At 43.5% G+C, this 123,834-nt stretch overlaps 2 protein-coding genes across 2 annotated transcripts; both read right to left on the bottom strand.

The window, feature by feature from the left end:
• Positions 1 to 662: 662 nt before the first annotated feature.
• On the bottom strand, positions 663 to 23,706 carry LOC129341903 (uncharacterized). Its single transcript, XM_054997261.1, has 10 exons — positions 23,700 to 23,706; positions 22,244 to 22,339; positions 20,376 to 20,900; positions 18,211 to 18,390; positions 15,507 to 16,889; positions 9,662 to 9,748; positions 7,768 to 8,610; positions 5,558 to 6,115; positions 3,159 to 4,016; positions 663 to 1,425 (listed from the first exon to the last, which is right to left on the bottom strand). Exons 1-10 carry the CDS (start codon positions 23,704 to 23,706, stop codon positions 800 to 802), a joined length of 5,163 nt encoding a protein of 1,720 aa, XP_054853236.1. The 3' UTR covers positions 663 to 799.
• A 5,185-nt stretch (positions 23,707 to 28,891) lies between these two features.
• On the bottom strand, positions 28,892 to 74,542 carry CAMSAP1 (calmodulin regulated spectrin associated protein 1). Its single transcript, XM_054998147.1, has 18 exons — positions 74,270 to 74,542; positions 72,372 to 72,534; positions 56,888 to 57,150; positions 54,926 to 55,087; positions 52,753 to 52,833; positions 48,842 to 48,983; positions 44,917 to 45,056; positions 44,742 to 44,838; positions 43,777 to 43,921; positions 42,129 to 42,220; positions 40,681 to 40,765; positions 37,410 to 39,834; positions 35,165 to 35,301; positions 34,857 to 35,065; positions 34,667 to 34,769; positions 33,375 to 33,490; positions 31,643 to 31,761; positions 28,892 to 31,129 (listed from the first exon to the last, which is right to left on the bottom strand). The coding sequence occupies exons 2-18, from the start codon at positions 72,532 to 72,534 to the stop codon at positions 30,827 to 30,829; spliced, it is 4,782 nt and encodes a 1,593-aa protein (XP_054854122.1). The 5' UTR covers positions 74,270 to 74,542; the 3' UTR covers positions 28,892 to 30,826.
• Between the last annotated feature and the right edge of the window lie 49,292 nt (positions 74,543 to 123,834).

Genomic DNA, 123,834 nt, shown 5'->3' on the forward strand with positions numbered 1-123,834 from the left:
GAGATCTCCAGCTACCACCTGGAGGCTGGCAACCCAGCAGGCTTGGAGGCACAGAGACCTTGATTCAAATGTATCAGACCTGAGCTTAGTCTGGTCTGTAGTGGTGCTTAGGTGGAGGTGCTTTATATAAAAGTTACTTTCCTTTCTCCTTAGGTGACCCTTAGGCCTAGAACTGCCTCCCATGACACTTGCGTGACACCATGCCTCGCAATTCCTTCAAATCCCACCACCTTTTCCATGAACCATACCGTAAACGTAAGCAGATATAATTGTACCCTGTTAATACTTGAATTTGTTAGGGTAAATTTTAGATTGCAAGTGCCTTGGGGCAGGGACCTGTCATCCTTTACTCTATAAAGCATCATGCCCCTGGGTGGCATTGCAGAAGTTAGCACTGGCCACTTAACACATCAAAATCACCCGCAAACCACTAAGATGCCTTGAGAAAGCCCAGATAATGCTGATGAGTTCAGAAGTGTCACAGCCTCCTACAAGCATGGGAATTATGGCTGTGTTATTTTGAGTCCCAGGAAATGCAGTGCCCAAAGAGGGCAATATAACATAACTGACTGGCTTTGAAAGGAGAGCATAAATTTTTTTCATCTCTGACAACGCTTTTAATTAGGAAAAAGCAAGCAGTGGAATGATCTGCCCAAGTTTGTTTGTCGTTCTGCAATTTCAGCCAGAAGTCACCCGGGAGTCGTTGCATCTTCACGCCTGGCTTCTGGGCGTCCACCCTCCACTCCTCTCTTGGACAACCCGTGACAGCTGCATGAGACTCCCTGTCACTCACAGCTTTTTACTCTTCATCTGGAAGAGGGAAGTCAATCTGGAACATTCTCTGAACCAAAAGGCCGCTCGAAGTGATGTTCTTGGCCTCCTGCAGTTGAGAGTCCCCAGCCTCTGAATCATTTGTTTCACTACTGCTGCTGTCGGCCTGGCAAGAACTCAGCTCCATCATATCAGAGGATGTGTCAACCCAAGCCTTTTCTTTGTCCACTGAAGACTCTTCAAAAGTGCGGACAAGAGCCTCCATCTGTGCCTGTGCATTGTACATTTCTTCCCCCAAAGATCTGACTTTTGCATTCTTTATGGAATGCACTTTCAATGAGCCCATCTCAGTCAGGGTGTGTACCATCCCCGTGCCGCCTTCATCCTTTAGAATCAATTGTGTTACTGTCTTCTCTGCCGCTGGGATGTCCCTGTCAGGTGCTTGATGGGACAGCACTGTTCCGGGAGCAGAATTTGCACACAGCAGTGGAGGATAGTCATAAATGGATTCCTCTTCGCCTTCATTTGGTCCACCCTGAGAGATCCCAAAGGGAAGTTGAGGTTCTGGCAAGGGGCTAGACCCCAACAGGTCTTCAACTAGCAAAGTCTCTGCAGTTTGATGCGAGATGAGCAAAGTCTGGTCTGTGTCATGATCTGCAAGGAATCGACATAAAACCAGAAAGATACGGTTGCAATCCTGCACACAGTTTGGTTTAAATTTATTTATATGATTCATTCTGAACAAAGATGGTTACCGAGGCAACTTCTTGAGACAGTGTCCATCAGGGCATTAAAACCCAGGTCAGGAGAAGCAATAAGGAAGAGGGGAACAAAAAGTGACATTATCTGTAACTGTCAGTGCCAAGTGATTGGCTGTGGAGAGTTACTTCCAAAGGTGCTACAACTGAAAAGGCCCTGTTTCAGGCCTAAGATGGCTTGCCCTTCACAGAGCATGGTCTGTGTGGATTCTCTTAACTACTGGGAAGGCATTCACCCTACCAAGTTATTTCCTATGCAATCAGTGGATTGGGTCCCACAAATCTATTTGGCTACTGGAAGTGTTTTCCTCCATTGCAAAGTCATCTGTTTCAGGGAAGGCTGCTTGCACTGGGTGAAAGCATTGCCATTTGCAAAATCGATCTCCAAGAGCCAACTCAGTTTTAAGACATAGCCCAACTCTAAGGGTGAAACACACGGAGAAGACATGGCTTCCGCTGAAAACAGAGGCCTTGCATCTTTTTCTCCTCTAGCAAGCAAACTGCAAGATGTCATTGCATTACGTTTTGTTTTACCAGGGAATCGTGGAAGGGAAGAAGAGGTAAGGGGATGCTGTTTTTCTGCAGTGGCCACTTGTTCTCCATATTAGGTGGGCCCTAATCCTCTATACTACACCAATTTTAACATGTTAAATGGATGAACCATTATGGTTAACAAGGAAGCTTTGTTGTAGAGCATCCATTTGCATGCAGAAGGTTCCAGGAGCTTGGAAAGACCTCTGTTGTAGATATGCTACATGTCAGAATAGGCAATTTTACAAAATTTATACCCTGCCATTAAGTAATAAGCAGTGTTAGTGTTAACAATTGTTTTTTCTCTCTCATTATTATTATTAGAATAACAAGTAGAAATAGGTTTGAACTTTGCATGTGTTGCTTATTTTGGAAAAATGTTCAATAGTTATTTTAATATCCATAAAGGTCATAACGCTGGTATTTTGCATTTAATAATCTTTCTAGCACACAGTTTCACATCTGCTTGTCCCCCTTTTCTCCCTTTTCTGTACCCCTTTTTTTTGCTTAAATAATAAAAAAAATTATACCCTGCCTTTCTGACCTGATAAAGGCCACCAAGGTGGCTAACAAATTAAAGCATACGTAACAAAGGCACATCTGAAAACTATTAATATCAATAATAAATGCACCATTAAAGTCAAAGCTAAACTACACTGTAAAACATAAAAACAATTAAAGTAATGAACAGGAATGATGGATCACTGAAGGCACCCCAGACTGGTCTACTAGGACAACTGTGGCTCATTGGTAGACTACCTGCTTTCCATGCAGAAAGCCCCAGGTTTAAGTCCCATTTTGTTTCAGTTTCAAGAATCTCAGGCACAAGGTGTTGAGAAAAGCATTTTTTTCATCTAAGACTCTGGACAACCAGTGCCAGACATCATAGATAGTACTGAGTTGTGTGTGCGTGTTTGTGTGTGTGGTGCCCTCAAGTCATAGCTGACTCATGGCGACCCCGGAGGGGTTTTCAGGGTAAGAGAACAAGATCAGGCTCACCTGGGCTACCCAGTTCAGGGCAGCACTGAGTTAGAAGGGCCAAAGATTCAAAGGGTCATCATTATTATACCATAACCAATTTTGTAAATAAAATAGTACCTTTAAGTGGAGCTGTACTGGAGAAGAGTGCTTGGCTGGCTACATCTAACAGTCCTTTTGAAGGCACAGGGGCATCTGCCAGTTGAAGAAGCCCTCTCTGAGTAACTGAAGATGGGTAGGACTCTTTGCAGTGACATATTTGACATTCCCAGAGTTTCTCTAGGGTGGATGCATCCCTCACCATAGCATCGTTGGGACCTGCTTGTTGCCTGCCAGGTTTCTTATATACAAGACTCCTTTTTCTGGTTTGAGAGGTAGCACTTAAGCGTGGGGGGAAACTTATGTGTTTCCTAGGCTGTGAGCCAACAGAACAGGAGCTTGAGCTGCTGGAAAGGGAAGAGGCTGGGGATATTTCATAGCTCGGAACGCGGCTGAGGTTACGGAGTCGTTTTCTGTTACTTTTGCTCAACCGCCAGTGATAGTCTTTAGGATCCTCATCCGCTTTCTGAGATGATGCTTTACTTCTGGCTCTGCCTTTAAGAGGTCTCCTCTCCACGAAACCGTCTTTCCGCCTCCTCTCCATAAAACCATCTTGCCCTCTCCTTTCCACGAAACCGTCTTGCCATCCTCTCATTTCAGAGGCTTCAGCCCGACTAGGAGATACAAAGCTGGGTGGATAGCGATGAGTAGGAGTGGGTGTCTCTCCCGCCATCTCTGACTGGCCCTGGGAAGCATTGAAGCCTGTCCCCAAAGACTCATTTCTCTGGGATGCGGTTGCACAGCCCACATCGCCATCCCTCTGTATCTTCATGGCACTTCCAGCGGGAAAGTCTATGTGGATTGAAGCTTGGGGTGGCTGAGCAGCATCAGATCTGGAAGTCCGTCCATCCAACTGCGTGTCAGCACGCCATCCCACATCTGGAAAAACGGGAAACATACACTTCATCTATTTCAGACAGACATTCTAAACCACGGGTTGTTTATTTATTTACTAAAATACTAATCAACTGCCTGTCCCTTGTGGCTCAATTCCAAAATTAAACATGGTAAAACCCTCATTTACCCTCTTCCCCAAGAAAATGCAGCTCAAACCCCATTTAAAGCCCTCACAAATAAAACAGCCTTACAGCACCTCCAAAAGAGCTTCCACACATATACCCCTTGCCTGCTCATGGAACCTGTTGCACAAAGCGAGAGCCACTACAGAAAAAGAACAGGCTGAAGTAGATGTCACTTGAAGAGGGGCAACAACTAGATGGTGGCAGTCAGAAGACTGTAGTTGACTCTCCTTCTTTGGAGGCTTTTAAGCAGAGGCTAGATGGCCATCTGACAGCAATGCTCATTCTATGACTCAGAATGAATTTAGGCAGATAGTGAGAGGGAGGACAGAAAGGGATGAGTCAATGCTAGGCACCCATGGCCCTTTCTTATATGCCCAGGGTAATGTCTGTTGCCCCTTTGGGATCAGGAAGGAATTTTCCTCCAGGCTAGATTGGCCAGGGATTCCAAGTTTTTTTCCTTCCTCTTGGCATAGGGCAGGAGAGGTGGGGGAGGGAAGAGGTAGCTGTGAACTTTCTACATTGTGCAGCGGGGTTGACTAGATGACCTCTGAGGATACTTCCAGCTCTATTTTCTTGTGCTTTCCCATCAGGATGGAGAGAGTGAGCATTAGGCAGCTAGCTTTCTTTACTTGATAGGGTTATTATAACTACTCCCGTATTGCAGTCACTCCACGGGCTACCCATTAGTTACTAGGTTCAATTCAAGGTTTTGGCTATCACATACCAAGTCCATCATCTACAAGACTGCCTCTCTCTCCATATTCTGCCACAGCAGCTTCGCTCAATTGAGCAGGGCCTTCTGCAGGTGTCACTCTGCAAATGGGCAAAATCAATAACTGTGCATTTTGTTTGTGGTGGCCTCCTCTTTAGAGAATGGCCTACCTGAAGAGGTCAGGAAAGTCCCTCTCTCCTGGCTTTCTGCAAACTGTGCAAAACTGAATTATTCAAGAGGGTTTTATTAAACCGGTAGGAGGGCTGCACTGTAAGAAAATGGTTGGGAAAATTGCTTTGGTAAAGGGATAGGGACTGTAGTCTATACTATTGTGTACTGTCTGTTGCTTTAAGTATGCTCCTACTGGGTAGTTTCCACATCATTTAATATGTTGTTAAATTGATTATTTTGCTTCAACATTGTTTCAGCTTCGTATTGGATTTCTGCTTCTTTTTTCAAACGTCTGCAATCCATACCCTATTATATTGTTTATTGAATATTCCAGCAGTTTATCATATTGACTTATACTGTGCAATCTGCCTCACCTCATTCTCTAAGTTACCACTTTAAGCTCTAAAACAACAGATCATGCATCCTGCTCGCAATCTGAAATGGGACCATCCGCTACCAAATATTTCAGCTGATAGCCCGTATTGTTTCGGTTATTTGTTCTGTTCTGCACTCACCATATTCTGTCCTTTCCATCTGATCTGGAGTTCTATGTTGAAAAGGTGAGCCAGAAAATTTGTGTTTGCCATGTGCAAAACACTGCTGTCCAGGGTCATCAGGAAACCTGGGTGCCTGGTTTGTGCTGTGGATTTGTTCCTCCCTCGTCTGCCACAGGGACTGATTAAGGTTTGCAACTCCGGTTTCGCTTCCTTTCTCACGGAGAGTCACAACTGCTTTATTCGTTACCTTGTCCACCAATAACAGCGCTACCAATGGTCTCTCCACTGTGGATCTTGTTTGTTCCATGTTGTAAGTTCTGCAGGTGTCATACAACTGATCGCATGACCCTTTTGCCAAGTTGTTCACTTCAAAACCGATCACTGTATTCGAGATTACTGGAAAGCTGCCCAGGATTTGTAGATCTGCTTGTGTGGCCGTTGCTTTCTCCAAGGAGACACTGGTGAACTTGTTCAGAAAACTTCTCTTGTTTTCTGCCTTGTTCGTTAATGGGCATTTGCAGTGTTTTAAAAAGCAGCAGAGGGCCGTGCACACCATTGTACCTATGAAGATTCCTCCTGCACACATGGACAAAAATAGAGGACAGAAGAATTATTCTTTGCCTTTACAGTTTTAAAAACCTAGTAACGGTATTGGGAAAGACCAGGGCTCATTTCGAGGGGGAACACGTAGGAACGCAGTTCCGGCAGTTCTCCAAAGAGGTCACAGGACAGGTGGCCCCGCCCACCTGACTCTCAGCCATTTGGGGCCCATTTCGGCCTGGATTGGGGCCAAAACGTCCCAGATTGGGCCTCTGACGGGTGGTGGATCACTCTCCTGCTCAGCAGCACCCCGATCCTGACCATTTTGGGCCCCTTTTCAGCCATTTTCAGCCCCTTTTTGTCATTTTGGGCCCAATTTCGGTCCTGAATGGCCAGGACTGGGTCCAAAACAGCCAGGATGGGTGATGCCAGGGGGTGTGGCATATGCAAATCAGTTATGCTAATGACACACTTCTGGCGATGGCAAGGGGCGTCGCATATGCTAATGAGTTGTGCTAATGAGTTCCTCCTGCTCTTTTTCTATGTAAGGACCCCTGGGAAAGACTTTTCTCTGCCTGAGACTCTGGAGAACTGCTGGCAGTCAGACAAAACAATACAAACCTAGGGAGAACAATGACTCAATGGAAGACAGCTTCATGTGCTGCTTGGCAGCCCTAGATCCATCTCTAGATGCTGGGATGTTTCTACTCCATAGAAATCCTTCCCAAAAGTTGGGAAGTGCAAATAAAGTTACTTAAGTAGGAACTGCAAGGAATTGGAGTGGGGCAGAAGGGAAGAGAAAGGACATTTTTTTGTTCCTTTACATGTATACAACCCTACCTTTTATTCTGCAACACATCAATATCTGCCAAAGGCTCAGCCAACACTGGCCCTAGCTTTCCATGGGACTTGTGCATTGCCAGTTGCCAGCAATATTCCCTAGTGACATGAGGCAAGAGTGCATGATCAGCCTTCACATGGGGCTGTGGGAAGGGAAGTAGTAGAGGGGAACCTAGCATTTTTGTAAAATAGTAAAAAGTCCAGTAGCACCTTTAAGACTAACCAACTTTATTGACGCATAAGCTTTTGAGAACCACAGCTCTCTTTGTCAGATGCATGCTGATGGAGAGCTGTGGTTCTTAAAAGCTTATGCCTCAATAAAGTTGGTTAGTCTTAAAGGTGCTACTGGACTCTTTACTGTTTTGCAACTACAGACTAACACAGCTAACTCCTCTGGATCTAATATTTTTACGTAAGAGTTGAGGCTTGCTTTTACCCTCCCATGTAACTAGATAGGAAACACCCCAATTTGCAAACATGGGAAGTGATTCTAACCCTGCCAAATTTTGGATTATTGGGGGTGGGGGTATGTGGACTACGGGTGTCTAGGGTTGCCAATTCCAGTTCGGGAAATTCCTGGAGATTTGGGGGCAGTGCCTGGGAAGGGTAGAGTTTGGGAAGTGGTGAGAGCTTAGTGGGCATGTGATGCCGTAGAGTCTGCTCTCAGAAGGTGCCATTTCTCCCCTCGGTGAACTGATCTCTGTGGCCTGGAGAGCAGTCGTAATCCAGGGAGAACTGAATTACGACTTCAGCAGCAAGCCTCTACTTTAAAAAAAAAAATACAATCCAAATCTAAGAAAATGGGGCAGGCTGCCTCACGGGCTAGACCTGTGCATTTTAATATTTACCCAGGAAGACACAAAGGAAGATGAGATTGAAAACTGTTTGTGGTAAAAAGTTTGACTCTGAAGCTGAGGATGGAGAGGAGCAACCTTCCAGCTTGGCACTCGTCACTTGGAATCCTGAGAGGCTGGCTGGTGTGCTGCAGAGCACCAGAGCAGATTCCTGAATTCGATCCGCCCATGGCACCACAGAGTTCACCAGCTGGCAACTGCAATCCCATGGGTTTGCATGAAGAAACAAGGTGGCGATTGAATTCGGAAGGACGGGCAGTGCTGTCAGCTTGTTATCAGACAACAGGAGGTGCCTGAGTGCTTGCAAAGGCTGGAAGACCTCGTTGTTGATAAACAAGATCTTGTTGTTCGATAAGTCCAGTCGAGCCAGCGAGGCCAACCCATAAAAAGTATCCATGGAGAGATACTGGATCTGATTAGAAGAAATCACCAGTTCTTCCAGTCTTGCTAAGTTTTCAAACATCCTTGGAGGAAGGTATGAGATTCTGTTAAGGGCGAGAGAGAGTTTACTGAGTGCAGACAGCCCCAAGAACCAAGGGCTTTGCAAGATATCCAAAGAATTGTTGTTTAGCGTCAGCTCTTCTAGGGCCCCAAGGCTGGAGAAAGTTGTTGGCTCAATGTGGCAACTGAGAAGTTGGTTATTGCTGAGATCCAGACTCCTCAGGCTGTTGACAGGTATTGTGGAAAAGGTGAGGTCAGTCAGGGAAGAGACCGGGAACCCAGTGATCGTCAAGAAATGAAGGTTGGGAAAGTTTTGGAAGGACTGCGGGGGGATCTCACTGAGGTTCCCATGCCGTAGAACGATGTTCTCTGTGAAGTTTGGCAGACCTATTAAAACTAATGCCAGAGAAGAGGGGTAGAGATTTGGAAATTAATGTACTAAAAACTGCAGTATTTAGAATCTGAACAATTACTATTCACTAAAAGGAAAAGAATTACAATGCAGCACTGAGGAAAGCCAAACTGTGAAAGAAGGAAGGCTAACTTCTGCAACCTCCCTGTGGCTCAACATATTTCAAATTCTTTACTTTGCATAAATTATTTTGCATTTCCCGTATGTTATTTTGCTTTCATCCATTGAGGTGAGGTGCAAAAAGCTACGCGGGGCACTGAAGTTCCATCCTGTGACTCCATGATACCTTCTCTGTGATACTGTTATTCCACCCTTCCTTCAAGGAACTCAGGGTGGCAATACCAGGCTCCCCCCTGCCCATTTTACCCTTGCAACAGCCCCATAAGATAGGTTAGGCTGAGAGCAAGTGATAGGCCCAGAGTCACCTGATGACCTTCATGACAGAGGGAGTATTTGAACCCAGGCCTCCCCAGTTAGAAGCTTCTCTGATTCCTGAGATTTTACCAGGAATTGCTACCAATTTTTCCAGTAGAACAGTAGGATTTGAGTCCAGTGGCACCTTAGAGATCAACAAGATTTTCAGAGTGTAAACTTTTGAGAGTCAGAGCTCCCTTCTTCAGACAAGACCAACTTCTGTAGGGTGTTTCTAAGAGCTAGAAACTTGCTCTCTTGACTAAAAGGAAGAGTTTTTCTGCAACCATCCTACATTTAACAACACCACACTCATTTTAATGCAGTCATTTACATTTCTACATTTATCTTTACTTTTCTGTATAATTCTGTGTTCAAACCCTCACGTTTTTGACAGATCACCCTTGTCCCCCACCAACCTGTGTGGGTTAAAACCTCTAGATTTTAGTGTAAGTCTTGATCAAAGACCTGCACGTCTATTCATTTTCATAAAATGTTTCTTTAAATAAGCCAAGGAGACTTTCAGAAGCCTAGGTGTACATCTGCAGAAAGCTGATCGACCAAGAAAAGACTGCAGGAAGTGAAAGAAGGAGAAGGGGAATGAAAGGACAAAGATAAGCTCACCTGCTTGGAGTGATGAAACTTGCTCACATTCAGTTCTGTCGGCAGAACAGAACTGACACATCGGGGGACAAGGCTGGGCTGCACCCCCTAAAAGCAGAAACAAGCAAGCAAAGGCGGATATCCCTGTTGAATGCAAAAACAGAGATGAGAACACACACCCCTCTGGACTCTTTCTGAGTGTTGTTCCAGCTCCTTACTCCTCTAAGTGACTACAGTCTAGAACATGCAAAGCTGCCTTAGACCAAGTCAGACTGTTGGTACGTCTAGCTCACTCTGTGGTTGCCTTTACCACCAAAGCAGCTTATATTGTGCTCTTCTCCATTTTGCTCCCAGAATAACCCTGTGAGATTGATTAGGCTGCTCCAAGGTCACCTAGCAAGCTTCCATGGTAGAGTGGAATTTTGAATCTGGGTCTTCCAGATCCTAGTCCACCACACTAGCGAGACCCGGTATGTCCACTATGACGGGCAGAGAGAGATCTTTCACCTGCTACACAAAATCTGCCAATTCAAAATGCCCAGGAGTGAGCCTAGCGCCTTCTGCAGGCAAAGTGTATAATCTGCCATTGAATCAGAGCCACAAATGACTAATGTTACTAACTCCAAGCTCTACAGACAGGAGCATTGTGTATTTGGTTGTGTGCCACTGTCGTATTTTATTGGTGGATTTTGTAAGATGAATGATTAAGTATGATGAAAAGGTGGGGAGAAAATCTGTTAAATGAATATTTTATTTTCTTTCATAATATGTAAATTTTCCACGTATCAGGAATGTATTCTGTACAATCAAATTTGAAGTCATGTTACAATTACCATTCATTGGCCTGCAATCTATTTAGGTCACAAATCCTCCCCACCTCGGCCTTTCCCCTACATCTATCTTAGGGTTGCTTCCAGGTGGTAGCTGGAGATCTCCTGGAATTACAACTGATCTCCAGGCAACAGATACAAGTACCCCTGGAGAAAATGGCTGCTCTGAAGGGTGAACTCTATGGCATTATACCCCCACAGAGGCCCCTCCTTTCCCCAAACTCCGCCTTTTCCAGGCTCCACCCACAAAATCTCCAGGAATGTTCCAACATGGACGCAGCAATCCTAGTCTATCTACCATTAAGGACAACATCTGTTTCAATAAAAACAATGTTTCCAAAAAAGGAGAGAAAGATGATAATCCTGAAAGACCTTACAATTGTGTCTCCAAAGCATCCTGGGCTTGGCCATGAGGAATTCTAGCTGTCCACGACGGAAGACGCCTGTCGATTCCCCGAATATTCGTGCCTCACTGAGGACATAGGGCAGCAAACAAACTGCTGATCCACTCTCCAGATTCATGAACAATGAAAGGGGCCACACCCTGAATAAACCAGAGAGCTAAAACACTAACATTAGATACAGGAGAAATGATACATTATTAAAGAACATTAAAAAATACCCCCAAACCAACAATACATGGTAAGCCCAGGGGGGCTTTTAATGAAAAAGGGGACATCAGTACAAAGAGAGAATAATTATATTTCTGAATAGGTCCTTAGAAGGGGCCTGGTCTAAGAATAAGGGCATAGAAAGGACTGTCCCACTTCAGATAGCTTATGGTAGATCCCTTTGTGGAATAAACACACTGCATGGCTTTAAAATAATAACTGCCTAGAGTTTACTATGAATCAGGAAGTCTTTCATTCGGTCTCAGTGGACAAGAGGAGGACACAGGGTCATCCGCGCTCAGTCATTGCTATTACATCTGAATTGTGTCACACTTTAATGTTGATTCCTTTAAAGCAGTGATGCACAGTCAGTGGCTCGGAGCTACCTGTGGCTTTTCTGAGCACTGTCCTCCGATGCGGCGCCTGCCATATGTTCCAGGAAAGTGGGCCAAAACCATTGCCTAGAGGGGCTTGTGGTTGGCAAGTGATTCCCACACTGAAAGCGCCACCGTTGGAAGAATGGGTATGCTGCAATCCTCCTTGAGGTGCAGGCCTCATGCCAGGGAATGAACTAAATGCGGCTCTTCGGGTTGATGGTAACAGTGAACGCAGCTCTTCATGAGCCAAAGAGTGAGCGCCACAACTTTAAACACTGTTAAGGACAAATAAGATGCCAGGAAGCAGATCTGCAATCCAATCTTTAAAATCGTCGAAGGCTTTCACGGCCAGAGAACGATGGTTGTTGTGGATTTTCTGGGCTGTATCGCCGTGGTCTTGGCATTGTAGTTCCTGACGTTTCACCAGGTTTGACACTGAGAGATCTCTGTCTTTCGGTGCTACACCTCTGAAGATGCCAGTCACAGTTGCTGGTGAAACATCAGGAACTACAATGCCAAGACCACGGCCATACAGCCTGGAAAATCCACAACAACCATCAATCTTTAAAAGTTTGAAACTATTCACTGGAAAGCAGGTGGGTACTATAGATTTCTGCCTTTTTATTAAATGCAAGAATTGTATTTTCTAAGAGATTATAAAAATACAAGAACACTTGAGCAGACATTTCTTTATTATGAATGCATAAGAAATCTAAAATATAGTTGGAATCAAAGTTATGCTGTTTCAATTCTTTTTAAATAAGAGACATTAGAAAATGTCTATCTGATAAACTGAACCACTTTCAGAGGGCATGAAAACATAAAATGGATCAGCTGTCCAGTGGGACTGCACATTGAATGGGGAACAACAGCCACTGTTTCGAAACAGTTTTTACAAAGAGACTCGCTGTGAGCCCAAGATTTCTAGTTAGATGGTTAATCAACCATACAACATGTCAATAATTCAGTGACTGCCAATAATAAAGCATGCAAAAATTATCACGTGGAGTCAACATACAAACAATTGCATTGTGCAAGCAAAACGCATAGTACTATATGTGTTGCGGATGGTATTTTTACTCTGTCTTGTTTATAATCCACCTTTGTTTTAAAAGCAAAGCAATACAGCACCGCCCCTTAGAGTTAAACCACATGCGATGCTCAAGATGGGTAGCCATGTTAGTCTGTCTGTAGCAGTAGGAAAGAGCAAGAAGAGTCCAGTAACACCTATAAGACTAACAAAATTTGCAGTAAGGTATGTGCTTTCATGAGTCACAGCTCACAAAAGCTCACATATCTGACGAAGTGAGCTGTGACTCATGAACGCTTATATCCTACTCACAAATGTTATTAATCTTATAGGTGCTACTGAACTCTTGCTGTTTTCCGCATGTGATGGTGTCATCCCATAACTAGAACTCCTGATTTTTTTTTACCCTAAAAAGCAGCAGTGTGTGTGTTTGGGTGTGTGTGTGTGGATCGGGATCATGGAGCTGGGTAAGAGGGTCATTTCCAATTGGGGAGACAACCCAGGGGTAACAAGTTACTTCCTCTTCCTAGCGCCACTGCTCTGATCCATATTGCCCCTCCCCGTTTTTTTCTTGAGCGCCAAAAATGTTGGGTGCTCCAGTCATAGAACTCCAACATAATTTCCTTCACAACGTATCTGTGTACACATATACAACATATATGTGTATTTTAAATGTTAGGATGTTTATATATTTATAATTTTAAACTGTAAATTGTTAGATTTTAAATGTATGTGAATTGTAATCCACCCTGAGCCTGCTGGTGTGGGGAGGGTGGAATATAAATCTAATAAATTAAATTAAGTTATCTTTGAGCAAAACTAGATTTTACAGGAGGCACAGAGCTGCCAGTGAGAACAGCATCCCCGTGCCAAGCTGCCCCCTTCTACAACGTGCAGTTCAGCGTTCCTTAAATCCTAAGCACTGTCTCACCCTGTCCTTCTACTAATAACCAGTTGATGTGAAGGAAGCAGGAAAATATGTATCAGAAGGTCTCAGCAGGGATAAGCTTCACTACATGATATCTCAACCGGAGTGCGTGTGCTGTATCTCCCCCACACCTAGTTCCAACTCTAAAAAACTGGTAAAGACACGGTCTACATAAGTAACAGCAACATTTATATGATGATTCAAAGCACTTGGTACTCTTCTGTGACAGTAAAATTAAGCTAAACTGAGACCTGCATACCATTTTGGAATACACAGGGGGTTCTGGATTTGTGTTTCTTGAATAGCAGCCGCTCAGTATAAAAACCAAACTGCTTTTGAAGGTCCAGAGGGAGGAAAGAAGGTTCTAAAGCACAGACTTTAATTTGCTGCTTTGCTGGTTCCATGCAATAAATTTGGACACACCTGTATCATCTTTCTGGACAGTAGCTGCTTTTGGAAGAGGGCTACAAATCAGGAACCCATGACAAAAAACTCCATAGCCCACGATTATGAATGGATATATCAAGAATTGTATTGGTATGTGTGGGGATTTCAGTGATTTACAGACAGAGGAATGGTGGGATTCAAATCCTTGCTTCTTGACAAGGCCTCTGTGAATAGCCTTTTAAGTGCCTGCCCTTTGTCCTAACGTTGTTCTTGCACCGTTCTCCGCTACCAGTAAGGATGCCCTCCCCCCAATTCTATAAAAAGTGTTATCAGAAAGCACGGATGGTACCAACCAGCACTGAACACAGGCCATAGCCAGCTCCAGAGGATGGTAGGAGGGAGGCAAGATATGAGGACACTGAGGTCAACAGGGGCCCAATGAGGATGTCTAGTGAAACTGGACTTCACATGGCCTTTGCTCTGGTTTGCTATAGCCCTTAGCTGAGATGCATCCAAGACCGTATTCCCTAGGCTCAGAATAGGAACCTGGGTGGCTTATAAATGCTTGCTCTCAAGACAAAAGGCAAGCATTACAGCCTTTTATTCTTCCTTTGCTCAGACTGCAAACTAAGCCAGAGAAGTCCTTCACCCTGCCCTTTCCTTATCTACCCATGGCATCAGGTGGGTTCTCTTAACCCCAGTCTCCTCCCTCTACTTTCTAATTAGGATATGAGATGTTTCCAGGTTTCCTAAGATCCTGAATGGTACCAAACCAGCCTTCAAAGCAGCAGGAAAGAGTCAAACGAGGGATAGAGAAGAGTCTTTACTTTCTTCCTGCCTGCAGCTGCAGCAGCCTCTACAGATACAGGGCTGGTTGGAGATGTGGTGGCAAAGACTAGCAAATCATAAGCAAGTTCAGAACTGCAGGGAAAAGCACTTCCGAAAGTCATCCAATGTCAAGCTCTAATTTGTGGTGGTTACTTTCTCTTTCAAGACTGGAGAAGTTTACATGTTACACTAAAGCAACAGATTATCCATGTCCGTACAGAGCTGCAGGACAGTATTTCATTTGGGATGTGACCTGGCTTGTTTTATGAGGTAACGGGAGTTGGGAATGTTCCCTTGGTTTGCACGACCCATGTGGGTAAGAAGTCTGGGGTTTCCCCATTCCCACCTCGCTCACCCAAATTATGGTGATGGCAAGCATTGCAAATCAACAAGAAGGTTGGACAGATGCCCTTCAAACACCCAATCAAGGGTCAGGCTGGAGTGATTCATGTCCATTGACCAACACTGCTCTAGATCTCAAGGCTGATCAACCCACAGTATCCATTCTGAAAGTAATTTGGATGAAATTTTGAGTCTTGCAGAAGACCACGTCACAAAAAAATCATGAATGCATCATTAGGGGCATTTGGCACAGGATTTCTCACCTTCAGAAGGCAGCTTCAGAATGTTAGAGATATTCTAGAACAGCATTGTGAGGATATATTGCTTCTGAAGAACCTTTCCTGTAAATACATAAGCCACCTTCCATTGGTGTTAATTCAGGATCTTTCATTGGTCCCACTTTTAACAAAGCACTAATGTATTCTGGGCTACAAAAATCATGAACAATATACAGAATCCTCAACTGGAGCCCAGTGTAATCTACTGGGATTTTGTTGGGTGAATGGCACGCATTTGGTGCGTTTGCTTCCAACGTTCTCTGGTCCACCTTCCACGATTCTCCACGACTTCATGAAGCAGATTAATGTAGTTATACTTGTTATTTTCAAGACAGACATCATCACATGGAGAACTTATTGGGCTGGTATCATCTAACAACTGTGGAGCTGGATAGATTTCATGACGGATCCTGGACTGAGAAGATTCTGGTTTGGACAACTGTATATTTTTCTCACTGGGAGGGCATTTGCTTACCTTCATGGCGGGCTGCAAGTCACTGATATCTCTCGCAGCCACTGTGACTTTGGATTGTTTCTGATGTTCTGCTTGGTTTGTTGGTTTTGCCTGTGTGTTTAATTCATTTTTGCCTTCATGTACCTGATAATCATTTCTGGCACATACACACAGATCACATCGCCTTTGCAGTTCTTCATCCAGTTCTGATTTCCCAGTGTCTACTGGTTCGACAGCAGCCACTACCATCACTTCTCTCATGTTTGGAGGCTCCATCTCTTTGGCCAACTTTTCTTCTTTGTTTAACTCAGAACTTCCATAATGCCTCTGATACTCCTTTCTGATACGCTGCAGGTCTTCACCCAGTTCCCATTTACCAACATCCAGGGGCTCACCAAAGTTAATAACAGGCAGGAAGAACTGTGCAATGAAAGAGTCCCTAATACTTAATGGATTTGACCCCTGTCCAATGGCATTCCTTTCATGTGGCCATGTCAAAGCTCTCCTTAAAGAGTCCAAGTGGCTTCCTTTTGCATTGGTAATTGCCTCCTTTTTGCATTGAGCAACAGTTGGCTCTTCAGTTGATGTAGAGACACTTAAATACAAGAACGGTTCCGAATTCTCAACACTACCATGGCCTTTGTCATCATCAGGTACTTCTGAAGTCCGATCATCCTGCAGTATTGGATTTGCTGCTGAAGAAGAAACTTTCAGTGCTGGTGTTTCGATATGTACTTCAGCCAAAAAAGAGTTCGCATTGTGGTTTTGTGAGTCCTTCTTGCTGCATCCTTGCAATTTATAATACAATGATTCCATAAAGTTAGGCAAGCCTTCACTTCCTACACAAAGTTGATTCACCAGCACCGTGTGGGGGGCTTTGGGATGCTCTTGGCTTGTACCAACTGAACTGGTGACCTGTCTTTCTCCCTGGCGGAACTCCCCTTGCAACAAAATAGCCGAGGCAGATTTGGCACGAACTCTCAGCAATCTGGTTTGCGAATCTTTGCCCAAATTTGCTGATCTGCCCTTTTCGTCAGACAGCCTGCACTCTGTTATGGAGGAATCAATTTGGCTGCTTGGTTTCATGCTGGCAGATGGATCAGCAGCTTCTTTTCTTGGCTGAACTTGCTTATCTTGTTTCACCATCCAGATCAAAATCAGCAACAAAATGAAGGAAATTAACACTGCCAAAAAAAAAAAGCCAAGGAAGTTAGTTTAAAAACCCTGTTCATCCTTAAGAAACTGGTGGATAATAGAAATGTTCAAATGGGAGGTGGGGTCATGGAATAATGTAGTTAATTTTTTAGTTTTGAAATGAATATATAATAATAATAACATGCGATTTATATACCGCCCTTCAGGACAACTTAATGCCCACTCAGAGCGGTTTACAAAGTGTTATTATTACCCCACAACAATCACCCTGTGAGGTGGGTGGGGCTGAGAGAGCTCCAGAGAACTGTGACTCGCCCAAGGTCACCCAGCTGGCTTCGTGGAGGAGTTGGGAATCAAACCCGGCTCTCCAGATTAGAGTCCCGTGCTCTTAACCACTACACCAAACTGGCTCTCAATATCCTTTTTAAATGTCAGAAACTGGATTGAGAATAAGATATAAGATGGGATATAAATTAACTAATAGTGTGATCCTAAACAGAGTTACCCCCATCTTAGTCCACTGAAATTAATGGGCTTAGAAAGGTGTAACTGATTAGAAATGCAGTGTAACAGCAGAATTACTTCACTGGACATGATGAAATCTCTGGTGACATCTTTCAAAGCTCAAAAGAGATAAAAGCACAATTTTAAAAGACCGAATGACTATTATAAAAAGTTAAATACCATACATTCAATTTTTTTGCCCCAGTAACTACTAGTTAAAGGAAACTTTAATATCCAAGGCAGGAAACCTCTGGATACTAGTGCTAGGAGGTAAATTTGGGGAAGGTCTTGGTTGCTATGCCTGCAGGGCAAGTGGTTGGGCACTGAGTGAAACAGGAAGGCGAACTAGATAGATCCAGCAGGACAAATTTCACATTCAAATTGTCTTTGCTTATTCAGCAATGTATACGGTCCATCTAACTGGCAATGTGTTCAGGGTAGAGGCATTAAGAACATAAGAACATAAGAGAAGCCATGTTGGATCAGGCCAATGGCCCATCCAGTCCAACACTGTGTGTGTGTCGCTCTGTGTCCTCTGGATCTGTGCCACACAGTGGCCAAAAACCAGGTGTCCTCAGGAGGTCTGCCAGTGGGGAAGGGACACTAGAAGCCCTCCCACTGAACTAGAAGCCCTCCCACTGATTCTGCTTAATCCTATCCCATACATAAAAAGAAAAATAGACAACAGAAAATGTCTTGTCAAACCAGATATCATATAAACAACTGAATCACAATACAGCCAGAGACTATTTTAAAAAGAGGATAATGGAGAGATTTAAGATAAGTCCACCTGAGCATTAAAGAAGAAACATATACGAAGAACGAACGTGATGTCTTGATACATACCTAAGCATGTCAGCAAAGCTGGCAATCCAACTTTATGGAAGCCAGTCTCAAAAAGTGAGGACTCAATGTCTGCAGAGCAGTTCAAGCCAGAGATGTTCCAAACTTGAATTCCTTGAAGGCTCCGTGGGCTTCGACACACAACAGAAGCAGCATCTTCCAGCAGAGATGCATTTACCAGCTCTGTAAGTGCATGCAGCATAAAGGAAACAAGAAACAGAAAGGTTAGACGGGCGCATTATTCATTCAAAAGTTGATGGGTTCAACGTGTATATTCTGCATGTAGTATCTTTTTTTATTGGAAAGTTACTTTTTATAACAATTTTTTTAAAAAAAAATTAAATCCAAATTTAATACAAGAAATGATAAAACCGAGTTTAATATTCCAACAACTAGATTTGTTGGAAGGGGAATTCCATATACGTATCCAATCAGATTCCAAGATAACCCGTTTTAAAGAATCAGACCATTTTTTTTGGCATGGCAGAGGGTCTTTATGTATCACCCTTAACAATAATTTGTAAAGGGTTGAAATCCTACCCTGTTTACCATCTTTCCCACTCCAAATCATTTCCTCAAAAGGAGTTAGGGGCCGAAGCAAATCCTTGGACCTGATCAGCTTGGTGAACAGATGTTTCAGCTGAAGATATTATAAGAATGATTATGTCATTAAAGGTCCAGATAGATAAATAGAAGATATATGGAAGGAAGATAGAAGATGGGTAGAAAGAAGAAGGAAGAAGAGAGAAGATCAATCAATTGATCGATCTACAAATGAGACCACTGGTGCTCCCCACATTTGTGATAGGTGATTTCCACTTTATTTTCTGAGTTGTTAGAAGCACACTTCATTCTAAGGGTCTTTAAAAGTATACTATGAATATATGTAACAGTGGCATGGTTCAGATATAATGGCAAATAGTGGCCTGCTACTGACCCCTGAAAGAGCTTCACTGTTGCTCCCACAACCCCAGATCCTCCTTCCTCCCTTTCCTCTTTGTGCACATGCTAATTACTTACTTTCACAGATCAGTTCCTTGGACAGCAGCCCTTTCTCCTAGCTCAAGAAGCAAACAGCCTTTTACATCCGACAGAGGATCCTTGCACCAGAAGAAAGTGCAGCTGCTACTGAAACAGAGCTGTGGGATCCAGCCCGTAGTTTACCATTATGTCCAAGCCTACACAAACTACAGCATGTGCTTTCCTTGCACTTCAGGATCAAACTGCTGTTTGTACTCCTGATTTAAAAGAAAAGTGCAAACAATAATTTGTTCAGGGAGAAAAAAATGGAAGTCACTAATTTGCTCACCAAGCTGGGGAATGAAACAAGTGAGCCTGAAGCTCTTTTACAGTTCATTCATGTAGTAGCAAGCCCTGGTTTGCTGTTATGCCTCACCTCAGAGAGTATACATTCAGGAGATCTTCAAGAGAAAACTATGGCTAGGAGGCGCCATATTCAAAACAGTGTCTCAGAGAGAGGCTACAAGAATTTCCACAGGCAGGGTGGAATTCTGTTGCATCAGGATTCATTCTGCAATCCCAACATAACCCCCATAGGGCAGAAGCATCCACATCAAGTAAAAGCTGGTTGGAAGGAGACAAGGCCAGAGCAGTAAATCATGGAGAGATGCACTGGGCAGCCTCCTCAGTGGAGAAGTACTTTGAGTCCATGGGAAAATCTAATCCATGTATTAATCAATTGTGACATACTTCTAGTTCTCTCGCACTGCTGTAGCACGGTGGTTAAATGGTTCGGCTGCCATGAGCTCAGTAGGTGGTCTTGGGTAAGCCACTCCTCTCTCCAGCTATATTGTGGGGATAATAATAATACTTTGTTCACTGCTCTGGGTGGGGCACTAATCTGTCTAGAAGAGCAGTATATAAGTGCTATTGTTGTCGTTGTTGTAGCAAACTAGAATGCCCTGCCACATTATTGGATGAGACTGCAAACTGATAGTCAAGCTCAAAAATTCAGCCTTTTACATCTCAACTAGATCAGTCAGTAGCAATGGCCTCCAACAATAAGCCATGAATGCTATTTTGGAAGACAGAATGTAATTAATCAGTTGTAAAACGTGAACTGCCACCAACACCACAAAAGAAAAACAGGCTGTCTCTTAACCCTTTTAAACCTGGGAATTAAAACTAAATTTAACTGGTGTAGGTACCTTGAAGAAATAATCCAAAATCCTGAAGTTCACAGGAACAGTTCCATGGGTTGGAACCAAGTTTCATCACTGGGCTCATCAGTCCATGGAATACACTTCTTGTTAAAGATGTCAAATTATTGCCCGATAGGTCAATTGATGTTAGTTTGGACAACCCCCTAAAACTCCCACTGGCAATCCCACGGATTTGATTGTTTGCTAAATTAAGCGTTGTCAGATTGGTGAAGCTGGAAAGCGTGTTTGGTCCTATTTCAGAGATGAGGTTGTGAGCGACTGTAAGGTTTTCTAAATGCCCTGGATCGAAAAGCCAAGAGGCCATCACATTAGTCAAGCTGTTCTGATATAAACCGAGTTTGATGAGACGTCGAAAAGCATGAAAAGCACCGGCTTCAATTTTTGTGATGCCGCTGTTGGCTAGTGCAAGACTGGTGACCGATTCCAAGTTGGGGCTGTTGAAGACCGTTGAGTTGATAACCCCAAGCTGGGTTACGACAAAGAGTATGGAACTCAGCCCTTCCGGAAAACCTAACAAAGGCAAAATTATCACAAGGCTGTTAGTGTTCGAATTTTAGCTTGGGTTCATATTTATATGTATATTTAGTGATTTTTTTTTTTAAAAAAGAGGTGCCAGTACTCATCATGTTTATCTACTTGGGGGCTCAAGCCTGACAGCCAAAAGAAATACCAGTACTGAAAGAGGTCCTGCTAGATCTGTTAATACTGTACTGTACTTCCAAGGTCAAGTTTCACATTCAAGGTCAAGTTACTTCTTAAGCCAAAGGCCTGCCCCTATATTTATTCTTAGATCCACAAAAAACACACTGCATTGCATCACGTTAAAGCCAAGTAAAGATATTCCCTGCACAGAGTTTTAGATACTCACTGGCTTTCCCAAAGCAGCCAACAAAGGGTAAAAACAATCCCATAACCTCACTGTTCTCTGTGTATGAATTATACTTGTACTAGTGATTGGTGGTAAAAAGGAGGAGAGCCCCACCCCATAAACAAGGAAAGTATGCTGAGAATCGCAGGACCCAAGCTATGCACTAATGAGGCTGAAGAAAGAAGGAGAATTAGGTGAGACTGAGAGTGGGACCACAAGTGACGCCTGACACAGGTTGGACACTTGCCAGCTTCCCTCAAGTTTTGATGGGAAATGTAGGCAGCTTGGCGGAATGTTGGACAAGTGACAGTTGAAAAGTCCGTTGGACAGCAGTCGGAGAGCCAAGCTGCAAGACCAGGATGCCTACATTTCCCATCAAAACTTGAGGGAAGCTGACTAGTGTCCAACCTGTGTCAGGCGTCACTTGTGGTCCTGCTCTGAGGGGAAAAAGTTGGCGGGATCTACCCATTAAGTGGAGAAACAAGGGCCAAAGAGATGTAGAAAGGACACAAAGATATGAAGGCAATTGCCTTCCTTTGCTGTTGCCTCCACCTCCACACGTACCAAGTTGTATTCAGAAGTACCTTGCCTCCAGCAAATAAACATTAAAATAAACACTTAATAAATATGAAAACCACAAACATCATAGACACATTGATGAGTGTCAGCATGGGAACTTTTGAAACCAGAGCATAAGCTGTGGCAAGGGCAAGCTTTTCCTCCAGAAAACAAAAAACTGTCTTATATTGAGTGAGAATATTGGTCTATCAAGGTCAATATTGCCCACCTTGATTAGCAGTGACTCTCCAGGGTCTCAGGCAGAGGTCTTTCGTGTCACCTACTACTTGATCGCTTCAACTTCAAATGTCAGAGACTGAACCTGGGACCTTTGGCATGGCAAGTTGATTCTCTACCCCTGAGCCACGACCTCCTCAGTACTCCCAACACAAATAAGCCAGGGATAGGGGGAGAAAACCATCCTCACCGTTTGGAATGGAAGAGCAGAAGTACTCCTTTTCAAGGACACACTGGCCTCTGGAAAGCCTCACTGCAGTCCAAACCAGGGTGAGTCCAACGATCACTACAACATTAAGGAAAGACTGTTACTTCAGTTAGCAGACACAGCAAATAATGAATCATACACCCATGCCAAGTCGTTTCTATTTCTGTACTTACTATTGGCCACTCTCCCATACCTTATAAAATTAGAGTGTTGGAGCCTACAATTCCTTTTGGCTAGGAGAGGAGTTTTCCACCTGAAGATAAGACTCATCCCAGAGGAAGGGAACTGTAGGGTCCAACCCAAAGTTGTAGGGAGTTGTAGGATCCAAGCCAAAGATGCAACCCAAACCTTACTATTTACAATGCACAGAGTAAACTACCCTTAATTAAAGTTAAGGCTCACAACATAAGACTGGGCAAAGGAAGCATGGGATTTTGTTAAGACCCAAGCGGAGGTTAACATGAGCAACGCTCTCTGGCATCTATTCACTAGTGATTCACTATTATTCACTAGTGATTCACTAGTGATTCACTATTATTTATTCAATAAATAAACCAATTTTTTGAAACTTGTTTTCTTTACCAATGACCAACTGGGGAAGAAAGGTGTAAATTTGTGACATTTTCAGAATGTTTGGAATCAAATGTAGATATGAAAATGGTTTGAGCCCAGGGTTTATGTTACAATCTTATTGCTTTGTTTAGTATCAGCATCCCTAGAGTGAATGATACAGTTACAGTCTTACTCATTTCTTTGGAAAGTGTTCAGACCAAATAGATACATTTCTTATTAACCAAATTGATTTCTGGCCATTCTAAAAGAACAGCAACACTTATTCATGGTGGATGTAACTGTCTTAAATGTATGTGTACCACTGATTTCAAACCAGCCAAGATACTGGGTGATCCAGGATCAATTCTTCAATGTGTCTTTTTGTGGGAAACAGCTTCTGCTGGGAGCACAGCACTTGCTTGCATGATGTGGGCAGAGCACCCCGCACTCCAGTTGTAACCTCCTTGCAATTCCCAGGAATTCCTCTGGCCCTGAAATTTCTTTGCAGCAATAGCCAGTGGTCCACTCTAGTAGACACCATCCACCACTGGACAGTATAGTGATAGCATTCCAGGCAGATTTCCTCTCCAGCTCTCCCTGCCCCCAATCTGTTTCATTGCTGGGCTAGCCTTACTAGACTAGAAATGCTGTTGAAATTTCACCTACTTCATAGAAATATTGGATGCTCCTTCTAGAAGAAACATCTGAAGAACTTCAAGCCCCTAAAAGATTATCAAAATGTCTCAAGTTTCACACATCCTTAATCTAAACTTAACACTTTGGAGTTAAACATCTCCACATACTTTATGCCTTGTTTGACTTCAGTAGATTATCTGAACGAAGGCTCTCATTCTTCCTTAAACATGCGTAAGATCAAACCACTTACATTTCATGCTCGCCAAGTTCTTCTTTTTCATCAACAGAAAAAGGAGGCGACAGCTGCTTCTTTCAGACCCACTGCTTCACCAGCGAGACAACGTGTGTTAAAGCAAGCAGGGGTTACTCCAAGAGACAGACAAGTTGAAACCTGTTATATGTAGGTTTCCCTGAGGAGGGTTTTCATCGAGGTGGGCTTCCAAAGCAGTCACGTGTGTGGTTGGTAGCATCATCTCCATAGTATCACCGTGGAATGATCCCATTAGCAATAAATACGTTACCCATTTCACAGTATAAACAAAGAACTTTGTTTCCTGACCATCTCGCCCACCCCATCCTGCTATTCTCTGTGGACTGACTGTGTCAGTTATATTGTGTTTAGCTGTCATGACTGTAAATCACCCCAGGAGATATTTTAAATCAACAAAACTAGCATTAAAGAGGAGTGGAAATTCATGTAAATCTAAACACCACTCTACCACCAAAGCTTGCTAAGTGACCTTAGGCCAATCACCCACATACAGTCTAACCTAACTCGCAGGATGCTATTGGGAGGATAAACGGAGGAGAGAATGTCATTACAAACTGTACCGGGTCCTCACTGCAGAGAAAAATAGGGTATAAATACCTAAAACTAAATGGAACAGGAACCAGCAATTGGGAAGAAGAGGGACACTGCCAGCTCTCTTCCCTTGACCCAATCCCCAATCCAGAAAAGGGAGGGGGGCACAGAAAACAAGATTTGCATTCTCACTTGGAGAGGGGAAAATTAACCCATACCATCACTCAAACTCCCTCTCAAAGTACTCTTCAGGAAAATTAGTTCCTGACCACACCCTAAGGACAGTGTGGCCAAGTGGTCTCTGGCAACCGCAGAAATCTAACCCCTGCATGAAAAACTGCTGATCCTAATAGATCCTCATACTTAGCTGCCATTTTCCCTTTAGATTTTTATAAAGCAAATAGACACTGCACGCAAACAAAAGCCACCCTATGTTGTTACACTTTAAAAAGAAAATAGAAATAGTTCACGTTACTGAATCTCTTCTAGTGGTACAGTGGGCTGGCATTTCTCCTCTCTGCCACACACCTCCTGTAACATGGGGTAGGACACAAAGACTGTTTGAATGCTTCTCCCATTCAACTGAGAAAGTCATGTGAATACACATGGTCCCAGTGGGTATGTGGTGGAGGGCACAGGTATGCGCCTGCTTCTCTGTCATTGGAAGGGACTCGAGTTGGCCGAATTAGATCACCAAAAGAAAAAGCAGCCAAAGATTGGACAAGTGCCTTCTACTGGGAAAGGAGAGAAAGCAAAGGTAGTAGGAAGGCAGGCTAGATCTGGATGCAGTGCACACAAGCCCAAGCTACTGTAGCGTAGTGATTAAGTGGTTGGGCCCCAAATCAGCACTCCGCTGGTTTGAATCCCACCACTGCCATGAGCTCAGCAAGTGGTCTTGGGTAAGCCAGCTGTAATGTGGGGATAATAATAGCACTGACTTTGTTTACTGCTGAGTGAGGCACTAATCGGTCTAGAAGAGTGGCTTATAAGCACAGTTATTATAGGATTAGAGGACATGATACAGTATCTTTGCTGAAGCTAAGCAGGGATGAGTGTGGTCTAAGATGGGAAAGTACCTGTATATACACCACCTTAAGTAACACGATAGGAGGTGGAACATAAATGCAACCAACAAGTGGAGGCAGTTGTGGTCAGTTTTGTAACACCATGAACAAGCAGGTCTCATGAAGTAGTGGCGGTCTTCTCCCACTCCCAGGAGCATCAGCATCCTGATAAACCTCTTGGTTAAATTAAGCAGTGTGCGATCCCAGTGTGTAGCACTTGAAAAGAAGAATGATGAAGCGTCTGGGTAAGTTTACACATGAAGAAAACAAAGAAGCGAGTCCTGTCTATTCCCACACACATCACTTAACTCGCGCAGCATTTATAAATGAACAAAGTAATCCAATGTAGATGCATACAGGAAAGAAAAATAAGATCCTGGCAAGAACGTAACACAGAGCTTTAAAGATGCGCACCCTGTTGTCGTCAGATTAGAAATCAGGACTATTTACCAGAAGCCGTGCACCAAAGTGCTTCTGCAGTTCTTTACAACAAATGGTTTTGATCCAAAGGCACAGGAGTGGCCACTTCCACCATCTGAAAGCTATTGTGGTGGAAAAATTCTTTGGGTACAAGAGAGCCAGATACTTGGATTAGCCATGAAACATAGGCTTGGCCAATCAGCCAGCAGGGTGTAGTGTCTGATAAGGATCTGAGAAATCCTGGTTCAAATCCCCCCTCTACCCATAGCAGCTTGCTGAGTGACCTGGGGCCAGTTATTCTCAACATAACCTACATAACAATGGAAGAGGCAAAAATGAATTATGCCACTTGGGTCTCCATTGGGGAGGAAATCAGAGTATGAATTTAAGCAGTAGATTAGGGGGCAAAACTGTTCCTGGACTATACTGCTTCAGACAGCAGGGGGAAGAATGATTGAATGTTACTCTGCATTACAATCCCTCAAACACACTCTCTCTCTCTCTTGCTCATCGCCTAGATCTGCATCCCTGCATGCGCAGAAAAAACACACCTGCCCACAAAAGTGCTGGCAATATACTGAAAAACAAAAGGCTGCAGCAGACAGACACCAATATTACAACCTAGCCACACACATTCGAATCAAACCAAGCCCGAGCAGGATCTGGCTGGCAATTGCAGAGATTCGGGAGGCAGTGACAGATATAAGACGTGCCCGTCACCTTCTCCCACTCTGCCTGGGCCTCAGGGACTTGCCTTGATTACTTGAGCAGAGAACCAGCTGTGTGTGTTGAAGAAAGAGGTCCAGGGTGCCAAGGATTGCTTACTCTGACCTAGGTGTCAAAGAATGCACACACACACACGATAGGTTCTGATCAGATGGCTAGGCTGTACGTTCACATTTCCAAATATGAAGTATTCATTCATGTAATCTATCTGTGGTTATATGGGAGACCTTTTTGGTTTTGGACTGGTTCAGGCCAGGAAGAGCTTTGCAACATGATCTGTTGTTGGCATAGACCCTCCCGTAAGCAAGTCACTATTAGCCCAATCTTTCTCCAAAGCCTATTGTGAGGCTCGACTAGAAGACTTGTTTGAAAAACACTTGCAAGTGCACTAGGTGATTGATTGATTGCAGTTGCAAGGTTTTATAATGTTGTGAGTTCATCTGAACACTTACACCGACATCCTGTTACAAATATTTGTCTGTATGAAAGCAAAGCCAGGCCCTGCCATACCTTATGCTATAGCAGTAAAGTCCTCTCTTTGCATTCCGCAGCATCCACTTCCTGCTAATTCTAAATGGGATATTCATATTAACCCATGAGTCATCTCTATCCAAGCGTACGTCTTCCCTGCACACCCTTCCAATAATCCTTAGAGCTACCAATCAGCAACAGATGCTGGAGGTCTGTATCCTTTGTAATGAATATCTTTATAAACCTTCTGCAACTTGTTTTGCTGGGTTTTAAGACTGGGTAAATTGGAGAGCATCTGTGAGTCTTATAGTGCAATTCTATGCAGTTACACCAGTCTAAGTCAATGGAAATCAATGGATTTCTACTGGAGTAAAACTGCCATAGGGAAAAAAAATGTCACAATGGTCTCCACTCCTATTGATAGCAGCAGTAAGTCTGAGGTGAAGAGCCACAAAGGAAGTAAAGTCCTTTGTTGCCAGCCTATGAAGACTGAACAGGTGAACTGCAAAAGCTGCTATTTTAGGATTTTTTTTGTAGCCTCCATAAATTTTCAGAAAAGCTAGCTGGTTTGAGATGTTTTGCTGAGGGTTTCATCACATCGCTAAAATTAAACAAAAAGTTGCTTATCGCACTACAATCACCATTATTTAAAAGCTTCGCTTCTGCACACATAATTCTGCATATTCTCTATGATCAGGTCCATCTCTCAGCATGCCTCATCTGAAGTGACACTATTAAGGATCCAGATTGAAAATTGACTGTAATGTAAAAATAAAAATGTTCTAACCCAATAAAAATTTTTTCTAAAAATGAAGGATCCAGATTGTCACAAGTTTCATTTGTTTTAATCGGTTGTATGTCCCTAGCCTTCTCCATGGCAGACTGGGGGGAAAGCGCCGAAGTGCCCAAAGCGTTTCGTAGGTGGATTGTCTCAGAAACAACTACCTTACAAGTTAAGCCAGTATCTACCTATGTTACAGATTGGCAGACTGATGTTAAGAAATAGCAACTTGCTTAAGGCCCCCCAGTGAGCTTAGGGCAAGCTATGAAAAGTGAATTAGGGACTCTCCTAGGCTGTAAACTCATGCTCCAAACCACTACACAAACAGCTTCCATCTCCACTTCCACCTCAACTATGAAAAATCTACTCACAAAATATACAGAAGTTGATTCTTGACTATAAACTTTCCAACTAGATGAGAATGCAACCTGAAAAGTACCTAATGAGCATAAAACACACTGGAGGTCAAACCAAAATTCTCTTGTCTCCACCATCACCATCCAGCCTCAATGCTACTCAGACTGGTAGACATTTCAAAACATCGTAAGAAATAGACTAAGAAACTGAGGCTGCGCTGAGCCTTCATGAGAGAACCCCTATTTGTTCATGTCAAGAAAGAACCCGGTCTATTGTTAGGCTTGCATGCTCCCTTCCTTCTCTCTTTTTGTGCGGAAACCGTGATTGAATACATCCTAGTTTGGGAGATTGTTGGCAATTTATTATAGTACCCAAATCTGGAGGTCACAATTTCTTTCTTGCCCACTAACTGGAGCATCTGAAAACAGTTCATAACATTGTCTCAGGTATGCTCTTGGAAGGTACACCCATTTTGGAATGTCGAAAGATGTAGTGTCAGAATACATACATTGGATCTTGGAAAAAAGAGATGCATGGACCCTAGATTCTCTAGATTCTTTACTTAAACCTCCTGACCCCCTCATCCCTTCTTGAGTGCCTTTCAGGTAAACAAGCAAAGGGACTGATCTCTTGGACTCCATTCCTAATTAATTAGAAGTGCTGTATCCATTGACATTACTTGTTCCTTTGCTTTAACAGTCTTCATCATACAAGATCACAAAACATACAAGATCACAAAAAAAGCACATCTTTAAGGTCTGACACCTGTATCTTATTGCAATGGATGAGTAACAACAAAAAGATGCATGGAGTAACAAAAATTAGCTGATGATCTTTTATTCATTTTTCAGTGCTTCCGTAAAATAAATATGTTGCATAATATCAAACAGTGAGAAATAAAGCATGAAAAGCATGTAACAAAAAAAATGACACTCATGACAGTGTTTAATACTTAGCAGTTTTAGAAATAATAAAGCCTTTCATTATTTACAGGGTAGCCGACTATGGAACAAAATTTACAGCCGCCTATTTAAAAAGTACTCTGAGAGGAAGGAATTGCGAAGACTGTATTGGAAGACGTTGATTTCCATTTCTCTACTTCGCATTAAGTACCCTATTTCTGCCTCCCTCTATACAAAATTCATTCTAATTCCAATTATTATTATTTTTAAAAGTTCCTTAAATAATTATACTGGATTATGTTTGTGGATTTTGCTCCTTTTCTAATGTTGGAATAGTATCCTTTGCACTACAAGAAACATATTCAAGTAACACTTCAAATTGAAGTAGCATGTGCAAACCAAAGCTATACCCCTATAAAGAAATTCCCAGGCAGTAAAGTAAAATGTGCTAACGACCTGACAAAGGTAGGCTGGAAAGCCTGGAGCTTCTTTGAAGGGGGTGGGGTTAACATGTTTTTAGAGCCAAGGACACAGGATTATAAACCATTTTGAGCTGCACAGCCTCCCCCTTCACTGGCCCACCAGATATAAACAGGGTCCTTGAAGGGGAAAAAAATACACAGGTTTAAGGACATAACTCAATTTAATAATTCAAGATGAAAAAGAAAAAAAAATAAGCCAGACTTATTTCAGCCTTTGAAACAAATGCAGGTTTGTTTTAAAATTATTATATGAAAACTGGTTTGTTTTCTCATATATTAGCATATATCCCTACCCCAACCCCCTCCCCAAAATAATGAACAAAAACTAAAAAACAAAACCCACACTCCATTTTAGAGCATGCTGCTCATTCAGCAAAAAAAGGGAGAAAAAACCCAGACAGGACAAGTAGAAGAATTACATTTCAGGACATGATTTTTTAAAAAAATTAGAATTTGTGATCATTAAGTGCACCAGTATACAGGAGTTACGTGCTCTGAGTGAAAACGTTCCACTATTACTTGAATGTGTCTTTATTAAAAAGACCGAGTTGTTTGGATACTACTTGGAACAGAAGACCCATGTCGACAGCATTCCATTCAGCTTGCCTCAAGTTTCAAATGGGGGGAATATTCTAGCTGGCGGCCACTGTTAGCCTCTTCATGATTGTGTTGCAGAAATGTTCAGCCATAATAATTTGCATAAGACCTCCTTTTTCAAAAACAGACAAGATTTTTTCTTCCATCTTTCAGTGCTTATAAAGAACAGATACTGTTAAGTAAACTTTGTTCTGAGCAGCAAGGGACTGGGTTGAACTGGTCTGGTGCTTCTCCTCCCAGACATCAAAGCCGAGCTTAGTGTTGGCAGTTGGTACAGTACAATAGTTTGCATTATCAAATGCAGCCCCCCACCCGAGTCTAAAGGAAAAGTTAATTTTTCTTCAAGCCTGCCAAATAGCCTGATTCCCTCTCTTTCTATTGAAGTGCAGCATGTGCTAACTTTCAAAGTGATTGTTTGGGAGGGGCTAGAGAGGGGAGAAGACCTGAAGGAAAGAATGTCCCAACGTGTACCAATGAAGAACTTCAAGTAAGAGGAAATCCACTGCCTGCGATCTTGCTACATGCACCTTCCCTTGTGAAAAGCCTCTGTAGTTCGTAATGGATGTAACAGCCACTTCATCATTCATACAAAACAAAAACAAAAAAACAGAACACTGGATTTGTTCCTTCATTCTTTCCTTGCATCCAGGTTTAGAAGCCTCTTCCTTTTAAAAAAAGTGTTTATGATTCTTCACGTCTTATACCCAAATTCAAGGGGGAAAGTCATTTCTCCCCAGCAACGCAATCAACAATTGTCTCCCACAGAAACTTAGTGTCATTTGCGAGTCTGAGTCTTCTTTGGCACTGTGGGTCGCTTGGGTTGCCACAAATGGTTGTGAATCGTCAGAGCATCTACACTAACAGACATGGTTTTGGCTGGAATCAGGTTAAACTGCTTTCTGTCCGAACTGTATTTATAAAGCTTGTCGATCATTTTCTTAGTGATGCTCTTTGGCCCCGTTCCTGTCAACTTGTAGATTTCTTCCGTGTCAGGAGAGTAGCAATAAAGTGCCCTGAACTGGCAGCCAGCATCACGGAACAAAATGATGTAATGGTTGGCATCGCACTTCTCAAGCTCCTAGAGATGAAAGAGAAACATTCTCAGGCAGATTATAAACTAGACCACTGTGCTGCTGGCAACATGCCCAGTGGCTGGCCAGAAAATACTCTGCTTCTACACAGCAGCAGTGCCGCAACATGTTTTCAGTTTGCCCCAGACTACAATCCAACAGTCTGGCCACTCGAGTTTTTCAAATAAATGCCACTCTCAGTTCACCAAATGTATTGTTTTCCAATGGCTGTGGTGGACTGGGGGCTCATCTGCTGCTGTGAGAAGGCAACGGAAAGAGTGGCACTCTTTAACAGGCCCCCCCCTTGGGTCAGCTGCAGACAATACAAGCAGCTGTGTTCACAGCTTGGATTGCACTGTACCACAGATGTGCAACTGGCACTGTATTCTTGGCACTTACATTCTTTTTGGCCTCAGACATCGGATGAGGCAGAGAGCAATTAGGGAAACAAAAGGAGTGTTGAACGAAACACAGTGTGTAATGTTGACTGACGGGGCATAGCTGGCCGTTCCAATACTTGCCTCCAATATGGAGTTCTTGTGAGGTTCATTCACTTTTCCAGCAAGACAGCAGTGGGATATAGCGTTGTGGATAATCGGTTTGTTTGACTTGCTGCTGGGTTCTTTAAACAGTTTTGGACCTATTAAAAGAGAATTTCGAAACTGGCAGGTTGCTACTTGATTTAAAGGCCATTCAGGAAAAAAAGAGAATGATTATAAACCTAAGAATTTTTCAGTTTTCAAAATTTTAAATTGACAAGGCAGGAAGTAATGTTTTGTAAGGGAGACCTGGGAGTTTTAAGGGCAAGAATAACTATTACCTCTATGAAACACATACAGAATCTGTTTGACACGCTGAAACAGAAAACCAAGCCGTACATGCAGAAGCCTTCAGTTTCAGTCCTACAATCTATTTATGAAAGTAGAAGGCACTTCTGTCAGTCTGGAGGACAGCGTTTCTACTGACTCCCCTCTTTCACTGCAAACTCCTACTGTATCCCACTCTGTTTATGAGGGTCCTGAATAGACATGGGAACGATCTGAATTACAATTTCAAAAAAACCCCGATTTTGGCGTTTGCACCATCGTGACTCAGCTAATCGGTTCCGTCCACAGCAACCGATCCAGCAGTCGGGGGTTTGCTTGTTCGGGACTTGATCGGATATATCGGTTTCTGTTCAGAATTGCAGATGCTCTTGCGCCAGTAATTTATTCCAGGGGCAATGGAGCCAGGGGAATGAGCTGTGTTTGCCCACCTTCTGTCACCCTCGAAACACGAATGGAAGCCCAGCTTTCCTTGATTAGCAGGCTTCCTTCCAACCATGGAGCAGCAACCCAGGGGAGGGAGGGGGAAGGGGGTGTTCTGAAGCCATGGGCACAAAGGAAAGGCAAAAGGCAGCCCCGGAGGCTGGGAGGCCGCCCGCGCCATTCGTCTTTCCCCAGGACAAGGGGCGTGTGGGCAAGCTGGCCGCCCCTTGTCCTGGGGAAAGGCAAAAGGCAGCACGGGAGGCTGGGAGGCCGCCTGCGCCGTTCGTCTTTCCCCAGGACAAGGGGCACGCAGGCAAGCCAGCCGCCCCTTGTCCTGGGGAAAGGCAAAAGGCAGCGAGGGAGGCTGGGAGGCTGCCTGCGCCGTTCGCCTTTCCCCAGGACAAGGGGCACGCGGGCAAGCCGGCCGCCCCTTGTCTTGCGGGGCAGGTGAACAGTGTGGGCAGCCGTCGAGCCACTTGCGCTGCCGCCAGCTCCGCAGCGCACCGGGACAGCCAGCTTGCTGCATGGGCTGGGGGGGGGCGACCCAGGAGTACGCGCACGCATGTGCGTGCACGCTCAAGAGCCTGACTATGGTTGCCCTAGGTGCTTGAAACCGTAGATCCGGCCCTGGGAATGTCCCCTCCCTGAGGGGAGGTGGCTCGTTGCCGGGTTAAAAACTCCCCCCCTACTCTAAGTGTGTGTGTGTGGGGGGGGAAATGGGACTTGATCGGTTAGAATCGGTGGCCTGGGTTCGGCAGCGGCCCAGATCCACGAACGGCTTAATCGGTATTTTGGGGGGGATCGTGCCCATCTCTTGTCCTGAACACTACCACAGCCACCACCACCACGCTACCTGGAACAGGATGCAGTGGGAAGGAGAGGCAGGTAAGTCCCACTCTGCAAACTCTGCTCCATTTATGGATTTCACACATCTAAGCTCCGGAGGCTACGTTTCAGAGACCCCTTGCTTTAACGACAAAGACAGCTAAAATGTAGGAAAGTTTACCAGTATATTCAGCCACAGAAGCAATCGAAGAGGCTGTTGAGGTGTTTTCCCAATCTCTCTCCATGTTTCGACTGGCATTCCGACTCAATATGGGCAAAGATTCCATTGATTCCACTCTGTCAGAAGAACCAAAGATTACAATTCATAAGTAGCATGTCTGTATCTACCATATATTTGGCAAAAAGGCAACAGTCTGTTTTACTTTCCACTCATTCTCCCCATGCACCCTCACCAACCACCTGCATTTAGTTCTCCTTCTGAAGAGAAGCACATTCCAGAAAGGTAGCCATGTTGGTCTGTTGGAACACAACACCAGAAATTCTTAGGGTCCTTTCAAAAAACTAACAAATGTATTGTGGTGCAAGTTCTGGTGCCCCATAGCCCCCGTATTCAGAAGCACAGGGCAGTTGTCTAAATTTAGTTGTCTAAATTCACAACATGGATGTCGAAGGGGAATTTTAACATAATGGGGTCAAAAACCGAGAAGGGGAAAAATGCAAGGAAACAAGAGGCATGTCTCAATTTTGGGTACAGTAAAAAGCAAGACTTAAGGAGGAGAACAGTGACCCACTACCAAATAGCAACTTTTAACATTATTATTTTTAACATTATTTATTTATATCATCCAAGTGAGACAATTGTTCACTCCTAACACTTAGACCTTAATTACAGGGTAGCCATGACTCTCCCTCAACTATTACCTCAACTCCCTCAGCTTTCTCAAACCTATAGGCTACTTCCCAGTAAGTGCTTTCAAAACAGTTCACATTAAATATAACAGAAAAATGTAAACTGAAAACTGAAATTCTCTGTATCTTTCTAATGTGCTATTTTAACCAAGAATACATCAACTGTTAAAGACTGTCCACTCCCTCAGTCTGCCGAGCAAGGATTCTTTTCTCTCTAACGGAAAAGCTAAAAAGAAGACCCCCATGGATCCCTTCTGCTAAGGGCAGGTCTTTCCTTCAGCATGAGGAGCCTTCCACGGATGCGAGAAGAAGGCATTTCCATTAGCAGAACAGCTCTAACTTGGGCTACCCTGCCAGTCAGACGGAGTTCTGCAAGTTGCCTTAACCGCAACCATTGTTTGAAGAATTGTTTATTGGTACAGATTTTATTTATAAACCCCTTGGGAGCCAATCTGGCAAAAATATAAACACACAAATGATTTTGTGCAGAACTCACACACATAAAAATTGCTTTTCAGGGGGGCAGATGTGCAAACAGTATTTTGATTCTGGCCTAAGCTGCACCATAAAAATTCTCAACTCCTTCTTATCAACTGTTCTTACCGCTGGGAAGGTGTGCCGCCAGAATGGACACTTTCTGGCTCAGTTGTTGCTGCTGATGCTAAGGACAGGCTGGAACCAGACTGAGCACTGCTTAGATTATCAGCTGGTAAAAAAAAAGCAATATTAGGGAGAAGAAATCAGAATGCTTTGTTAAGCCAATGTGGGAAAGAAAATAGGTGCCACTGCTTACGAGTAGAAGAGCACTTAGTCCCTGAGTCACTGTAGGACTCTTCCCGATGGACAGATTTTGGCCTGGGCTTCTTGGGTTTGGATTTGGGCTTCCCAAGGCCCTGCTCTTCCAAGATCTGCTGCTGTTTCCTTCTCAGATACTCCTGTTTGATGAGCTCTCTTCGGGCTTTCTCTTCTTCCTTCCGTATTCTATCTTCTTCAGCCTTGCGACTAAAAAACCAATACTACTTTCAGTTTCTGTTGCTCTCCATTCTTCAAACAAGAGAAAAGCCATGAACTACACACACTGCTACAGGATACTATATTTACCGGGTTTCATCCCGTTTCTGTTCAACCTCTGCCTCCAGCTGTAGTTTTCGAAGTCGTGCTTCTTCGGCTTTGCGCTGCTGCTTTAAGAGGAAGGCTGCACGCTTTTTTGCCAGTTCATCTTCTGCTTTCTGCTCGTCCTGCCAAACAGAAATTCAAGTAAAAACAGAATTACTGTGGATGTGAAGGAACATCTAACACTACACGAAGCTATGAAGAAAATTCTAAGACCCCTCCATGTCCCTGAAAATAGGAAAAGAAAACTTCCTAAAATTAAGTTACTCTTTTTACATTTGCAAACAAGGGTAACCTGTTGTGTTTATAATTCCCAAACTTTAGACAATTTGTTTGCAAACCAACAACATATGCACATCAGACTCCCCTTGCCCTGGGTCAGAGTACTGGACTCCAGTCCCCTCCGTGGTCACCTTTTCCAACTTTTGGGGACATGGTGAGACTCAAAAAGGGGAGCGGGAGAGGGTACAGCAGACACCAAGGTCCTTCCCTTTCCCAGCAAATGGTCATCTCCTTTAGCTATGGGCCTTACCCTCCTTCCTTGGCTCTGTCCCTATAGGCTATATAAAGGCTGGCCATAGGACAGCCCCACCCCAGTCCCCTCCAACCACCCTCCTCCCAGCGGTGGTTTTCCACTGCAGGACAATAAGCCCATAAGGGGCCTTGTCTCATCTGGCCCTCATGAGGTCAGCCTCCTTGTTGGGCGTCACAGAGTGAGGGCACCTGATCTAGTTAATCTGGCCTCAACTGGGATGGCATTGCCGCCTCGCCTCTCATTCTAGGCATTGAATCCTGGGGCCTCAGCCCTGCCACTACAGCCGCTTTCACCCCACCCCTCTTCCTTCACCTCTTCCAGCCCCAAGTGCTGTGATGCTACTGGCAAGGACTTCTGTGGGATTGTGTTGTGTGCCCTTGCAGTGTCACCCTAGCTGCATCAGGATGGACCTGATTAGCAGGGTGCATGCCTGCTGCTGCCAGGTCATCACTGAAGACAGCAGCTTTCTCTGGCCCCCTTGCAGACCCACTGTTGATGTGTGAGGGCCAGCTGGAGATCGGCAAGCTTGCCATGTCACTCAGATCCTCCCTCTTCCTCCTTCAGCCGTGACAGCTCCCTCTGGGTCAGTGAGTGTGGCGGGAAGGGATCTGACTTCTGACAGCACACTAGACTTCAGGCATACCACAAAACAAAATCAGAAAGCACACACTGGCTTTCTGTTGTGCTTTGATCATCAAGCAGCATCACAACAAGATACTATCCAAGGCAGCCTATGCCCCAATTGAGATAACGGTGAGCTCAGAAGAGAGTCTGCATACTGCTTTTAAAAATGCAACTACAGAAGGATTCAAAGCAAGTAATGACAGAGTTAGCTCATCACTGGACACAATGTCTCTTCCCTCAGGCAGTCCCTGTCACCTCCAAGCTACATGGGACACCTATTTCTGTGTATGGGTCACTGCAAGTAGATTGCCCAAAGGGCATAATTGGTTAGATTAAGCCATTCAAAGCTTGTTGACTGTAAAGCTTCCCCTCAAATAAAAACTATTCACAGCACTTTTAACCTGCTTTTCTCCTCACAATGCAGACCTAATCTGGTCAGCAGATCCCAACCCTTTAAATTATTTGTGATATGGGCACTTTTAAAAAAAAAACATAGTACGTCAATAACCATGAAAAAGGCTCTTCCAAGATGGTCCCTGCTGCAACTTGTACAATAATTACCTAAAACAATGAGGTGCTTCTTCAAAATTATTATTTTATGCAGTTTTGATAAATAAACTAAGATCTCCTTGATCAAGCAACAGTCTTATTACTAAGCAATACTGCCAAATCTACAAGAGACAGACCACTAGAATTCAAAGTCTTCCCAAACCCTCTCGCAAACCAAGTACTTGCAGGTTGGAAAAAGGGCAATTTCAAGTATTTCCCACAAAATGGTCCCTTAGTTAATATGACTGTGTGAGCCTGGCAAGGTGACTGAAGGGGCTAGGGAAACTTAACGCAGGAATAGCCTGAAAGCCTAATCCTTCCAGGCTAAAATTCTTATGATCTAAACTCCCTCAACAAAAATGTCATCATTTCCTTCCCTACCCCTGGCAAAGGAAGATCTGGCCTTACCGGAAGTGCTCTGGTCTCATCTAGTGGGAAAAAAACCCACACTCCGTCTTCCCTGGATTAGTGCTCTGTTAAATAATCTGAGGTGCAACTATAGCACTATGATGTTGTTTGTCTTACCTTAAAGAAAAACCCAACACCTGACTTCTGGTCAATTTCACTGATTAAGTCTGTGGAGCTACCTTGGCTTTCAACATCTTCATCTGCAGCTTTCAAATCAGACAGGTCAACTTCAATAAGACTACCTTTGCTTCTCAAGGGTTCCTCCGCTGGGACGTTCTCTTTCCCTGAGCCATCAAAAGAAGAATTAAAGTCCTCTATGTTGCTATTCACATCTTTGATAGTTTCAGAGAGGATATTTGTGTCTTTGGAAGTAGACAGAACAAATCCTCCCCGGTTACTGCTCTCATCACAGAGTCTGTATCTATCAAAGACAAGTTTCTCCTGAGGAGTGCTTCCTGGGTTCAAACTATTTTCAAGAGCTGTTTCAGTTGGAGTCTTCAGTGAATTGGATGAAGGAAACTGCCTTAAATGTGGCAAAGTGTCAACACTGGGAGTTGGGGTTTTGATCCGTGTGGTTGTTTGCTGTCTGTCCTTAGCAACTTTCAGTTCAGATGGTCTCCCAGAACGGGAAATCCGTCCCTGACCAAGTCGAGGAGGTTTACGAAGGCTGCTCATTCCTGTAGGAGACAGGGGTTCGACAAAATGAATCGGTGCTTTTATCTTTTGGTCCTGAGAACTGCCTCTCGTTGTTGGTACTGCTGGCGCCTTCATTAAGAGTTCTTGCTGCTGAGAAATCTTCAGTATAGCCTGCTGGAGTGTACTGATGGTTTCATTTAATTTTTCAATAGAAAGATCACATTCGTTGATGTCAGCCACTTCGATGTTCTCTTCAAGGAGTGCAGCAGAAATCATTTTGCTTTTCTCTATTTCATGCATGGTGGGTTCCTTTGGATTGTTCTGCTCAACAAAAGCGATTGTTTCCTGCATTTTCACTTTCGGCGCTTCATGGGAGTCATCAAGGACATCTTCACTCCCTTCCTCTTTAACAAAGAACACTTCTGATTTAGAGTTCTGAGAGTTTGTATCATCCAGGCCTTCCCCATTGTGCCTTGAGTACTCTTTTGTGAAATGTTCTGGCTTAAGAGGCGGTGAGCCATCGGTGCCTTTCCCCTTTTTAACCACATGCAAAAATGCTGCCTTGCCCAGCTTCAATCGCTGCCTGGCTGACTGTGCCTCCATCATCTTCTTCTGAGCCTCGATTGCTCTTCTTTTCTCCTCTAGTTGCATATGAAGCTGGACTAGTTCAGAAGCCAAGACATTAACATTATCTTTGCTTTGCCTGTTTGGGCTTTGCTCCCTCTTCTGCTTCCATGTAGTTAACGGAGCTGGGCAACATTCTGACCCATCGGGCGTGGTCTTCTGTGAACTACTTGTACTGGATTTTGTTTCATAACTGTTTAGTCTCTGAAGCTTCCGTTCAGCAAAGTTAGTCATCCTGGCACTCCCACTGGTCATGGACACGCTACTAACCTGAGAAATGGTGCTCAGGCACGGACTCGAACGGCCACTGGCATCATCTTTATCTTCATGTTCCTTCACCTTCATGTCTTCCTGTAGTTTTGCTGACTCCTCTTCTCCTATATACTTGGCAATTATTGGATGGTCATCAGCCACTAAATCTTGTTCAGCTTCCTCCATGTCTAGAATGTCAGAGTCAGAATCTTGCCTCACCATTGTCCATGAGGTGTCTGCCACATGAGAACTTGGACTTTTCACACAGCCAGTACTGGCACAGCTCATCACACCCTCATCTACTTTGGCAGCGTGAAGAAAGAATCCGCCGAAGGACTGCTCTTGAGATGAAGGCTCTATACTACTACTTGCTTGGGGCCGAAAGTGTTCTACTCCTATCTCGGAACGTACCAATGAATCTGCCATGCCAGAACCAGCGACAGACATTAATTCTGAACTAGAAGCTACATTAAAAGTCCTGTTGAGGTTGTAATCTGCATGGCTGCTATTTGTTTTTTTACGGACTAAAGACGTGTGCCCTTCATTCAGTCTCTTTGCTACAAAACCTCGTGTTTTCCCTTCTCCGCATTCTTCCTCCTTGTTAATTATTTGTTTTTCCTTTGCTGGTCGCAGAATAGCAGGCATTAATGGCTCAAGGAAAAAACTCTCTGGTTTGCTCTCTGAGGCCTCATTCTGCGATTTCTGAGCCCATGCAGCTGCAACAAAGCCAGGTGATCTAACTGGCACACTCTGAAGTTCAAGATTGCTGTGGCTTGGTGTGGCATCTGGTCGGATTATTGCGATCAATTCTTCATCCTCATCCTCTATTTCAACATTGTTCAGCAAGCTTTTCCCATTGCTTTTCACTGGTACAGAGTGAGATTGCTGTTTTGGAGTGATGTTGATGATGTTTGATGCTAGGCTGTCCTTGCTGATCGATCGAGCCAAGCTAATACTATCACCAGAACTGGGGTCTGCATCACTGCTTGTGGCATGATGAAGAGCAAATGGTGTTGGCTGAGATAGAGGCCTAGGAGAGACAGACCGTTAGAAGTTTTCTTTTTGTTCCTGCTACTTAAGCAAAAATTATTCAGCATATAAAGCCCAAAATCTCACACAAATTCTCATACACTATATTATTTTAATTGTCCACAACAATTTTGTGACTTAGGACAGTACCATTTTTCAGATGTGAAACCAAGGCTGTGATTTTATCAAGATTCTCTAGGGATTGTGGCTGAATAGAGACTCAAAATTTGTTGTTCTGTGATCAGGCACAACACTGCAGCCACTGGACTAACAAATCAGAACTTGCCATTTTGTGGAAGCCAAATTCCCCAATATGAAATGTTCATCCAGAATTTTTAGCTACTTAGATAATTTAGGTCAATGTACTCCTTGGGTATTTTTACATATCTAAAACAAGAACCTGATTCTCCTAATTCAGAGAAACTGGTACACATATTTGTTATGTTACAGAGGTATGATATTCTACTGTCAATTTAAAAAATTGAAAGCTTTATTTGGTGGGGGTTGGGGAGGATATGGCTGCTGTGGGGTAATCTCAGGGGAAATGGCTGCTTTTCTGGTATGATATTCTATTGTAATCTGCATAGTGTAAATTGTAAATTAAATTAAATCTATTATTTAACAATCCTGTTACTTTTCCCTTTACAGTTTCTTATCTAATTAACAATTATTATTCTATTCAAGGTATCAGCGAGCCAAGTGATTTGTTTTCTTATTATATCCGGTTTGAATCAGAGTCATATGGGGGTGCAGATGAAATCTTTGTCCAGGGGCCATTGGTGAGTCTTAAGAGTCCAGTTTAAGACTTTAAGCATTATTTTTCTTTAGCGCACACTTCTCAAGTTACCTTGGTTTCTTGTCTGGCCAAGCAAGAACTGATTCCCGTGGTTGTCCATCTACTCTAGTTAATGAATTAGAACGATGGCGTTGACCTAAAGAAAGTCATGCACATTTTTAAATAATGTTAAAAACAAATACATTTAAATATTTTACAGCTGTTCCAGCTATTCTGAAATGTGTACTGAACAACACATTTCACCATATGAGGGCAGCATACAGCTGCTATAACATGGTTCCAGCTAGTCAGACAATTATCTCAGTATACATGATTAATCTCACCTATAACGAGCTGCTGATTAGCAATGACATCAAATTTATCAACCTAAGATACTCTGTCTGATTTCAATGAACTTCACCTCCTGATAGCTATATGTGGGAAGAGCCCAGATAGCAAATAACTGAGTACAGCTATATCTGAGTTTTTCTCCTAATAAAATGCTCAGACTGAATGTCCATGTATGTACACACACAGACACACACATTTCACACCAGTTTCAAGTGGGCAGCTGTGTTGGTCTGCAACGAAACAGCAAGACATGAGTGCCGTGGCACTTTCAAAACCCAACAAGATTTTCAAGGTATAAACTTTTGGTCAAAGGTCTGATGTAAGGAGCACTGACTCTCAAAAGCTTATACTCTGAACAACCTGTAGGCCTCTAAAGTGCTACTGGACTTGAATCTTGCACCCCACCCCCCCACACAGTACTCATATGCTGACAGAGACTCATGAAGTTCAAAGACCATGACAAGCCAGACACCCAAGGGTAACCAACAGCACACACAAAAGTATTTGCCACCTTCATATCTGAACTATTTTCCCCTCTGCAAATGGGATTCCTGAATCAGCAGATTGACTCACTCACTCCCTGCCCCCAGAAATGCAAACAGCCTCCAATGTGACAACCTGCAGAGCAGCTTGAAAGGCAGACAGTAACTCTCCTATCCTCCCTGAGTGGCTTGCCAGCCTTTGAAGCAGCAGTGAGTTATAAATTGATCCGGTTGGGGCAGGGGAGGGAAAACCACAGCCACATCTTCAAACCTGACTCGCAAACTTCCACAAGTTCTGGGGAAAAAACCCTTTTGGCAGCTACGTACTTCTATGTATAACTGGGAGTCCATTTAGGGCTTACTTTAGACTATTAGTCCGCTTGTATTGAAAGCCACTGCAGGTAGAGCTCTAGGGTCTAGCAAAATGTAAGATGCATACTTTTGGATCGCCTGTGAAATTAACATCCCTCCCCTCCTATTCTTGCCTGTCCTGGCTGCCGTTCTAAAGACCTAAAGACACATCCTACTGCAACAGCTTCTAATCGTTAAATGTTTTTTCTTAGCCCTAACGTTTCAACAATGGGATACTTTTAAAAGGAACTAAGGGTTCAAGAAGGGCACGTAAATCTTTGTGATAATTAGGCTCATCATATTCCCAGATATGTTACCAAATGAAGTGCTGTCTACCTGAGCTGTCCTCCCCCTGCAGAGACTTCTGTTGTTTCTGTCTCAAAGGCAGTAATGGATGGGATGGGCTGAAGGCAGGGCTTCCTTTTCCACTGTATTAAATAAAAACATATTAGCAAGAGAACACCCAATCAATAAAGAGGTTTTTTTACCATTGCAAATGATACCATAGCAGGAAAAACATACTGCAGTAGGAAAAACAGCACACACAACTGTTATTCTGTTCCTATCCTCTTTACTCCTGCCCAACACAGAACAAAAGATTGATCCTAAAACCACCCAAAAAAACTCTATCAACTCTCTGAAATAATCAGACTTAAAACAAATGAACTTCAGAGTCTTAAAATGAAGCAAAAGATAAAACAAAAAAGTCATTGAACAGGATCCAAAAACATTCTATAGGGGAAATTAAATTATTTAAGTCTGACCAAGAAGATGCACACAAGCAGTTAGTTCAGTATCCATGTAACACATTTTGAAGGCTGGATGCTGGTTAAGATACAAGAGCAGCTAACCCCACACAACCGTTTAAAACAAAATCTGGCATTATGCAATACAGAAAAGATTGAAGATATTAATATTTAAAAATTACAAACTATGAAAACTTTTAGATGAAAGCTAGTTAAAATAGAAAGGCAGGTAGGCTGCAGTGGAGTATTACTATACATCCTTTCCATGCAGAATATATGACTCACTTTAAAATGTTTGCAAAACAAGTACCATCAATATCAGTGGCTTTGTAGCTAGTTCCTTATATTTCTTGATCTCATCTACCTTAATTAATTCTTTGCCACGTACGTGTCCTGACATCCTGTCTACAGCTCAGCTAGAGCTCAGGACCTAGTCACAAGTTCATAAAAAAACCAAATCAGGTTTCTTGAGCTCTCCCAATAGGAGGATGCTGCAGTGCATTCTTTCCCCTACCTTATACCATGCTGAACAGAAAAAAACAGAATGAGGGTGCACTCTGCCCATGGTATTTCCCCAGTAAAGAACAAACAACAGATTTGCTCCAGCACACAACAGGCTGAAATAAGACAATCCAAACATTTATATTTTTAAATCACAAATGCTGATCATTTAATAGCAATTAAACCTCCAAGACCAATGGATCTCAAAGTTCTCTCCACCAGCCTGTCAAATGGAGACAGGAATAGAGACAGAACAAGAAAGCTTAGGAAGTCTCACTATTGTCACGATCTAGGAACAATCATACTGAAAAAACAGAAGGTGAGTCCCAGGTAACCTTAGAAGTTGTTTCTGGCCCAAAGGCCTGGAGAAGCAGAAAGGATGCAAAAGGGGGCACCCCACTGCTCCCAGAGCTGAAGAATACAAAGCCCACACAGATGCTCTCAATTTAAAATAACAAAAGGAGGCATACAAATTAGTTATACCTTCTTCCCAGAATTAAAGAACAAACAAAATTGCACAGGAGAAGCAACCAGAGATTAACATGCTTCCAATGTCCTTGCCCCTCCCAGCATGAACAGCCTTAAGTGCCTAATTTTCAGAAGTTTTACAGACAACCTGCCTGGCACACAAAACACATGTCCCTAAGATCGCAGGACTAGATGGAAAAACAAGACTGAGAGGAGAGATAGCAAGACTGACTTACAAAGACTCAAATTCTTCAGGATGCAGATAATACCTGTTGCAAGTCTCCAAAGGGAACTGAACTGGAGGCTGTGTGTCAGTTGAGCTGGAAGCAGCTGGGCTAGCCATGAAACTCCGCTTGGTTGCATTGGAAATGGGAACAGGCGGCCGACTGCTCTTCTGCTGCAACATTGTTTTAGCTGCACAATCACACACACAAAGAGTTAGCATTCATTTAAAAAGGAACTTCAAATTGTTTTAAACAAGCAGCAGCATAATACTTTGTAACAATGATTCCAAGCCAGAAAAGGCCTGCCTACATTTTAAAAAGCCAATAGTTTCAAATGCCCAAGTTTAGTTCTCGTTCTAAAATGGAAGCGGCCTTTAGCTTCAAGGAGGAATTGCTGTATAATGGAGAGGAAATGGGAGAAGTACAGAAAAGGATGTAAAAGCACGTAGTGTTTACGAGGAGCAAGACTGGCAGACTGAGACACAGATCTGGACTATGGGGCAGAATCCCCTGCAAAATTCTCCTATGCACATTTCATTGAAATGAATTGGTGTTGCTCAATGCTCATTCATTTCAGAGAAGCTCACGCAGGTATCATTACTGCCCACCAAGTTATGTTGAGGGGGGGCGGGCGGGCATTATTTGGCTTTTCTGCTTCAACAATCAAAATACCTTGGACTGGTGCTGAGCATTTCCATAAGGCCACCTCCAGTAAATACTGGGAGAAATGAGAACTAATTTTCAACAGCTGCCCCACCACAAGGATCAGAAGGAGGCATTTTGTTTCCAGTTTAGAATACAAGTGAAGATTGGTTTGAGGATGGTCAGAAAGATACATGCATCTTTTCTATTAATGTTCTATGCCTCCGCAGGAAGGAGTGCACCACGTTTTAAGAAACCACACTACAGAAACTTTAGGAATGCCATAAAAGACAAAAGGGGGGAGAAAGCACTTGGAAGCAAAACATTCTAGGCACTGTTAGCAAAATTGCTAAAGTTAAATATCTCACCATCTTTTACTTCTTGGAGGTCCCTGGGTTGCACAAAGTCAGGTCTGACATTCTCAAACCACCAGAATAATTCAGCAATGAAGACCATTACATTGGACTAGGAAAGAAAAAAAGTTTACTGTCAATAGGCTGTGTAAGTGTTACTCTAAACTGCATAATCTTTCACACATCTTACCTTTAGAACTAAAGGTGCATACAGCATGTCCTCCAATGTGAGATAAAAACATTTGTTTAAATATTCATTTGAAAACTCCCGAAGCAGCTGAATGTTATAGATGCTGTCTGCAATCGATGTTACTTCTTTCAGGCAGATTTCTTCCAGTTGGGAAAAGAAAGAAGACCAGTGTCACAAGTCTGCCTAGGAATTAATTAACAGCTCACAATATATCATATTTAAGGAAGCAGTGACATATCCATTTCCCATCAGTGCTTTACAACAGCCTACAGAATACACCAAGGCAGCAGTATTTATGGAGGGACCAAGAGCCACACACAGCCCTCTGTTCTCCTATGACCCTACAGAAACGCGAGAGAGCCTCTATGTCAATCAAGGTCCAAAACAACGGGATTTCCATCCATTTCCAAGTCTGCTCAGGTTAAGTCAGCATGTGCTAGCTCTTTTAGTAATGGTTTCAACCCCTGGAACCTCCATCCAGAGCACACTGGAAGCTTGTACTAACAGTTTTAGGGGATACAAGACTTTCCTTTTTAGATTTGTTTTTAACTTACTTGGGTGTATGGATCCTGTACAGTTGTTTTCCCTTGGGCAGAATATGCTGATATATAATCGTACCACTGTTTTTAAAAACATTTATTGTTGAGATTTTGAAGTTATTCCAAAACAATTATATTAAGACTTGGAATGAAATTAAAAGGGATATGTTAAGATGGGATAACATTCAGCTATCGTTGCTGGGAAGAATAGCTACAATTAAAATGAATGTTTTACCTAGAATGCAATTCCTATTTCAGACAATTCCAGTATTGACAACTGAGGCACCATTTAAGCAATGGCAGAAAGATATATCGAGATTTATATGGCAGGGCAAAAAACCAAGGGTTAAATTTAAGGTTCTACAGGATGCAAAGGAAAGAGGAGGTTTGGGTTTACCAGATTTGAGATTATATTTTGCGGCTGTCTAGTTTGGATGAAGGAATAGATTCTGTTAAAAAACAGAAGACTATTGAACCCTGAAGGGCACAACTTAAGATTTGGGTGGCATGGATACTTATTAGAAATGGGCACAAAACGAACCATGGAACAAAATTCCGTACGGAATGGCTGCTTCATTCGCACCAAAACATGCGTTCCGTGGGAACGTGTGTTTATGGAACAAATGCATTTTTCCAGTCGTTCTGTGGCCAGGTTCGGAGTTTCACAGACCCCGCACCAGTTTCAGCCCATCGGCTGAACCCAGCACGGGGTCTGTGAAATGGACAGCCCCTGCGCAGGAGAAAGGGGCTGTCAGTTTCACAGAACCTGCGCGGGGTTCAGCATGGGCTGAAACCGGCACAGGGTCTGTGAAACTGACAGCCCCTTTCTCCTGCTGCCCGGGCTATCCGTTTTACAGACCCACAGCGCGTGGTCTGTGAAACGGAAAGCCCGGGCAGCAGGAGAAATGGGCTGTCAGTTGCACAAACTCCACGCTGGAACAGTGCGGGGTCTGTAAAACTGACAGCCCTGGCAGCAGAAAAAAGGGGCTGTCTGTTACAAACACCCCACACCAGCTTCAGCAGCCAGTGCAGGGTGACTGAAATGCCATGGAACAACGAACCACGAACTGGGAAAAGGTTGGAAGTTCATGGGTCGATGTTCCGTGGAATGCTACAACCCACGAATCACGTAGTTCGGGGGGGTTTTTTGTTCCATGCCCATCTCTAATACTTATGGTATGATAAAGTTGAAGTCAATGCAGAGTTTAATAATCATTATGTAAGGTGTGCCATTTTGAGAGCATGGAATAAATACAAACTTAGGTTTTGTTCGAAAATCCCTCTCTGGTTATCATCACAAGAAGCTCATTTTAGAAGGGAAATGGTGAGTCCAACTAAATGGTTAACGCATCATGACTTGTTGGAATTCTCTCAAGGCCAAGTTAAAATTAAATCAAGAAAGGACTTAGTAGCAGAAGGGCATGTTTGCCAATGGTTTTCTTATATGCAAATCTCTGAGAGATTTAAACTAAATAAGAGATACTATGACTTTGAGCAATCTAAAACTAAATTCGAAATTGCCTTTTATACAAATGATGAACAAGTTATTGCTAAAATGTACAAACTGTTGTTGATGTTTGAGATAGAAGAATAGCAAGTAAAAGAATGTATGATTAAATGAGCAAAAAAATGTGGACATGACATACTAATGGAGCAATGGGAAAATATGAGGACAAGGGGGTTGAAATTTACATTAAGCGCTAGTATTAAGGAGAATTTCTATAAGATGATGTATTGCTGGCAAATGACCCCTGAAAAACTGGCTAGAATGTACAAGGATGCCTCAAATGTATGTTGGAAATGTACTAAACAAGAAGGGACGTTTTATCATATGTGGTGGACATGTAAGAAAGCAAAGAGTTTCTGGTTGCAGATACAATCATCGATTCAGAAGATTTTGAAGATCAAAATCCGGTTGAAACGAGACTTTTATGTTGGGAATGATGGACAGCCAGTTGGAAAGAACTTTGTTTCTGTATTTGATTACAGCAGCAAGAGTACTGTATGCACAAAAATGGAAAACTCCAACATTGTCTACAATGGAGGAATGGAGGATAAAAGTATTGGAGTTTCCGTCAATGGCAAAACTTATTCACTGATTAGAGAAAAGACATTAGCTATATTTGTGGCTGAATGGAAACCATTTATAGACTTTTTACATTAAACATAATAACGATAATATCTGGATTTATGGATTAAGAAACATGAACAATAGGGAAAAAAGGGCTCTTATGTTTAACACAAAATAAGTGAGACTGAAAACAATATAGATGTGTTGCAGAGAAAATCGGAACTCAATTTGTAGTTTAGTTTTAGTATTTTCCTTTCCCTATCTTTTTTCCTTTATTATTATTAGTTATTTGTCTAGTTTGTTATTGTATGTCTATATGTATTGCTAGTGTGTCATTAGAATATTGTGTTTTTATCTTTTAGGTTTATTGTTTATACCTTTTATGTTTACTATTTACCATTTAAATAAAGAAAATGAAAGCAGAAGAAATGAAGCATTTAAGAAAAGTAACACTACCCTCTCTTCACAACCACAGGGGCTAACTGTGTATCAGCATCAAATAAAGAGTGGTTCTCAGCAAACAATGGAAAGGTTGCTAAGACAAAATAAGTATCAAAAGTGATAATCAAGAATATCTATTACATTTTCACTCCACCCTTCCTTCAGGGAACTCAGGGCACTATGCATGAATCTCGCCTCCTCTATAGTATGTGAAACAGACTAGGCAGAGTTAGTGGCCCAAAGTCATCCAGTGAACTTCATGACTGAATGGGGATTTATAACCTTGTCTCCCCAGTCCTAGATCTACATCATGGCCAATACAACACATTCAGCTTTATGGTAATTCCATCTCATACATACGAGGCTCAGCAGGAGGGCAGCGCTTGGAGAAGTCATGAATAATGCATGCAAGCATACAAAAAATATGATTTTTTTAAAGTGACACATCATCAATAGTCATATCTATGAATTTTATTAATAAAGGCAATTTATCTGCCTAAGATGCCCTTGGGAGTTTCATAAAGAATACCACTGGCCTATCAAATGGATCAGTTAGTATTGCTCAAAGAATGAACCCAGAACACGTAGCTACTTCTTGAAGAGCATAACCTGTAGCAATGGTCTTGAGCAGAGGCATTCGTAGAACTACAGGCCATCACAAATTAAACTGAGTATCTCCTACAGCAATCAATGGACTTAGAAACACTTTGGTTTGGATATACTACTCTCCCGGCATTCATGTATTCATGACTGGGCTACAATGGTACAATTCATAATCAGTTGTGGCTCAGTAAAGCTATTTTTGTTGGCTTGTAGCATTCTATTTATGTTTTGTTTTAGTTATGTCACTTCTTAAAAATTTTTAATGGCATACCATCTAGCTTCATTTGTTCAGGACAGTAATAGTGTATTACAGCCAGTAAAGCAGCCCCATCACTGCAATCCTTCATGAGATCTTCAAGCACTGGGAAAAATGGTAATTGCCTACTTGAAAGGTGATCGCGGCGATATCGTACCTGATAAAAGAAGGCAAAGTATCTTGTCACTATAGCAAAAGGAGTTTTCATAACCTGATTCATTTCTTTGCAGCATTTTGAGTCCATGTGTACCTCAAATCCATCCTGAATACGCTTCACATCTGAAGTCCCTTCTATCTACCTAGTAATCTCAGAACAGTTTTACCAATAGGGCCAACACTCAAAAAACACCGCAACCTTAGTTCAGAGAAGTTGTACAGCAAATATCAAGTCCACAGGCACAAACCAAGGTTTCTAATCTGGATTACAATTTTGTGCTTACAGTAGACCCGCACCATTCGTGGGGGATCATTCCTGGGATTACTGTGAATGCCAAATCCATGAATACTTGGAGACAAGAGATCTGCTGCCTCCCAGTAGCAAAAGCCCTGAATTTCCCACAAAATGTAAAACTGTACTGATTATGATGATGGTGCAGTGGGAAGTAAAAACTGGCTGGACACCCCCTCATGTAATGTGCAACGAATCATTAAGTGGAGAGGGTCTACTGTATTACCAGGCTGAGCTGGCTTGTTTCCCTTCCTCTACAAACTATCACAGATGCTTGTTTATATAAGTAGCTGCCCTAATCCAATATCTACTTCTTTGGTCCCATTAAGAGTCTAACAAAAACTGATTCAGCAAACAGGAACTTTGGAAAAGTCACGTTACTCTGCTGGTGAATAATTTGCAGTAGTTTCACTAAAGCACAAGTGAAACCTTGAAACCAACCAACACATACATCAGTAGAAGGTATTTCAAAGAGTTTCTACAGCTTCTGCACAACATACAATAAAATATATGTATTTTACCACTCTTAACAGAAAAAGATAAAATTCTAATATTTGCATACTATATTATATTGAGATAAAGTGTTTGTTAATGGTTCTTGCATGAAATAGCCATTGACTAACAGCAGATCTACACCAGTATACTAAAGATATTTACAAAATCTCATTCAACTATTTTTACCCAAAATATGCCATACAAAATTGCTAGCCAGCTACGTAAGGCACATCTACATATGAAACGTATATTTGAGGAAAGCACAGGCTGAGAAATTATTTGTGGAAACAAATCTTGCTTAGTTACACGTGCAAAAGGGAATAAAAATGCAAAGCTGTAAAATTAGCTTAGAATTATACTCTGGCTTTAAATTTTTCTTGCAGGAGAAATATAGATCTTTCCAAGTCTTGACATGACATTGTATTAAAGTATAGAGAAATATTTCCTACTAAATGATCAGAGACCAGATAAGAAAACTGGAAGAATTAAATTACACACAGACTGTTTTTCCTCCAGCCTGACGCTCTCCATAAATATGTAATGTAATGTGAATCATACTGTACCACACGAGCATATTCCACTGGTTCCAGCATGCAGTGTGACAGCGCATGCATCAGATCAGGCTTACACGAAAAATAGCAAGATACAAAATGGTAATCAGAATCTTAACAAATTCAAGGATGTTGTTAAATACACAGTCAGTCCTGCAATATTGTCATTCAAATTCAGGTGATCTGGTAAGTTTAAAGAGTGCATCTCTCTCCCCACACTAGCTTCTGGCTTAGGCCAGAGCAGCCAAACAAGGCTAATGAAAACTTGAACACAAAAGTCCTGTTCAAAACAATGTATTTCTAAATAGAAAAGCCTCTATTTCATAAACACTGTTTTCATTTTGTAAAGTAATCCTGAAGCAATTTTAGCAACTGTGACAAGCTGAAGACGTTTAGTTTGACTTCTGCACTAACTTAATGCTTAGGATAGGAGGTATCAAAAATGCTTTCCATTCCAGCATTTTACCACGATGAATACAGTGAACCAGAGATGAAGAAATGTTATACCTTGTGAAAGGTTGGGGCATTTTAACTACAACCCTGAACATGATATGCTAGTGGAACTCCCTGAAACTAACATTATAAGCACTCAAGACTGAACCTAAATTTCCTTGCAGACTATCAGAACTGTACTATCCACGCATATATTATTATAGTCCAAAAAAAAACAACAACACATGCTACTGTACTCTAAATTACCATTTTAATAATCATTGTACAAACAGATCAGAGCAACAGCTGACATAGCCTACAATATTGTCACCAATACATCCCAGAAATAAATGCTCCTGGGCATCTGAAACAAGCACTCTACAGGAAGAACTCTTGAGCCAGCCTCAGTGTAATTATCTTGTTAGGACAACACGTACAAACTGCTACTCTGCCACGGGTGATGAATTAGAAGCAATGAATTGAGATACCCTATCCATCCATGTACACTGCTTCCATTTTGGCAAAGCGCAAATAAAACGATACAAATCATGTTTAAACTGACCAGTTTCACCTTAGGACTGTACAAAACAGAATTTTCCAACTCAATTGCAGCTAACGTCTTACTGTGGTTTTCTTGTTCCTCAAGCTTCAGATTTTGAGGATCAACAATTCTGAAATGCTGTATAGTGACAAGTATGCTGTATGTACAGTATGGGGAATCATGTAATGAAAGCTACTTTTTAGAGATTTTTTTTAAAGAGTCTTAAGCAAAAAGAACATTGCAAGTTATGAAAGCAACATTTTAGGTGGAAGCAAAGCACCAAGAAAAGATTGTAAAAGCCATGGTTTTGTGGGTGACAACCATCATATATAATTAAATCACTTACAGGTACTAATTTCCAATACCATTTGGAAGGAGACTGCTCAGGAAGCAGGGAAGGTAATGTAGGAACAGGAAAGGAATGTCAGCAGAGCAAGTTATAAGCAATTCTTAAGATACACCCAATCCATAGACACTTTCATATTGTGGAATGATTTCTGATCTACAAGTATCCAAAACTGTAAGTATTCAAAAGTACCAAGTGGACAGTATTCTCAGAAACACATATTATCATCAAATTAAAGGCTCTCATAGGCCCATGTTTAAAAGTTTCATTCTATATTGCAGGATAGTGAAAAGGTTATTTGCTCAGCACCAATCCAATACAACATAGAACCACAACTATGCCACTGTATTCACTGAGGTTTGGCCAAAGAGTTTACAAAATTGGATCAATTTTGAAATCACTTATATCTGAAAAAAGTTTACATTCTCCAGTAATGAAAGTGTAGCATATTTTTACAATATTAGTGCATTGGAACAGATAAACAGGGAAACAAGGGATGGGGCAGAAAGAGATGCATATATCCACTGCTAATACTTCCCAGCTTTTAGTTAGTACATGCTTTATTAGTATTTGATAAAGAGTTTCTTGTTTGCTTCAAATCAAACGTGTGCTGCACATGCGACCCTGAAAGATCTTCCGAACAAGTGATGAATGCCTCAGAGTACTCCAATATTTAAAGCTTTCTTTCATCCAAGAGAGGGTAGTCAAAGGTAAAAATGTCACTAACTATAATCTGACTTAATGCAGGACTAAAATGTTTAAGTGCAATGGCTCTAAATTTAAAGAAGCAGAGCAACCTGCACGTTCTCCATTCATTTTGAAATTGAGGCACATATGTGCAAAAGTGGCCAGCACACACAGAGACTCCAATTAACAGAAGAAACTAATTGAGCATGAACCCAGGGAACAGAGAGAGAGAATAAAGAATAAACCAAGTTTCACAGATAGAGAGAATTCAGAATTACGGAGGGAGAGTGCAAGATACTACTGCAAAGCCTGCAACCTTAAACACAATTATGCTGTCACACACAATGAGACTTGTTTCGAAGTGATAAATTTAGGACCCCCTGTATTAATGTTAACTCCACAATGAACCTAGTACTGTATCTTTACCTTTTGGTGACCTGGGCTTTCCAGTAGGTGCTGTTTTAATTTGATCTCTTTTTCAGTTATTTCTCTCATTTTAAGGTTCACCTAAAACAAGGAAGAACACAACCACATGACCTTTCCCAAAAGTCTTTCAATTGTATGGGTTCAGCCACCATTCGGTCTTTCAGTTGGTTCTCTCTATTCCTACACTGAAGCTCACATATGACTGAACCCCATGTGGTCAACAGAAGCAGACCTATAAAGTATGCCACACACTGACAGAAAGGGAGAATTAAAACTAGAACATGAAAGAGAGGAATTGAGCTAACAGTGATGTCTCATTCAGGCATTTGCTCCCTTAATATCATTCTTTGGTTTGCAACTTAGCTCAAGAGAAGCAAACTGAACAAAGGGAATGCCTTGTGCTTGTGGTTGGATACTGCTTGGTTCTGTTGTGTGGTGTTTCCCCACTGGCTGAACCTAGCATCTGGCTGCTGTGAATGGCACTGATTCTGTTTGTCTAAGTTGCAACAGTGTCTCTTGCTTCAGTTTGGTTTGGGTGGAATGGATGTGATTCTCTGATGTGATGTTGGTCCCTTTCCTTCATTTTGGTTCTGGGGGACTTTATTCCTGTACTTCAGTTTGGTTCTACTGAGCTTTTCTCTGAGATGAGCTCAACTGGATTTTAGGCATGTGCCTGGGCCATGGCAGCCTTGCCCCAGTACGTTTCTGCAACACTTTTTTTCCCCTTAGGAAACAATAGAGTGGCTGGGTACACCTTGCTCAGGGGCTCATAAAATTGGCCCCCAGGGCCCAATCTTCCTCAACCCTGGGGGGGGGGGTCTTTCGAGGACAGGCAGGAGTAAGTCCCCTGAAATTTTGGTGGAGTTTGCATGAAAAATGCCACCCCCAGGCCCTGGATAGGACCCAGATATTTTCCTCATAGCAAATAATGGAGAATGGGGAGGGGCACCTCCCTTGGGGGCCCATAAAATTGACTCCCAGGGTCCAATCTTCATGAAACTTGAGGGGAGGGGGTCTTTAGAGAACAGGCAAGAGTAGGTTCCCATCAGATCTGGTGAAGTATGGTTGAAAAATGGCCCATCCAGTCCACCATATAGCTCCCAGAGTGATTTTACCATAGAAAACAATGGCCAAATTTTACTGATTTTTAATTTTTTTTTAATTCAGTAAAAATTCAGGATACTGGATTTTTGATTTGGAATACCCGGATTTTACCAAATCAGTCAAAATTTGTTATTTTAATCAGAATTTCAAACCAAACTACATACCCTTAGTCACATTTCTGAACCAAACTGGCCCCCCTTAGTCACATTTAAGCATCATGAACAGAGTTATCAGTGAGAAAGGGGGACTATAAATAAGTAACATGTGACCTGGGAGCCTACAAGGAAAAACAGAGAACAAACTCAAAATCCCACCCTCTCCCCAAACTCTCCTGCCCCTCCAACACTCTCAAAGCTCTCAGGGGCTTGAGCAGACTTTCAACACCACCCTATCCCCCCCACTTCACCAGCATCCCCCCCCCCACTTTAAACTAATTTCATCTCTCTGTAGCATTTTCTGTTCACACTGAACCAGTTTTAAAGTGTGTTTTTTTTAATTACGTCATGTTTTTCTTCTTAGCTGGGAGCCTCACAAATACACTGAAATTCCTATCTTGTCCATAGTTAGCATACTGTGCCACTTTCATTACGTACAGAGACCAGCAAGTTTATGGGCACATTTATAACACAAATAATAGGAGCCCATCTGACAGCCCAGATCCTGAATAATATACTTTTCGTTTCAACCTGCTCAATACCACTGAATATATAGCCATGTGATAATGTAGATGCTAAGAAAAATCAATACAAGTAGTATTTTTTTCAGTATGTAATTTGAGTGATTTTGCTAATGAACATATACAAACGTACCCAACAAACTGCTTTGACTCTTAGAATAAGAGAGTCAAGTTTAGACATTTTAGTAAATAAAAAAGTTTATCTAAATGAAAGTAATATTCTTCTGTGTAAAACAAATAATTTACTGTTTGGGAGATGAACTTAAAATACATTAACATCTTAGCTATTATACAACTTCTTCCACAAGAGATTCTTTCCATTAAATTTCCTCTTAGATGTGTGCAAGCACACACACGTGTATATATCTAATACAGCACTATACAATGATTTACCTTATTAATCCAGAATATCATTGCATCCTCCAGATCATAGGGCAATTCTTTTGAGGCACTAAATGTAGAAAAACGTTTGACACTTGCAACCACTTTTTCAATGCTGATCATTTCCACAGTGTAGGCCATCATGAGAGCATCGATCATTGCCATGTGAGGACTCTAAGAACAAATGTGAACATTTACTTAAAACATTTACAGCCTCAAAGCAGGGTTCAAAGCAGTTTATATCACTAAAATCTTCAGAGAAATAGAAAAAAAATAAGCAGACAAATCACATCAGAAAAGCTTCACTTTACAGAGCAAGGTTGGGGCTTCCTTACATTGTCAGGAAGTGTGTTCCATGGAATAGGAGTGGCTATTTCTCAAGCCTGAGCAAAAACAGTTTTTACTGGCCTGACCAGTAGTAGTAGTAGTAGTAGTAGTAGTAGTAGTAGTAGTAGTAGTAGTAGTAGTAGTAGTAGTAATCCTTGTCTGCTGACTGAAGCTGTTTGCTGGATACACATGGGTGGAAGTGGTCCTCTGGATACCGATTCAACAAGTTGTTTCCAACAACTCTCAAGAAAACTTGGGACGTTTGTAACTGCCCCATTATCCATGCTCTGATCACATTCAGACTAGACTACTGCAACACTCTTTCTGCAAGACTGGTTTTGCATGCTGTTTGGAAACTTCAGTCATTCCAAACATGACCACAAACCTGCTGATGTAGATGACGGAGATCATAGTGCCTGGTTTCAAAGCCTCTTTGCTGGTGGCATATTTATTTCCAAATTCTATTTTGATGCTGGTTCTTACCTTTAAAGCCCTTCATGAACTGGAGCCTACATACCTGAAAGACTGCCTCTTCCTATATGAATTCATGCCACTGTTAGGCTCCTCAAAACAGGGCTCCTACCTGTCCCCTCTTTCTAAAGAATATGATCTGCTATGGCCCAGGCATTTTCCACTGCTGCCCATATGATCAGCCTCCTGGAAAGGATGGAGCAGCCACCTATCTCTGGGGCCTTCCAGACAGGTTATTAAACAGGGCTATCTAAACAGACTGTGGGGGCAGCTTGAAGATTATATATATGCATTCTGGCTTATCTGTTTTAACAAAATGTTTTAAAGATTGTATTTTTTGTGCTGTCTGTGATGGGAGAAAATTGGAGTGTATCAATTCTTCACTACCTTATAATTAGTTGCCAAGCACATTTCCTGTTTCAGCATATCTTCAACTTTGTATTACTAGAAGTGCTTATGTACTGTTTCAGCATTTCTTCAACACTGCATTGGATTCTATGTTATGTCTTTGTGAACTTGTGTTTATTTACCCTATGGCATTGTTTATGAAACTGTCCTTGATACTGACTGCTAATTTCATGCTGTGTAATCTGCCTTGAGTCTCAGTGAGCAAGACGGACTATAAATGAAATAAATTTCAAAGTGCTAGTTCTTACTCTTGAAGCACTGAAGGGCCTGATATTGGGGTGTATGAAAGACCAACAACTTCCATATGTATTCACCAGATTAAAGACATTCAGTAAAGGCTCTGATGCATATTCTCACCTATCGAAGTGAGCAGACACCAAGGCAAGGGTCTTTTCTGTTGTGGTGCTTTATGGAACCTCCTCTCCCCATATCTCTTCCACCTCAAGTATACACTTTTGAGTTTTAGACACTAGATGAAGAAGGTGCCATTTGTGGAGATGTCAGGATTTTTCTCACACATATCCTCACCCATTGTTCTCTAATTATAATATGCTTTATTCTATCATACTGCATTTAAAATTAACTGTTCTTGTCTTATTGCTATTGTGTGGTGGACTTGAAGGCCTTTTTTTGCTCTTGTACACTGCCTTGAGAACTTTTCTGTTGAAAGGCAGCACGGAACAATACCCATATAAATTAACACAGGAATTGAACTGAAACATCAGGATGGTATAGCAGTAGAGAAAAGCTTTCTTTTCTTAAGCTAACCATTTTGATTGGTGCGCTGCTGAGATCAGATTCAGACACAGGTGTATCATCGCTCTCCATGACATAAATCCCTTTCCGAGACAGAGCCTGGATGACTGACTGGTGTCCCTGCAGAGCAGCCACCTGATCCCCTTTCAAAATGAGGCTGCAGACACGGCAGTACAGCTCACTGGACAGCAACAGCTTGATGACAGGTGGTTTAATATGTTCTTGCTCGTACTGGTCTATATAAAACGGGTCCTTCAGCTCCTCTGGGATATTATCTGAAACAAAGGAGGTACATGCTCAAATAGCAAAAAGTACAACACAATAAATAAAACTACTTGATAGTGCTTTAATGCTATTTAAACAGGGATAAGTAGCTTACTCTTGTAGCTATGTGAAGTCATTCTTTTCATCTATAATGTTCTGCTACTCAAACAGCAGAGTATTTTTTACTATCATGCCATAATTCAGTACATATCTTCAGGCAAGAACTAAGTGGGAATGTATAAGCCTCCACAATACATAAGCTTAAGATCTTTTTCACACACAAAGAGATTAAGGTGGGAGAAAAACCAAAGTAAATTTATAGTAAAACTGAAGTTCTAAGCTATTTTCAGCCAAACACAACAAGCTAAGCCTATTACTTCACCAACATGACTGCAGTACCTAGACCAACATTGGGTTCAGAGACACTGTTACCATTAGAATGGAGTGAGTGTTTAGCATGTGTATGTCCATTTACCTTTATAGAACTGGACACTCCTATTTGAATGAGACCGAAGTATGCTTAATCGTATGCTGGATTTTTCTGAGTCTGTTACTAAAGTATAGAAAAATCTTCAACCACAGACACAGTTCCAGAGGAGTTAGCCGTGTTAGTCTGTAGTAGCAAAATCGAAATGAGTCCAGTAGCACCTTTAAGACTAACTAACTTTACTGTAGCATAAGTTTTCGAGAATCACAGTTCTCTTCTTCAGATTCATCTGACGAAGAGAACTGTGGTTCTCAAAAGCTTATGCTACAGTAAAGTTGGTTAATCTTAAAGGTGCTACTGGACTCTTTTCGATTTCACAGACACAGTGTAACTGAAGCAAGCCTAAATATGGATAATGCCATGAGACCGTGTTCTTAGCAAATGGCTACAGGCAGATTCACCTAATCTCTTTAGCCACAGAATGCTGAACCTGGGTAACAGGTGAAAAAAGTCTGATCCCAATGATACTAGCAGGAGCAATTTTTTGCACACACTTTCCATTTGGCATGCTATGATTTCTGGCTTACTAGATCCAATGCTGGTAATTAAGTGACCAACAGTAATTGTGATCCTCTCAGGACTATGCACTGGAAACCAGGCATAGAGCCATCCCAACAGATTTCCATCATGCTATTTTCATTATTCGAAAGACTTCTCATCTTATATCTGTTAGCATGGGCAGGGTTACCAAGGGACAGGTGGGCATCAATGGCCAATGATCTACCGCATCTTAAAGCATAAGCTTATGCTTGTATTATTATTATCATTATTATTAGACTTTTTGTTCACTCTCCCTGCATGCAGGCTCAGAGTAGAGCACAACATGACAGTAAACATAAAGATAAACACAATGGTAGCAGTTACAATTATATTAAAACACCATAATACAGCGCACCCAGTGCATCCCCATTGTTAAAATGACCCACACAAAGAAAACTGAATAGATTTTTTTGCTTATGTAACATTCAAATGATACTATTCAAAGCATAATTAACTGACTGATTTCACTGCCACAATAAGTGGCAATGGCTGCTAGTTTAGGAGACACACACACACTCCTATCCTACATGAATCTATCTATCAACTGTTATCAGCTTTGCTAACTAAATGGTAACTTTTATACATGGAAGCAGCATTCCTCTGAATATCTGATGGTTGAAATAAACACAGGAGAAATGTTCTTGCCTACATAACCCAACTGTGGGCTTTCCAGAAGCACCTGGCTATCAGCTGTTAGAAGAAGAGTGCTAGAGTAGATGGACCTTTGGTCCACTCCAGCAGGGTTCTGACGTTCTTATGATGCATCTGTTAAACATACAAAAATGCCTTCTACTCAAACAGCTCTCCCATGCAAAGCCAAGTTTTCCTCTCCAAAACTCCAAAATTTTCCAAGGGCTGCAAATGACCGTGACCCTTTCAAGAAATAATATAATGTGGGTGAAAGGCCCAAGTCAAAAGTTATTCTACACAGTTGCTTGTGATGGACATAGCCTTCCATACATCAGCCCTGCACCAGTGTCCTCCCCAGTATGATTTCCTTGCCAGAGTCCTATCCCTGTGCCACAGCCAGATGTTCGTATCTTTTACACAAACACCAAATATTTTACTGCACAGAACATCTAAAGTTTTACTCTGATGCTTAGAATCATATTCTGAAAAGTACTGCAACTGCAACTCCATGCACTCAGTTCAGATTGCAAAGGTATCTAAGGGAAGCATTCTTATAGTCACCCTTTAACTGCAGTCAGTCCTGACACACATTTTTTATTATTTAGTCAAGGCTAGATTGCTAGAAGGCTGGAATATGGAAGCAGCAATTTTCTTTCTTCTGCTTTAATTGGAGTTGTAATTTGAACAAACTGAATGTTTTGTGTTTTACTTTATTGTTATCTGGTCCAAGTGTTCAGAGCAAGTTAAACTATGTATCTGAATATTTTTTTATTTAAATGATTTTGAAAAATTATCATTTCAAATCCCAACTAGTTTCTTGCTTTGTTTTTCATCGATAAACTATAATTCTGTAAACTGATGTAAAACTGTAAATAGCAAAAACAAGTCCCGCTTGGTACAAAACTATAGCCTGCATTTCCTCCTCATTTCTATTATTTTTCATGGATGTTTCATTAACTATGCCTTCTCAGAGACTCTTTTGTTGAATGGCAGGATAAAATTCTCTTGTAGAAGCATTTTGATATAGCCGCTGGAGTGTTACATTAGGATATGGGAGACCCAGGTTCAAATCCCCACACTGCTGTCAAGCTTGTTTGTTAAACTTGGACCAGTCACTCTCTTTCAGCCTAACCTACATCCTGACGGGATAAAATGGGGAAGGCGTAACCATTTTCACTGCCTGGAGCACCCTGAAGGGACAAAAATGAGTGAGGAAGAAGTCAACTTCCCATTATCAACACCTTCATTGATATCATTGATATTACAAGGCATAGCAGAGTTCTCAGGTTCAATTCTTCAACTTGCTCCTATTTGTACAAAAGGAGCTCGAGACCATCAGCTCACTGTTCTACCACCATTATGACCAAAGATAATATTGATCGTTTATATAGGATGGTGAATGTATTAAGTGATTTCCAGTTTCTCATTCCTTTTCACAACTTTATTGTGGTAGTCACTACTAACATTTTACAGGACAGGAAATCAAGGCTAAGAGTTCCATATAGGGCCATCTAGTAACTTCAAGCCATTATGACAGACATAATTTTTCTGCTGTTTGTCTGACCCAATGGGGTCTGACCTACTGTTATTGTGGCAACACTTGCCAAACAAAAAAACAAAAACCCACCCCATTCTTTTTATGGGCAGCCAGTCTCTAAAGTCAATGCCACAAACAGGACTTCAGGAGCTGAACTCGTGTGCTTCAGCATGACTGGGGCATTACATTTCTTTGAGGTCTGCATGTAACATCAACCTGCGGGGTTTTGCTCCTATACCTTTAAAAATAATTTAATTTTATATAGAAGGAAAACAGCGGACTCTTTTTTGCCACATGATACAAAGTATACACTCTCCAATACAACACAAAATATCTTTAGGGCCAGTGAGTATGCATAGATGGCACAAGAATCTGAGAATTAAGGCAATGACTATTTTAGCAAAAGGATTCCCCTCATCTTTTGACTCTCTTGTCTAACACTAATTCTACTCCCACATCCTCCAAGCCTTGTGCTTGATTGCAGAAAGAACATATTACTTGGTTCCCGAAAAGCAGGGCCCACCCAGCTGACCAAAACTCATTTAGTTTCTGCTTGCAGTTTTTGTCTGGGGTATCCACAAGACCACAACCACATATTCCAAAACGGCATTATCAGCCGGCAGCGGTGGATTACTCACAAAAACCCTGAAGCTCTACAATCACACTCAATCAAGAATCCCATCCCAGAGCCTGAGACTTAACAGCAATTAGGGGCATTAGGGTGCATTTGAATAATTTTTTCAAAAACATCTTTTTTTAAGCTTTATAGGCTTTGCCCAGAGCACCAAATTTCACATACACAAAATTTCAGTACCCAAGATCTAAATACTACAATATACTGATGGAAAAGTAACACTAATCAGAGGGATCTTGCCACGGAGAATCATAAAGCAACATGAAAGAATTATCATATGGTTCCATCATCTTCTGAAGAACCCAAAAATAGGGAAAAGGAAAAACAAACTGACCACGGCCATGTGTAGATGGAGGCCTAGATGCAGTGACTCCACAAATCACAGCAAGATTGTGTTCCTCACAGTAACTGCTGCCAGCTCACATGGCAGAGTGGGTCTTGCAGAGTCAGCGTAGGAGGCATAATCCATCTAAGTTACATTGTAGAACAACTCCAAACAATACCTTTCTAGAAGTATTTTCACCTACCATTTTATCACTAAAGAGATAAATCAGAAACAGGGAAAGTTACGAACTGTAGCCTAGTTGATGTGTAGGGATACATAACTACTGACTTCCAAACTACCAATAACTACCAACTACATAACTACCAATCCTGAGACTGTCACAGAATTATCAATGTACACCCAAAGAATATCACAAAGGTATACTTGTAATCTGTGATTCACAGTTTATTGGAATAACTTTAAGACTACACCTGATTTCAGTTGGGAATATACGGCGAGCTTGTTCTTGGATGAAAAGACTAGTGTTTACATGGTGCTAATAAGCACTTGCACTTTAACATCTATTGCAATATTAACAGAGCACTTGAAGCACTGGACACTTTATATATTGATTTTGAACATACATGACGCCTGTAAAAACAATTTTCCATGACTGTTAAAATTGGTGTAGTTCTTTATTAGATTATATAATTGTGTAGAATAAAGTAAATAGCAAGACATCTTTGTTACATGGGTAATTGTTCTGTTGATGCTAATTATTACCGTGTTGCTCTATATCTGTGCCATCACGTTGCAGCTGACTTATGGCGCGCCTGTAGGACTTTCAAGGCAAAAGAAGTTCAGATGTGGTTTAACCATTGCCTGCCTCTGTGCAGCAACCCCGACCTTCCATGGAGGTCTTCCATTCAAATACTGACCAGGGATAACCCTCCTTAGCTTCTGGGATCTGACGAGATCAAGCTATCTGGACTATGAAAGTCACTTACGTTTACATTTCCGTTTTTGGAAACTACTATCTACATATTAGCCATTGAGCTGGCAAATACTAAAGCTGTTAACTATAGCTAAGACACAGCAACAGAAGTCTTGATTTTATCCCATTCCTATGACAGTTTATTAAGCAATCTCTACTACACCAACTAGGTAGCTTAAGCAAGATATACACTCCTAGAATCCTAGGGAAGTTGCATATTCACATCCAGCTCTCAGTAATTCACAGTGGCCCTGTGAGGTAGGCCAGTATTAACTCTATGTAAACGATAAGAGTCAAGATTTGCCTAAGGCAGTGTTTCCCATCTATGGGTCCTGACTCTTTTGTGTCATGAGGCATTTGGAACTGTGTCATAGCTTCTTATCAGCTAATGGCAGCCATTCTTGCCAGTTGCTCAGCCAAAGTCATGTGGAAACTCTGAGGTGGAGGAGTTGGGGCGCTTCAAGCCAGCTAACCAACAAGCAGTCCATTAGAGCAAGGCTGACAGCCTTCAGAGTGGAGTGATGGTCCCTGAGAGTGGTATCAGTGCTCTGGGATTGGAATGACAACTCTCAGAGTGGAATGATGGTCCCCAGGATTAGAATCAATTCTCTGCAACTGGAATTACAAACCTTAGAGTGGAACAAAATACCCTACATTTTAATTAATGTTTCTGGAGGTTGTGCAATGATCCCCAACTCAACTCCCCCTCGTTTGTTACCCTGTTTGTCACCTGTTCTTTTCCTTTCTAGGGTCATGAAGTTTGTATCAACCACCTCTTTCTGCACTGTTAACAAGTTTAAGTCTTGGGCCTCTTCTCCCTCACTTTTCTTTCTCAGATCGCCACAGGGTTCAGGTCTGCTTCCTTCCTACCCTCCACTTTACTGTTACATATCATCCCACTCTAGAGGTTGTCATTCCAGACCCGGAGCACGGATTATACTCCCAGGGGCTGTTGTTCAGGTCTGGGGGACATTATTCCAGTCCCAGGGCACTGACACCAATCCTGAGACTGTCATTCTTCTCTGGGGGCTGTCGTTCCAATTGCAAAACACTTATGCCATTCCCAGGGACTAGCAAAATAATTCCCAGTGACTGTCATTCAATTCCCAGAACAGAACATATGGTTCCAGGGACTGTCATTCTACTCTAGAAGCTGTCATTCCAGGCCCACAGCAGGTTTCTCAAAATCCATTATGCATTTTCTTTGGAGCTTTCGTATGCTGTAATCATGGAGTCTATGCAAGTTACTTGACATTCCTGGCTCCTATTATATCCAATGGGTTCAGGCATCTCCATTTGTTCCTAATGAGCATTTTTGTGACTTGTTTTAGTACATCCCATTTCTGCTGCAGCAAAACAGAAATGTGCTAATGAAGTGAAATGGAATAGAGACTGGGGTCCCCTTCAAAACTAAATTGAAAGAGAAAGGAAATTCAGGTTTGGAATCTGAAGCTTTCTAAGTAGGGAACAACCCAAGTAAACCCAGGCCTCTTTCCCATGTTTGTCTTTCTCAAGCTCTACTTTAAAGAAGTAGTGACTGGGACCCTGGCTGTGTACACCCAGGTTAGGAACTGTCCAAACTCCCTCCTCTGCTTCTGTTTGTTTTCTCTGAAGTAAATCCTATTTAATTTAATGGTGGGCAATCCTATGCCCACTTGCCCACTGATACAAGACTTTATTGTGAATAAAACTATTTAAAGGTTCTTAGTTATATCTAACACTGCTAGTGTAACCATGTTTTAGACTGATTTCTATAGTTTGTTAAGCTATAACCTGCAATCAGATAGTTGCATTCAAAACTGAATAACTTTGTAAGTGCAATAAGTATTTCAACAAATGCCACATTAATAGGTGCATTAAGTACATTTTTTCTTGATAACTTGAGTAACAGTTATAAAATAGGCAATTTTACCGTTAAAATGCATGACAACAATGGTTGTCAAAAACCTACAGTCCAAAATTCATGTGACAATAAGTCAATGGGTCACCATACCAAGTAACTTTGAAACTGTGGGTCATCATACCAAAAAGGATGGTAACCAATGGTCTAAGGCAATCCACTGAGTTAGCTAAGATTTATATCAGAGACTTCCATCTTGAAGCTTATTCTCTTAGCTGGTCTCTCTCACACTAGGCTTGAGTGGGTGTGATTGAGAAGATGCTAATGAGCAATAGTAAACATATCAACTTATCTTGAGCAGTGTGGCAACTTTGCAAGAGAAATTAAGCAATGAGCAGAAATGTCTGCACTGGAAGTTTTAAAAACCAAACTGTTAAACTGGTTTCTCCATGAAACATGTGTGTGTCACTAGTTCTTAATTAAAGGGGAAAACAGTGACCAATGCTGTATAATACAATGTTAAGTGCTGTGGACCAAACCTTACATAGAGTTTTGGATGACATACACAAAAATATTTAGTACTTATGAATTTTACTGTTCCAGTACTTCATGCAATTGCAAGTTAAACACTTGCCTGCCATGTCCCTAGCTTTCTATGCAGGGCTATGGTTGGCTTTCTACATCAAGGCTATTCTCAGTTCTCTGAGAGGCTTAAAACAATATTAGCTCTTCCACATGACATGGAGAACTGCTACCTTAAGCACTGTTCACCTAAGAAGAGTCCCTTCTTGAAAATTTGTATGGAGCTAGTATGATGATTAATCTTGTCATCATCGCTTTCAGTATAGCAGCCTGGACAAAATATGTATCTTAGTCTACAGAGAGAAGGTAACAACACCACTGAGTAGGAAGGTGCTTGATACCTAGCTTTTCTGGAATGAAAAGTATAGTCCTTCTGTACCTACATATCAACAATTTAATATGTTTCTACAGAGTTTTTGTCAATGCTTAATATACTTTTGGAAGTTTTTTGATTATGGATAACCAAAAAGGTTCAAGGTGCAATACCTTATTACTGAAGCTTGCATTTCAACACAAAGGAGAAAAATGTCCAATACTGTCATGATCTGGCTATGCCAGGAAGGCCTAGCAAGGCCTCAGAAGCCTGTTAGCAGTGGGAGTAGGCCTGCACATGATTCCCAGGAGCCCCTGGGCTGTTTTAGCACCCTTTTTGGCCAATCAGAACACAGGGGGCTAGTGCTATATAAGTCTGGGAAGAAAAGCAGCCTGTGTTCTTCCCCCCAGGGAGCAGGACAGAGGAGGTTTCTGCTAGGGGGAGAGGCCCTCATCCAGGTAGGGTGAAAAGGCAGGCCTGGCAGATAGAAGGGCAGTGAGTTCAGTCACGCTAGGGCATTTTGTTTATTTTGCTTTCACCCATCTATCGTTGCTAATGCACCTTGTTTGCTTGTTTGTCTGTTGTTACTCTGCTGGGACCTCTCGCCTGTTTATTGGCCAAGCTACGGAGGTCAGAAGGGTTGGGAGGGTACTCTGGGCCTTCCCAAGGAACCCTAAATCCCAGAGTGGTGGCATCGTAAGGTGGCTCACCCCACCCGAGGCATGACAAATACTCTCTGCTATCTCAAAAAAAATTGCTTTTCAGAGGTTTTCAGACAACTCAAATGCTGAATAATGGATGTGCATCTGTGCCAGCTCCGAGCAAGTAGCAGCTTTGCTAAATTACGGCCAATATGTACTGAAAGACTGGATGAAGTCCACAAGCTAGACTGGGGCAGACAACTTTTGGTTTGAGCGCCAAACTAAGATAATGTTACCTATAAAGACACTGGTGTGCCAACAAACGACAGAGGAGAGGAGGAGCAATAAGAGACTAACAGTGGCATCCTAAGCAGAGCTACAGCTATCTAAGTCCACTAACTTCATGGGGCTGGAAAGCAATGATGAGTATAAGCCATGCCCATCACCTTCACTCACACCACCATCAGCCCTGGCAGTGCTGCCAGCATGTCAGTTGCTTGGGCAAAGAACTGGCCCTGAGAGCCATGCAGAAGTGGCTGGTGTGCAGCAACTTGATACCAGATGTTGCCCACCTGATTTATCCTTTTGAATCCAATTAGTTTTCAGCCAGGAACTGTATATTCTGACACTTGCAGAGATATGTGGGACAAATTTTATGTTAATTCTTTATTAAACTCTGAATGCTGAGAGCTTGATAAGCAAACATTTGGAGAGTTACGCAGTCAAGTTCTGTGTCTGAATGCACACTAGTAAATTGAATGGCATTTTCCCCTGAGAAAAATGATTTCATTTGTACCATGGATTTTTATTGGCTAGATTAATTCACCTCATTTTTAACAGATTATCAGACTAGCGCAAGATTACAAGGCCTATATGTGGCATCACAATCTCAAAAAGACTACCCTCGCCTCATTAAATAATATTTTGGTTGTGCCATCTAGGATGCATTCCAGTCTTTACTAACAGTGCAAAGCTCTTTCCTTTTAAACTATATATTATACATACTTGTAACTTCTTAAAATTCTCCAAATTAATAAGATATTTTAATCACTAACATGTACTAAAAGTCAGGGCTTAGGGCAGTAAAAGCTGGACAATTATGCAACACAACACCATAAATTTTAATTTATATTGCATCTTGTGGCCTATAAGAGGTCACAAGAGGAATGCCATTTTTGTCTCTATCATGGTTATTTTTAGTTTGTATTTAGTTAATACAGCCTGAAATTTGGCATATGACTATTTTGAATCCAAATGGTTTAGGACCAAACTAGGTAAGACCATAGGATATTTGTGATCATCTTTCCTACACTTTTTCTTAGAACCTTAAAGGCAGCTGCAGGGAAGGCTCCAATTATGATAAAGGGCACAGGGTGTGTATGAGAGTATTTAACCCTTCCATTGCACCACTTCCCTCAATGCTTCCCTCAAAGATGCTATTTGCCCCAGGGGGAAAAACAGTCAGACATCCTACTGTACATGGTGAGATTATATGCTGAGCACTGGGGGATATCACAAACTTGCACATAGTTTCTCAGGGGGATTGTTGCCAATCTCTTGCTTCCTCCACCCAAGCTACTCCTCTCTGATTCTCCGTATAGCTTTCAGGTGCACAGAGGGAGCTACCACTTCAGCTCCATATTGTGGAAACAAAGAGCAGCACTAAGGATCAAATTAGATGTGCAGGTTTTTAAAGAGTCGGGACCCCCAACCCAATTCAGGTTGCCCACAGCCACACAGCAGCTGTGAAGAATGGCTATTAAAAAATAAAGGAGAGCCTAACCATGGGGGAAGGAAGGGCTCCTGCTTGCCACCTCAAGCTGTTTTACAAAATAATGAGGGGGGGGTTGCTGCTGTGCATAGAATATTGTGTGTACATGGAGCAGTAAAACAGGGAAATACCCTTCCCTCATACTATTTTGACAAGGGGAAATGGCTTGGGCAGCTCTTTCTTCCCCCATGGTGGTTGTTTGAGCTCTCCTTTTTTTTTTTATAACAGCAATTCCCCACAACCGTTGTATGACTGTGGGGAGCCTGAGTTGGGTCTGGGAACCCAGATCCAACTCTTTAAAAACCTGCATATCTAGTTTGACCCTAAGCAGCCATTTTGTGTCCTCAAGCACTCATCAGGAAGCATGGAGAAAGGTACTGCTGACCTCTGAATTCCAACCTAAGAAACAAAGTATTTCACTGACTGCTAGATAACACTTTTCCTTCCCCAAAAGGTAACAATCCATTTGAGAGTCTTGCTATGTTCCTTCCTCCCCAACTGGTGCACTGGTCATTACCAGCCAAACCTGACTGCCACCATGTCAGACCACATGCTCAACCCACCAGGCATCTTTTGCCAAACAAGAACACAGACCCAGTTTTTCCTCTCAAGCTGGCATATAGCTCTGAACTGGCTATATATACACAGAGTCTGCCATACAGGTGTTCACTCAGAGGCAAGCATCTGTGCTTTCTTACTAGAGGTTTTTTCGATACCTCCTGCACTAAAAAGCACATTGGGTGCTACATTTCTAAACAGTGCAAATACATCAGTGTTTGAATTTGTACAATGTAGGTCAGTGTTACACCATTAAAACCAATGTAAGCTTTTCCCATGAAAGCAGCTGTAGACAAAATAGCCTAATACCTACACCTGTCACATAATCAAGACAGCAGAAGACCCTTATCAACACAATGCCACATGTCTAGATAAAAGTTCCTCAGAACAAGCAAGTAGATCTCAGGTTTTAGTTACAGGTTACAAACCTATGCTTCAAGTATTAATAGTACATGGCAAGTACTTGGTTTTTGTATTTATATCCTGTCAATTTGACTCACAAAGCCCTTGTAAGTGGATTATAACTTAAAAATCAATGCTACAAAACAATATTAAACATTAACATATTTATTATATTAAAATATAAGAATCAGACTAAATAAGACAGCTCTCTGCCTATCTCCCAGAAGAATAAGAAACAGCTTTCTTAAATTTTCCAACTGCACAAGCCTGGTAGGCCTATCTTCAGAAGTTGTTCAAAGTATCAATACCTATACAACAGTCCAGCTTTTGATTAAAAAACTCGCTTCAAGAAATGAATCCCTCTGAACCAAGTCCTTACATGAAGAACACAGTACATGAATGTCACACAAGACCAGGCACTTACCATAAAACCTTTAACACCAGACAAGGTTTCTTTCTCTCTCTCACCCACAGCCACACCAGTACTGCAAAGACCCTTGCAACAATAAACAGTGGTGCTCTCTAGGTTGAACAGGAACTACTGACTACAACAAGGCTATATGGAGTGAATCATACATGAAACGAGATGGAAATCTCCAATACAGTATTGCTGACAATAGTGCTTAAAATGGGACGTTACTGTTTTACCACTAGATATTGAAAAATACAATTAAATTAGGAGTCATTTAAACATAGCAGCAAGTAATTTATGTATAAAATCCACTACATTAACCTACTCAAGACGTATTTCATATGCCAATCGAAGGTCCTTATACCCTCGTTGCAGACCAATGTTTATCTCGTTGCAGACCAATGTTTGCCCAAAACTCTGGAGAGCCAGTATCAGAGTAGAAAAAGCAGATACAGACAAACCAATTGTCTGATGATCTAAGGCAGGTTCACTTCATGACAGTACTGACTTCACTAGCATCTTAATGAATTAACTTGTTTAGAATATAAAATAAGACAAGTGTTTACATTAGTTTAAGTCAAATTCAAGTATATGTCTAGAAGCTGCTGTCACAAGCAACCAGCTTGTTCCCATGGAGGTTATATACACAAACACATGCCAGTCATTACAATATCCTCAATTTACACACGATACTAAGCTCCGGCAAATGTGATGTAACAGTTAAGTGTCCGACTACAATCTCAGAGAAACCCAGGTTCAAATCTCCACTCTGCCATCGAAGCTTGCTACGTGACCCTAGGCCAGCCACACACGCATGCGCACACACACAAACAGCCTATCCTACCTCACCAGTTTGTTGTGAAGATATAAGAACAATGTAAGCTGTTTTGGGTCCCCAATAGGGAAAATGGATATAAATGAAATAAATAAAAATACTGCATTATTTTATATGCTTAAGTAAGCATAGAACTGTACCAGGATTCAATCCACAGCTACAAAAACATCAACATGACCATTTATACCTGCATTCAACTATTATTTCTAAACTGTACTCAGATCATTAAGGTAGAATTATTTACTATCACTGCATTGGGATTGCAGTAAAGACAGTAGAACTGAACAGAAACACAGCTGATACTCTCTAATTTCCCTTTCCCACATGCCCATTATACACAGTTCTAGAAGCGAAAGGTAACACCTAGGTGAAAACAAACCGAAGCCATATAATTGCAGGAATATACTTTATTACTTAGCACTTCCACAAAGTAAGCTATTGTTAATCCATTAAGCATATTAGAGTTTGGCAAATCAGAGTTAGATTAACAGGGTTATCTAATTTTTTACAGTACAACTACATATTATATTTTGTTTCAGTCAGAAGTATAATTCTGATGACTGGTCAAGAAACTTGCTCAGAAGACAAAATCCAAGAAATCAAAACAATTAGAGTCCATGGCATAGCAAAAAAAAAAAAAGTTTGCAACAATGGTTTCAAAACCACCACAAAGGTCTCATTTGAGCACCTTTGTATTAAAACTGGAACTTCAAACAAAGTATTTTCTAGAATTGCTTTCATCTATTCATGGTATATGTAACACACAACATTATAAACTATTACGTTTTTAAAAGTATACCTCAATAAACAAAGGAAGTAAATGCTTGCAGTCTGCTATAAAAATCCACAAGATCACTTATTTTATCACTTATCAATGATAATCCATCCAAAGCCAGGAGAAAAGATCTATCCTTTGCCAAGATGACTGAGCTAAAGAAGCACACCAAAGGCCTTAGAGGCTTGTAAGAGTGCAGTGTTTAGAGATATGTGTGGGAGAGCACTATTTGGTAGGGCAGAAGAGATAAAGCAGGATTTCATACACTTGCAACTACAAACCATTCACAACAAGGAAAGAGGTTGTACAGTACAGGCTCCTAGCAGGCATTTACAACTGCAACAGGCAGGAATGTAAATTATTTTGACACAAAATTTATATTTAAAACAGATGATTTCAAATTTATTTAGCATCCGCAAGGAAAAGATAAGAAAGGATTCGGTTTCGTTTTCTCAGCCATGCCGGACGCTCCTCTCGGCTGGTCTGGGAGGAAACGACCGGGCACCCTGACCGGGCGGCTGACCCGCAAGGATTAGCCCCCAGGACTCCCAGGGAGGGAGCCAGGGTCCGGGACGCGGCGGGAAGAACTCCCCGAAATCAATGCGGGGGGGGGAATTGCCCGTTTGTCCCTATGGAGGCCGGCAGATGTGCGCGGCGCCTCGAGTGCCGCCGGGCAACGAGAAACGGCAAGTAAAAGAAACAGGCGGAAGCCTGTAAACAAGCGAATCCCTTCTGTTCTACAAGCGTTTGTGAAGGAGAGGTTGATCTGAAGAAGACTCGCTCTTCCCCTTCGTTGAGTTCCAGAATTTTGTTGCCCCCCCCCCCAAATGGCAGCAAAGAGGCAAAGTCCCGCTCTCGGTAAGTCAATCTCGGCTACCTTGCAGAAGGGGGAGTCGCTCGAAGAGTTGGTACGCAGGGCGGTGGTGGAAGCTATAAAACCCTTTGTTGACAAGCTGAACGAAACTGATCAAAGGGTGGGCTTAATTGAAAGCGAGGTGAAAACCATTAAGGCAGCAGCGGGGGGGGCAGAAAAGTCTGCTCTGGAAAGTGCGTCACTTGTGAAGGCTACAAAAAAGGACCTGAAGTTGGTGGAGAACCAGCTGATCGGGCTACAGGTGGAACGAACGCAGACAATTTTGCGTCTCCAAAACGTGAAAGAGGAGGAAAATGAGGATCTGTGGGATTTGGTCTCGGAATTACTGGCGACACCCGCGAGGACGACTAAAGAAGAGGTTAAAAGCGCCATTTTGGAGGTCCGTCGGGCTTCTTCAAAATATGCAACAAAGCGACAGTTGCCTCGTGAGATCATTATTGATTTTTCATCTAAAAAGATTCGGGACACCATCCTATATAACTCATACAATGCGGATTTGGACTTTATGGGTTTGAAAGTCAAGATTTTGAAGGACGTTCCATTTCTAGTCCGGAAACGGCGTTTTAAATATAAAAAGTTTGTAGCACTTCTGAGGGACCATGGAATAAAGTACAAATGGTTATTCCCGGAAGGAATATGGTTCAGATATAAAGATCAGGCCTATAAGATATTATCAGAAGATCAACTAAAGGATTTTGAGAATAAAAACCCAGAACTCTGCTGCACCAAGAACGAAGAAAAGGAGGAGCCGGAGGGGGGGGGGAGGAGGAGAGCATCGCAACAGCAGTTGCACAGAGAGAATTGCGTCCGGGACCTAGAAGGGGGAGGAAAGTTTAACCAGAATTTGAAATGTTTATTCTCTGTATGATTAACCACTCCATCATTATTTTATGGAGCTATTTTTGTATTGACAGTATGAAGGGAAACATTGAAGTGTAGTGTTTAGTGTTTGTAGTTCATTCCCCCCCTTTTCTTTTTCCACCCCCCCTTTGTCCCTTCCCTCTCCCCTTTCCTTGTGATAGTTTTGTGTAGTGTTTTGTAGCTATGAAAAATAAAAAATTTATTAAAAAAAAAAAGGAAAAGATAAGAAAGAAATATAAAACAGGAGAGAAAAAGAATAATCACCCAATGGGGATTTTTACCTATTCCATAGGCTTTAGCACAGATCCATTGTAAATTAGCAGCTATTTTCGCTCGAGATGAATCATAGAGTTCCAACGGAATGATCTCAGCTGCACTATCTGTTAGCGAATCCATTTTCCTTCGGGTACTATCCCCACCAGCACAAATGTCAATATCCACCATCTGAAACAAAAATAAGAAATCAAGCCTAACAATCATGCATCACAATTTACGAGACACATGACAGATTATTAGCCACATACATAACACTAAGGGCATATTTTGCAGCATCAAAAATAGATATTTATAACAGGGTTTGGTTTCTGAGTACAGCAAATCTCAGTTTGAATTTATTGCCTCAAATACTTAAGCTGCTTAATTGTTTGCAATATATTGAAGTCCACAAAAACAAGGTAAATTCATCTTCTGCCATACGAGACACAGAGTACCTTACAGAATTCATACCCATCCCTATAACCTTGCTGCAGACACCCCTCTCCAGTCTGTTGTCTAACAATACAAACAGGTACTAAGCAGCTGGCTGGACGGGGAAGTCTTATCATCTGGCTTCCCCAACAATGGGAAAAGGGGGAGGGTTTCACAACAGGGAAGGAAGGAAACAGAAGGAAGCAAGCTCAGGGTTTTCTCACTCCTGTCATATGCTGGTGTCTATCCTTCATCCTACCCCTAAGAGGGATCAGCGCAGAGATGAACAGAAGTACTAAGACACCCTAAGGCAAAAAGATCAAGGGAAAGGGGAGAGCAAATGGGTCTTTTCAACAACGTATTTCTTACTGTAGCATACTCGGGACTATGCCAAAATCAAGGTGGCAAAAGGAAGGTGTTTCGACCTACCCTTTCAGGCAGAGTGTTGCTCTCCAACAAAGACAACAAAAGAAGGTCGTTCCTTCAGCAGCACCCTCATCCATCATGTTCTCCTTTCCACTCTCACTACTCTCCTTTCCAAAATTCTCCTAGCTCTGCTCCCACTTGCTTCAACCCCCACCCTCGCTGCCTTCCTAGTATTTTAGGGTTTTTATAAGCAAAACACAGTAACAATAAAAATAATAGACTCCAGCTCTCTCCCAACATCCTTCCCAACTACCTTACTCCTCCCCCAGACACCACCCCTTGCCAAAAACCCGACCACCACCACCCCACACACACTCCTCATGTTGGCCTTTCTTGCAGGAGAAATTCCTGGCTCTTGACATCTATGAAAAATGGCATTTTTCCACTATAGACAAAATTAGACTGTACACATAATATTACATATTCAATAACAGCATGACATTTTAATAATCTCTTCCTACATGGCATACCCCCAATCCAATCCTGGTCATCACCAACCCCCAATCGGCTCTGCGGATCCTCCCCCCTTGCCATAATTCCTGCCCTCAGCACCTTTGATTTGCCTTTATAGTGTACAAAACCAGAATCTGATCTGCGTGTATGTGTGCCTCGAACACATTTTCCTACATAAAACCAAAGCAACGTGTCTCCCCCTCCCCTTTATTTTTTGCCGCCTCGCGGCCCAAGTGCCCCAGTTCCTTTTAGTCCACCCCAAGCAAATACTGGATAAGCCTACCCTCATCACCCAACGGTGGGCCGGACCCCCTGGACAACCCAACCTATACCCTCACCCCTCCCTTCCCTCATCCCCTGGTTACCCCATGGCTCCTACTGACCCCACACAAAAACATACAATAACCCTCTCTCCCTCCCTCCCACCCCACCCCCCCCCAATTCTGGCCCAGGCCGCCCCACTGCACCTTCCCCGCCCCACCTGCCCCCCTCGCTGCTGCTGCTGCTGCTGCTCCTCCCTCCCCCTAAGCCCCCCTTCACAACAAACCATAAGACAGCCCCCCCCCTTTTCAACTGACAGACCAACAGCTCTTCCCATCTCCCCCCCCCTCACCTTTCTCGAAGCCGCAGCTACCTCATTCCCCCTCAGGCTCGGAGCCCCCGGCCGCGCCCAGGCCCAAATCTAGAAGCGGCTGGAGAGGGGGAGATAATGGCTTTCCGGGGACGGAGGCGACCCGGCCCCACCGCGCTGCGGCCTCCAGAGAGGGAGGGGCGTGGGGGCGGCTGAAGGGGGAGCGAGGGGCGCGCGCGGCTCATAAACAGAAAAAAAAGAGGGAGGAGAGGAAAAGGAGAGGGCGCGCGCGCGCGTCGCTGCCGGGCGCGCGCCTCGTGGAAAGCGAGGGGGGCGGAGTCCGTTCTCTGGATTCTAGAGGCTCGCGCCCGCGCAGCAGACGGAGGAGGAGAGGGAGAAGCGCGCTCCTTTCGCCCCCGCCCCCCCCCGGAGGGTTGGCCGGCTCGGCCAAGGCGTCTAGCGCCGGTCGTTAACGCTGTCGGCGCATGCGCAGCGGTTGGGGGAGACGCTCTTTCCCTTCGCTGCTGTAGCCCCGCCTCATCTTTCGTACCCTGCCTAAGCAACTGTCTCCTAGGGAATGGGATTGAATGACTGGGAGGGGGGAGAAGGTATCAGAGAAACAAGCAGAGAGCCGGAGGAAGGATGAGGCATGCATCGCCAGACAGCTGACCAATCACGGAGCACGCCGGCCTCTGACAGACAGGGGCACGCGCTTCACCCCCGCCCACGGCCTGGTAGCAGGTTTCAACTCCGCCCCTCCTCAGAATCTCACAGTGTTTGGGGGAAGGTTGGGGCACTGCGGAGTCTATCTGTAAAAATCTGTAAAATGGGTTTATTATTATGGGATGTTGGAATTGTTTGGTCCTTCGCCGACTCGGATTCCATTCAAGAATCTAGGGATCAGATTATTATTCTCATTCTCATTAGTATTAGTATTATTAGTAATAGTCTTGTTATTAGTACGACAAAGGGAGCGTTGACTTTCAAAAGCTCATACTTTGGAAATCTAGTAAGCCTTTAAGGTGCCGTTGGAACCTTCATCTTGCTCTTATTCTATTGTTACTGTTGTTATCTACCTTGAGTGCAAGGGTGGAAACATTTTGTTCATTTGGCGCCTTTGCTCCATTTGGTGGCTTACAGTCAGTCAGGGAAGACATTAAAATCCAATTAAGAAGACTTACAGTTTTAGTGAGAATAAAAAGACATTGCCAGTCAGTCCCTACAAACCCTGCAAAACAAGACTAGTTTCCCGTGTCTTAGAGCCAAGCTACAAGTGACGCCTGACACAGGTTGGACACTTGTCAGCTTCCCTCAAGTTTTGATGGGAAATGTAGGCATCCTGGTTTTACAGCTTGGCTCTCCATTACAGCTGCAAGACCAGGATGCCTACGTTTCCCATCAAAACTTGAGGGAAGCTGACAAGTGTCCAACCTGTGTCAGGCGTCACTTGTAGCTTGGCTCTTACTTAATGTGTTTTCTGTGCCTCCTGAAAGCCACTGTGCAAAATGGACCCTAAAACTGCTGCCTTTTGGACTTGTCAATTAGACAGCGCCATGAGGATCTACTCAAGGGGTCAGCTGTGTTTTATATAAATAATCCAAATGATGTCAGCATTCAGAGCAGAAGATAACAAAGCCAGTACAAGAGAGCCTGTCAGCAGAAATGAAAATATGTGACTTAACAATATTGATAATTGGCGTGTTGATTAATAATCCATAAAGTTTCTGCAGCCCAAGCAAGTCCTTTATTAGGAAGTGGTACGTGCAAGGCCTTACAATAACTAATAAATATGCACAGAGACACCCTGATCAACAGTTTTAGTGCACTGGCATAAATCCACATGATTTGCATTTGGGGTGTTAACCAGCAACTGTTCCCCTCTCCTTTTCTGTAAAGCATCTCTAAGAAATGCTTTAGCCCCATAAAAACTTGCCTGCCATTCCCTTTGTATGCTGGTTATTCTAACATCCCACCTATCCCTCCCAAGATTTCACTTTTTTAAAAAGCCATATTTGATCCCCTACATTTGGCTCCTGAGTCACGTATTGCAGACCACTGATTAAGTCCAGATGTGAACTCAGTTACTTCAAGATTAAGAGAGGTATCCTAAACAGGCAGCTCAGAATCCTGCTTAGTCTATTCAATGGGGCATACTCCCAGGAAAGTGTTTCTAGGATTACACTGTAAATGAATGAGAGAAGGGATGAAAAAAATAATTGGGGGAAAGATTTTATTTATTTACTGTATTCGTATACCATTTTTCCTTGTTGCTCAAAGTGGTTTATGATAAAAAAACTAAGAAATTAAAATATTAACACTACTAAATGTCATTAAAAACAAATCGGGAAAAGGCCTTTCTAAACAAGACAACCTTACACTGCTGCTGGAATTGGATGAGACAAGAGGAAGTCCTGACTTCAGCTGGTTTCCCGTTCCATGAGGATGGGGTCACTGCAGAAAACAATCTTGCCCTAGCAGTTACAGAGTTGAAAGAGTGAAAACCTCACTGTGAAGATCTTAAAGGTTCGTTCAGGCTCAAGTATGGGCTGTTCAGGCTCAAGTGCCCAGACCGTAAAGGGCCAAAGCACCTTTAATTGGATCTGGTTAGATTAATTGATTCAAAACCTTTTGATCCATCTAAAAAGGCAAATGCACACAGATTGCTCAACCATTTTTCCCCTAAATGTATGAAATAATCCATATAAATACTTTTATAACAGCTAGGCGTGATAACTGCCACATTGGAAAGGCATTCGCCCTTCACACTCGTGCAGATGAAAATGCCTTCTATGATAATTTGCTTTTTTATTTGATACATTAAAATAGAACCTGCTACAATATGCGTATGCTGTCTATAAACAAGGACACTATGCCTTTTTCTCCAACACAATTGCTTCATTCATATACAATTGATGCAAATTTAATTGATTAATCAATGAATTAAAACTAATTTGGTTGTCCGCTTCTTTAATTGATGTTGGGGCCTATGATTCCATTCTGGTAATCGTGGAGCCTTCTTCCAGTGGCTCTAGAGAAAGGCGCTCTTGCATTAGAAGAAGGATCCACCACTTGCAGATGGAATTTTAGGAAATAACCCTTAGGTGCCAACCCGATGAACGACACGTAATAATGAGCTTCCACAGGATCTATGGGTTCGAGAACCATTCCAGCCCGAGGCAAACCTTGTCAGCGGGGCATATTGTAGCTTGAACATTGCTGCTCTTAATGTTTGCACATTGCTCTGTTTGAACTTCAGATAAGGACCTTAAGATTGGGAGCTAGGCTTGCCAATTCTGGGTTGGGAAATTCCTGGAGATTTAGGAGTGAAGCTTAAGGAGGGCAGAGTTTGGGGTGGCAGCTCAGTGGGGCTGAGAATCCGTACAATCCACCTTCTGAAGATGTCATTTTCTGCATGGGAACTCATCTCTGTAGTCTGAAGATCAGTTCTAATTCCAGGAGAACTCCCAGGCCCCACCTAAACGTTAGAAATTTAGGTTGAGGACAAAATTAATCAGTATTTGTGCTTTGTGGACTTCATTGAGGTGGGAGCATTTTTAACTCAACTGTTATTGGAGTTTTGGAAATAAGAAGCTGCCAGGCTCAAATGATATCTTACCTTATGTGCTAAAGAGCTACTTCCCAAGTCAGACCTCTGTATCAATCACTGCTTTTGTACATGAAACTGGGAAACAAGTGCGCACGATGTGGTTTAGACAAACAAGCATTCTTATGAATGACACTAGACACATCTACTCCAATTTTCCATGTTTATCAGGGATACCCCCTTATTATTTTTGGCTTTTCTGGGAATATTTTATTAAAATTGTTCTAGTCTGAATAATTAGAATTTGTCATCCTTCTGGATTCATCCCCTCAACTGCAGTTAAATCTCTTGAGTGGATGATGCATCTGGACTTCAGTGAACATGCGTATAGATGCCTGCGCATTAACATGAAGGGTTGAAGTAGCTTGCCATGTCACACATTGTGGCTGCCAAGATATAACTTTGACTGCAGCTGATTCTTCCCTGCATGGAAAGCAAGAAGCGTCTGCATTAAAGAGGAATGTCCATGTGATATTGTGCTCATTCCAAGTCCAACTCATGGTGTTTCCAGGGCTTTCGCCTTTAAAACAGATTAAAAATAAACCTGTTTTAATCTGGCTCAAAGTGGAATCTGACTGAATAGTGGCTGTGGTGGAGTGTCTGTGTAGACATTCCCTCTGTTACTACTAAAAGGAGGAGACAGAGCTTTGCTCTGCTTTCAAAATGCCACAGGGCAGCACTCTGCTGTCTGCCATCCACCACCACCCCCCTTCAGACTTTTAAAGGACTTTTCCCCTTCCTCTGCCAAGCCACATTGTAGTTTCACAACATGGCTTGGTAAGGAAAGAGAAACAGAGGGAAGGAGGGGAGGTTCAGGGGCCAGTGTGTGGAGTCCTGGACTGGTACAAACCACTGTCACGGGGAGGGAGGCAGCATGTTCCCATTTCCTCCCCGCTTGCTGCTGCTTGGATAGAAGCACATTTTCACACCCCTGTGTGGATTAGGGTTGCTAGATCCAGGTTGGGAAATTCCTGGAGATTTGGGGGGTGGAGCCTGGAGAGGGCAGGGTTGGGGGAGGGGAAGGCCTCAAAATGATATAATACCATACAGTCCACCCTCCAAAGCAGCCATTTTCTCCAGGGGAACTGATCTTTGTCATCTGGAAATCAGTTGTAATTCCGGGAGATCTCCAGCCACCACCTGGAGGCTGGCAACCCTAGTGTGGATGCAAGCAATGACAAAACATCATCTGACAATCAAGAGCACCCTCCCACCTCAGGTTTTAAAGAAGTAAAAGACAAATTTTGGCCCAATAAACAAATACCACATACAGCAAGCAAAGAGGCGTATTCAGCGATGTGCAATGCTGTGGCCGGGGCAGGGACCCTTGTTTTTAGAACAAGAATGCCACAAGCTCTTTTCATCTTTGAGCAGTTGGAGGGTATGCGCGCCCATGTATTGTATACTCTGGAATCTGTTGCTGTGCATCAAGCGTAAGGACCTGGTCTGAGGCTGAATTTGGCATATTATGGCCATAATATATCAAAGACGTTCATATCTCATATTACAGTGGCTTATTCAAACTATGGTTGGCTGTGTGAGTGGGGTCTATCCCTGAAAGACAATTTGCTCACTAGCTTCGTCTGCAACACCCAGCCACGGGGGATGTTGGATGCATTAAAAGCCATGCTCTTGCGCGCGCAGGGCAACAACAAAGTTTATCGGGCCTCAGCAGCGACTCACAGGAACTGAGAATGTGCCTTGACTCTGTGCATTTGTTTCTGGAGGCTGGAATAAAGACGTATCTCTTGCTAAGTAATGTGGGCGTTCCTGAGAGATGAAATTTTGTTTCTCAGAGGGTGGGACTGAGAAACCTTCACTTGCACATCCTGAAGGAGGGTGAGGCTTGGCTGCACCTCTGCTATCTCAGAGAGGCATCTCATGAGAACGCTGTTCTCCGAGGATTGTTGAATACAATCTGGAACAAGAATTGCTTCGAAGCATTAAATCTTACATTAAGATTTAATAAGATCACCAAGTCCTTGGCTACCGGTTAGTTCAGCCAATTTGTGATTATGCGCCGCAGGGTATCTGCCACAAGATATCCATACACACAGGCAGCTGTACCCAAATTGGGACCTGTAGGGGGTATTTTTCAGTTCAAGGCCCCTGAGGTCCATGGCTTGAGCCTGAGCCTGGTGCAGTAATAGGATTTCCAGGCCATAACCCACTCAAGCAATTGGGGGGTCAAGAGCTGGGGTTGCCAGCTCCAGGTGGGGAAATTCCTGAAGGACCTGGAGATGGTGGGGTTTGGGAAGGGAAGGAATTTCAGCAGGTTATAATGCCATACAGTCCACCCTTTAAAGCTGCTGTTTTCTCCAGGGGAACTGATGTTTGTGACCTGGGGATCAGTTTTGATTCTGGGAGATCTCCAGCCACCTCCTGGAAGTTGGCAACCCTAGTGTTGAGACATGGGCCGTTTCCACACATCTTAGCTGCCTGTGGATCATCGTGTGAAAGACCCAGAAGACAGCATCGTCTCACGCAACATCGCGCCAGGAAGATGCTGTCCTCCGGGAGTTTTGCACAAAATCGCGTCTTCCTGGCGCAATTTCACACAAGAAGATGCTGTCTTCTGGGTCTTTCGCGTGATGTTCCACAGGCAGGTAAGACGTGTGGAAACGGCCATGGTGTGCCAGCATTGTGCTGGTGCACTGATGTCATTTCTGGTTTAAACTGGAAGTGACATCAGGGGGCTTTAGTATTTAATAACATTAATAATAATAATAACATTTGATTTATATACCACCCTTCAGGACAACTTAACACCTCCTGAGATTGGTTTACAAAGTATGTTATTACTATCCCCACAACAATCACCCTGTGAGGTGGGTGGGGTTGAGAAAGCTCTAAGAAGCTGTGACTGACCCAAGATCACCCAGATGGCTTCAAGCGGAGGAGTGGGGAATCAAACCTGGCTCTCCAGATTAGGGTCCTGCTGCTCTTAACCACTACACCAAACTGGCTCTCTGGTTTGCTATGGATTGCTAGAACATCCCATGTCACTTCCAGCACGCCTCTCCCCCAATTCCTCCTGCCAGTGTTCAGGGAGGACTCAGGCTATAGTGGGAGGCCTGGCATCCATATTCTGCAAGTTGAAAGACCTACCCTGTTTGTTTGCTTTATTTAAAACATTTTTAGCTGCCTTTTTGTCCAACTTAAGGTCCCTAAGGTAGCAAACAATAAAAAATTTAAAACAAGATTTAAAACACACAAATATATACAAACAAGTAGAACACATAAACATCCCAATAGGTGGAAGGGTCAATGAGAATGAGTAAGGGAATGCCAGACAAAACAAAGAAGTGTTCACTCGCTGGTAGAAGACAATGATGGACAGACGACTCTCCCTGGGGAGGGAATTCCATAATTTTGGTGCCACAACTAGGGCTGCCAAACTCCAGGTGAGGCCTGGAGATCTGGAATTACAACTGATCTCCGGACAACTGAAATCAGTTCCTCCAGAGCCAATGGCTGCTATGGAGGGTGGACCCTACGGCACTATACCCCGCTGAGTTCCTTCCTCCCCCAGACCCTGCCTTCTCCAAGCTCTACCCCCAATCTCCAGGAATTTTCCAACCTGGAATTGGCAAACCCAGTCACAACTGAGAAGGCCCTTTCCTGAGTTGCCCCCCACGCTTAAGAGTCCCAGATGGCAGGATCACTTAAAGCTGGGCCTCTGAAGATGGCTGTAGGGTTGGGTAGGTTCATATGGGAGAGGAGTAGGCAGTCCTTAAGGTATGCAGACCCCTTTTGACCAGACAAAGACAGAAAGCCAGGCTCCTAGCATCCATATTCTGAGTCTGAGAGGACTTAAAACATATCCACTCACATATCACATAGATGATATGAAACATATCAAGCTATATCTAAACTTTGAAACCAGAAATTCCTATTTCAGCATCTCTCCCACAGTTTTTACAACATATAGGCCAATTCCAGACGGCCCTCCCCATCCCGAAACGTCACGCATCGTCGCACGGAAAACGCGAAATACCGCGTTTTCTCGCGCGAGTTTTGCGCGACGTCACGCAAAACTTGCACGAGAAAACGCGATATTTCGCGTTTTCCGTGCAACGACGCGCGACGTTTCGGGATGGGGAGGGCCGTCTGGAATCGGCCCTGGTCTCCATTATTCCTGTGGCCTTGCAAGCAGATCAGAGATGGGCACGTTCAGCCAATTTTTCCCATTAAAAATGGTCAGTTTTGAACACCAAACCAACTGACTTTTTTAAATACTGCAAAACCCAGTTTTTTGGTGGGGTGGAGGTGGGATTCAAGTTCATTGAAAGAATAACGATATATAAGGCCCCAAACTGATTCCATAATTTGTAGCTTATTTATCATTTGCTGATGAACCATTGAATAAATTAGATGATTAAACTGACGTGAATCTGCATATTACTACAATCTCAAAGCAGATCCCTTTTTCAAATATAGAGGAAGGTGTTACATTACTGACACAATGTAATAACAGGGACCACTAACTGTAAGAAAGCGCAGCCGTCTTCAATAATTTCTGTCCTATTTCCTATTCACAGTTACATGAACCAAGAGAGTTTCAAAAGATAACCAAAATATGTCCCTCATATTCAGCCCCACTCATTAAAATTTGCTCTCAATAATTAAAGCAGGTCCCCACTGATTAATCCACAAAAGAGTTTGCCTCTTCAAGGTATTTATTTTACTTATTTCAATGTACAGTGCGCTGTCCCAGAGGTTTGGGGTAGGTAAAGGTAAAAGTAAAAGTAGTCCCCTGTGCAAACACCGAGTCATTACTTTTTTAAAAAAAATTTTTATTCAATTTTAGAACTGTAACAATAATCAAACAACAAACCAATATAATACATTGCATTTACAAATATTAACACAGTGCTTCAACTTTAATACATTAACAATGAGTGGTGTGAAGAGGAAGGTTGCAGATCTCTTGCTTCTATGAATTCGTAAAATGGGATCCATTTTTCCCAGAAGTTTGATCCCGAAGATTGATATTCCGTCTGATGTAGATTGTCGGTTATTTTTTCCATTATCAAATGGTTCCAGATTTTTGTAAACCAAAGTTCTGTAGTAGGTGGAGATTGGTCTTTCCATTTGGTTGCTATTGCACACCAGCTGCCATCATCTTCTCAAATGTTAGAAGAGACCTTATCAACTCTTTTGATAAGGTCTCTTCTAACATTTGAGATTGATGTCTGATCCCACAGTCCCAAGAAGATTACTTTTGGTGACATAGGGACACTGTACCCTGTTATTTCCTTAATAATATTTAGTATTTCTGACCAAAATCGAGATATCAAGGGACATTCCCACCAACAATGAGCAAAATTACCCTCATTATTGCATTTCTTCCAACAAGAGGGTGATGCTGAAGAATAAATTAAGGAGATTTTTTTGGGTGTTAGGTACCACCTATGTATAATTTTATAGCTTTGTATTTTAGTTAATATAGTTGAGGATTTATTTAATTTTGATGCCCATACTTTTTCCCAGCTGTCTAATGTCAGTACTTCATTAAGATCTTTATGCCATTTAGTTTGATAATTAAAATTGTTAGGGATGTTAGAGGACAATAGCAGGCCATATATTTTTGAAATCATGCCCTTTTTTTATATTTTTTAGCATCCATGAATTGCTCAAATCTTGTCTGAGTTGCATTCATAACCTTTCTTATGTTTATTTGTTGGGTGACAGCTTGTAATTGCAGATATAAGAACCATGGAATTGAGCTTTGAAATTTTTGTTCTATCTCAGTTTTGCTTATGAGACCGTCCTTCGTTGCTATATCTTTTAATGTGATAATATCAGTAGTTTTCAGTGTTTTTGCTATTTGAGTGTTAGTGTCTATTGATATGTTTTGTACAGAAATAGGAGAATGCCTCGACATGTCTGGTATTAATTTAGTTCTGGTGCTATCCCAAATATGTAGGATCGCATCAAGGAAGGTATTATTCTTTATTCCTTTAGGTCATTTAGTAGGTGGGTTCCAAATTATTTCTTGTACTTTCCATTGGGGTGGTAACTTATTGCAAGTCGAAGTCCACTCTGTTGTTTCGTTTGAGTGCCAAAGCGAGAGGAGATTGGAAAGTCTGATTGCCTTGTTGTATAATGATAGATCAGGGAAATTAAGTCCTCCATGATGATTTTTTAATCTCAGAATTTTAAAGGAAATCCGGCGTTTCTTGTGATCCCACAAAAAAGAATTTAGTATGGACTGCCATTGCTTAATTATGTTTTCATGAATTTTAATAGGTATATCTCTCATGACAAATATTATTCTAGGTAGAATAAATGTTTTTATCAAATGAAGTCTGTCGTACCATGAGATTTTTATCTTTTTCCATTTATTCATGTCATTTTTAATTTGTGTAATTATTTTAAAGTGGTTTGATTGTATCAAATTTTTGTTATGAGTAGAAATTACAGTTCCTAAGTAAAGCAGTTCCTTTTCTAACCAATGAAACTTGTGTTGTTTTTTTATTTTGTCTGCATCTTCTTTCCTTATGTTAATTGGTAATATTTGTGATTTTGTTTGATTTATCAGTAAACCGGTGATCAGGAAGAACAGCTGCTGGCTAATCAGAGTCCACAGCCAGCAGCTAAGGCAGAGCCACCCTCCAGCTCCCACACCATATGTGAAGCCCAGCTGGGGACATCCAACACCACAGGAGAAGCCCAGCCAGGGGCTTCCATGCCCCCCCCCAGGTTTGCCCTGACCCAAAGAACACCGCAGACGAAGACAGAGAGTGGAGCAGCAGGAGAGAAGGTGCAGTGCTTGCCTCCTGGGATGACGCCAGCTGCTTATGGATAGTGACGATGAGTAGCATCAGGATAGAGCCCAAGCAGCTGGCTGCAAAGCACGCCTGGCTATAAAAACCAGCCTAGAGGAACTGCTAGGCATGGAAGCAATGAGCTGAATTCCTGCTATTGCTGTGGCCACGCCCTTGAACCTTGCCTTGCTCCTGTAGCCTTTGGACCATGCCCTGTCTCTGCTTGCATCTGGACCTGACTTTATTGGTACTTATTGACCCCCTGACTAGGCTCTTGAACTTTGGATTTTGGACTTGTGCTCTGACCCTGGCCTGGACTTTGGCTACTCTACTGGGGCTAGCCTGGCACCCGACAGTTGGATTTAACAAATGGTGAACAGAAGGGAAATAGCCCCTAGCCAATGGTAGTACAAGAATTAATTGATACACTAAGTGGGTAACAGTTACACTTCTGCTTGCACAAGTGGTGGCCAAGCTTTTGCATGACCAGAAGAATACCATTGGGTTTACCTTCATGTTTCTCATGCATTGCCGAAGCACAAGGTGTAAAACAATACCTCTGTGAGCACAAGATCGGCCAGAAGAGCACACAAAGCTGCTTCTTACTGAGTCAAACTCTAGTTCCATGTCCATATTCTAATTGTCCGTAGCTATTAGGCAGAGGAACGTTTCCCCTCAGTACCTGCAACCTGAAATCCTTCATACTGAAGATGCCCGTGCTTCAACTTGGGGCTATCTGCATCCAAAACACGCTCAACCACTATTCTCCAGCTGTTGCAGCTTGGATCTAACTACTTCTCTTCCCTTTATCACCTTCAGCTCTGAACCCCAAAGACCAGCCCATACAGCTTGGTCTTAAAAATGCTCCTGAAATATGTTCAGCGGGTTGATAGTGAGAATTCTATAATGCATGAGGTGAAATCACCAAGAGCATCTTTCTCTGCATCCTTTCTATATGAACCCAAAGCATAAATCTTATAGTTGTACAGGTGCCCTCGGTGGATGTCATATACCGTAATGGGGCAGCTGAAAAGAGGCAGTGAACAAAGCAATTACTGTTGCTGGCATGATTGTATTGCCAGGACCGTTTCTGTTCTGTCTGATAATTATATTGTGATGACTGTCCCCGTATTCCTCAGGATGTTAATCTGATCTTTCTTCCTGAAGGGCAGGTTGCATAATGAGCCATTTCAACCATTATGTCTCAGGGTATAAATAAATAAATGTGCACAAATGTATTGCCCCAGAAATGGAATTAAGATTCTATTGAATTCAAATCTTCTTATGTCATGTATGTCGCCACCCACAAAATAAATATTATTAAATAAAATAATTCCATTATTAAATAAAATCATTCCAATCCTTCAAAAAAATGGCAAAATAACCAAAAAGCGGGGTGGGTGGGAGGGAGATGGGTGAATCAACAGGAATAAAATACCAGAGGGACTCCCCCCCCCCCGCCATAATTATATACTAAGGCACAAAGACAATTCTAATAACTGTAATAGCAAAAACATTCACATTGTTTTGACACAGTAAACTACAATGATAATAATCCAGAATACAATTAAGTTACAATGACAGCTAAAACACTGAAGGTACAAATACTATATATATATGCAGCACATTACTGGAAATTTCAGAATCTGCTATCATATCGAGCTACTGTTGACTGGACTAGACCACTAGTGCATCTAGAGCAATATTGTAATAGTTTAATACACCATCCAGTCCAGGTATGAACCATTTTGACCCAGTTACAGTGATGGATATTGACATCTGTGAAGGCCACCGCTTGTGCACTGGATCCTTGCTCACCTTGGCTGCTAAAATCTTGTAAAGACCACATAAATGAGCCTTTGAAGTCTATCATGAATCCGTCACTAACTCAAGGGCACCTTCCCTTGGCCACACAAGGAGGTGGTCATCAGCCCACTACTTAAAAAACCATCCCTAGACAAAATTGAGGTGGCCAGTTATCACTCAGTCTCTAATCTGCCCTTGACTGAGAGAGCTGTGGCTGACCAACTCCATGTCTTCTTAGATAACTCTTGTGCTCTAGACCATTTCAACTCTGGTTTCAAGCTCAGTTATGGGGATGGAGATGTTCTGGTGTCTTTAGTTGATGATCTCTGCCATGCTTCCTTGTTGCTCCTCCTGGATCTATCTGCAGTCTTTGACAGAGCAGACCATGCAATCCTATTGAGGCATTTGGAGGCAGAATAAGATACCGGGTTGTGCCTTGGACTGGTTTAAATTGTTCCTCATGGAACGGACTCAAAAGGTTGCTGTTGGTGACTGGCTGTCTTCAATGTGGGAATTACTTGTGGAACTCCACAAGGTGCATTCTTATCCCTCATTTTATTCGACCTCTATGTAAAGCCTTTAGGAGAAATAATTGGATGGAATTAGATGCCATCAATTTGGAGATGATACCCAGCTCTATATCTCTCTATCCAACTCCTCCAGTGATGCAATAGAAGTCCTGAGTCACTGCATGACAGCTGTGGGCAAATGGATGAAAGCAAACAAATGCAAACTGAACCCAGACAAGTCAGAAGTGATACTAGTTGGGAGGGCAGAGATCTTGAAGGACATTGTACTTCCCACTCGAGATGGGGTTCAGTTGACTGTTGCTGACTCAGTTAAGGGGTTATAATGGATTTAGCAGCACTGCTAGACAAACAAGTAAATGCAGCTGCAAAAAAGGTTATCTCCCAACTTAGGTTAGCCTGGAAGATGACCCAGTACCATTACATGACGACCTGGCCAGCTGAATTCACATCATGGTAATAACAAGTCTGGACTACATTAATGCACTCTACATAGGTGTGCCTTCGAAGTCACCTCGGAGACTCCAGATGGTGCAGAATGCCACAGCACAATTATTATCAGGAGCTAGGAGGAGCGTACATATTACACTCATTCAGCAGTCATTCCATTGGCTACCCATCAGTTACTGGGCTCAAGGTTCTGGCTATCACATACAAAGTCCTTCATTGCCTTGGCCTCTTGTATCTGCAGGATTGCTTCTCTCACTATGGCAGCTTTGCTCATCCGAACAGGGCCTTTTGCAGCTCCCACTCTGAAAATGGGCAAAATTAACAGCCACCCATACATGCACATTCTCTGTAGTGGCCCCCACTTTGTGAACAGCCTGCCTGAAGAGGTTAGGAAACCCCTACCTTCTTGGCTTTCTGCAGTTTTTTTTATACTTTAGACTAGAGATCAATTCTTGTGGGGAAAATGGCAGGTTTAGAAGAGGCACTCTGTGCCATCACATCACTGATGGGTTCCCTCCCCTGTCCAAACTCTGCCCTCCGCAAGCTCCTCCCCAAATCTCCAGGAATTTCCCAACCTGGAGTTGGCGCCCCAAGCAAAGAGGATTATCACTGGTTACAACTGTTGTGAATGTTCACTACTTATCTGTATACTTTTCACTTGTGCATGTCACAAAATAGACCTTCAACCCACTGTTCATAATTTGCTTTCCTTGCTCTGTTCATAAAACTTTTTTTTTTTTGCGCTGTCTAGTCGCAGCCAAGTTCTGGTGACCTCACAGGGTTTTCAGGACAAGAGACATTCAGAGGTGGTTTGTCATTGCTTGTCTCAGTGTAGCAATCCTGCCCTTCTTTGGTGGTCTCCCATCCAAATACTGACCAGAGCTAACCCTTCTTACCTTCCAAGATCTGACAAGATCAAGCTACCTGGACCATAAAATTCTTGAAAATTCATTGCATGCATGTAATGAAGTTCAATCAAGCCCTCAAAGATGATGCGACAATAACTTTGTTAGTCTTTACGTGCCACAGGTATTCTTCTTCCACTTTTCTTCCATGCTATTATACTTAGTACATGCTCACAGGGCTTTTTTCTGGGAAAAGAGGTGGCGGAACTCAGTGGGTTGCCCTCGGAGAAAATGGTCACATGGCCGGTGGCCCCGCCCCCTGATCTCCAGACAGAGGGGAGTTTAGATTGCCCTCCACACTGCTGAGCAGCGCAGAGGGCAATCTAAACTCCCCTCTGTCTGGAGATCAGGGGGCGGGGCCACCAGCCATGTGACCATTTTCAAGAGGGTCTGGAACTCCGTTCCACCACTTTCCTGCTGAAAAAAAGCCCTGCATGCTCACACCCAAATATTATTTGCCCACAGGGCTGTTGCCGATACTGGACTGCGAAATTCTTGGAGACAGTGAAGTTTGGGGAAGGGGGGGGCAGGGAAGAAGAAGTTCAGCAGGAATGTGATGCCATAGAGTCCACCCTCTGAAGCTGGTATTTGCTGCAGAGGAAAGTCTAAAGATCAGTTGTAATAGCAGGGGAACTCCAGGCCCCACACGGAACTTAGCAATCCTAGTTACATCTAACAATGTACTCGTTACCAGTTTACATCAGTTTACAAGCCACGTCATCTGGGCCACAAGTAGAGTTGCCAACCTCCAGGTAGTGGCTGAAGATCTTCTAGAATTACAACTGATCTCTAGGTCACAAAGATCAGTTCCCCTAAAGAAATTGACTGTTTTGAGAGGTAGACTCTGTGGCAGGTCCCCAATTCCACCCTCCCCAGGTGCCCCCCACCAGAATTTCCCAATCTGGAGCTGGCAACCCTAGCCACAAGATTCCTTTATGCTGCTGCTGCAACTGACTGACATAACTAGCTACCCTGCTAGTAATCTTTCAGACACTGTCCAGCCACATCGCCACAAAACTGCATTTTTTTACCATTCCCTGGTGAAGATGGAATTACTGTTAAACCATTTCAAGGCTACAGTGGGGACATGAAGGGCCTTTTGCCAGACAAAGCCCCAGAGGCAGGGTTGCCAGCCTCCAGGTAGTGGCTGGAGATCTCCCGGAATTACAACTGGTCTCCAGGCCACTGAGATCAGTTCACCTGGAGAAAATGGCTACTTTTGGGGGCGGACTTTATGGAATTATGCCATGCCAGGGCCCTTTCCCTCCCCAAACCCCACTTACTCCAGGTTTCTCCAGATTTCACCCCCCAGATCTCCAGGAATTTCTCAACTTAGAGCTGGCAACCAGCTAGCCTTCTATGCTTTCTGCCACCCCTTTCAGAAAAGATAGATATGTAGAAAAATAAGCATGTAACAATTGCCCCAAAATGAGTTTTATTTACCATCCAGCAGGAAGGATGTGACAGGAGTCAATTACAGCCAGAGTTCTTCCTTTTCCTGCGCTCATGCCCATCAAATTCAGGGTCTCTCCACTCCTCTGGTACACCAGAGACTATTGTGTAGATCTTTTGCCTCATCTAGCAAGGCAATGCTTATGAAACTGAACTCCCTTCAAATGCTGCTAGACCAGACAGACGGATGAGCCAGCGTTCTTGTCGAAAAGTTAATGAGATGCAGCCTACTCCCTTAAGGGTGGGGGAAGCCATATGGGAGGAAACGAAAGGAAACGTGATTTTCAGGGATGCTCGCACAGTAGCAGTATAAACTGAAGGGAGCTGGTTTCCAAGCTCAACGTATAAAATGTGTTTGGAGTTTATTTTTTTTAAAAAAACAATATCCTGTCATCAATCCTGTCATCAATATCCTGTCATCAATCAATCCTGTCATCAATCAATCAAGTAATTCCAATATCCTGTCATCAATCAATCACATTTTATCCTGCTTTTCTTCCAAAGTGGACATAGCTCTTCTCCAAACCCCATCGTATTGCCATCACACAACTGCCCTGTGAGATAAGTGAAACTGAACGACAGGGACTATTCCACAGACACTGTAGGCTTTAGGGCTGAATGAAGGATTTGAACCCAGATCTCTATGACTCCGATATAACATTCTAGGGAGCTGCTGTAGCACAGTAGTTAAGTGGTTCGGCTGCAAATCAGCTCTCCACTGGTTCAAATCCCACTCCTGCCATGAGCTCAGTAGGTGGCCTTGGGTAAGCCACTCCTCTCAGCCCCAGCTCCCCAGCTGTATTGTGGGAATAATAATAACACTAACTTGTTAATTCCTCTGGGTGAGGCACTAATCTGTCTAGAAGAGTGGTATATAAATGCAGTTGTTGTTGATGTTGTTATCTATATACCATACTGGTTCTACAAAGCCTGGAAGCAAGTTACCTTGGAAATATTAAAGCATATATGACTCATAGTGTATTTATATATATACACATGCAGTAATATAGTCTCAGTGAGAAAGACAGGCTATAAATAAATAAAATAAAATAAATATTGTCAAGGATCGAGGCAGAGTAGGAGACAGATACTGTCCTTATATTCCTCAGTACAGCACCCCCCTACCCTACCCATGAGCCCTGGATCTCTTTCCTGACTCCAAAACAGATGTGCGCTCATCCAGAAGGATGTTGAAGTACGCTGCAAACTTTGGGACTCTCTAGCCCATCTTTCCTGATCCAAGTGACCTTGTGAATAGCCAATGCCTTTTGCCAAGCTGCCCAGTGATGCATGCTTGGAAAGGGGGTGGGTGGCTGGAGAGTTGGCTAGAGGCACACATTGCCTGAATCACACACAACCAAAGACTGATAGGCACCCGGCAGATGCGAGCACATGAACGTAGCTGACGTCCCCATGGCAACAGCTCCGATGATAATTTCGTGAAGTGACATCACAAGTGGTGAATGGAGTGCCAGCAATATTTTCTAACCGGAGTGATCAGTGTCTGTAACTGCGCACATGCCAGGCAGAGCTCAAAAACCTGGGAAATGCCCCAGAAAGTGGCTGCTGATGAACGCTACTCTGACAAGTCAAAAAGCCAGGAACAGAATTTGGGAAGCCGAAAACACCATTCCAGTTCTGGTTTATTTTCCCTGGGGAAACCATCCTTTCCTGCCACCACCTCCCTCGCAAGTTGCCAGGCATTATTTCCCCAAAGTGTAGATAAACATATTTTATCTTCATTTTCTATTTGGCCAGACCAGGAAGATGAAACTTGGTCATTTGCTGTAATTCACAACAGATAATGAAGCAGTCATATACAAAGTTAGACCATTGGTTATCAATTCTCATTGGCAGCAGTTCTTCAAGGTTTCAGAGTCAGATATTTCCCCAGCGCTGGAGATTCTTTAGAAGGTGTTGGGGGTGCAACCTCCAGGGCCTCTTCTTTTCTTGTTCTTGCTGCCTAAACCTGTGGCCTAGGGTTGCCAGCCTCCAGGTGGTGGCTAGAGATCTCCTGGAATTACACCTGATCTCCAGGTGACAGAGATCAGTTACCCTGGAGAAAATGGCTGCTTTTGAGGGTGGACTGTATGGTATTATACCATTCTGAGACCTATCCCCTCCCCAAACCTTGCCCTTTCCAGGTTTCACCCCCCCCCCCCAAATCTCCAGGAATTTCCCAACCTGGATCTGGCAACCCTAGAAATATAATAGTCTGGGACAAAACGGTCAATACTGTTAAGCAGAGAGCAGAAGCTGGTGATCCCCTGGGCCAAATCTGCCCTCAATTAAGAGGTTAAGAGCAGCAGGACTGTAATCTGAAGAACCAGGTTTGCTTCCCCAGTCCTCCGCTTGAAGCCAGCGGGGTCACTTTGGGTCACTCACAGCTCTTCCAGAGCTCTCTCAGTCCCACCCACCTCGCAGGGTGATTGTTGTTGTGGGGATAATAATAAAATACTTTGTAAACCACTCTGAGTGAGCGTTAAGTTGTCCTGAAGGGTGATATATAAATCGGATGATGCTGTTGTTGTTATTAAACCTCCTAATTTTGAAGAAGGGCAGAAAGTCTCCACTATCATTTCTCTTGTTCCATCCTCTCCCAATTTATCTCCCTTCTTACCAATGAAGTGAAAACTAGACATATCCGTGAGACTTACTTCTGACTAAACATATCTAGGATTGGGCTGTGTTGTTTAAACTAGCATTAAAAATGCTAGTGGAATCTCAGGGCTGCATCCGGCATCTCTGGCAGGGTCTAGTGTTGGGACCGGTACAGTTCCCTGGGGTTCAGGTGTGCATCTATGGCGATGCAGATGACATTTTCAAAACAAAGAACAATCAAGAGCCACAAAGGTTCTTCTGGGTAGAATTCCTGCTGCTGGCAGTAGTTCAGACTCAATGACCCACAAGGTGCTTTTCAGCTCTTGTGCTATGATTCTGGGATACCGACAGTGTGCTTCATCATGTGCGAGATGGACCCGACAAATGGCCCAGAACAAAGTGGAACAGGCCAGACAGACACTGAGGACAAAATGCATTTTACACCCTCTTGTGTGCACAATGATCCAGAGAGTTGATTTCCCTTGATGGAAGAAAGGGGGTTGGGTGGGTTAAAAAAATCAAATCAAATCCTTATCCTTAGTTCAGCGTCTGCTTCACAAGTGATTTAGGCCTAGCAGGATTAACTGTAACCAGTTTAGGGCTAAATCTTATTCTCTTTTTTTGGTGCAACTGCAAATTGGAAGCACTGATAAATATTTATGGGGAAATTCACAAATTAGGCAACTGTAGCACAATAGACTGTTATGCGCCCCTTCACTACACAGGGCAGACTGGATTGATGAGGCCTCTCCCCGAAGCAGACGCCGGCTCATCTTAGCTCATTTGGAAACTGCAGGGTGCAGTGGCGGGGAGGGGGGAACAACCCACTGGCCATTACTCCCTTTCTCAGCTGATGTTGTACACAGTGGTTTTGACCTTATTTGGAAGCTACATCAAAAGGTTTCCTTGAAATTCAGTCAGCGAGAGCAAGTGGTCTATTATTCTTTAAAATTTATCCAGCATTTTCATCATCAAGATTCTCTCAGTACAAGCACAAGACTCAAGTCCAGTAGCACTTTAAAGACCAGCAAGGTTTGCGGACTCTCAAAGGCTTGCATTCTAGAAAATTGTGTTGGTCTTTAAGGCGCTACTGGACTTGATTTTTGCTCTTCTACTACACAGACCAACTTAACTGCCCATCTGAAACTATCGGTACAATTGGAAACCAGGATCTGGGGTGGTAAGGTTGCCAACTGTCCAGGAGAAAACATGTTCTGTCCCTTGAGAAGAGGTGTATTATGCAGAAACAGGCAGTTGAAGCTTTTCATGGCGAGTATGAATAACATTCCCTGATAATTGCTTGCAGATCAAACTGATATTAAAGGGACAGCTAGAGGGACAAGTATAAAAATTGGCAATCTGGTACATGGTTGTGTGTGTCCTAGATTCTCCATGCTGGATTTCCCTTCATACTGTCACACAATCCACCTTCATGCACACGTACAATAAATACACACAGAATATTCACTCATAGTACAATTCTGTGCAGAGTTCCTCCAGTCTAAGAGCCAAACTATAAGTGATGCCTTACACAGGTTGGACACTAGTCGGCTTCCCTTAAGTTTTGATGGGAAATGTAGGCACTCTGGTTTTACAGCTTGGCTCTCCATTACAGCTGCAAGACCAGGATGCCTACATTTCCCATCAAAACTTGAGGGAAGCCGACTAGTGTCCAACCTGTGTAAGACGTCACTTTTAGTTTGGCTCCAAGACTATTGAAATCAATGGCCTTAGGTTGGGAGAACTCTGCCTAGGATTGTTCTGATAGCCCGTCAACTCCGTATCAAACTGCCTGTCAGTTAAGATCAACTTCTGAGGATCCCTTCTGTGTGCTCTGAACTTCTGAAGTGAGATGGGTGGTCAGGTAACCAGATATGGGGCCTCCTCTGTGATGGCACCTCAACTGGGATTGCTCTCCACACAAGGGCTTTTTTTTCTGGGCAAAGAGGTGGTGGAACTCAGAGCAGAACCACAAGTGACGCCTGACACAGGTTGGACACATGCCATTCAGATGCTCTTTAGAAAGTTGCTTTTATTGCCGAACCTGCTTTAATTAGTTTGCTAGCTTTCTTTTACTTGTGTATGTATTTTATTGGGGTTCCCCACACCCCCGTATTTACGCCTTGCATCTTTTCTGCCATCTTAATCTTTGCCTCTGTTTTAATCCTCTGATTTTAATTGTGCTGCTATTTTAATCTTGCTGATGCTGTTTTATGAATATTATTGCATATTGTTTTATTGGTCATTTAAAATGGATTTTAAAGTCATTTAGTGGCTATTGAATTCCTATTGTATGCTGCCTCAGGCATTTTAATACAGAGACAAAAAACAAACCAGCTGAATAAATAAATAAGTGACCGAATGTTAACCAGCACTTCAATAAAATGCTCTGCTCTGTTCTCTCATTAATTCCTTCCCACCAGCAAACCCCACCTGCCCTTAGGCTTTGCGTGCGATGTATTAAAACTTCTGAGTGATAGAAATGTTCGTAAACATTCCACAACAGCTGAGACAGTAGGTAGGAAAAATTCGTTTCAGTCTTGTCCACAATTGTCAAGATTATTTTTATGTATGTTAGATGCCATTGATTTGTGGCTTGCCCTACTATATCAACAGCAGCATCCCGTGTTTTGCAAGTGTAACAGGTAGATCCTGCTCCACAGCTTGTCAGTTGCAAATCCCATTATCAAAGTGTCACAGGGTCAGGCTTTCCGATTGCTTGCATTCAGGAGTGTTACTTTTAGGGTATAGAAAGGTCCCGCACCAGTGCCAGATATTCTTCTTGGAGCCCTTGTCCTTTTAAGGGCTGCCCAAGAGGAAGAAATCTAAGAAATCCAACAGAGGAAGCTTTCCCTGGCAAGGAGATAAACGAAATAAAGCACAGCAAGCAAGTTAATTTTATATTTGTATGCAGATTTACACACAAGTAGGTCCCATTGAACTCAATGAGATTTACAGGGCAATCCTCAACAAATTTACACCTTTCTAGGCCCATTGACTTGAGTGAACTTGATTTGAATGAAGAGACCCATTGACTTGAGAGAAGCAGCAGGAAGGGATACGCCACTGCTAGGCTCTTGTGGCCCTTTCTCATATGCCCAGGGTAATGCCAATCACCACTTTGGGGTCAGGAAGGAATTTTCCTCCAGGTCAGATTGGCCAGGTTCCTGGAGGGGCATTGCTTTCCTCTGGGAGTTAGGGTGGTGGTGGTGGTATAGCTATGAATTTCCTACATTGTGTAGGGGGTTGGACTAGATGACCCGTGGGATCCCTTCCAGCTCTTTTTCTATGAATATACATGCACAGCCTTCAGCTATATAAGGATCTCGCCCTTTCACACTAGGGTTACTGACAATAATTTGTCTTCATAGGCTTATGGTTTGCCCCCTCTCCATTGTCTACTGCAAAGTTCTGTATGGCACACACGTGCTCAATTTAAATCAATTTAACTGTCATGCTTGACCCCAAAAATCCAGGGAATTGTCGTTTGGTGAAGATGCCCCTTCATTTGCCTTTTAGATTTGCATCCCGCCTTTTGACCAGAGTCCTCCAAACATCTCAAACTTCTTGAAGTAGGACTCGCTTCTAAAGTTATTCTACTTTTCAAGACCCATTTGCAAAAGTAATTCCAAGCTACTTCCCCACTCCCAAACACGAAATTCCAGAACCTCCCAACAGTTAACACTGAACAGCTTTAGGTTTTATTTTTCATTTTTAGTATTCAAAAATGTACAGTCTTATTAAGCAACAGGCAGTATTTCATGATCATTATGAAAAAGCAAATCCAAATTTGATGTCAAGCCTCCTGGAGCCTCCTCCCCGGCTCACTCTGTTCCACCTCCACCCTCCCGGCCTCACAACTCACCTGCAAAACAGTCATGACCCACTTTTGGATTATGACCCACAATTTGTGAACCGCTGCCTTAGGGTAACAGGATGAAAAATAATATGGTATAATGTTACGCACACTCTACTTCTCAGAGCAGTGAGAAGTTCCAGGGCCAGCACTTACCTGGGCTGGTCCCCTTTGGAGGAGAGTTTCAGGGAGGTAGCTTTGTTGGTCTACAGTAGAACAGCCAGTTTTGAGTCCAGTGGCACCTTACAGACCCAATGAGATTTTTCATGAGTGTAAATTTTGAGAGCCAAAGCTCCCTTCTTCTTTGGAGGAGAGAGCATTGCAGTCTTGCAGCATTTGCCTTATTTACAAATATATAAACAGAGCACAGGTGGAGACAAAGATGCCTGCAGGGTACAAACCTCCAGGCACCCCTAAGAACGCACATGATTTCTGTGGAGTCAAAACTATGTGATTATGAAAAGATGGACTATTTACCTTCTGCTCCTGCAAAACAAACAACATGGAATTATATCCCAAATGTAAAATGCAGGCAGTGCCAGATTCTTGCCTCCCACCTCTAATGTATGTATGTACGATTATTATCTATGTTATTTATAGTCTGCCTTTCTCACTAAGACTCAAGACTTAAGTCAATATGAACATTGGCTGGGGCATTCAATAAACGCCCCAGATAGCAGAAACATGAAAACAAGCAGAAATCCAATAGAGAGCTGAAGGAAAACAAAAACAAACAAGAGTGCTGAAACAAAACATTAAAAAACATGGAACTATCCAGCAGGAGCTCAGTTACTGCAACAGACAGTACACAGTCACAAAGTGCAGTTACCAATGCATCCCTCTGAGCCATTTCCTCCCAGTAACATAAGTTGTGCAGCTTTTCCCACAAACAGGTCAGCTTGGGAGAAGTCATCACTTACTTGTGCAAAAAGCCCTGACATTTCAGCTTACTGCCCTGAAAATGTGCCCTGAGACCTCATGATCCTCCTGTCCACACATAGAGAACAACAGTTAAGTCTTAAGAGCATGAGGGACAGCAAAGCAAAAACAAAACAAAAACCCTACCAGGGCACATCTGTATTGGTGTGAGCAACTTTAGAAGACAGTTAATGAAAAAGCAAGATGGCTATATAACAACAATTGGGCAAACTTTGTTTTGTGTAGATGTCCCCAAAAGGCCAACTCATAAATTTAGGGCTGAGAGGCAGGGTAGATTTTTAATAACAAACAATAATCCCCTCATCTAGCAAGGTGGATGAGCGCACATAGATTCATGTGTCTTCTCACACATGAATTATTCATCTTTTGACAAGCCAGCATATGAAGTTTAATTGATTTATTGCCTCTTGCCCAAAAGAGCAAGGGGGTGTAACCATTTGAAGCAGTTCTAGTCTTCACACAGTGCAGACATGACTGGGACTTACTGTCACATCCTGATTCATTTTCCTTTCTCTTTGTAAATGTTAAAGAAGTAATATTCAGCCTGATGAAGATTTGAAAGCTTGCACAATGTGATGTGTCCTAAAAGGTATTATGTTTCTTGTGGCATGATGTTCATTGATTATGTTCTTGATTTTTATTATTATTGTTGTTGTTTGAATTATCCAAAACACAATCAACAATAAGCAGAGGTCACATGTTATTATTGATTGGCCTTGCTAAGCTGATACAAGTTTCCACTGGAGACCTAAGTATCAACCAGATATTGGCATAATATGTACGCTGTTCCAAGTAGCGCCAACTTTTGCAGTTCTGTAGGTGTTATGTCAGAAAGCTGCTGTTTTTCCACATGAACTGCAAAGTTTTTTGAGATGGTTCCAAGTGCCCTGATGACAATGGGAACTGCTGTTGCATTCTTCTTCCATAGTCGGGTGGTTTCTATTGCCAGATGTCTATATTTAATCATTTTTTCTTGTTCTTTTTCTTCAACTCTGGCATCCCCAGGAATTGCAATGTCGATTATCCAGACTTTTCGATTTTCCACAACTGTTATGTCTGGTGTATTATGTTCAAGGTGCTGATCAGTTTGAATTCTGAAATCCCACAAGATCTTGACTTGTTCATTTTCTAGTACCTTTTCCACCTGATGTTCCTATGAATTCTTCGATACTGGCAAGTTATACTATTTACACAATGACCAATGAATCAGCTTTGCGACCCTGTCATGTCTAGCTTGGTAGTCCATTTGTGCAATTTTGCTGCATTCAGAGATAAGGTGGGACACAGTTTCGTCTTTTTCCTGGCAAAGTCGACATTTTGGATTTTCACTGATTTTCTGTTGTTGTTGTTGTTGTTGTTGTTGTTGTTGTTGTTGTTGTTGTTGTTGTTAGTCCGCCTTCCTCACTGAGACTCAAGGTGGATTACACATTGTGAGTCACTACAGTCAGTTTCAAGGATATTTCAATCTATATGTGATAGGGTACATGCATGCAAATATGCAAAGATTTAAACCAACATAGAGTTCAAGAAATGCTGAAACAGAGCACAAGCAATTCTAAGACTGACATATTAAACAACATAGGAATTACCCAGTAGGATCATGCCCATAGAAACAGATAGTACAGTCGGACATAGAGTCTCTCTACACATCTGGGACATTCAAGTGAAAGATCTTAACACTTGTTCTCCTATTGTGGATACATATTAGGGTTGCCTGGTCCCTTTACTCCCCCGGCAGGAGATTGGGAACCTGGCACTTACCCTGCCACATCCGTGGATTCTTTCTTCACATGCATGCAGCGCCCACACACTCCTGGCTTGTGTGATGTCACTTCCTGGAAGTGACATCATCACATGGGTCAAAGGGCGACCTTGCAGGTAAAAGGGTATTCTTGTGCTCACTGAGGGGCATGATTCAGCCTGAAACAAGCTGCTGCGGGGCGTTATTCAGGCCGCTGTGGGCGCAGGAGCGTGCCATGCCGCCCGGGAGGGGGGAGAAAAGCACCGCCCAGGGGGTGCCCCAGGGAACGTGCCCTCCCCACTGGCCAAGTAAGTGGGTACAGGGGGAAAGGGGGGAGCAGGGGATATTAGGGGGAATGGTGCCCCTAATACATATGCACGGCTAGGGAGACAGAGTACACTTGAATATAAGACCACACAGAAAGTAAGTCACTTGAGCGTCCCTGTGTAACATGTCTTGTGTACAGACTCATAGTAGTAAAGCTTAGGGTACCTCTACTGATGCATCCCTCTGAGGCCACTTCTTACATGAAAGCTAGAGTTGCCAGCTCCAGGTTGGAAAATTCCTGGAGATTTCCTGGGAAGGGGGCACGCTCCCGTGCCGCGAGAGCGGGCAGGGGCAAGAGCAAGCCACTCACACTGCCGCTGCTGCTGCCGGCTCTTGCCTGCTGCCGCCTCTTGCCACTGTGGCTCCTGTGCGCCAAATGAGAGTGGGTCACAGCAAGAGCTAGTGATGGTGGTGGCAGCGATGAGAGCAAGCAGCCACGGTCGCAGCGAGAGCAGAGGGCGGCAACAAGCACCCCCTTTGACCCGGGGAGCAGGGCTCATTTCAAGGGGGAATACGCGGGAACGCAGTTCCGACAGTTCCCCAAATAGGTCCTATGTCAGGTGGCCCTGCCCACCTGACTCTCAGCCATTTGGGGCCCATTTCAGCCTGGATTGGAGCCGAAACGGCCCTGATCGGGCCTCTGACGGTGGTGGATCACTCTCCCACTCAGCAGCGGCCCAATCGTGACCATTTTGGGCCCCTTTTTGGCCATTTTCAGCCTCCTTTTGCCATTTTGGGCCCAATCTCAGCCCTGAATGGCCATGATTGGGTCCAAAACAGCCAAGATATGTGATGTCAGGGGGTGTAGCACATGCAAATCAGGTATGCTAATGATACACTTCTGGTGATGTCAAGAGGTGTGGCATATGATAATGAGTTATGCTAATGAGTTCCTCCAGCTCTTTTTCTACGAAATGACCCCTGTTGGGGGGTGTCCTTTGACCCCACGTGATGACGTCACTTGTGGAAGAGTTGCATGAGGAAAAGAAGCTGAGGACGAAGCTGAAGTTGGTTCCCAGTTCCCAGTTCCTTATTCGCAGTTCCTTATTCCTTATTCGTTATTCGCAAAGCGGCAAAGCCAAAGAAAAATATTGTGGGAAACTGAAAAGCTACAACTCCAAAATGAAGTTTGCAGGGGCACATATTATACACCTCCATATTAATAAGACTCAGCACTCTAAGGGGACCTATACTGGGTCATCCTACAAAACCAGGATCTTGAGTAAACAGCTTCAAAATAGGATGTCCCCAGAACAATTCAAGAAGAAGAAAGGGGCGGCAGCTGCAGCAGAAAAAAACTTTTGATCACCCCAAATCACACAGATCTGAACTCCAGAGACTGTCCCCTGCAAGAGGACATGTGCTGGTGCTGATTCAGTCTCTGGTTCTGGACCTAAGCCCTACTATGTGGCCCCCCTCCAAGCACCCTGTATTAGACATTGCTTTGAATAAGGAAGTGGTGAAAATATAAGCCGTCTGAAACCCAAAACAATCTTTGGATCACCCCAAATCACACACCCCTGAACTCCAGAGACTGTCCCCTACAAAAGGACATATGCTGGTGCTGATCCAGTCTCTGGTTCTGGACCTAAGGCCTCGAATGTGGCCTCTCTCCAAGCACCCTGTATTAGACATGGCTTTGAATAAGGAAGTGGTGAAAATATGAGCCCTCTGAAACCCAAAACAATCTTTGGATCACCCCAAATCACACACCCCTGAACTCCAGAGACTGTCCCCTACAAGAGGACATGTGCTGGTGCTGATCCAGTCTCTGGTTCTGGACCTAAGGCCGCGAATGAGGCCTCTCTCCAAGCACCCAGTATTAGACATGGCTATGAATAAGGAAGCGGTGAAAATATAAGCCCTCTGAAACCCAAAAAAATCTTCGGATCACCCCAAATCACACACCCCTGAACTCCAGAGACTGTCCCCTACAAGAGGACATGTGCTGGTGCTGATCCAGTCTCTGTTTCTGGACCTAAGTCCTCGAATGTGCCCCCCCTCCAAGCACCCTGTACTAGACATGGCTTTGAATAAGGAAGTGGTGGTAATATAAGCTCTCTGAAACCCAAAAAAATCTTTGGATCACCCCAAATCACACACCCCTGCACTCCAGAGATTGTCCCCTACAAGAGGACATGTGCTGGTGCTGATCCAGTCTCTGGTTCTGGACCTAAGCCCTACTATGTGGCCTCCCTCGAAGCACCCTGTATTAGACATGGCTTTGAATAAGGAAGCGGTGAAAATATAAGCCCTCTGAAACCCAAAACAATCTTTGGATCACCCCAAATCACACACCCCTGAACTCCAGAGACTGTCCCCTACAAGAGGACATGTGCTGGTGCTGATCCAGTCTCTGGTTCTGGACCTAAGTCCTCGAATGTGGCCTCCCTCCAAGCACCCTGTGTTAGACATGGCTTTGAATAAGGAAGTGGTGAAAATATAAGCCCTCTGAAACCCAAAACAATCTTTGGATCACCCCAAATCACACACCCCTGAACTCCAGAGACTGTCCCCTACAAGAGGACATGTGCTGGTGCTGATCCAGTCTCTGATTCTGGACCTAAGTCCTCGAATGTGGCCTCCCTCCAAGCACCCTGTATTAGACATGGCTTTGAATAAGGAAGTGGTGAAAATATAAGCCCCTTCCGTAACCCCAAGTTGGCAACTACTGTAAGGAGGTGCTTCAGACACCCCAGTTGCCAATACCCAATACCACCATTGTCTCCAATTTAGGTAAAATAGGACATATGAAGTTCAGCTGAAATGGAGGGAGATCTCCAGGTACGGCAATCATAATATGGAGGGTCCTCAGTGGGGTATAATTCCACAGAAGCCACACTCCAAAGCCACCATTCTGTTTGAGATAATTTAAACTTGTCATTTGAAAGTCATTTGTAACTCTCAGAGTTCTCTAGGTTGGTTGACATCAATTGTCAGGTAGTACCCATGTGGGGTATAATTCCACATAGGCCAGCCTAAGAAGCCTCCATGTCTTGGAGAATGTTAAAATCTGTCATTTGGAGATCAGTTGTAATTTGTGGGGATCTCCAGGAGGGTTGGCAACCACAGTGTCATCAAGACAGGTGGCCTTAGCATGGACCTGCCTGCTGCCAAACTTGCCACTGTCTCCCAAAGAACCCCAGGAGCAGCGAAGGCTGAGGGTAAGGGCAGAGGCATGGACCAAGCACAGGAGCGCATGCCTGGCAGCCCACGGCCTTCCCCCTGCTGAGGAAATGTCAGAAGAGCCAGTAAAGGATCTGATCTACTCCTCCTGAGTAGCAGAGATGAACCAGCTTGGAGAAAGAAGCTTAATGAACCCAGCCTCACCTGTAGGAGAAACTCCCTTTATAAGGCCGCAGCTAGCATGGGATTAGCTAGTCACAATTGTGGTATTCTGCACTTGGCTGTTGGTGAGTTCTTAGGTTCTGGCTGCCTGAGCCTTGGTGGGTCACAGTCTTTGATTTTGGAATCTGTTACTTGACCATGGAGTTTGACCTGAGAATCTTTGTTGTTGGCCCTGTTGTTGTCAGAACTTGCCTCCAACCTAGTGAGCAGGATATTTTTAATTTCTATTGTTGCTCTCCATTATACTCTTAGATTATGTTGCTGCTGTTTCTGCGGGTTTGTCATGAAAATATGGTTTAGAGCACATTATACTAAGTGATACATGTGTATTCTAATGAACTTTGTTTTAGAATTTCATTAGGCTGTCTTGGCTTGGGGCATAAATTGAGCCAAATGTGTAAGTTTGGTTTTCTGTAGTGCCTTTAATAAATATGAATCTGCATTTCGGATCTCTTAGTGTATCTTTACGTTGGAAGGGTAAATATTTTTATTTTGCCCTTCCAACATAAATCTTAAATTTCAGGCATGGGAGAGACGGAGCTCTTTCAGTGTGCTATCATTCTCTTCAACACCGACACCACACCCTCTGCTTTTCTCCATTTCTCAGCTTCTTCTGGTGGTAGCTAGGATAATTCACCCCATGAAGTAGGTTCAGGTATTTCTGCTGTTCTTAGTGCAGAGGTAGTCAAGTCAAGTTTCTTATTACAGTCTGTGACCAGTACATATAAAACCATTTGCAAATCAGTTTAAAAACAGTCGAGACTGGATACAGGGGAAGAATGATGAATAAATATAAGAGTAAAAAAATAAGATCATCATAAATTAGTTGTTTAAAAGGTTAAAATACATTCAGTCTGCCTTATGCGATTTACGTTGCTTGTAGACCTGGCCACAGAATCTTGCTACTTGATGTGTTGTCTGGTGATTCCGATCAGACAAAAGATAATCAAGTTTGATTTTATTTGAACTTCCAGGGCATCTTTCTACTAATGGACTGATGGTTTCCGCTCTAATTTTACTATGACTTGGGCAGTTAAAGAAGATGTGCTCCATTGAGTCAATTTCTCTTAGGGGATAGGAGCAAAGCCTAAGAGAGTAATGGACAGCTTTAAACTTTCCTTCCAGAACGGCAGAAGGTAGAGTTGAACTTCTAGCCCTTCTGAAGTTACTGGATTCAAGAAAGTAAAAGTAGGCTGCAGGAACGGCAATATATTTAGTAGTATCTGAAGAAATAAAACCTGGTGCTCTAAGTAAATCTGTTTGTCTTTCAATGTCTGTCGCTCTCTGCTTAATGAGTGATTTTGCTCGGTCTAACCCCATGACTAGCAAACTTTGAGGGGAAAGACCCAATTTTCCCAGGGATTTCAGAGTCGCCTTTTGCCAATTAGATTGAAATTTGTCTTGGAATAACAGAGGGAGCAGACCTTGCGAGTTTAGACATCCTGACAGCCATTTGAAAATTGAAAGGATGGTGATTCTGGCCTCTACCCTTAACATTCCTGTTTCCAGTCTAACCCATGAGTTAGGCATGCATTTGGGCACTTGTAATAGAGCTCTAAGGAATTTGGAGTGCACGCTCTCAAGTTGAGAGAAAGAGGAGGATGGCAGCCCTAAGAATGATCCGTATACTAATTGGGCCAATGGTTTGGCTTTAAACAATCTGAGTGCAGCTGGCACATACTGCCCCCCTTGTGATCGATAGAATTTCAGTATACTGTGTGCTGTTTTTTCTCCCACATCAGCAATGAAGCTGCTATGTGTTATTTTGGTACCTGAGGCTTGCAAAACTACACCCAAATATTTGAAGCTGGTAACTTGTTCTAAGCTCCCATCGTCTGATCTTTGGATTTTTATCGAAAGCCAGGATCTTAGTTTTTTGGTAATTAGTTAGAAGGTGTTCAGTATCGGAGAATTGGGAGAATTTTTTTATCCTAGAAAGTAATACAGCATCATCTGCATAGAGCAGTACGTGAATGTGCCTATTTGATAATTTGGGAGGGTGCAATCCAGGGTCATTCAAAAGCTTTACCAAATTGTTGATGTAGAAGATAAACAGAAAGGGGGCTAGAAGGCACACCTGCCTGTAAGTTTGAATGGGGTCAGTCAAATGCCCAATTCGGCTGCACCTTACTCAGGGCAGTTTGCTTGTGCATAGCCCCAAAAAGGAACAGCAGTCGCCTATCAATAGAGGAGGCCTGCAGTTTCCTCCAAAGTCTATTTCTAGAGACTGTGTCAAAAGCTGCTTTTAAATCAACAAATGCCCGGTAAAGTGATGCTTGGTCTCCTGTAGCATATTTCTCTACAAGGTGTTGCATTACTAGGCAGTGATCTATTGTTGACCTGCCAGCTCTAAACCCAACTTGCTCATCAGCAATTATATCCTCCTGTTCTAGCCAGTCTGAAAATTTCTCCAGCAGATGTTTTGTAGACAATTTGCTTACAATGCTTAGTAAGCTGATGGGTCTATAATTGGATGGATCTTCCTTCTTTCCCTTCTTATGGAAGGGGACTACTATAGCCATTCCCCAATCATTGGGGATGTAGCCGGTTTCATCAATATAAGTAAATAGGGAGGCTAGGAAAGTTGCCCACCAGTCCTTATTTGTTTTTAGTAATTCTGGAGATATTCCATCAAGCCCAGGGGCTTTTGCATTCTTTAACTGGCTAATATAAGCTTTTACCTCTTCGTCATGAATTGGGGGGCATTTGGCCAGATTTTCTATTGTTAGGGCAGGAGGGGGTTGAATAGGATCATCATACATTTTTTGGAAAAAAGAAGTCCATTTATCTGGGGGGATACAGGAAGCCAAGGAGGAGGCGGCTGTGGAGGCGTGGTTTGACACTAGTTTCCAGAACACCACTGAGTTTTTGCTCGTAGCTGCTTCAATTATATTGGCCCACAGTTTTCTGGTATGTTCTTTCTTACAGCAGGCAACCAGTGATTTATATTTCTTTTTTAAAAATGAAAGAGAACGATATGCATCCTGTCTGGTCTTTTCATCAGCTCTCAGTGCTAGCTTATAGGCATAGATTAAAGCATTTTTAGCACAAATACAGCTTTGATCAAACCAAGGTTTAGATGACAAATTGGTCTTGACCAGTTTTCCCTCTCGAGCACCTACCGAAAGTGGCCTTAAGGATTGGGCGAGGTCATCATAACTCTTTAAAGCATTTTCAGATTTTGAGGAAACCTTAAAAGCTTGACTATATAGTTGTAGGTTCTAGTGCAGAGGTATTTTTCCCTGCACTTGTTCCTCTGCAGCAAGTATGCTATGCGCATTGCTACAGCAGAATTTCCCTACTTTCCTCCCTTTTATTGCAGCCATGAAGCTGACTTTCTGCCCATTTCTTTCCAAACACAGCAGAATAGCTGTGAAGATTTAGTGTTTTCCACTCTGCCGCTTCTCTTGGTGTTGCTGGGAGACAGTTTGCTCTATGAAGTGGAGTTTTTTCTTAGCTCTGGAGGCAGTTTCCTACCTTTTCCCTTTTGTTTTCCTTCTCACTTCTTGCTTGGCTTCCTCAAGTTGCTGAAAAGTTTCTTTTTGTAGCATCGGAAGCTATTTCCCCACCTTTTTCCTGGCTGGCACAACAGAGTGTCTTCTACTCCCACCCCCTTCTCTTGTTTGCTGTGAGACAATGAAAGAGAGAATTATGTTGTACTTGAAAAGGAAATACTTTTGTCTGCAGTTACTTTGTTTGTTTGCTTTCTTCTTTTTAGCTGGCTCTCTGGAGAGCTAAAAAGGAGTAGTTTCAGTAAGGATTGTTCCTCTCAAGTTGACTGAGACTTCTGAGATAACTTTGAGTCTCCTAGACTATTTTGAGATGCAGCAATGACTGGCAGTATTATCTGAAAGCAGGATGATATAACTCATAAGGTTTGCCTTTTTTGAGAGTTAATGATCTCATATTGCCTATCCAAAGCCATACCATACTGCTGTTATTCAAAGAACAATATACACGAATCGCTAGCATCTTTTTCACCTTAATAATTACTTCAACTGGTCCACTTGGTTGGGGAAAAAGGTTAAAAAATAGCTTTTCTTCAGAGGTGCAATGGATCTTGAATCAATAGAGAGTCAGCACACGAGTTTAGCTTTTAAAATCATTTACTTCTAAAAGAAAAAGGTTAACAGGATTGCCTACAAAACAACAAATGCCTGGAGCTACATTCTCACTACTGGTTACAAACAAAGAGCTGGGATAACTGAATGGAGAATCTTCTTATTCCTCTGTCTTCTTGACCCTGAAAGAAAATCACCTGACCTGTTGACCAATAACAGTTTACAAACACTCTCAAGTTTTCCGGGCTTGCAGATTATTGGCTTTGAGCCAGGTTCCCCTTCCAGGTCAATCTAAACGATAGCATGGTAGGCAGACACATTAACCCCATAATGACTGAATCTCAGACCTTGCAACACACATATATTCCAACACATTTATGGTACGAATCTCAGACCTTGCAACACACATATATTCCAACACATTTATGGTACAGGTTTCTCATATTTGTTTTACATATTGGGAAATGTCTTGTTGGGGTAGTGGTGCTCATTCGAGAGTCTTTCTCCATCAGGCTGCTCCCCTTGCCAAAGATTGCTGGCATTGATTGTGTGGGCCTGGTGTGGGATGCCGAGGAGAGTATAGCCATCTGTCTGGCGTACCGATCGCCCAGCGCACCAGCAGATGCTGTGCCAGGCCTGTTAGAGGCGGTGGATGGCTGGGCCTTGGAGTACCCCAGGCTTCTGGTCTTAGGGGACATCAGTGTCCATGCTGATGATGCTACCTTCTCACAGGCCACATTAGGACTCTCCCAGTTTGTATCAATACCCACACATCGAGCAGGACACACACTGGATTTGATCTTTGGGTTTGGGATACAGGTGAATCTGGATGAAGCTATAGCAGTGCCACGGTCAGACCATCTCATCCTGAGGGCTTGTCTGGGCACCATGACCCCCTCCTGCTTGGGCAACGAGCTGATTTATGCTCGCCCGTGGAGTCAAATGGATCCAATTGAATTGCAGAACGCTCTGCAGGATCCGATGCCCCCTGGTGGCTCATTGGATGAGCTGATAGAGGACTGGAATGCCCGTTTCTCTGAAGCTATTGATGAGATCGCTCCCCGTCGCTCTCTCCGCCCCCGAACTAGAGTAGCTCCTTGGTATACTGATGAGGTACAACAAATCAAATGGGAGCTGAGACAGCTAGAGCGAGTGTGACGGCGACTTCATGATGAAATGACAAGAACATTTTAGGACGTTTATGAAGGCCTATGAGATGGCACTGAAAGCTGCAAAGAGAGACTACTATGCAGCTTCCACTGCGTCCACTAGTTCTCGCCCGGCACAACTCTTCAGAGTGATTTGGTCTTTAACGTCCCTCACGCATGGGACAAATAAAAATGTAAATTCGGTAATAAGCTGTGAGGCTTTTGGAGACTATTTTGTGGATAAGATCTTGTCACTCCGCCAGGATCTGTCCACCACAGTTGATGCAGTATATGTACTGGAGGCCCCTTGGTTGTCCTCAGGGTTGATATTAGATCAATTCAGGCCACTCTCCCAGGAGGAGGTGGGCAGGGTCCTGCATGCTGTGAAAACTACCATGTGCCCACTGGACCGATGCCCATCATGGCTGGTGAAAAGTGATGGTGATGGGATTTGGGCACCATTAGCTGACATCATTAATCTTTCTCTGAGTTCTGGGTTTTTTCCAGACTCACCGAAAGAGGCAGTGGTGCAGTCCTTATTAAATAACCCATCACTGGATCCTGCTGATCCAGCCAATTATCACCCAGTTTCGAATATTCCGTTCCTGGGTAAGGTAATTGAGAGGGTGGTAGCGGAACAGCTGCAGGTATACCTGGGTGATGCCTCTATCCTGGATCCATTCCAGTCCAGCTTCAGGCCTGGCCATGGTACAGAGACGGCTCTGGTTGCCCTCACAGATGATCTGCGGTGACACCTGGACCGGAGTGGGTCAGCACTGCTGATACTTTTAGATCTTACAGCAGCATTTGACATGGTCAGTCATAATCTTCTGACCCACTGCCTTGCCGATGTGGGGATTCGTGGAACAGCCCGGCAATGGCTGAACTCCTTCCTTCACAATCTAGGACAGAGGGTGGCACTCGGGAAACAGATGTCTGCTTACCATTCTTTGGTATGTGGCATCCCTCAGGGGGTGATTCTTTCCCTGATGCTATTTAACATCTATATGTGCCCCCTTGCCCGGTTAGCCCGCAGCTTTGGGCTAGGTTGTCACCGGTATGCGGATGACACTCAGCTTTATCTGCTGATGGATGGTGTTATGACTTTTACTTTCTTTAGGGTAGATTTTTTTTTTAATCTATCCCTTAACCCTCTGGGTAGTCTGCTGCCACCAGGAATATTTTATTCCAAGATATTTTATTTAAATTTTCCCTTTGGTAACGTTCCTAAGCGTCAAGCTCCTTCGTGGTTCTATGTGGCCCTGAAGATATGAATGGGATATAGCAATGACAGCTACACTGGGATATAGCAAAACAAAAATAAGCTTTTATTTATTTGAGAAGTGTATCGGTTTCATAAACATAGTTCTCGGTTCTTAAAGTTACTTCATTTACTCTCATTCACACAGCTGGCCTCTCTTTCCCTCACTGAGTGCCCTTTCACAAACATGCTCAGTTCAGGTTCCACACAGGTTATATTTCTCTCATAAACACTTCAACATATTCAGGCAGCACACAGCTAGCTTGCTTTCTTCTGACTAAAAATTTTCTCTCTACTCTCAGTCTCAAACTGCATTCACTCCGCCCACCCTCTCAGTCCTCAACCAATCATATCACTCACTCATCCATCTCCTTCACCCCCCACTCTTCATCTATCTCATCAAGCATTTAAAGATACATTTACTTGGAATCATTACAGATGGCCAGTTGGATCTTGCTTTGGATTCCTTGGTCAAGGGTCTTGAGGCTGTGACGGTATGGTTCCATCAGAGACGCCCCGCCTCACTTTATCCTGGACTGCCCTTGGGCCTGACCCGGAAGTTACAGCTGATCCAGAATGCAGCGGCACGCGTCCTTACCGGAACGCCCATCCAAGCGCACATTCATCACGTGCTGTGCCAGCTGCACTGGCTTCCAGTGGAGTTCCAGATCCAGTTCAAGGTGTTAACCTTGGTATTTAAAGCCCTTCATGGTGTCAGACCTATGGCTAAATAATAATTGTAATCCAGACTACCTTCTGCAATCAGACAAGAGTCCGTTGTTTTCAAAAGATTTACTGAAAAAAGCAATCATTATAGTCCACTGGCCCAGATGCAATATCTGGGCTGGTACACATGTATTGTTACGAATGATAGGCAAAGAACAAGGTACAAAGTATCAAACCCCAGCAGGCCCAGCCTCCCCCCATAGTTCTCAAAACAAGCCGCTTGAAGCTGAGAAAGTGAAAGTTTCCCAAGGCTGGAAAAGCTGTAGTCAAAACATTCCTCTTCTGTGAGATAGCTGCTAGGGAACATCTTGGCACCTGTGAATAAAGCACTCAGAATACTAAAAGAATTAAAATGGAGTCTCTTTGGTTATAACATAAAGGAAAGCATTCTGAACCTGACACATGGACTGGGACCTCCATACCTGCGGGACCGCCTCTTCCATTACGTCCCCTGCAGGGTGTTGCGCTCTGCAGACAAGCAACTCCTGGTGGTCCCTGGCCCAAAGGACATCCATCTGGCCTCAACCAGGGCGAGGGCTTTTTCTGCCCTGGCCCTGGCCTGGTGGAATGCTCTCCCCGCTGGAGATCTGGGCCCTGTGGGACCTGTTACAGTTTTGCAGGGCTTGGAAAACGGAGATGTTCTGCTGGGCCTTTGGCTGAGTGCCAGCGAGTGTCCTTCTTCTTCCATCTAAGACCACCATTTCTTCCGGAGCTGCCCTCAGCCATCTGCCATGCCTGTATACGGACTCCCGATATTTGTTTAAATAGCCTGCTCCTGGACTATTTTAATCATTTTAAAAAAATATTATTGATTGTATGTTTCTGTGATTTTAATGTATTTTTAATGTTGTTAGCCACCCTTAGCCCATCTGTGGGGAGGGCAGGGTATAAATCAAATAAATAAATAAATAAATGTTACGGTGAACTTTTGAGCTGCTTGATGTCTGTGGACAGGACCATTTAGGGGGTGCTCAATAGGTTTTCTCAGTTGCATTTTTTTCAAGAAAGTAATCTGTATAAAACTATGCCCCTCTTGAGGTCTGTGTCCAAGGCAGCTACCTAGTTGGTCTAATGGTAGCACCGGCCCTGTCTATAGTCATGGCAAACAGAGATGGGGAAAGGGGACAGCCTTGTCTAGTTCCCCTTGCTATATGGATATCTATCGAATGTACATTGTTAGTCCTCCTAACTGTAGCTTTTGGAGAAAGATAAAGAGCATTAATGGCATTTTAGAATTGGTCACCAAAACCCATTTTTTGAAGTAAAAGTTTTAGATATGGTATTTCCACTTAATCAAATTTCTTCTCTATATCAAAGGCCAGAGGTAATGCAGGGGTTTTGTATGCTTCACAGAAATTAATTATAGTTAAAGTGTTACGGGTATTGTCAAAAAGATTCCTTATTGGCATAAAGCCAGTCTGGTCAAGGTGAATGTAGTTGGTTATTTAAATTTAGAAAATCTTTTGGCAAATATGCTTGTAAAGATCTTTTGGCCTTGATTCAGTAAGGGTATTGGTTGAAAAGATTTAGTATTTGTAATATCGTTGTCCTTTTTTGGAGTAACTACTATTTCAGCCTCTGACCAAGATAGAGAGATGCTACCTCCTATCATAACAGAGTTGCACGTGGCATTTAGTGGAGTTGAAAGTAGGTGAATGTATTTTTTTGTAAAAAATTGGCAGGGAATCCATCCCTGTCTGAAGCTTTTTTATTTTTTTCAAGGATTTGATAGTGACTGTAACATCTTCTGTTGTGATTGGTTGGTCCAGATATTGCTTATGTTCTTGTGAGTTTTTTTCCAAATTTCCTGTGATGATAAATAATTTAAAATATCTTTAGTGGCCGGATTGTCTGATGCACAAATGGTTTGGTAGTATTCAGCAAATACATGGGCTAATTTTACAGAATTAGTTTGAGTTTTTCCTGGGTGCCTTTAATAATGTGAGTTTTTGTCCTTTAATTTTCAAGCAAGTAAGTTTATAGATTGGGCGACCTTTTTTGTGTTCATCTTCTAGTTTTCTTATTCTAGATATCATTTCATTTCTAATGTTTTCTTTTTGCTCTTCATGACAGGAGGCAACGGAGATTAATTTCCCTCTAAGTACCACTTCTAAAGCATCCTACACGTGGATTTGAGGAATGCCACATAGTTTATTTGTTTCTATTGTTTAATTTCTAAAGAGACTTCAGAAGAAATTTTTGTTAAATAAAAGTGATTTATTTAGTTTCCAATTTGTTTGATATCATTTATTCTCAGTGTACATTCTGTCCAAGCATAGTCCGTCTGCAACTTGTCACAAATCCTTGATGTAAAGAGTTTGACTAATTAATTTAGGAGATAAGAATATGTCATTTAAATATGTAATTTAGAAGATAAGAATATGTAATGAATCCTTGTGTATATATTGTGGATAGAAGAGAAGTATGTATAGTCTGTTACCAGTGGGTTTTGAAGATGTCATTAGATCAATAAATAAAGCCTAAGAGCCATTAATTGATCTTAACAGCTTAGTAACTGTATTGTTAATTTTAATTGCTTTGACACGATAGGCAGTAAAATTTAAAAGGTCATTCAGAGAGGAGTGATACAAATGTTTACTGCTGACACATTGATTTACCCATGCTGAACGAAAGCAGAATTGAAAGCCAAGAGAATCAAGTGGACTCTGCATGAAGACAGCTCGCCAGGTTGTTTTGATCTACAAGCAGCTCTCCACACTGAAAGCAGTGAAAGCAGCTTTGTCAGTAATCATGCTTTGCTGTATTATCCAATACAATTTTTAAAGTTTGTATATGTACACTCACACATTATGCAATGCATTTATATTTTGTATCACTTTCATATTTATCAAAATACTTAATTTCACAGGTCAAGGGATGGCGTCATGGAAATATAAATAATAATAATAACTGTGCTTATATACCGCTCTTCTACACATATTAGTGCCTCACCCAGAGCAGTGAACAAGTTAGTGTTATTCTTATCCCCACAATGGAGCTGTGGCTGAGAGGTGTGGAGAACAAAATGGCTATTCCCTTGCGAAACAGCAAAATAGAGGCTGCCACAGATAGAGGCTGCCACAGATAGCCGGCCCCAGATTGAGCATGGGTTGGAGCTTTGCTTCACGGCTGGGCTTCACCGTTCACTTACTGAGGGGAGCCCTGGAAAGAATTGTTGTAACTATTCCAAGATTGTTGGGAATTGTGTGTGTCTACTGCAACTTGCCCTGTATGATTATGTAAAAGATTATTGTAATGTTGATGTGTGTGCCTGAAAATTGCATCAAGAGATTGTTATTTACTTATTTGAATACAATGATGAAATTTTGTAGCCTTTGCACTCTGACTACAGTTTTGTAATTTTGTAAATTAGTATTGTATTCCCTGTGGATTTTTTCCTCCTCTATTTTGCTGGGGCTGAGAGGAGTGGCTGACCCAAGGCCACCTACTGAGCTCATGTCAGTAGTGGGATTCAAATCAGTAGACTGCTGCTTATGGTTTAGAACACATACTTAGTGAAACATGCATTCTAAATAACGCTGTATGAACTTCACTGTAGTTCTTTTTCTAGTATGGTGTATAACTGGTGCTTCTTTATCTCTGACAGCCAATTAAAAATAGTGAACAGTATCAGATAAATGTTCTGTAATTGTTAGCAGAGAGCAAGGATGATCTGGTGATGTAACTTTTCCTGTCATTTTTACTATCCATCTCTCTTATCTTGCAGCTGGGCATAGTGGAACTTTTGGCTAGGTAGAATGTCACATGATTGGAAATAGTAAAAATGAAGCCATTAAACTCTTAGGAGGAGTCTGTCTGCTGACGAAGACGAAGACGAAGACGAAGACGAAGACGAAGACGAAGACGAAGACGAAGACGAAGACGAAGACGAAGACGAAGACGAAGACGAAGACGAAGACGAAGACGAAGACGAAGACGAAGACGAAGACGAAGACGAAGACGAAGACGAAGACGAAGACGAAGACGAAGACGAAGACGAAGACGAAGACGAAGACGAAGACGAAGACGAAGACGAAGACGAAGACGAAGACGAAGACGAAGACGAAGACGAAGACGAAGACGAAGACGAAGACGAAGACGAAGACGAAGACGAAGACGAAGACGAAGACGAAGACGAAGACGAAGACGAAGACGAAGACGAAGACGAAGACGAAGACGAAGACGAAGACGAAGACGAAGACGAAGACGAAGACGAAGACGAAGACGAAGACGAAGACGAAGACGAAGACGAAGACGAAGACGAAGACGAAGACGAAGACGAAGACGAAGACGAAGACGAAGACGAAGACGAAGACGAAGACGAAGACGAAGACGAAGACGAAGACGAAGACGAAGACGAAGACGAAGACGAAGACGAAGACGAAGACGAAGACGAAGACGAAGACGAAGACGAAGACGAAGACGAAGACGAAGACGAAGACGAAGACGAAGACGAAGACGAAGACGAAGACGAAGACGAAGACGAAGACGAAGACGAAGACGAAGACGAAGACGAAGACGAAGACGAAGACGAAGACGAAGACGAAGACGAAGACGAAGACGAAGACAAAGACAAAGACAAAGACAAAGACAAAGACAAAGACAAAGACAAAGACAAAGACAAAGACAAAGACAAAGACAAAGACAAAGACAAAGACAAAGACAAAGACAAAGACAAAGACAAAGACAAAGACAAAGACAAAGACAAAGACAAAGACAAAGACAAAGACAAAGACAAAGACAAAGACAAAGACAAAGACAAAGACAAAGACAAAGACAAAGACAAAGACAAAGACAAAGACAAAGACAAAGACAAAGACAAAGACAAAGACAAAGACAAAGACAAAGACAAAGACAAAGACAAAGACAAAGACAAAGACAAAGACAAAGACAAAGACAAAGACAAAGACAAAGACAAAGACAAAGACAAAGACAAAGACAAAGACAAAGACAAAGACAAAGACAAAGACAAAGACAAAGACAAAGACAAAGACAAAGACAAAGACAAAGACAAAGACAAAGACAAAGACAAAGACAAAGACAAAGACAAAGACAAAGACAAAGACAAAGACAAAGACAAAGACAAAGACAAAGACAAAGACAAAGACAAAGACAAAGACAAAGACAAAGACAAAGACAAAGACAAAGACAAAGACAAAGACAAAGACAAAGACAAAGACAAAGACAAAGACAAAGACAAAGACAAAGACAAAGACAAAGACAAAGACAAAGACAAAGACAAAGACAAAGACAAAGACAAAGACAAAGACAAAGACAAAGACAAAGACAAAGACAAAGACAAAGACAAAGACAAAGACAAAGACAAAGACAAAGACAAAGACAAAGACAAAGACAAAGACAAAGACAAAGACAAAGACAAAGACAAAGACAAAGACAAAGACAAAGACAAAGACAAAGACAAAGACAAAGACAAAGACAAAGACAAAGACAAAGACAAAGACAAAGACAAAGACAAAGACAAAGACAAAGACAAAGACAAAGACAAAGACAAAGACAAAGACAAAGACAAAGACAAAGACAAAGACAAAGACAAAGACAAAGACAAAGACAAAGACAAAGACAAAGACAAAGACAAAGACAGCCAGGCCCCCGGGGGTCGCGGCTGCGCCGCTCCCCCCGAGGCCCCCCGCCCCGCCTGCGGCGGGCCGGGGGCCCCCGGGGGTCGCGGCTGCGCCGCTCCCCCCGAGGCCCCCCGCCCCGCCTGCGGCGGGCCGGGGGCCCCCGGGGGTCGCGGCTGCGCCGCTCCCCCCGAGGCCCCCCGCCCCGCCTGCGGCGGGCCGGGGGCCCCCGGGGGTCGCGGCTGCGCCGCTCCCCCCGAGGCCCCCCGCCCCGCCTGCGGCGGGCCGGGGGCCCCCGGGGGTCGCGGCTGCGCCGCTCCCCCCGAGGCCCCCCGCCCCGCCTGCGGCGGGCCGGGGGCCCCCGGGGGTCGCGGCTGCGCCGCTCCCCCCGAGGCCCCCCGCCCCGCCTGCGGCGGGCCGGGGGCCCCCGGGGGTCGCGGCTGCGCCGCTCCCCCCGAGGCCCCCCGCCCCGCCTGCGGCGGGCCGGGGGCCCCCGGGGGTCGCGGCTGCGCCGCTCCCCCCGAGGCCCCCCGCCCCGCCTGCGGCGGGCCGGGGGCCCCCGGGGGTCGCGGCTGCGCCGCTCCCCCCGAGGCCCCCCGCCCCGCCTGCGGCGGGCCGGGGGCCCCCGGGGGTCGCGGCTGCGCCGCTCCCCCCGAGGCCCCCCGCCCCGCCTGCGGCGGGCCGGGGGCCCCCGGGGGTCGCGGCTGCGCCGCTCCCCCCGAGGCCCCCCGCCCCGCCTGCGGCGGGCCGGGGGCCCCCGGGGGTCGCGGCTGCGCCGCTCCCCCCGAGGCCCCCCGCCCCGCCTCCGGAATTTCAGCGCACCAAGCAAGAAGAAAAGGAGAAGTCTGGGGGGGGGAGGAAACGAGCACTGCGGCTGCAGTTGCTCAGAGAGAACTGCGTCCGGGACCCAGGAGGGGGAGGAAAACTTAATTTGAATTTTAATTGTAATTTGCATTTTGTAAGGTCAACCACTATATAAAGGTCAACACTATACAAAGCTTTAATTTTTTTAATAATGGCAGTATGAAGGGAAAGCATTCTGTGTAGTGTAGTTGTTATATGTTGTTGTTGGTTTTTTTTCTTTCCTTCCCTTGTTCCCCTTTCTTTCCTTTGTATTGTTAGTTAATGTAGTTAATAAAAAGAATAAAAAATCTTAACAAAACAAAACAAAACAAAGATTGTTTTGGGTTTCAGAGGGCTTATAGTTCTCCACTTCCTTATTCACACCAATGCCTAAAACAATTTTTTTCCGGGCAGGCCACATAGGAGGCCTTAGGTCCAGAACCAGAAACTGGATCAGCAACAGCACATGTCCTCTTGTAGGGGACAATCTCTCGAGTTCAGATCTATGTGATTTGGGGTGACTAAAGTATTTTTCTGCTGCAGCTGCCGCCCCTTTTTTCTTATTGAAATGTTCTGGGGGGATCCTATTTTGAAGCTGTTTACTCAAGATCTGGGTTTTGTAGGACGACCCAGTATAGGTCCCCTTAGAGTGCTGAGTCTTATTAATATGCATGTGTATAATATGTGCCCCTGCAAATTTCATTTTGGAGTTATGGCTTTTCAGTTTCCCACAATATTTTTCTTTGGCTTTGCCACTTTGCGAATAAGGAATAAGGAACTGCGAATAAGGAACTGGGAACTCGGAACCAACTTCAGCTTCGTAAACCGAGGTAAGTACCAGCTGTCAGGTCCAGTGTATATCTAAACTGTACTGACTCCATTTTCTAATGCTTCTAGTGTTTAAGTGCTTTCTTCCCAGGTGCACCAGTTCCCAGGCAGCATTCCCACCGGAGGCGACTGTTTTGTCTAACACCGTTCCACCAAGCATTGGCCTTGAAGGAGAGCAGCTTCCCAGGACTGAGAGATGTTGTTTTGAGAACTGTGGGGGGAGGCAAATCCAGATGGGTATTGTTACTCTGTACCTTATGCTTTGCCCTTCATTGGTAACAATGATCATGTACCATCCTGAGTCTCCCATTCAGGACAGTGGACTATAATGGACCTTTTCTGCAGTAAAGTTTCCGTATTCAAACAATGGACTTGTGTTTGCTTCTAAAGGGAACCCTGTAGTGAGAGCCTTATCTAGCCACAGTCTGACATTTTGTTACCAATCATGCCTGAGTCGGGCCCAGCGGAATCCAAGGTAGTCCCGGACAGGGATCCTTTGTTTGATCCATATGCGTCCCCCGACAGTCAAACAGCGCAACCCCAAGAATCTCAGGTGCCAGCCGGGGCTGGTGCTTCGACGTCTACACCGCCTCTCATCGACCTCAGCAGTGAGGGGACAAGGCCGAGGGCTACAGCTCTTCCCTTGCTCTCGCTACCCACCCCGTCGGAGTGGGGAGCCCGACCCCGAGAAACACGGGAGCGCCGGGCCGGAGGGCTACATCCAAGAGTTTCGATGGACGGGCGCCGAAGCCTAGAGACGGTCCCTGAGCTGGACAGCAGCCAACCGTGGCTGTTTTGGAACCGGACGACCGAACGGACGGACGGGAACACATCTTACCGCGGCGCCCTGAGTTGGGATTATTCGGAACTTGCCCCGTGGAAAGAGCCAACGGAAGTTCCTGAGCAAAGTTGGGTGCAAATACAAAGTCGTACCCATGCTGTAGACTCCGGCATCTCGGCCGTGACGGGCCTAGCCAAGGGAATTCTAGCAGCGAGATCGCGAGTCGATCAAGGCGATCCTCCGCCTTGGGGGCCGTTTTCCCCGGTGAGTACAACTGAGGGAGGTTCCGTGATGGGGCAACCGGGTCCTAGCCGAATGCAACAGTTGGAAGCTAGGCTGATCGATATGGAGGAAAGTTTGGCTCACGCCATTCACCTAATCTCATCAATGGGGGCAGGAGAGAGAATCTCGCCTGAAGAAATGGCGATACAAATTGCCACCCTTCAAAGTGTCATGTCCTATCCAGTGGAGGTCGACCCGCAGCAGCCGCTACCTTCGGGAGAGGAGGAATCCTACCCTGAAGAACCGGGAGAATCGCCCGCGGAACACCCTGGACTAGGCGAAACTCCGCCGAGCGGGGATACTCCAGCTGAGGTGCCCGGAGAGACTCCAACGGAACCCCCTAAATTGGACGGGGATCCGTCTCCCGAGGAGACTCCAGCAGAGGAGCCAAGAGAAGGGGGAGAGGGACCAACCCGTCCAACAGAGACGACAGCGATACACCCTCCCGCTTCTCCAACAACAGTTCGGCCGGGTCAGACGGAAGAACTCCCGGCCCCTTCTGGGGAGGAATTACCGCAACGACCGCTAGAAGTGGTTCCTATTCAGCAAACCCCGGGGGAAGATCTACCGGCGCCACAAGACCAGCCTGTGCGTCCCAGAGACACGACGCCGGGAGGGGCAAGCCCGCGCGGCCCACCACCCATTAAGCCTTCGCCGCTGCGGCCCCTTCCGCTTCGTCCGCAACTAACCCCGCCGCAGCAGCCGATACGTTTGCCACTGGAGCAGCCCGTAAGGCCACCTCCGAACCAACCGATGGGGCCCACACCACTACGACCCCACCAACCCACCCCTCAGCGGCCGATCATTACTCCGCCGCACCGACCACCTCCACCTCAACCGCTACGGCCAGCACCGCCTGTATTGCCACCAGCCAGACCGAGATTGCCGCCACCTGCCCGACCCCGACTGCAGCCACCAGCCCAGCCGAGGCCGCTACCCCCGGCTCAACCGGTGATGCCGCCACCAGCGCAACCAGCACCGCTACCACAACCGGGTCCCCCCATACCTCAAGTGCCATTGATGCTTCCGACGGACTTCTACCCAGCACCGGCTCCGAGGCAAGACCTCCCGATGGGTTGGGTGAAACTGGAAGCCACTTTTGATGGGGATCCCTCCAAACTGGGCTTTTTCCTAGTGCAAGTCGTGCAATTCTTCAACCGGTGGGGACACCTCTTCGGCAGCGAGGCCAGCCAAATTGAACATCTCGGCTCCCGCTTACAAGGCAAAGCAGCGGACTGGTACGTAGGACTATATAATATCGGGGCCCCAGAACTCGATACTCTCCAGGGGTTGGTAGATGCTATTCGGGCACAATATGAAGACCCCTTAGAGGAAACCAGGGCCCGAACAGAATTGCAAGCCATTAAACAGGGCAGCATGTCAGCGAGAGACTATATCACGAAATTCCGACAATTGGCTGCCAAATGCCCTAGGTGTGAGGAGTCCACCAAAATCATTCTGTTCAAGCAAGGACTAAACCCGAGACTTTTGGACAGAGCCCTCATGCAGGACAATCCCCCTACTTTGTTAGGTTGGATCCAACTTGCATGCGAAGTTGAGAATCGCATTTTGGAAGTCCGTTTGGTTGAACAACAACAACAAACGGGACAAAGAAGACCCTTGACTTTACAGAAGGGAGGACGGGGAGCTGGATACGCCACCCGTGGAGCGAGAGATGCTAGATGGCAACAAGGGCTGTGTTTGCAATGCGGACAAGCCGGTCACTTTGCAGCACAATGCCCCCACCGGCCTGTGCAAAGACCTCCGCTTCAACTACGGCGCCCAACCCTTGCTCCATTTCCTACTCTCCAACGCCCGATTCCCGCACCCCGAGCGAACAGAGGCCGCGGCGCTTCCCAAAGGCCCGCCTCAGAGAGAGGACTAGAAGCGGAAGAAGTTATGGAATACGACCCCGCTTCCCCAAACGCAGAAGTCAATCCAGAGAGCCCCCAGTCGGGAAACGAGATTGATCTGTCGTAAAAGGGCCCAAACGACAGATCCGCCCCAAGCCCGTTCCTGCACGGAACCGGCCGCCCGGGTCCATCTTATTCATGCCAGTGACTCTAATCAACCCAGAAAGAAAAATGCACATCCGAGTGCAAGCCCTTATCGACTCGGGCTGTTCGAGAGACATCATCGCCCCAGCTCTAGTCAATGGACTAGTTTTACCAACTCGGGAATTACAAAATCCAGTAATCTTTGAACAAATGGATGGCACCAACATGAACCCTGTTACCACTGAGACCATTCCAGTGATCACAGGCATGGGACAACATTGGGAAAAGAGGTCGTTTGTCATCAGCTCCACGGCCAAATACCCATTAATTCTAGGCAGCAAATGACTGTGTGATCACAATCCCTACATAGACTGGGCCCAAGGATGCATCACCTTCAGACATGCCAAATGCAAAGATCACCGTTGGAACCAAAACTGGGGCAATGATCCAACTCACACTGACAACGCCCTTCTTACTCAAGAAGAAATCAACCAAATACCCGAACCGTATTGGCCTTTTCTAAACGCTTTTTCCGAGGAGGAAGCTGATACTCTACCCCCGCACCGACGAACGGACTGTGCGGTGGAAATTTTACCCGGAGCCTCATTACCCAAAGGACGACTCTATCCCATGAGTCTCCATGAACGAGAAGAGCTCCGGAAATTCATCGACACCAACCTCCAACGAGGGTTCATCCGCCCAGCCAACAGCCCCCACGCCGCTCCGGTTCTCTTCGTGAAAAAGAAGGATGGGGGACTACGACTATGCACGGACTTTCGAGGACTCAATGCTGTATCCACCAACAACGCCTATCCTATACCACTCATCCGAGACCTTCTCAACGTCGTGGCTCAAGGTAAGATCTTTACAAAATTAGACTTAAAAGATGCTTACTTCCACGTCCGTATCAAAGCAGGGGATGAGTGGAAAACCGCGTTTAATACGCCCCTCGGACAATATGAATACCTAGTTATGCCTTTTGGATTGACGGGAGCCCCGTCTGTATTTATGTCCATGATAAACAAAGTTCTGCACGAATTTTTGTACAAAGGGGTGGTGGTGTACCTTGATGATGTCTTAATTTACTCGGACACAGAGGAAGAACATATCCAAATGGTACAAAAGGTCCTGGCCACCTTGATGAATAATAAACTGCCCATCAAGTTGTCCAAATGTGAATTCCATAAAACCGAACTCACTTACCTGGGGTATTGCATCTCCCAAGAGGGTTTAAAAATGGATCCAACCAAAATACAAGCGATTCAAGAATGGCAAACACCCACCACCCGTAAAGAATTACAATCCTTCCTGGGTTTTGCCAACTTCTATAGAGACTTTATAGCAAATTTCGCCCAAATCACGCTCCCCTTAACAGAATTGTTAAAAACAAAAGATAAAGGGGACCAAGCTAAAAAACCCTCCTCCAAACTACAATGGACCTCCGATTGCCAAACTGCTTTCGAATGCCTGAAACAGCAATTTGTAACGGAACCCATCCTCTCCCACCCCAACGAACAGTCCCCTTTCGTAGTGCAAGTTGACGCCAGCGATACAGCGATAGGGGGAGTTTTACTGCAGAAGGGGGAGGATGGAAAATTGCGGCCTTGTGCATTCTTTTCTAGAAAATTTTCTGAGGCGGAAAGGAATTGGAATGTGTGGGAGAAGGAGGCTTTTGCAGTAAAAGCAGCTCTTACTAATTGGAGACATTGGTTGGAGGGGGCGCGATACCCCTTCGAGGTCTGGACAGATCATAAAAATCTGGAGGCCCTCCGAAGCCCACGCAGACTGAATGCCAAGCAATTGCGATGGGCGGAATTTTTTTCCAAATTCAACTTCACTCTGAATTATCTCCCGGGCAAAACTAACTTTTTGGCGGACGCCCTATCGCGCATGCCCCAACACAGAAGCAAACGGGAGGAGACTGTCGACACGGTCTTCTCGCCTACGCAACTTGGGGGCGTGGTGACTACTCGCAGTCGAGCCAAACAGCCCCTCCCGGCCAACCAGGAGTGGAAATCGAAACTTAAAACTGAGGTGGAAAAGGAGGGGGATAAAGCTCCGCGAAACAAACTGGTCCAATCTCCACAGGGGGATTGGCTAGCTGGGAGCAAGTTTTATGTCCCAGACAGCCTCAGGCTGGAAGTCTTGCGGCGCTGTCATGATGCTCCCACTGCTGGTCATTATGGGTACCTGAAAACATTGCATCTAATCCAAAGGCAATTCTGGTGGCCGGGCATGCGCAAAGACATTTCCCAATATGTTAGTTCCTGCCCCGTTTGCCTCAGCGCCAAAACCAGAAAAGGAAAACCTCCAGGTCTCCTGCAACCCTTAGAAACACCCAACAGACCTTGGGAAATAATATCTATGGACTTTATCACTGATCTACCTGTTTCAAAAGGACATAATTGCATTTTAGTCGTGGTAGATCTGTTCTCCAAACAAGCTCATTTTATTCCCTGTACTACGATACCCACCGCTCGAAAACTAGCAGATTTATTTTTAAAGCACATCGTAAAATTACATTCTTTTCCGTCCAAGGTGATTTCCGATCGCGGCGGACAGTTCGTTGCCAACTTCTGGCGGGAGCTTTTGAGAATGTTGAATATTGAGCAAGGCATCAGCTCAAGCCACCACCCGCAAACCGACGGACAATCCGAAAAAACAAACCAGATACTAGAACAATTTCTTCATTGCTACATTAATTTCCAACAAGATAATTGGGTGGACCTTCTCCCTCTAGCCGAATTCTCATATAACAACAGTGTACACGCTTCAACTGGAGAGGCCCCTTTCAAAATTGTCTATGGAGCTCACTTCAATCCCTTCCCGTTGGACGCTCCTCCCCTCCATCCCTCTAATTTGCCAGATGTATCTTCGTGGTGGGGGGAGGCGGCGCAACAATGGACTCTTATTAAGAAACATCTTGAAAAAGCCAAACTGGATTACAAAAAATACGCAGATCGCCATCGTGTGGCCGAATGGGATTTACAACCTGGAGATCATGTGTATATTTCCACAAAGAACCTGAAACTAGCTCAGACAAGCCGCAAACTCGCTCTGAAATTCCTAGGACCTTTCCCTGTGCGCAAAATAATAAATAAAGTGACTGTTGCTGTAACTTTGCCCAAGAACTTACGCCACGTACATGATACGTTCCACGTCAGTCTTTTGAAAAGAGCTCCTACCGATGACAAGTGGCACATCAAAGCTCCACCCATTCCAACTTTAATTGACGACCAAATACACTATGAGGTACAACAAATTTTGGACTCTAAATTCAAACGAAATCAGCTTTTTTACCTCATTAGATGGAAGGACTTTGATTCTGGGTATGATGAGTGGGTGAACTCTGTACATGTTCACGCTCCTAGATTGACCAAAGCTTTTCATACTCGCTACCCATACAAACCAGGGGGGGATCTGTTTTAAGGGGGGCAGAATGTCAGGTCCAGTGTATATCTAAACTGTACTGACTCCATTTTCTAATGCTTCTAGTGTTTAAGTGCTTTCTTCCCAGGTGCACCAGTTCCCAGGCAGCATTCCCACCGGAGGCGACTGTTTTGTCTAACACCGTTCCACCAAGCATTGGCCTTGAAGGAGAGCAGCTTCCCAGGACTGAGAGATGTTGTTTTGAGAACTGTGGGGGGAGGCAAATCCAGATGGGTATTGTTACTCTGTACCTTATGCTTTGCCCTTCATTGGTAACAATGATCATGTACCATCCTGAGTCTCCCATTCAGGACAGTGGACTATAATGGACCTTTTCTGCAGTAAA

This window comes from Eublepharis macularius, chromosome 14, assembly GCF_028583425.1.
Source record: "Eublepharis macularius isolate TG4126 chromosome 14, MPM_Emac_v1.0, whole genome shotgun sequence".
NCBI classification, from domain to species: Eukaryota; Metazoa; Chordata; class Lepidosauria; order Squamata; family Eublepharidae; genus Eublepharis; species Eublepharis macularius.

What these genes read in the sequence shown, in the direction of transcription:
- LOC129341903 (XM_054997261.1), bottom strand. An exon ending in CTGCTCTTCCATTCCAAACG is followed by an intron (nt 20,901 to 22,243) that starts GTGAGGATGGTT and finishes TGCCTTTGTTAG; the next exon opens with GTTTTCCGGAAGGGCTGAGT. An exon ending in AGTTTCATCACTCCAAGCAG is followed by an intron (nt 8,611 to 9,661) that starts GTGAGCTTATCT and finishes CTCTGGCATTAG; the next exon opens with TTTTAATAGGTCTGCCAAAC.
- CAMSAP1 (XM_054998147.1), bottom strand. Translation starts at nt 72,534, where the DNA reads ATGGTGGATATTGACATTTGTGCTGGTGGGGATAGTACCCGAAGGAAA. An exon ending in AAAGCCCAGGTCACCAAAAG is followed by an intron (nt 48,984 to 52,752) that starts GTAAAGATACAG and finishes TTCTTTTATCAG; the next exon opens with GTACGATATCGCCGCGATCA. An exon ending in GCAGGGGGAGGACAGCTCAG is followed by an intron (nt 40,766 to 42,128) that starts GTAGACAGCACT and finishes GACTTTCTTTAG; the next exon opens with GTCAACGCCATCGTTCTAAT.